The sequence below is a fragment of the Antechinus flavipes genome, chromosome 3 (genome assembly GCF_016432865.1).
Source record: "Antechinus flavipes isolate AdamAnt ecotype Samford, QLD, Australia chromosome 3, AdamAnt_v2, whole genome shotgun sequence".
NCBI classification, from domain to species: domain Eukaryota; kingdom Metazoa; phylum Chordata; class Mammalia; order Dasyuromorphia; family Dasyuridae; genus Antechinus; species Antechinus flavipes.
In genome coordinates, this window is record NC_067400.1 from 3,270,990 (window position 1) to 3,379,277 (window position 108,288).

Here is a 108,288-nt window from a genome sequence, read left to right on the forward strand (position 1 = left end):
TCCAGATTTAAATATGTAATTGTATTTATTACTCGTGGGGGGCATGAGCAGAGGGAGATGTCAAAACATTGTGTTCTAAATGCCCCTGTTACATGAAATTTACTTTTATAATTTTACTTTTTAAAATGAATTCTCTCTTGCTAAATACAATTATTAGACTCGCTCCCCTTCCAGCAGAACTTAAGGTCCCCAAGTCCTTTCCTCACCCCACCCGCTGTTACTCACTGGTAGGAGCACAGACAGTGGGCAGGAGGACCCCAGGATATCCATCACTATTGATAACCGCTTCTCTTTCCATGGCAATTTGCTGCTTCCAGAGTGTACTTGTCATCAACAACCCTTCAATGGAGCAAGAGAAGTGTGATGAGCCTTATTTTACAGATAAGGAAACTGAGGCACAAGAGGCAGCATGGGTCACACAAGGTTTCCTGACTGAGACCAACCCTCTCCTATGTGACACAGGGAACTCAGAGAACCACATCCCCTAAGTGCCTTGGGGAGCATTACAATCTGGGACCTGGAAGAGGGCCTGGCTCCTCTGAGATGATCCCTTAGCAGAAAACAGCCAGCTGCCCCAGGGGAAAGCTGAATCCTGGAGGGACAGCCTTTGCTTTTGTGTATTCTTCACGTCCTAGGCGCCTCTCCACCTTGGGACGGGCTGGACCCCCAGCCTTGGAAGCCGAAAGGACCCTGGGATCATCTTCCAAGTGCTCTCTTCAATCAGCATCAAGCAAAAATTTCTTGGGTGTTTCCTGTGTGCCAGGGACTCTACGAAGCTCCTCAGAATGGACTCCACCATTGGGTCAGCAGCGGCTACACTGAGCCAGGCGACGGGCTCCAAGGGAAGGCCCCAGGCTGTGGAGAACTTCCTTCTGGGACCGTTAGCTTCACATGGAGGTAAAGAACTTTTCCTGATCGTCCTTCAGCCTGACACAATGGAAGTCCCGAGCCAGGCCCACAGATGTCTAGGAGCAGAGCCAACACACGCCTCGGAGCCGAGGTTGGCAGCCCTGCCCCAGTGATCTCAGACCTCCCTTGATGGGCCATGTGGGAGCCAAATGGACAGCGGCAGCGGCAGGAGACTCGCCAGCGGCCCCTCGCCTGGGAGGGAGCAGCCAGAGGCACGTCAAGGGTGACGCTGGAGGTCAGAGCCCCAGCCTTGGGCCGTGGAGACGAGACGCAGGGCTCGTTCACGCCAGGCTGACGTGCGCCCCACGCGGAGGGATTCAGCTGAACCACAAACATCTGCGGCCCTGAACGCATGTGAGCAAACCCACTGAGAATCAGATCCAAATGGGAGCGGATCTCGCCAGTGGAGAGATGCTGGAAGAGTTCCCCTTTCTCCTTTGCCCCGCCACCACCTGGGCAGTGCCCTGGCAAACACAGACAATATTTCCTGGGCTGCCCCAAATACAAGGGGCTGGGGAAGACACAGGTGTGTGTAGGGGGCTGGGGGATATTCACTCCATGCCCAAGCTCTGTTGACCTTTAGGTGGAACGAAATTGTACATCCCTGCACCACAGACAGAGGAGATCACAAGGGTGGGGACAGAACTTAGGGTCTTCCCCTTGACCCCTCTCCTCTTATTCTCCAGGGACCCACCAGCCTCCCAGTCTGAATGTCATTCGGGACTTCTCATCTGCAGTCAGTGCACAGATCTGATCAACTGCCAAACATTAGCATTTCAAACTCCACGCTAACCAAGGCTACCACCTGCTTCAGAGTCTCACTCTCTCTTGCCTGAGTTATTGTAACGGTGTCTAATCGGTTTCCATGATTCATTTCAATCCAATCAATCAGTGAATCAATCAGCACTGATCAATTCATTCATCTTCTCCTCAGCTGTCAAAATGAGATTCCTAAAGCATGACCTGATCATAACCCCCTCATCACTTTCAGGATCAAATATAATTAGTTCAGTCCCTCAGGGAGTCTTTCCTGGTCTCTCTTAATTCAAGTGTCTTTTTCCTCTTGACCTGATCTCCAGTATACCCAGTTTAGAGCTTGTTGGTAGCTCCCCCATTTTAGAGCTTGTTGGTAGCTCCCCCAGTTTAGAGCTTGTTAGTAGCTCCCCCAGTTTAGAGCCTGTTGGTAGCTCCCCCAGTTTAGAGCTTGTTGGTAGCTCCCCCAATTTAGAGCTTGTTGGTAGCTCCCCCAGTTTAGAGCTTGTTAGTAGCTCCCCCAGTTTAGAGCCTGTTGGTAGCTCCCCCAGTTTAGAGCTTGTTAGTAGCTCCCCCAGTTTAGAGCTTGTTGGTAGCTCCCCCAGTTTAGAGCTTGTTGGTAGCTCCCCCAGTTTATAGTTTGTTGGGATCTCCCCCAGTTTAGAGCTTGTTGGTAGCTCCCCCAGTTTACAGTTTGTTGGGATCTCCCCCAGTTTAGAGCTTGTTGGTAGCTCCCTCAGTTTAGAGCTTGTTGGTAGCTCCCCCAATTTAGAGCTTGTTGGTAGCTCCCTCAGTTTAGAGCTTGTTGGTAGCTCCCCCAATTTAGAGCTTGTTGGTAGCTCCCCCAGTTTAGAGCTTGTTGGTAGCTCCCCCAATTTAGAGCTTGTTGGTAGCTCCCCCAATTTAGAGCTTGTTGGTAGCTCCCTCAGTTTAGAGCTTGTTGGTAGCTCCCCCAATTTAGAGCTTGTTGGTAGCTCCCCCAGTTTAGAGCTTGTTGGTAGCTCCCCCAGTTTATAGTTTGTTGGGATCTCCCCCAGTTTAGAGCTTGTTGGTAGCTCCCCCAGTTTATAGTTTGTTGGGATTTCCCCCAGTTTAGAGCTTGTTGGTAGCTCCCCCAACTCTGGGAGCTCCATGAGAGCAGGAGTTCTCTCTTAATTTTCTTTGCAGAGTTTCTGACATACAGTAGATGCTACTAAATACTTAGTCATTTAAAGTAGCAATGGCAAACTCACAGGGGGCAAACACTCCCCAAAGCAGCCTGAACTAGATTAAGCTGTTATTGGGAAATATTTAATAAAAGAGATAAAAATACAATAGAACACAGATAATGGTAACAGGAGCTTTCTGAGTCAACTCACAGCCCCAGGGCGAGGTTTAGTGCCCTTAGTGACAAAGATACCTTAATATCTTTCCAGTTTGCCTTACATCTGAGTCTTCCCATCTCCAAGCAGGTCCTCCAAAACACACACACACACACACACACACACACACACACACACACACACACACACATACACTCACACATTCACACACACACTCATAATTACACACACATTCTCTTTCTCTGTCTCTCTCTCTGTCTCTGTCTCTCTGTCACTCTCTGTCACTCTCTGTCTCTCTCTGTCTCTGTCTCTCTCTCTGTCTCCCTCTCTCTCACACACACTCTCTGTCTCTCTGTCTCTCTCTCTGTTTCTCTATCTCTCTCTCTGTCTCTCACTCTGTGCCTCTCTGTCTCTGTCTCTTTCTCCTCTGTCTCTGTCTCTGTCTCTTTCTGTCTTGCTCTCTCTCTCTCTCTCTCACACACACACACACTCTCTCTCTCTGTCTGTCTCTCCTCTCTGTCTCTCTCTGTGTGTCTCTCTCTCTGTGTCTCTGTGTCTCTCTCTGTCTCTCTCTCTGTGTCTCTGTGTTTCTGTCTCTCTCTGTCTCTCTGTCTGTCTGTGTCTCTCTCTGTCTCGCTCTCTCTCACACACACTCTCTCTCTGTCTCTCTCTGTGTGTCTCTCTCTGTCTGTCTCTGCTGCTGTCTCTCTCTCTGTCTCTGTCTCTGTCTGTCTGTCTCTCTCACACATACACTCTCTCTCTCTGTGTCTCTCTGTCTCTGTGTCTCTGTATCTCTGTCTCTCTCTGTGTGTCTCTCTGTGTCTCTGTCTCTCTCTGTGTCTCTCTGTCTCTCTGTGTCTCTGTCTCTCTCTCTCTCTCTGTCTCTCTCTGTGTGTCTCTGTCTGTCTGTCTGTCTGTCTCTCTCTCTCGCACTGGTAAATGTTCAGGGTCAGTATTTATAATCCGGGAAATAGACAAATGCTACAGGTCAAGGTTTGATCTGTTGTTTTGTGGATTGTCTCAACTTACAAAAATGATGACGTATTTAACGACGCAGATTGAACATAAAACTCTGCCGTGACTGTCTTTCAGGCAGTGGTTGTTAAATATTACCAGCAGACGACAGTGCAGGAGCCTACCTCTTTGCACTCCATTTATTTTCAGTGGCAGACCCCTGAGCCTGGAATTCTCTCCCTCCCCATCTCTGTGTTCTAGCTTCTTTAAGGGCCAGCTAAAATGCCACCTTCTACAAGAAGCATGTCCTGTAAAAAAGCGCACCGGTACATTGTCGGTGGAGCTGTGGTTTCACAGCCATGTTGGAAAGCAATTTGGAATTATGCCCCCTTTGACCCACTGACTCTATTCTCCAGTTTAGACTCCAAGAAGGTAACGGATGAGAAGAAATTCTCCATACACCCCAAAATATTTATAGCAGCGCTTTTTGTGACAGCAAAGAATTGGAAACAAAGTAGATGTCATTGTTTGGGGACGGCTAAACAAATTCTGGCTCATGGATGCAAGGGAATATTCCTGTTCCGTTAGGGAACGGTGTATGTGATGAATAGGAGAAGCTTGCAAAGCTGCTCATCTAGTTTATCTTGACATGAACAGAAGTCAGCAGAGCAGAGTAGACAATGAGCAAGACGGGAACAAATGAATTTCCCCTCCCCCAGATCAAAGGTGAAAACTGCATAATTACGAAGGACAAGCAGACTTGGAGAAGAAGTGGGAACCCTTCCTCAGCTCCTTCCTCCTTTGGGGGGGCGGGGGGGGGTACCCTGCAGCCCACCATCCAGCCTCTTGACTTCCACAGAGGTGGCTCACGCTTTGAGATCTCTGGGGCTGCTTTTTCCTATTTGTGTTGTGGTTCCAAGATACAATTTGTTACCTAGGATGACTTTTTTTGAGGAAGGGAAGACAACAACTGAGATGAAAAACCCCAAAGAGATCAGTAGCATCTGTTTATTTTTTTAAAGAAGTCTTTCCTGGTCCCCCTTCATGCTGCCATCCTTGTGCTGTCCATTTCCTTGAATTTATCCTGTAGAAAGCACGTTTGTATACGATTAAATAAAGGGAGCGTTTATTAAGCAGTTCCTAAGCATACAGCATTGTGCAGAGTGCTGGGGGGGCACATGGAAAGTCGGGGCGCTCCGGTCTCCCTGAACTCTCATTCTAAAGGGAGGGAGCCGGCACATACACAGGAGTTCCAGCTTCACGTCCCAAGGTTCTTAGTGGGCAACAGGGAAGCAAAGGAGCAGGTCTCTCCAACCTAACATTGAGCCATTGGAAAGGCCGAGGACTCTGGGGGGAGACTCTCCTTTTCTGGGTCTTTAGGAGCCCTCAGCCTTGGGCTGCCCCTCCACCCCAGGGATGGCTTCCCAAGATCTTGGTCGGGGATCCTGGGCGCAAAATGTGGCTATTCCCCAAGCTCGGGGGTCCTGGGTGTGAAGTGTGGCTGTCCCCCGAGCTCGGGGGTCCTGTGTGTGAACTGTGGCTGTCCCCCGAGCTCGGGGGTCCTAGGCGCAAAATGTGGCTATCCCCCAAGCTCGGGGGTCCTGGGCTTCGGGCTCAGAGGGGAGGAGGAAGGGGTTTGACTTGCCTGGTACATTCTGTCTCCTAGCTCTCCCTCGGGGTACCCCACGCCAGCTTCAGTGGGCCAGCTTTCTTACTAGCTGTTTGCAAGCTGTTTCCCTCCCAGGAATGGCTGCCCCAGAGGGCTTTGTAACCTAGCGCTCAGCCCAGCCTGGGCTTAAATCAAGCTCGTGTCTGGGGGGTCCTGGGAAGAGCTGCAGGAGGATCCAAGGAGGCTGGAGAAGAGAAGACTTCTGGTCGGGGGGTGGCAGGGAGGGAGCCATTTTCCCAGCCTTTGCAGGCCTGACAGTGAATAATGCTTGGTCCTGGGGGGGAGGCACGCGCGAGGCTGGGGGAGGGGGAACTCCCAAGCTGAAGCCTGAAGGAGGCAGGAGCTGTCCGCCGACACCTGTCCAGGGTGCTGCCCTCCTGGCCGCTCAGGCTTCTCCCACACTGAGATTTGGGGATGTTCAGACCATTCTCTTAGGATCCTAGATCTCCAGTGGGGAGGAGCCCCAGAGGTCATCCAGTGCAAACGCTCTACTGTACAGAGGGAGAAACCGAGGCACGGTGGGACTTCCTAGAGTAAGGGTCAGAAGCCCAGGGGCTGGGCTCCCAGAGCCGGAACTCCTGTCCCTGCGTACACCGTATAAACAACCTGCTCCTTTGGTTCTGCCCTTCCCCGGCCCCCTCGCCCGCTGACGGTCGTGAGGGGCCGGGGTGCCCTCCTTCGGCGGGCAGGAAAAGGGCCCGGCTCGTCAACCCCCGGCCAGCAAAACTCCCACCTCAGCGGGGCCGGGGCTTGCAGGCGAGGCCAGATGTGCCGGAGAGAGAAGGGAGGCCGGCCCGCTCCGTCCCCTTATCTCCCATTTCCTTTGGGAGCCCCGAAGAGACGGCCTTCGCAGAGCAGCTTCTGAGGTGGCCTGTCCAGCCTTTGTCCTCCCCGGCGGAACACTTTCTGCCCCAGTGGCTCCAAACAAGGCCTCCATTAACTCGGAGCCCGCGAGGGGGGCACGTGCCCCAAAGCCCGACACCGCGGCCCGGCCCTCAGACAAGGCCGGAAACAAATGGGACAGGGATCCCACAGAATAGAATCATCCGCTCAATGTCACTGAATACATTTACCCTCCTCAGCGTCCATTCAGAGCCCCGGGGGAGGGGGGACCTCAATAGAGATGGATCAGACAACATCTCTATGGCAACGTGGGCCCGGGAAGGGATGGCAGCCTGGACGCGGATGCGGGATGGGGCGGACGCTGCAGGGGGGGTTCGGGCCCCCCCTCACACAGGAGGACCCTCCGAGTCCCAGGACAATGCCCCGGGAGCTTACGGACAAGACTCCTGCAGCCTCAAAGGCCAGAGTGTGACCTGCCGGCCCATTGTGGGCGAGTCTCGCCAAGAATTAAGACGTGGGGCCGCCGGCTCGGGTCAACAGAACCCTTGCGAGTGGGCTCTCCAGCCCCAAGGGCTAGTAAGGGCCTGACTCAAGTGTCCAGCCTTGGAGAGCGCGAGCCAGGAAGGGGGAGAACAAAGGGGGCAAACAAACAGGGCCCCGGATGCCCACGAGACGGGCTCCCCAGACCCGGAGGGCAGGAATCCCCAGGGAAAGGGGAGCGTGAAAGAAAAAAAGAACAGGAAACACGGAGGGGGAGAGAGAGAAGCTGTGTGAGCTGAGCTTTCCCCGAGGAATCTTCCCTTTGGTGGCTGAGCTGGCCACGGGGCCGCCCGGGGTGGGAGGCAGAAGGAAACATCGGGACAGTTTCAGCACATTGGGGGCAGTCGCCAGTGGAAAGAGCCCGGCATCCGGGGGCCGAATCCTTCCAGCCTCCCCCCGTTTCCCCTTCAGCCAAACAATAACAATATCCTCCACTCTAGACCCCTAGACCCACCCTAGCCCAAGGGGCTGTTCCAGCTCCAGACCCATAATCCTTCGGACTGGCCACATTTGGCTGAGGAGGGACCGGAGGCTCGGCTGAGATGTAGAAGGACCTCTAAGGTCCCTGGGCCTCCCCGAGACAATATGACCAGCCCCCCCGCCTCCTTTAGGGTGGAGACCCCCAGCTTCCCAGGCCGCCTCCTTTTTGGACTCCTAAGAACAACGCTGCCCTTGCGGTCCTGACCTCGGCACAAGACTGGCTCTTGGCAGCCTCTCCCCGAGTGCCTCCGGCTCTGCCCTCGGAGGCCAAGCAGACCCCCTGAGACCCTCCCAAGAGCAATGGCCTCCATTTCTTTCCTGCAAGCCTCCTGGGACAAGGACTCAGGCCCTGTCTGGGGCCCTCTGCCCGCCGCAAGCCCCTCTGGACAAGGGCCGGCGGGGCAGGAGGCAGAGGGAAGGAGAGCCCCGTCCTCAGTGCCAGAGGCTCGGCCACTCGGGCCGCCCCCCGCGGCCTCTGCTTCTTTGGCCACCACTGATTCCGGCAGAGCTTGTGCTTCACTGAGATGCCCAGATCTTTTTTTTTAAACTTACCTTATTAAGGGAAATGTTTTCCCCCCAGATACCGACTTCCTATTTCCTCCCATCTGGTGAATGAGGCCAGACCGGGCGGCGAGGGCGGGGGCAGAAGCCGGGCTTTGGGCCGCCTGCCCAGCTCGGGACAAAGCCGCCAGGAGGCCCTCACGGAGCTGCCCCGGCCCCCGAGCCGCACCCACGGCCTCCCGGCGCCTGCAGCCCTCTGGCCTTCCCTGCTCAGGACCAGGGACTCTCACCGCCTCCCTCTCCAGCGTGGGACCCTCCCCTCCCTGACGGCGGCTCCCTGGCCAGGCTGGCCCAGGACAGAAGACCCCGAGGGCGGGGACATGACAAGGCCAGAGAAGTAGCGGGAGCCCTCTGGGAGGCCGGGGCAGTGGGATTAACGTGGAAATGGGCTTGACTCTGGGTTCACTCTTGAGGGGCTGGAAAGAGGTCAGGGGAGCGTCCAGGCCGTTCCAACGATCCGCAGAGAGGAGCTGAACGGGGATGTCTCTGCCCTTCGATCCTTAGTTAGGACGGAAGGCTGGGAGGCCCCTTGTTGGAAGAAGACTTTGAAAAAGATCTAGTTCCCGTTCTGGGAAGTTCATTAGAACTTCTGGGCTTAAAGGCAGGAAAGCCTGTCTCAGACACCGAGTGACCCTGAACACGTCGGCCGACGGCCTGCACTTTCAGCTTCCTTACCGTAAATGGGGACAGTGATGGCTTCCCAGCGCCGCGATCATTAGAGATGAGCTGGACCCACTATAGGACAATAATAATGGGGAACATCTACACTGCCCAGCTCTGCGCTAAGCACTTTACAGTTGCCTCTCGCTTGGCCTGTCTCCTGAAAGGTCGACGCTGTCGCCTCCATTTCACGGTTTATGTTTTACAACTGAGGCAGACAGGGACGTAACTGGCCCAGCATCACACAGCGAGGAAGTGTCTGAGGCTGGACTCGAACTCAGGGCTTCCCGACTCCACTCCCGCCTCCAGCGTGCCTCCTGCCACCCCCAGCTAAATGTTATTTATTAGAGTCTTTTGTCCTGTGGAACCTTTTTTGTTTGTTTTACAATCACCAAAAACAAAAAGTAAAACCAGAATATCATCGACACCCTTAGTCAGTTGCTCGATGTTTCTGCAGAGGAATATTGGCTCTGGAGGGAACCCACGAAGAGGCAAATGTTGGAATGGAAGAGGCTTCTGTGGCGGGTTCTCTGTACCAGGAGGGCGACCGTCTGGACGCCAAGCTCCCGGTGCTGGTGTTGCTTAGGAGTGAAATGACCGCACAAAAGACAGGGCAGGAGGAAGGTGTGGGCCGAGTGGCCGAGCTCCGTGGCCCAGCTGGGAGGAAGCTGAGGGGGAGAGGCTAAAGTGGGGGGAGAACCCTGAATTTAATACAAAAAAAACTAGCGGAAAGAAAAAATCGGCATCTCTTAATTCATTCGCCTCCTGCTCTACAGAATGTTTGTAGGGAGGTCTCCATGAGCACCAAGAGCATCCTTGAGAAGGGCGGCTCCAGGGAATGAGCTGAACGGGGCTGGAGACTTTGCTCCTCTCTCTGATATTTGCTTTGGGCCTTTATGTTTATAAAGGAGCGTGTGAGGGAACGGCACATGAATGAACTTGCCCGAGGAGGCAAAGGAGAGGCTGGGAGGGAGTTCTCTGACCCCACTTAAGCCCAGGCTCCTCTTCCAGTGTTTACAGTAAAGAGCAAGGGCCCTTGCACGGCCTCTAGAAGCCGGAGCTTGAGGCCGTCCTGCCGGGGACAGACCCAGCCGGATTCCCATCAACATCTTTCCGGTGGTTTCTGACGTCAGTCGGGTCCCCCAGGCCATTTCTTTATTATAGCTTTATTATAGCTGCTCATGAAGAAGTCAATCCCCCCCCCCCAAACACAAAAAGTGTGGACATTTTCCCAATTTTTCCTGAAGGGCCACTTTCTTTTTTGGGGGGGTGATAACATTTTCGACCAAGCTGACCTGGATTTTGTACCCACTGGTCATCCTTACTCTGAAGAGGAAGAAAACAGATCACAAAGGGCTGCAGAAGTGGCCCGGGCTCTCTCTAGTCCCTGGCCACGCTCGGGTCCAAGGCGGGTTCCAATGATTGGGTTCCAATTATTCAGGGGAGTGGGCAGCTGGGGACTCCTGTTGGGACAGGAGGTGGAGAGAGATTTAAGAAATTTGGGAGGCACCTGCTTGGAGGTGAGAGTGACCCGTGGGAGCTGGTAAAGTCGCTGCTGCCCAGGAAGATCCTGTGTCAGAGCCCGGTACACTGAGCGGCCGAATGACTGATAGAGAGTCAGCCGGCCAGAAGCGCTGCTGCCCAGGAAGATCCTGTGTCAGAGCCCGGTACGCTGAGCGGCTGAATGACTGATAGAGAGTCAGCCGGCCAGAAGCGCTGCTGCCCAGGAAGATCCTGTGTCAGAGCCCGGTACGCTGAGCGGGCGAATGACTGATAGAGAGTCACCCCGGCCAGAAGCGCTGCTGCCCAGGAAGAGCCTGTGTCAGAGCCTGATACGCTGAGCGGCCGAATGACTGAGAGTCACCCCGGCCAGAAGCGCTGCTGCCCAGGAAGATCCTGTGTCAGAGCCCCGTACGCTGAGCGGCCGAATGACTGATAGAGAGTCAGCCGGCCAGAAGCGCTGCTGCCCAGGAAGAGCCTGTGTCAGAGCCCGGTACGCTGAGCGGCCGAATGACTGATAGAGAGTCAGCCAGCCAGAAGCGCTGCTGCCCAGGAAGAGCCTGTGTCAGAGCCCAGTACGCTGAGCGGCCAAATGACTGATAGAGAGTCACCCTGACCAGAAGCGCTCAGAAGAACGACTCGATCTGGGCCCTCTCTCCACTGTACCGCCCACAGGTCACAGACGTAGTGAAGAGCTGAGGGACTGACATCTCCCATCCAACGCCCTCACCTCCATCCCACCGGGCTGCTGCCTTAGCTTCTCCTCGGGGGCTTCACCCCTTCCCTGTGGGCCTGGCCCCATCAAGCATGGGCTGTTGGGAGCCTCCCTTCTGAGTCCTTCGTCACATCAAGTCAAAGTGCTTCATAAATGTTTGCTCAAAGATTAAGCTGCTTTGTGCACGGCAACAAGAAGGTTATACGATGATCAGTTCTCATGGACGTGGTTCTTTTAAACATGGAAGTGATCCAGGTCAGTTCCCATAATCTCATGATAACGCCATCTACACCCAGAGAGAGGACCGTGGGGACTGAATGTGGATCACAACATAGCATTTTCATCTTTTTTGTTACTTGTTTTTTTTTCTTTTTCATTTTTTCCCTTTTCAATTTGATTTTTCTTGTGCAGCAAGATAATTGTATAAATATGTGTACACATATGGGATTTAATATATATATTTTAGCATTTTATTTTTATTTATTTTTGTTTTTTTTTAACTGTTCCCCTATAAATACTTTTATTTTTTTCATAATTATAACTTTTTATTGCCAGAACCCATGCCTGGGTAATTATTTACAACATCATCCCTCGCACTCACTTCTGTTCCGATTTTTCCCCTCCCTCCTTCCCTCCACCCCCTCGCCCAGATGGCAAGCAGTCCTATACATTAACATATATTGGATTGGATAAAGGGGAGAAGGGAGGGGAGGGGGGAATTTGGAACACAAGGTTTTGCAAGGGTCAATGCTGAAAAAGTATCCATGCATATAAAAATAAAAGGCTTTAATTGAAAAAAAGATTAAACTGCATTTGTCTGAGATGGCTTTTGTGGCCGCCCACAGAGGGAATTTTCTGACATGGATGGGCACTGGCCATTCAGCCTGGAAACAACTACCCAGAAAATGCAGAGAGAGCGGGAAGCCGCCGAGTCCTCCATTGCCACCAGTCGCAGAAGGGCTGGGAGCAGTCTCCCCTGCGCAGCCGGTCGGGTGGTGATGGAGGCGGCCGGCGGGGATGCTCGGAGCCTTGGTGGGAGCGGCCCTACCACCCAAGGACCCAACCTTGCTCTTGGCTCCTGCCCCCGCTCCCAGAAGCTTTCCAGCTCGCTCCCTGAGCTCTGCCAAAGGCAGAGCTGTAACTTGGCCAAGGCAAACTTGGGGGATTGATGAGCGGCCAGCCCAGCTTCTGGCTGCCTGGCAGCACCAACAAGCTCTGGATGCGGCCCAAAAGCCCCTCCCCACCTCGGGCACCCAGCTCCCTCACAAGTCCGAAAGGCCTTCTCACGGCCAACGCCCATCTGACTTTGGGCTCTCGGTCTGGCCGGGACTTGGTCATTCCACAACAGTCCCCGACTCCCAGAATGCCCTGGACAACAAGATCTTCTAGGCAGAAGAACGAGGGGAGAGCCGGAAGGGTCCGGCGTGGTGGGGGGCAGGGTGACACTTTGGACTCGGATTTGAACCCTTCCTCAACTACTTGCTGGCGGGGACCCTTCCGCCCTCAGTTGCTTCATAAAGGGATGGGACTCTGCAGCCTCTGAGCCCCTTCCAGTCTACGGGCCTCTACAATCGCAAGCTCCACAGTTTGTACAGTTACAAACAAATCTAAGGCCCTAAGAGGAGAAGGGGGCTTGGCCAGACCCACGGTCAGTCCACACCAGGGCCACGGGCTGAGCCAGCTCCTTTATCCCCAAACGCGGCTTTCTTTCTCACCATCCAATGTCACATAATCCCAAGTTTAGGGAGGAGACACTGAGACTGTTTTGGCCAGGGACTGACCTCCCTCCCGAGACCTCTCTGGCTGGGTCAGATACAGCCTCCTGACAGTATCCCTTATGTTTGGCCCCCGGGTTCTCACCCAGTGTCTCACAGCAGCCCGGGAGCTCACTGGGGCACAAGGGCCAGTTTGACCCGGATCCTCTAAGAGCTGTCGTCCTTCCCTCTTGGTGGATGGAGCCTCCACGCTGGTCCTTGAGGAGAGGAAGCATCAGCCCCAAACTGTTATGGAAAGCACTGGGAACCGGGAAGATGCCAGATGGTCCCTGATGTCCTAATGAAGGTCTCTCTAATTGCAGGACAAAGAATCAGGTCAGCTCCTGCTCTCCGTCTGTGTGGCATTGGACATGATCCATAAAGGCCCAAAGACAGATAAATATTGTTAATGTGGCTTGGCAAAAAGAGGCAGAGGAGCCGGGTTCAAATCCCAGCTCAGCTCCCTGGTACGCCCTGAGCAGCCAGTGACTCAGCTGCGTTGGGCCTCTGGCTGTTCAGCTCGAAATGAAATTAGGCTGGGTGCCCTGGTTCCGCTCCCTCGTTCTGCAAAGATCTAACACTGCCTCTAACCTTTCCTGCCCTGACATTCTGTCGGTCTCTGATCCTGCAGTTCGGTTCAACTCAATGAACATGTATTAAGCTCCTACTATATGCCAGCCACTGTGCTAGACAAGAAAGGACTTACATTTTCCTGGGAGCACAGATGAGTGATTCAACTCGATGAACATTTATTAAGCTGCTACGGTATGCCAGCCACTGGGCTAGACAAGAAAGGACTTATATTTTCCTGAGAGCACAGATGAGCAATTCAGCAAACATTTATTAAGCTCCTACTGTATCCCAACCACTGTGCTAGACAAGAAAACCACAAAAATGAAAAATGGCTCAAGGTCCTGCCCTTAGAGGAGTAACATTCTCTGGGAGCACAGATGAGCAATAACAAATCGTGGATGTAATTTTGTGAGAGAAATACAAACAACCAGAAGGGCTCCAGGTAGGAAGTGGAACCTGAGCCAGGGAATGTTAAGAGGCAGAGAGGGAGGAGTGTATTTAGGAATGGAGGGTGTACCATACAAAGGCATGGAGGTGGGAGATGGAAGGTTATGTACAGAGAACAGTTAGCAGACCCGTTTGCCTGGAATGGGGAGAGTTGAGAGCAATCCCATGGAACACAAAGGGCGGTGGGAGATGAGTGTGGGAGGGGCTGAAGCTCCAGGAAGAGGATTTGGTATTTTACGCTCAAGGTAACGGGATGCTGTTGAAGATTTGTGAGCGGGGGAATGACATTTTTTAGAACCGTCCCTTTGGCAGTTGCACGGAGGAAGGGGGAGGAACACTCAGAGCAGGGACGCCGATTAGGAGATGGGACAAGAATCAGATGGGAGGTAACGAGGCCCTGAGCTGGGGCTGTGTGAGCTGAGGGGACAGGTGGGTCCCTCTGAGAGTGACATGGAGCAGGACCCACCTTGCGATGGCTGCTCGGACATGTCTTTGGGAACAAGCATCTAGGCAACGCGGGGCCTGCCTTCCGAAGAGCAGATCCCACAGGCGAGCGTGCCTTTTCCAGCTTGTAGCTAATCCCCACAAAACAGCTCCAGAAGAGATGTCAGCAAAAGCCCAGGTGGATCACGCGTTTGTGCTTCCAAGAAAGGGGCCTTTTTAAGGGCTCGGAAATCTCTCCTGGATGTTGGACAGCTTTCCCCAGGCAGTGTCATGGTGGGTACGCAGAGGGAGAAGGAAAATAATGGATTTCTCCAGAAAAGAAATGGCGGGGAGGGGCAGGCCAAGGAGGATCGGATTATCTGGAAACTCTGTGAAGTCCAATAAGTGAACCCAAACCGGAGACGCCTCTTTGGCAGCCTTTTCCAGTCTCCGGGCTGTGCATGAGGCACGTGTTGAGAACAAGACATGTTACAGCCTTGTCTTCCAAATCCTGGCTTCATAAATCCCCAGAATCCTGTGCAGAACAGACCAAGGTTTCCCTCGACATAAATGGCCATCGAGTTTTTGCTTGAGGACCTGGGTGAGGAGGAGCCCAGCCCTTTGAGGGCAGTCTACTCCACTTGGGCTAAACCTCCTTGTTGGGAAGTTTGTCTTACAATGAGACTAAAATCTGTTTCTTTACCACCTGCTTCCCCCCTCCCTCCTCACACACCCCTTAGCTTTTCCCTCTCTCTCTTTACCCCACCTCATACCCAATCCTTCTCCAAGCCTTGTCAGTCCTATTCCCACAGTAACTGTCGCATCTCTCCCTTTCTTTCCAGGCACATGGGACTACCAGCTCTGGGCCCAATCATTTTTCATCTGGGCTCCTTTACTGCCTGGCTGCGGGCAAGGACTGTTTAATTTCCAAAATCCATGCAAAGGTAGTTTTCTACATTCACTCTTGCAAAGCATCGTGTCTCAAGTGTCTCTCCCTCCCTTCTTGCACCCGCTCCCCTAGGCAACAAGTAATCCAATACGTGTTAACCGTGCGCAGTTCTTTTATTCCCCGTTTATCGTGCTGCACAAGAAAAATCTGACCAAAAAGGGGGAAAGAGAAAGCAGGCAAGCGACAACAACGAAGGAGAAAAACGATCCTGTGCTCCACCCTCAGGTCCCCCAGCCCTCTCCGGAGCGGATGGCTCTCTGCACGCAACATCATTGGAACGGGCCTGAATCATCTCATTGAGAAGAGCCCCGTCCATGAGAATGCTGCCCTGTACCCTGATCTCCTGGTCCTGCTCCCTTCCCTCAGCATCCGTCCCTGGGAGTCTGTCCAGGGCTCCCGACATCGTCCCGCCGGTCGTTCCTGACAGAGCACCGATGCTCCCTCACATTCCCGTCCCCTCACTCATTCAGCTGATGGGCAGCCACTCCGTTTCGGGTCCTCGCCACCCCAGAAAGCGCCACCTACATTTGCGCGCCCGCGGCTCAGTCCCGGGCGTTTTCGGGCGTGGGGGGGGGGGAGGGCTGACTTTAGAACGGGTCGTTAAGCTTCTCACGGGGAGGGGGAGGGGGCGCCGGGGAATGAAGATCTATGGCGAACGAGGAAAAGCCCCACGGAGAAGCGCCGGGGCAGCGCTGCCTCGGCCTCCACGGCTCCGCCGCGCCCTCATTAGCGGCGGCAGAGAGTTCAAAAGCGGCCCGATCGATCGGGCTTAAGTCCTGAGCCGCCCGGCTCCCGGCAGCCTGAGAACCGGGCTGCGTCCTCCGGAAAGAAGTCCTCCCGAGGTGCGGAGGCCGGGCTCGGGGGCGGGAGCTGCCCCTACCTCAGGCATAGCACCGCCCCTCCTCCTCCAGGCACGCCGCCCCCCAGGGAGCAGTTGGGACACGGCGGGGACCCTCCCCAGCCCCTTCCGCGCCTTATCTCCGAGGCCGCGGCCTCCAGCGCCCCCAAAGCTTCCCAGCCCCGGGAAGGAGACCCACAAAACGGCCCGAAGTGGGCCCCTGGGCTCGGCTCGGCCTCCCCGCCGCGGTGCCTCAGTGGCTCCATCTCGCTGATAATGGGATTGGACTCAACTGCTTCTAGCTAAGATGGGTCCCCAGCTCTGAGATCCTGTGATTCGGGGATTCTATTCTGTCTTTAAATTATATTTTTAAATGGACAGAAATCTGTTTTGTTTGCCTCCGACCTCAAAAACAAAACTCACACGCACACACGCACATTCATACACACACACTCACACTCACACACACTCACACTCACACACACGGCACAACAGGGGTCCCTGTAGCCGTGCCCATGGATGTGCCCCCACACACGTATGCACACGCTCACCTGCACAGCCACACACACCCACCCAGAGGCCCCCCCCCAAGGAAGGAAGCCTCCCCTTCTTCCACGGCCCTAGGCTCTTCTCCCATTCCCCAAAGGACAACCTCCTTTTCCTCCCCCTCCAGCCTGGTCCACGATTATCACCCCGACCCATAAAGCTGCAGACGGAGCCCTCACTCTCACAGAGAAAGGGACTCTGCCTACCCTCTCCCTCCCCGTCCCCCCCAAAGGAGACGCCAGAAAGTGGCCCGAGGTCTCCGCTGGGGAAATGGGAGCGAGTTTGATCTAAGCCCAGGGGGCAGAGACAAGAGGGAGGGGGATTACAGTAGGTTTCGAAACTCCATTAAGTAGCGCCCTGAGCATGGTGGCAGGGCCTGGAGGGGGGGCTGGAAGGTGAGACTGGATGACGTCAGGAAATGGGATCTGAGGGATCCTTAGCAAGAAACCTCAGGCTCCATGGCAGCTGGGGGTGGGGGAGGGAGGGGGGAGGGAGGTCCAGGATTAGCCACCAGAGCTTCACCTGGCCCTGTTCAATCCAAGCTTGGTCCGGGCCACGATCAAAGGCCCCAGGGCTGTCACAGGGGCTGCTCTGACATATCCCAGCTGCACATGCAGAGCCCAAGAAGGCCCCACCCTCCCTGGGACTCCCAAGGGACATCAGCCACTTGGAGCCAAGGTGGGGGAGGGGGCTCCTCCAAGCACTCTGCACAGGGGGCAGGTGGGGCAACAAGCATTTATTCAGCACTTTCTCGGGGACAACTAAAGGGATGGAGTACAGTCTGGGAGGCCCCTTCTCTCTACAATCCGATGCTAGGAGTCTCCACACTGGCATTCAGTCAGCCTAGAAAAACTGGAATCGTCCTTGCCCCCTCCTCTCTCACTTCCTTCCCACAATGCACCAGTAGAAGTCACCTCCACCTCCGTCCCACCTGAAAGCACTTTTCCCTTCTCACATTTCCATCTGTATCTCTTCTCCTTGGGCTTCCCAGTCTAGAGGAGGAGTGTGTTGTGCTGGGAGCCTTCTGAGGACCTCCCTGGCTCTAACTAAAAGTGGCAAGAAAAAACGGAATCCAAATTCTGTCCCATATACTTCCTAGCTGTGCGACCCTGGTCAAGTCACTGAACTTGGGAGTGTCCGATTTCTCCTCTGTAAAGTGGTGATTAGTGCCTACTTCATAGGTTCGTTGTGGGGAGCAAAGGAGACAATTTGGGCAAGTGTTCTGCACTTTAAAGCTGTCCATAAATGCACTGCAGGCAGCTACAGCTGCTGCCGTTAATCATTATTATTCCTCAGAACGGTGCTTTCTTCATCTTTCTTCTGTCCCTCAAAACCCAGGTTTGGCTTACAAGCTGCTACTAAAATGACAAAATGGCCCAGAACCCAAGTTCCAGCAGCTGGGAGGGCTTGGGGGGAGGGGGCGATAGCGGCTCCCAGATTTCCCCAGCAGGGACCATAGAGGTCAGAGAGTCCACTGTTGGAGGTCCACGTTGGGAGTCCAAAAGGGTTCCTGCTTCCAAGAGGCAGAGAAGTAACAATGACTGAAATCCATGGCACCTCCATGGGCGGGTGGGGGGCGGGAGGACACTATCCATTGGGGTACCTAGGAAAGGATCTGCTTCCTGAGCTCAGCCCCCAGCACTCTCCGCAGCCTGGCATTCTGTGAAAGTGAACAAAGAGAATGGAGCCCTCGTTCTTCTCACCTTCTACCCCTGTGACTAAATCAAAGGAAAGTTCAGGGGACGAGGGCTGGGAAGAGTGCTGGCTATTAGGAGGGGGCCAGAGCTGGCTCCGGACCCAGCCCCAGCTCAGGATGGTTCAGCCCACTTCACAGGAGCTGGGCAGGTGGCAGGCCGGGCTGCCTCTTCATCTGTCCCTCTGCCAATCCTGCTCCTCACTATCTGGACCCACCCAGGATCGCTTCGGGCACCGAGGACCCCATCCTGCTGCAGCTGGAAATGAGGGAGACCCAGTGGGATGAACAGCCTCAGAGCAAAGTGATCTCGAGTCAGGAGTATGAGGGAGGGATCCCCAGTCTTCACCAAAACTCCAGCCTCAGGTCACCGTCTAAGCTGGGACACAATGGAAAGGAACCACTGAGCATCATGGGACCCTGGTTCAAATGCTGTCTCAGATGTGGGACTCTGGACACATCACTGAACTTTCTGACCCTGTTTTCCCCCATCTGTACAATGAGGGTGGGGGAGTTATTAGACTATGACTTCTAAGGTTCTTTCATTTTTACATCTCCGATCCTCTGGTCATTTGACACCCCTGGGTCTCTGCTCCCTCAGCGGTGACAGAATATGAGGGGCGCCTCCCACCTTGAAGTTGGCCATCAAGGCACTGGGATAACCTCGCTGGATGGAAGCCCAGAGATGTTCTGGTGGAGATGGTGGGGCGGAGGGCAGGGGCAGAGTCATTTGCCATCTCCATGGCCTAATAAAAGTGGAAAATAAAAGAGATGCAGGAACAGCCCCGGCGTGAGGCAAGAGCAGCTGAAGGGGCCGCGTGCCCCTGTGGCACGTGACCGGTGTTCATCTCCTTAATGGAGCCCCTGCCCCGGCAGCCTTTGTCACAACGAGGGTCGGTGGCAGTTCTGGCTACACTAATGGCAGCTGTCACTTTGGCTTTTCCAGGTCATGAGCTCACTCAGGCAATTAAGTTGCTCCGGAGCCTATGGAAGGGAACTAGTCCCAGTGCGCCCAGCACGTAAATCGTTAAAAGACCTGGTTCTCTTCCATGATAAATTGTCCGGGAGAGTGAAACATGCTGCTGGCCATTAATCTGGGCTAATCAGGCTGAAAGCTGGCTTGTTTCGTTTAGTAATTAACTGGTTATCTGGAAAAAATGATACATGGCCCGGTGCCGGTCTATAGAGCTGCGAGGCAGCAGACAATCGTGGGGACCTGGGGAGGGGGTCTCTGGAGAGCCCCCGGTGCCTTTTCAATTACAGCCATCGGCACATGCTGAAAAATGGCTCCGGCTCGTATCGACAGCGAGCCAGAGAACAGCCGACCGAGCAGAGGCAGAGAGAGTGTGGCTGAGTGTGGGCGGTTGCCATCTCCTAGAAGCCAAAGTGGAGGACGTGTCCACACTGTTTGGAGAGTGCCCGTAGCAGGAGGAAGGAAGCAGGAAGTATAGACAACCTCCTGCCCTTGGGTGCTGGTTGTGATCCTGGGTGTCCTGACCCAGAGGTTGGAGGCTTCAGTGGGAGCTTGGGCTCATCTGGAGAAGCAGGTTAGGTGCCCCTAAGGGAGACGAAGTGCTGATCTTAGAATGGCTGGGAAGCTCATCCCAAAGGCCCCCGAGTCCCCCTGTGAATGAGGCAATAAGCATCCTAAAAGCAAGTCCGGCAAGTACGGGGGCTACACTAGGATGCTCGCAGAATTAATTATACAAGGAAAGTGAAAAAGCATCTGCGATGCCCTCGGGAAAAGGATTTCCTCCCCCCACTGGGCCCAGCTGGAAATCCAGAGCTGGAGGGAACCCAGAGGCATCTGATCCAACCCAGACCTCAACCCTTCCCACTCTGGTCATCTAGACACTGCTTGGGAATCTTGGCTGAGGACGGGGGTTTCTCCAGCCCCGCTGCAGTGCCCAGTTCTGTTGATCCATCTCCTATGGTGGGAGAGAGGGGGATGACAAGCTGGTTCTCTGAGACATCCCCAGGTCACAGCTCAGGGATCAGAGCACACCCTTGTTCTAGCATGAGCAGGGCAGGAGAACCTCTGCCTCTGACTAGTCCTAGCCCTCATGGTTTTCACAGAGCAGAGAGATGTTGGGAAAAGAGCTCAGCGACCATTTGATCCACCCTCATCATCTTTCAGAAAAGTAAACTGAGGCCCAAAGAGAGAAGGGACTCGCTCAGAAATCACCGGGTCTCCCGGTCCATCCCCAGCCCAGCTGCCTGTGCCCATAGTGCTGTTCTAGCACCCGATTATATTGATCTCTTCTGAACACTCTTAATTTTGGAAACATCCCACTCTGTCACCAATCACTGACTGTATCTGCTGCCTTTTGCTGGGTGGGCAGGTCTGAGACCTCTCAGGAAAACACGAGTGACTGCAGGCACTGGGCTGGGGATGACGCAGGGGACAGGACGAGATTTCTGAAGACTCACGCGCTGGGAGCGTGTTTACTACCCTTAATGGCCCCGATCTTCTGCTCTCAGGAAGTTTAATCAGCAAAAAATCAGGTCCCTGTCAGCTAAAGCCATCATCTGATTGTCAGGGGGACTGCAATTGTGTGAGGTAAAGGTCTGGGGCCCGGGAGGAGGGCTTCTCCTTGGCTCCCTTTCCATCAGATAGCTGTGGATTTGGGATGTGCTTGGTCTGTCTCCTTCCTTTCCAGGGAGGATGGTGTACTTCCCAGTGCTGGAGACAGCCATGGCCGGAGGACTCCTGATTGTCTCTACGAGTGCCATCTGATGGGTACCATGGACAGCACCCAGCACCAAGGTCCCACTGAGCTTTGTTTCTCTACTGGGAAGGTAGGGATACAGAAAACTGTGCCTAAAGGAGGAGATGCTTATCAAAAGCTATAAAAGGACCGAGCCAACTGAAGACAGGCTACAGTCGGGGCTACAGAAAGCACGGAGAGGGTTCTGAATCTTCTCGGAGCCCTAGTTTATTACTGTGGGAATCCTGACAATAGTCACACTTTCTGCTTTAAAGGGAACTTTGGGAACCTTAAAGTAGCATCAACATGGGAGTCACTAGGACCCCTCCTGGGGACAGCCACGAGCAGCCGGCCTTTCATCAGGAGGATGGATGGAGATCCTCCAAGGGCTATAGCCCAGCGGAGCACTAGTTCCTTCTTCTCCCCAGCAGTGCTCACACGTCATAGGAGCAGAAACCTAGATCTGGAGGAACCCCGGAGCCCATCTAATCCAACCCTCTCCTTGTTATAGGTGAAAAACTAGGGTCCGGGGTGACCCAGGCAGTCCTGGTGGGATCTACATCCAGGTCTTCCGACTCTGACCCTGGGGTCTTTGTTCTATTCTTCTTGACGGAGTATCAGGCTTGGAAAGGGCAGACGCCAGCTGGGGTTCACCTGGTGGGATCCCTCCCATGCGAGGTGTGCACCAATCAGTCATAAGGACTCTGCTAAACATTGGGAGACAGAGGGAGCAGAATGTGGTCCCTGCCTGCAAGGACCGCGGTCCCCTTTATCTTATGGCTCACAGAGGGAGTGAGCTTCTACAGTGAACAAGACAGGCTGGAAAGATGGCTCCCGGCCACTCTCCCTGCGGGCTCAGCACTGGCCCTGCTGGGCAACGATTTCTGCCGCACGGAGTCGGCAGCGCCCGGACCAGCGCGGCATTCTGGGTTCCTTTACGTGTTTGTCGAACGCAATCGAGTTAACTTTGCTGGGGTAGAAGTAAACCGTGTGAGAACGAGAGAGGGTTTGGGGAGGAAGGAAGAGGAGAGGGAGAGCGGAGGATCCCTGCCAGCGGTGGGCACGGGAGCCGCGGGACGGAGCGATGTTCCGGGGCTTAGAGACTCCAGCAGAAGCCAGCCGGCCCACGCGGGCGCCCGCCCCGACCGCCTTGTTCCTCTGTGACCCAATCACTTCCAGCCGCGGCTCCGGGAAAATCAGACGAAGACAAAGAGGGCGCGTTCTGCGGAGGGAGACGTGGGGGCTGCGGTGGGAGACGTGGGGGCTGCGGAGGGAGACGTGGGGGCTGCGGTGGGAGACCTGGGGGCTGCGGTGGGAGACCTGGGGGCTGCGGAGGGAGACCTGGGGGCTGCGGTGGGAGACCTGGGGGCTGCGGTGGGAGACCTGGGGGCTGCGGTGGGAGATCTGGGGGCTGCGGAGGGAGATCTGGGGGCTGCGGTGGGAGATCTGGGGGCTGCGGTGGGAGATCTGGGGGCTGCGGAGGGAGATCTGGGGGCTGCGGTGGGAGATCTGGGGGCTGCGGAGGGAGATCTGGGGGCTGCGGCTCGCTTCTGCGGGGATGAGTCCCGGAGGTGGCCAGAGGGGGACCGTGGGAGGACATCAAGGAGAAAAGCGCCGGCAGCGACTCTCCCCCCACGGTCCCACCTTAGGCTTCCCTTAGGAACATCCGGCTTGGGTTTGCTTCGGGCCATGGCAGTCCAAGCTCCCGAGGCACAAGCGCCCTGGCCCGGTGCCTTCGGAGCCTCGAAGGGGGCCCTGAAGGGGGTCAGGTCCAGCTCCCTCAAGTTACCCCTAATAAACAGAGGCACTGAGTGATGGAGGTAGTTGCCCAGGCTCACCCAGCTAGCAGGGGGGAATCCAAGGCTTCTCCCTGCAGCTAAGCCCAGGGTCTTTTCCATGACACTATTCACACAGACACACACACTCACACTCACACACACATTATATACCCTATACACACAACAAAATACCCTCGCCTCTTCTCAAGGGGGCAATGAAGTCAGAACAAGAAATGGACTCACAGGGGAAGCCTCGGGGGCTTAACAACCACAAAGAAAAGCCAGAAGAACAAAGGCATCCCAAGCCCCCGGCCCAGCCAAACTTTGTCCCTTGGCGGGGAGGCTTTGACCCCCCCACCTCCCAGCGGCCAAACAGGGAAAGGGCTCCGGGTGGCTGAGCTGCCGGTCCAAGCCCGCTCAGAACCATCACGCATGTCATGGAAACCTTTTCTCCATCCGCTTGTCGGTGAGGACGCAGTGTATGTGAGCGAGACCCCAGCCCAGGGCAGAGAAGACTTGTCTGTGGAAACGGGGGCGGGGGCCAGAAGCTGACTCTGACCCCTCGTTCATCTATGACCAATCACTCCCAACCTCACCGTCCCCCAGCGAGCACCGGCCGGATGCCGAGCCGCCATCCCTGGGAGGAAGGCCGGCATCTGCGCCAGAGGAGGGTCTTCCCGACGGGATTGCCCCGGAGCAATCCAAACCCCCATCTTGGCTGGGCCAGGAGAGCAGCGGGGCCTGGGAGGAAAGCCCGGCGGGGCTGTGGGAAGCTTCCTTCCCTGCAGGAGGAAGAGATGGAGCCTCTCCAGCCCGACCATTGTTCCTGAGCCTCCGTCCTCAGTATTTGAAATCCTTTGATACTACATGAAAGGGGAGCACGGGATCCCGGGAAGAGGAGAGAGGGCTGGGGAGGGGGACGGGCAGTGAAAGGCCCGGGAAGCAGCAGGGCCACAGAACCATAATGCCCGTGGGCCCCAGAAGGAGCCAGTTTATTAAACCTGCTTGGGGAGGTCAGAGCGGAGGCCGGGGCAGCGGCCAGCCCACAGGCTGAGCTATGCAAACTCAGCAAGGCTTAACTGGCCCAGTTAATGAAAGCCCCCAGCCGGGGGACCCGCGGCTTGTAATACTTACATCAAGGCCACACAGAAGCTCTCGATCCCTTAAGCCCCACTTTGAAGTCTGGCACTGAGGCGGCCAGAGAAAGGGAAGGTCAGGGACCACCTCAGCCCCCTGCTCCCCGCGTGCCTGCCCAGGCCCTGCACACTCACACACACACACACACACACACACACACACACACACACACGCACTCGCACACTCACAACAAGCCGCTCCTGCCAGTGCTTCCCCAAGGCTGGCCGTGATTACTTGGGAGCTCAGGGAGTCTCCAGGGGGCCCTTCCCTAAGAAGGTCCGGCTTCATCTGGCCATTAGCCACCCCCCGTGGAGCCCGGAGCCCCCCATGCCCCGTGGGAGCCGGCCTATGGGGGGAAGGGGCTTCCACGCCCGCCGCCATGGTGCTGCAGGGCCACAGCTTCGCTCCATGTCTGAGAGTTCAGGCCGTAGCGAGGGAGCCACGCAGAAAATGTGCCCTGGACCAGCTCCGGACAAAAGGCCCAGCTGGGCAACGTCCATGCCCTGGGTGGTGGTGTCTGTGGCAGGCCCGGGAGCAGCAGGAAATGCCCCCTATTGGCAAAGGTGGCACCCACGGGCACCGCAGCCATTTTGAAAAAGTCGCCCTTTTAACTCCTAAAGAAAATATCCTTGTGTCTAGAGCGTTTCCCAGAACTAACAAAATTCACAGCTGAATCCCTGGACCCACCAAAGTCCCCATCTGCCCTTGGGCGGCCCGGAGAACTCAGGGCGCAGGATGGCTCACTGGGAGAGCGCGAACAGGGACGAGCCGCACTTTCCTATCGGCCCAAAGGGCTCTGCCGGCTCATCCTGCTGCTCCCTGCTCGTTCTCATCCCAGCGATTTCCCGGGCCCCGGCTTCCAGCCCCTAAGGGAGCGTTGCCTGCCTGGGGACCGTCTGCTTTAAGGGTCGGCTCCCTCTCTCTCCAAAATAGCCAAATCCTTCCTTTCTGCAAAGGCACCGACGGAGCCGCCTTCAGTCAAGCTTGGCCGTTAACATTTGCTCTGTGAGCAGGTCACACAACAGGTCTGGGTGAGACCTGGAGACCGATGGAGGAAAGTGGGAGCCAGGGGAGGGGCCAGATGGGCCCGGTAACCCTCAGGGAAGCATGAGGGCTCTGGGTGCCTGGGGAAGGGGCCTAAGGAGGTGGGCACGTAAGATCGAGGCCTGATGGGAGCCGAGTGTTCCCTCCCTTGTGATTTTTCTTGCGTCTTGGCAAGGGTCAAGCTGGAATGTGGCCAGTCCTTTGAGGGCTGCTCTCCCTCCTGTCCCCTTTCCCCAAATTATTCTTTGGTTTAATTTTCTTTGACCCGGCCTTGGAGGGCTTTGGGCTCAGTGCTGCTTTCTGATGGTGAGTTACAGATGAACAGAGAGGTCCAAACTGGCCCTAACAATGGAGAAGCTCAATTGCTCCACAAACATTTGGCTACTAGGACATGGGGAAAATACAGAGGGAATCTGAAGGTCCCTTCCTTCAGACACCCATATTCTCTCTGCCTCTCTTTCTGTCTCTGTCTGCCTGTGTGTGTCTGTCTCTCTCTCCTCTCTTCTCTTTCTTCTCTGTCTCTGTCTCTCTCTCACTGTCTCTCTGTCTCTGTTTGTCTCTCTCCTTCTCTTTCTCGCTGTCTCTCTCTGTTTCTCTCTGTCTCTGACTCTCTCTGACTCTCTCTCTCTCTCTCTCTCTCTCTCTCTCTCTCTCTCTCTCTCTGTCTCTCTCTCTCTGTCTCTCTCTCTATGACTCTCTCTCTCTCTCTCTCCCCAGAAGCCCCTCGATGGTCCCAATAGCCATGGCATTCCCCAGCGGTGGATGTCAGACCCCAGCCTCCAGCCATCCATGAGAAGCCCCCGGATGAGTCAGAGCCAGGTCTGGCCGTGTCCGACATCGCGGTGGGGTCTGTCACAGGGACTCCGCGGGAAGCCCTTTGTGAGGCAGGCTGAAGCGGGGGTCATTTGGGAATACCATTCCTGGGAACGCCGAGGGGGCCTTCCACCCAGAGCTGCCCCTTTGTGCTCGCCCACCAGAGTTTTGTTGGGGTTTTGTCCTTTTTCAAAAGAACACCTCCCAGAGAATCCTCGGAAATCTTCGCGCCGGGAGCCGGCCCCTCCCTGGCTCTCCTAATCAGCCACGTGGGTTTGCACAATTAAATCTCAATAGCTTCTTCCAGGTCTTTGTCCGGGCGCCCATGCCCCTGTGTCCGTAGTCACCGTGGCATGGCGGGGCCATTCTCTCCTCTCGGCAGGTCTGTCTCCTGGGGCAGCTCCTTCCTTCCTCCCCCCGTCCTCTCTCCCTTCCTTCCTCCCCCCGTCCTCTCTGCCTTCCTTCCTCCCCCCGTCCTCTCTGCCTTCCTTCCTCCCCCCGTCCTCTCTGCCTTCCTTCCTCCCCCCGTCCTCTCTGCCTTCCTTCCTCCCCCTCCCCTTCCTGGGAGGGCCTTTCTCTCCCACCTTGGGGGGAGCAGGGGGCCTTTCCCATCCTTCCCTAAGCGCCGTGGGAGCCTGCATGGCCGCCTCCGCCCGGATGAGCTGCTTCAGGTGCAGAGAGAACGTGGCCCAAAGCCCTTTCTCAGGGTCGGATGGGGCCGAATTCGGGCCTTCAAGGCTTTTACAAATGGGATGGGCGCTTTTTTCTACCGAGGCCACAAGGGGAGGGATGAACACACAGACGTGGGGGGAATCCTCCACTTGCATCGCATCTGCCTTTAAAGTTCACAATCTAAGAACTTTTCAAAAGAAAGACACTAGAAAGCAGACCCCATTCTAAGGCCATCAGTGAAGGAGAGGGAGGGAGGGAGAGAGAGAAAAAGAACAGGAAGAGAGAAAGTGAGAGCAGAAGGAAGGAAGGAGGATGCAGGGAAGCGGGACAGATGGAGCCAGTCGGGAGATCCACACTTGGTCTTAGTCCGGGGGCATTCTAAGGCTTTTGAAGAGTTTTGCCCACCTGATAACCCTGGGAAGTAGAGAGAACCTAGAGATCAGATCATCCCATTTTACAGAGGGAGAGCACACAAAACAACAAATGGGTTTCCATGGTAACAACAGATGGGTTCCCACGGTAACAACAGATGGGTTCCCAGCCAGGTCCCCGGCTCTGAGCCTTGCCCATTTCGGAGCACTTGGCCCTTATTTCTCTCTTTGCTTTGCAGGTATTTGAGCCCACGCCCAGAGTATTTGGTACAGCGTACGGAGGAGCGGGTCTGGGGGAAAAGGGCAAGGGGAGCCGTTTTCATGCGAGGGAGCTGGCGGCTCCCGTGTCCTTGAGAGGAAGCCTAGAGTAGTGGATAGAGTTGGAGTGGAAGGGCTTGGGTTCGGATGCTGCTGCTTCAGACGCTTCCTGCCTGCAGGGCCCTGGGAAGAGCATCACAGCTGTCCCCACAGAGCGGGGGAGGCAGAGTTGCCGTCTCTGGGTCTCCTGAGCTGGGGGCTGTGCCCTCTTGCTGTGAGGGCTCCCCCCCCTCAGGAGGGGTGCCCCAGGTGGGGGCTGGGCGGGCTCCCTTGCTTCCGGGCCAGCTGGAAGCCCGCCCCTCCCTCCGCGGCCCACGTTTGTTCCCAGATGCCCGGGAATGAAAGGTCGGACCGTGGGGGGAATGTCTTTGTGCGGCCCAAGTTGGGGATGAGGCTGCCCCGGCTGGGAACGTTTCAGCGGAGCTGACTGCACAGGCAGGCCCTTGTTCTTCCCTGAAAGCTCCAGCCGCGGCCGGGCTCCCGGCTAAAGAGCTGACAGCAGCCGCCTTTGTGGCCATAGAAGTCAGGCAGACAATAAGGGCCCCGTCCCCCAAAGGGCCCGCTTGACACCGGGCACTTTGTCTGCAGCCCGCATGATCAATGGCCAGTGGGGGGGCCCACACAATAGCGGAAAGGCAGGGACCACCGGGGGGGGGGCGGCTGTCCGCTGGGCCCAATGAGTCACCCTCTGACGCAGTCTCTCTAGATCCGAGCCCCCGCCCCAGCAATGGCCGCTCGGAGACAGCGGACCCTCCCCTCGGGCTTCTGCAGAAGGAGCAGCTCACGGACACCTCCGGAAGGCACAGGGAGGGGTCCCGGGACATCCTCAGCAGGGCCGGGATCCAAAGGGCCCTTCCCATTCCCAGGATGCCGGCTGGGAGCCAGGAGCCTCCTGGCGCTCGTTGGAGATCCATCTTCTCCCGGGCCCCCAGCTCCCTCCTTTCCTTGTACAAAAATAAATATGGGGGCGAGAGGGGCAGGGATGACAAAAAGATGTTCTCTGAGATCTCAAAGCACAACCAGACCCGATCTCATGATCAGACCGGTTCCAAGGCACTTGTGATGAAGAGGACTGTGGGAACTGAGGGTGGCTCACAGCAGGGCATTTTCACTCTTCCTGTTGTTTTCTCTCTCTTTTTTTCCCTTTTTGATCCGATTTTTCTTGTGCAGCAAGATAACTGTATAAATATGCTTGCATATGTTGCATTTAACATATACTGGATTACTGGCCGTCTAGGGGAGGGGGTGAGGAAATTGGAACACAAGGTTTTGCAAGGGTTAATGCCGAAGAATTATCCGTGCATACGTTTTGAAAAATAAAAAGCTGTAATAAAAAAGAAAGAACACCTTGGTCTGATGCATTTGCTTTTGCAAATAACCCTGAGCAGGAGAAGCCAGAGTCCGGAGGAGCGCGCACAAGAGCGAGTCAGAGGCAGCGGCAGCGCGGACCCCGACCGGCAGGCCCACCGGGCTGCTTTCTTGGCGTTGGCTCATCGGACTCTGAGCGCAGGGACTTTGGTAAATGCCGGCACGAGGCAGGCACTTCCCCAACACAAGTTGGCTGCCTTGGATCTGCACCTGAGCCCAGAACAGTGGTAAGAAGCGGCCATCAACAAGAAGCTCCTACACGGGAGGCGGTCACTCAGGAAACATTTATTAAGCACCTGCTGTGTGCGGTACCATGCCGGCTACAAAAGGGGAAAGTCAGCCCCTGTCCTCCAGGAGCTCCCAGTCAGTCGGGGGAGACACCAGAGCTGGGAGACTCTGGAAGTGAGAGAGGGAAGGGTTTGAATGAAGCGGGGGGAGCTTCCTCAAGAGGGTCAGAGCTGAGGAGGGACTTGGAGGAAGCCGGGAGGTGACGAGGAGGAGGGAGAGCGTGCCGGGACGGGCGCAGCAGGAGGCAGACGAAGGGGGTTGTGGGAACAGGAGCCGAGCTAGCGTCAGCGAATGGGAGGCGCGTGTCAGGAGAAAGGGCCAAGAAGGCCGGAAGCCGGGAAGGTTTTATATTGGGGCTGCTAGAGTCACTGTAGCTCATTGAGTGGGGAGGGACGTGTGTGACCCCCCTGCCAGGAACCATGTAGCCTCTAGAGAGATCCCTGCCCTCAAGGAGCATCCTCTTGGCCATAGGGAAGGACTGGAAAGAAAGGCTCGTGGGCATGAGGCAGCAAAATGCCCCCATGGTTCAATAAGGCAGTGAGACCTGCGCGAATGATATTACTGTTCTGTAAGAAATGACCAGCAGGAGGATTTCAGAGAGGCCTGGAGAGACCGACAGGAACTGATGCTGAGGGAAACGAGCAGGACCAGGAGATCATTATTTACTTCAACAGCGATACTGCATGATGACCAGTTCTGATGGACGTGGCCCTCCTCAGCAATGAGATGAACCAAATCAGCTCCAATGGAGCAGGAATGAACTGAACAGCTACGCCCAGGGAAAGAACTCTGGGAGATGAGTGTGAACCACTACATAGAATCCCCAATCCCTCTGTTTTTGTCCGCCTGCATTTTTTATTTCCCTCACAGGCTAATTGTTCACTATTTCAGAGTCCGACTCTTTTTGTGCAGTAAAATAACTCTTAGGACATGTGTAAATATATTGTATTTAACTTATACTTTAACAGTTAACATATAGTGGTCAACCTGCATCGGGGGAAGGGATGGGGAGAAGGAGGGGAAAACACTCGCCGTGTCACCATCCCTGCTCCCATGGTCCCTGTTAGACTCCATCCCGCTCCGAGCTTCAGCCTTGCTCCCCACCGAGCGCCAGTTCTTGGAGCCACCTTCCTTCCCCTCCAGCACCGCTTTTCCCCTGCCCCGTCTGCCAGGGGCCTCCTTCCAACCCCCCCAGCACGGGACAACCTTGGAACCGTTTGCTTTTGTTCTGTTTACATTTGACAAGGTTTTTCGAGGCACACAATGGGCACACAGGACTCTAAATAGAACCAGTTGCATTGAAATAGTCACATGTATGTTTAAAAGTTCATGGGGTTCAGGGTAAGAGTCCTCGGGCCCCTTGAGCTGAGAGGTTCCTCCCTGGCTGCTGACAGAGGACCAGGAAGACCAGTTTTCCTCCTGCAGACAGAGGCCACAGTGGTTCACCCTCCCCGGAAGAGGTGATACCCTTTTAGATTTGGGGGTGGGCCAGGAAACCCAGCACCCCTCAGTCCTGTCAAAGTTGAGTGGGCAAGCCTCACATTGGGCGCCCGGCTGCAGACTCTCACCCGTCTCATCAAGATCTCTATCGCATTGCCCTGTGCACCAGGACATTTTGGGGGTGTTTCTGGTGGGATATTTTAAAGGCAATTCTGTGGCTGTGTTGGGAGGGGAAGAGAGGGACACCTTGTCAAGGATCTCATTCTTGGGGTCACCGGGGAAGCTGCTGTCCCCCTCCCGCCTCAGGCTCCGGGGCTGGTGACCCCTGAGCATTTCCAGCTGGAGAAGGGGACACTGGGAGAACTCTGCGACCATCTGCGTCGTTATCGGAGGGCCGGCAGTGGCCCAGGGGACAGAAAAGCCCTGCTTCTGACGCCTGATGGCAAGGACTGAGGAGGTGATGTCCGGAACAGGTGAAGGGACTTTCTAAACCTGGGAGTTCCCCAGAAGTCAGGTCCTGCCCCCCACTATTAATACATGCAGGACCGATTTTCCCCCCCAAACTCCCAAAATATCAACAGAATGTTGACAAGAAGAGGAGGGGGTTTGTTTCAGTGGCCGCAGGGGGAGCTTCGTGCCTCCGGAGAGCGGGCCATCGGCTTCTATTGGCCGAGTAAACATGTCCGGCTCCAGATCACAGCCTCCCTTCTGTGTACAGAGGGCGTCGGGGCGGGCTCCGCCGGGCTGCACTTCACGGCGACAAAGGGCACAAAGCCACGTCTCGTGCGGTCAACAGCGTCGCCGCGGGCCTGAAGACTTGGCTCAATATTTGCCGAGCTGAGGGCCGCCAGGCCCGGCTCGCTCTGTTGACTTAACTTCACCAATTACGAGAGAAACCGGATTGACTGGCCCGTCCTGCAATCCCGCTCGGCCTGGGACCCCCGATGTCCGATGGCCGGGGGAGGTCTTCCCCCTGCCCTCAGCACCAGCCACTCGCCCCCCAAGATACTGGCTAAAGCAACCGGGGAAGGGACCGGGCGCTCTCACAAGCCAGCGAAAGCTGTCAGGGGATGGACAGAGGGGCGGGCCATCCTTAACACAGAGAGACTTTTCCTGAGGGGTCCGGGACTGCGCAGTGATGGGGGGCGCTCCCCTGCACAGCCACGTCTTGGTCTGTCCGCTTCTGTGGGTGTTTGGAAACAGTGATTTTGCCTGTCACAATAACAAGAGATCAAGGGGCTTAATCGGGATTTAGAAGCCGGTGTCCACGCTCTGCTTCCTCTCGGAGCAAAAATCCCTGGTCAAACATGGGGGCCCGGCCCCAGCAGCCCCCGCGGCAGGGAAGGCGGGAGGACGTTGTTCCCTCCGACAGGAACAATAACAGCGAAGGACGCCGAGTCACTGTGCAAGTGACAGCCAGCACTGCTCTCTTCTTATTCTTCCTCCTGGGTCTGTGCAAAGTCGCCTTTGGGTTTCCCAATCACATAACGAACAGCAGTCATTGCTACTTCCCCTCTTTAAGGATGGACTGAAGTCATGTGGATTGTTGTGCTTCAAGGCTGATGGGCCCCCCCAATGCCCAGGGCCCGAGGGAGCGCCCCCCCGCCTCCCGAAGGAGCCCCCCCCTGCCTCCCGAGGGAGTCCCCCCCCCCAGCCTCCTCTCACAGACACTTCAGGACCAACTTGGAGAAGGCAGCCCCGGTCCCCTCCCCCGCCCCAGGACAAAGGCTCCCCCCACTGCTGGAGAAAGGCCCTTTCTTCCCCTTGTCGAGGGGGGTCTCCGATGCTAAGATACCATTCTGTTTGTCAAGTAATGTCCCGAGACTCCAGTCCCGCTCCCCCACTCCCCTCCCACCCTGCTGCCTTCTGGGAATGAAAGGCTCGAGCCCGGCTTCTGCTCGGGACAGAAAGGCCGCCGAGGAACAATCTCCTGGGAGGGGAAGGCAAGGGAGGCCGGGCCGGGCCGGGCCGGGCAGGCCCCTGCCCTCAGCCTGGCAACCACCGTTCCTGCTGCCTCCCCATCCCAGGGAGGGCTTGTTTGTCCAAGGGATGAGCGGCCAGCCCTCAGGTGTCACCTGCTGAACTTCCAGTCATGAATATTCCCCTAATCCTTTGGGAGCCAGTCCTTTTCATGAGAAATCTGGACCCCACTCAAAGCTGGCAGGAGGGGGAGGGAGAGGAAGGGAGGGGGAAGGAGGGGGAGGGGAGGGGCTGCTTTCTGGCTTCCCCTTTCTCCCTTCTTCCCTCCCCCCTCCCCTTGGGCCACATGAATCACATCCTTGGGCTCATTCCCAGGGTCCTGTCTTCCTCATCCCCTTTGCTGCTCAGGGCTTAGTGACCAGCTTCCATCCGGGAACAGGGACGCAAAGGGACCAGCAGGAGCCGGGGGCGCTTAGGAAGCGCTTGCTGACCACCCCATGGGGTGATGGCCCGAAGGAAGCAACAAGGGGCTTTTGCAGAAACATGTGGCCCTTTTGCTTTGGTTCCCTGCCTCCCCCACCCATACCCTCTGCCCTCTTTTCAGAAGTCCCCAGCCTTCCCTTGCCCCCAAGCTTGCCTTACACCTGATGACTTTGATCTGAAGACTCACACGTGTAGAAGGGAAAGGGCTTCAGAGAACACTGTCCACCCCCTCATTTTACAGATGAGGAAAGTGAAATGGCTTGTGGAAAGTCCCAGGGGCAGGATCCAAACGCTGCTCCTTAGACCTGTGTCCATACCTCCTAAAACCCAATGCTGATCAGCCTCCTCCACTCCCACGACCTTTACCTTCATCCCACTGCAGGCGTACCAGGGAGGGGCATGACCTTGATCTCCTCGCTGTCCATAAGAGTGGTACTTCCATGATGGAGAACCCAGAAATCCCTTCTCCAGAGCCTCTCTCACCTCCTCACTGGGCCCTGCAGTCCCTCAATCGTCCATCCTATTTCAGGTCACCCTCCCTCCCAACTCCCTCCACTGGCCACCTTCTCTCACCTTTCCCCAGTGCGAATTTCCTCCGGGGAAACCAGCACTGCTCTATTCTTATTCTTCCTCCTGGGTCCTGTCCAAGGTGACTCCACCTTGCCAAGTATCAGACCTGGGGTACTCCCGTCTCACAAATCTCTGCTCCTACTCGTGGGGTCGAAGAAGCAGCTCAGTAGTGCGGGATGGACGAGTCTCCCATGGTCTGCACTCAGCTGAACAAGGGCTTATGGCTAATGAGGGATACTTTGGCTCTTCTCTATTCTTAGCCCCAGCCTCCTTCTCTGCTCTTATCTGGGGATCTCATCCCTTTCCCAAGAAAACAAGTCATCCATTTATACTTATTTTGTATTTAATTTATACTTTAATATATTTAACATGTATTGGTCAATCTGCCATCTGGGGGAGGGGGTGGGGTGAAAGAGGGGAAAAAGTGGAACAAAAGGTTTGGCAATTGTCAATGATGTAAAATTACCCATGCATAGAACTTGGAAATAAAAAGCTATTAAAATTAAAAAAAAAAACAAGTCACTTATGGCCATCCCCAGCAATGAGATGAACCAAATCAGTTCCAATAGAGCAGTAATGGACTGAACCAGCCACGCCCAGGGAAGGAACTCTGGGAGATGACTATGAACAACTATATAGAATTCCCAATCCCTCTGTTTTTGCCTGCCTGCACTTTTGATTTCCTTCACAGTTAATTGTTCACTGTTTCAGAGTCCGATTCTTTTTGTACAGCAAAATAACGGTGTGGACATGTAGACTTATTGTGTATCTAATTTATACTTTAACATATTTAACATGTATTGGCCAACCTGCCATTGGGGGAAGGAGTGGGGGGAAAGGGGGGAAAATTAGAACAAAAGATTTGGCAACTGTCAATGCTGAAAAATTACCCATGCGTGTGTCTTGTAAAAAAAAAAAGCTATTAAAAAAAAAGATAACATTGCCCACCCTTAATTCCCTCTCCAATTCTGCCGCCTGTTGTGTTGGCCAAGCCCACCCTCTTCCCTCATGTACCCTCTGGCTTTCTCTCTCTCTGTCACCTCCTTCTGTCCTGCCTACACACACACCCCTAAAAACCCTTTTGCTTGGTTTGACTTTCCCCAATGCTGTTAGCATTTTCCCTCAGAAAAAGCCATCTACATAAACTGGCTTCTCACCTCCTGGTTCAAATGAAAGCGGCCTTTGCAAAGCCACCAGTGGGGGCTGCATCCCCAACCACCCCTGGCAAGTCCTCCCTCAACAACGGGGACCCCTCACACTTACATGTATATTATGTTATACTACATATATACACAGACATACAACGGTATATTCAGCCTCCCCCTGGCTCCCCAGTTCTCCTCTCTTTCTGTGGAGGACACAGCATCCTTCCAATCACCCAGCTCCACCTGGGCACCGGCCTGGACGCTTCACTTTCACCTTTGGGTGCCAACCAGCTGCCAGCCCCGGCATTTCTCCCTCTCCTTCCCTTGCACCTTCTCCTTCTTCCCTCTCATACAACCTCCACCTGCTCTCAGCTCACATAACTCCCAACTAAACCATTATGATCATCGCATTGGTCCCCCTGCCTCCAGTCTTCTCAGTCAAAGCAGCTAGAAGGCTCAGGGAATAGAGAAGAGTCCAGGAGCGAAAATCTGGCCTCCGACACTCATTGGCTGTGTGATCCGGGGAAGGTCATTTCACATTCTGCCTCAGTTTCTTGATCTATAAAATGTGGATGATAGCATGGTGTATAAACAACAAAAATGTGACAGTGTACACAGATTCTGGGACACAAATTAAAAAAGGAAAGAAGTTTTTCCTTTATTTTCTGAATCTTATTTATCTGAACACAGAAAATAAAAATGGTCAAGGTCTCAAGCAGGCAAACATGTGAGGGGAGGGCTGAAGGGATGCTGTCAGGGATGGAACACTGGATGATCACGGTCCCCGAACCGGTGAAACCCTTTAGCATCTGTCGTGTCCGTATCTTCCGTTAGCTAAGCTGAACATTTCCAGCAGACAAAACGTCCCAAAGGTAAACAAAGAAAGAAAGAAAGAAATGTGAATGGTAACCCCAACCCCTACTTCTGAGGGCCATGATGTGGATCAAATCAGAGAGGAAAGGACCCAAGGCCGGCTTGGTTAGAGCAGGGAGTGTCCAAGGCAACAAGCCTGGAAAGATGGGCTGGGTCCAGACCCAGAAGGAGCCCTGATGTAGCTCCTGCTATGCCCCGAGCCCTGGGCTAAGCACTTTACAGATCCAGGGTGTTCTTGTGCCCGAGACCGGAGTTGAGCTCCCGTCCTCCTGACTCGCCCCTGCGCCACCTCGCTGCCCCATCACTTAATTTCACGGCATCATTTCCCCATGAGAAATGTCACGCTGACTGCCTTGCCGGGGCCACCTGGACTCCACGTGTAATTTTCTTTTTAAGGCAGGATGATGGACAGTCACCGTCCTCTTGGAGCCGGCTGTTCTTTCTGGGCCGGACCGGCAGCTGCGCGCATCCTCCTGCCCTCCTGTCTGTGACCGTCATCCCAGCCTGGGGCAATAGGAAGAGGACCACTGAGTCTTGGAATACACCGACTTCTCCTGTGCCGGGCCGAGGCGCGGCCCCCGGGGAACGCGCGCAATCGCTGCTGCCCGCAGGGAGGAGACCCCCGTCCGCCGCAGCCGGGCTCCTCGGGGCGCCTGAGAGCCACCGCTCGGGCTAAGCTCCGGGAGTCTGGGGCAGGCTGCTCCCCGCCTTCTCCCCACAGACGGCCCTTGGGGCACCCGGCTGAGGGAAGTCGGGGCGGGGCGGGGTCTGGGCTTGGCTTCCAATGCCGCCTCACACACGTGCAGGACACGATCCCCCATCTCTGGGCCTCAATTCACTCATTCGTAGAAGGAAGGACTCTTGCCCCGAGGCCTTTCCCTCTAACTCGGTGATGTGAAGGACTGGGGAAGGAGCCTCTAATTCGGGCGCTTGGTTGGGGGCCTCGGAAAGCCCTCGGACCACGCGGGGCTAACATTTCCGAGGTGACGCCGGCAGCCGCCGCAAGGGGCTTCGGGTGGACCCGGGAGAACGGCGCGGACCTGCACAGGTGGGTACCAGAGACCCCGCCTTGAGGGCGGCGCTCAGAGGTTCCGCGCGGGGACTAAGCGGAGGCTCCCCGCTCGCCTAGGACTTCGGGCGGTTGGGGCACGAGCCCGCGCGGCGGGCGGGGCCGGCTTCTCTGCGCCCATTTTGGGGGCGGCACCGCCGAGGCGGCCGGGCTCGGCCCTGACAGCGGCCCTGGTGTACTTTCTGCTCGGCCGCGTCCGGACAAAGTCTCCATTAACTCCCCAACCTGCCAGAAAATGACGGGAAACAAAGGCGGCCCCGATGTCCTCCTGTCCCGCTACAAGGCTGGAAACAAATGGAACAGGGATGAGGTCAGAGCGGAGCCGGCCGCCGACCATACCCTGCATTCATTTACCTACCTCAGCGCCCATTCAGCGCCCGGGGGCGGGCGGGAGCGGGGGCGCTGGGGCCGCCCCCGCCTTCTTTGTGTCCGGCGCGAACTGAGCAGCCCGCGCCGGGGGCGGGGCCCTTAGACAGAGCGCCCCTTTGCAAATGCTAATGGCATTGTAACATCCTGTCAGCGGGGGGCACGGGAAAGGGGTCGGTCTTCTCGCGAACCAGAACGGGGCCCTCGAGGACGGCTCCGGGGCCGCCGCGCGGCAGCGACCCATCAAAAGCCGGGCCGCTCGTCCAGTACAATTAGGGAGCCGCGGAAAGGGGGCGCGGGGCCCTCGCCGCCCGATTACACAGGGACATTCACGGGAAACGGAGCGGCCTGAAAGTTAATGGCAGGGAAACACTCCCCGGGGCTTGGGGCGCTGGAAAATGGGGGGATCGGGAGAAGTCAAGTGATGGGTCTTTATGGAGTGCTCCCCCTTGCCAGGCGCAGTCGTAAGAGTCGGGGGAGGGAAAGGGGGAGGGAGGAAGAAAGGCCCAAACCAAATAAAGAAGTAACCAGAGCAGTCCCTGTGCCCAAGGAGTTCCGGGGGGGGGGGGAAGGGGAGGAGGGAGGACCCACAGACCACCAGGCAACATTGGAGAGGAACTGCCAGGGATGAGCAGGACTGGAACCGCAGAATCTGCTGCTGGGTCAGAATCAGAACCTGTGTGGCTCCCCGGTACCTCCGCCCTCCAGAACTGCTGCTTGGGAGTCTCACAGCATCTGAGTCACAGTTTCCCTCTCGGGTCCCTGGTCTGGGCAGCCCGGACAGGACGTGGCTGACCAGGGGTCATCCACCGGCTGCTTAAAGGCTCCTAGTGAGGGGAGGACCCCCTGCCCCATGGAGCGACTCGGAGGTTTCCCCTACATGGCGTCGGACCGGCCTCTGTGAAACGTCTGGCCATCACAACCAGCTTTGCCCTCTAGAGCCCGGCCTCCCTGTGCTGGGCACCAGCTCCCCCTTCTCCAGCTTCAGGCCTTCTGCCTTCCCTGCACTGGCACAAACCGGGGCCTTCACCATCTTGGTGTGGGAGAAACGGCCGAGCCAGGAGGCTGGACTGGACGGGGGCCTCTTACTGGGCCGGGAGGGGAGAGCTTTAAGCGGCCCCCGGAGGACGGGAACACCGGGGTTGGGGGCACAGGCGGGCGGTGACTTGTTTCAGTGGCTACACGGATGGCGAACTGGGCGGGGAGAGAGGGCGCAGCAGTAGTTGAGGCAGGAGGCTGAGGCGGGGAGAGGTTAGAGCTGACCACTCAGATCAGGGAGGCAACTGCAGATGCAGCGGTAACTGAAAAGGCACCAAAAGAGGGCGTCCAGAACGAGAGAGGGGGCCCTGGGCAGGCCCGGCTAAGTCGGGTCAACGCTGCAATAAGTTTGGCAGAGTGGGTTGGGTTAGTTCTGGGTTCAAATTCCTCCTCAGACACTTAGTTTGGTGGGTGGGGGCGGCGAAGGAAGCGGAAAGAGAGACTGATGGCTGGCGACCTCAGTGCATCAGCTCGAGCCTCAGCCCATTGCAACTGAGTACCTGGGGAATCCTGAGCAGCTTCCCCTAACCTTCCTCTGACTCAGTCTCCTCATTCGCAGAATGAAGGTGTGGACTTGAGGGTCTCTTAAGCTCCTTTGAGCTCTCCCCGTGACCCCACTGAATGTCTTCATGGCAAAGATAGAGGGTTTACTATTTCCTTCCTCAGCTCATCTTGCAGATAAGCAAACTGAGGCAGAGCTAAGTACCTCCCTCAGGGTCGCACAGCTGGGGGTAGCGGGGCTGGATTTGAGCTTGGGTGTTGCCGACTCCATCCCGAGCCACCTACTTCTCGGCCTACAATGCTCTGGGCACGTGGCTACCGAGCTTTGCTTTAACAGGTGAAGGCCGTGCCCAGCGGGGACGCGCTTTGTGCCGTTCTCCGGGGAGATTTCAGCTCCTCTGGGGGCTTCCCTCCGCCTCCAGCTCTCACCTCTTTGGAGCATTCGGTGCATCCCCAAGTCACACATTCCAAACTGGGCTCATTCTCTCCTGTGAAAGCTGCCTCGCCGTGGTCAGCGCCGGCCCCACGCACGCCCCGAACCCGGATGCGGACTGCGGCCCGGCCACGTGGCTCCCACTTCTGCCCTCTGCTCTCTGGAAGGTTCGGGAAGCACTTTACACGTTCAGTGGGTCCTCCTGGCGCCTCTAAGGCAGCTTCTATCAGAACTCTCCAGGTTGCAGATGGGGACACTGAGGCAGAGTTTAAGGGGCTCGCCTTTAAGGCTCCGTAAGTACTTTATGTACATTCAGTGGAGCCTCCAGGTTCTATCAGAACTCTCCAGGTCGCAGATGGGGACCCTGAGGCAGAGTCAGTGGCTCACCGTCACCCCACGAGGAAGGGCCGGAGGTTGGATGCTCTACCCACCCTGTGCCCCACCCCCTGCACCCACCGCCCCCAGACCCGTCCTCCCCATCACCAGGGCAGGTTCAGCGTCAGGTGCGCCTTTCCCCAGGGACTGCACTGTGTGCATCAAAATGGAGACAAAGGAACAGAGCTGCCGATGGCCTGGCTGACCTTGGGGAGACGCCGCCTGCCAGACCTCGGGTGTCAGATGGGCCGGGAACGCCGGGGCACCCGCAGTCCCAGGGACGCTGCTCAGCTTTCCAGCCTTGTCTTATCACATGCTGGAAGGGCCCAAGGACTCCTGGGAGGGAAAGCGGGGAGCTGCTGCCGGCCGGGTGGCCCGGGGATGACGCCACGTGCAGAGCCTCCTGGCACCTGGGGGGGGGGGCTGGGGCGTGGCACCCACCCCATGGGGGGCCCCTGCTGAGACGATCCACATTTTGGTGGGTGCCAGGGCAGCCATCTTGGGCAGAGGTGACCCCAGGACATGCCCCAGCCTGGCACCTTCTCCGCTTTGCCTAAAGGCCTTGTAAGACCCAATTAAAGCCACAGCTCCCTCTTCTTTGTGGAGGCCCAAATATTTACTTAACTTCCCTTTCTCCCCCCCCCCCCAATTAATCCACTCAACAGACTAATCCTCAACAAGTTGGGTCACAAGGTCTGGGTATTTGGGGGGCCCTGGTTTCTGTATCCTCACTCTGGGGAACCAGACAAGAGGGAACACGTCTGCCCCACGGTGGTTCTTCCCTAGCTTTTTGGATCAATGACCCTGGCGGTTGTGACCCATTCATGGGAAGGACAAGTAACATGGCTCCTCTCCTCACTCCTCCCCCCCAAGGCAGCTTTCCACAAACTTTTCTAGCTCGAGAACTGTCCGGGAGGGAGCAGGAGCAGGAACAAGGGCACCGTGCTCCCTGCTACACACTTCCCAATCCTTCCTTCTCTTGACCACTTCCATGTTAAAAGGGGAAAAAATGGGACTTTTCTTCAAGAGAGCGTGAAACGTCTTCTTTTATTAAATAGCGTAACTTCTTCAAGCCAGAAACAAAATATACAAACATGATTCCCTCAGCATTACAGTGTGAGGTCAGCTTGGGGACTGACCCCCGTGCTCCCAGACCATCATCCGAGCACCCCCAGCTCAAAGCTTGACACATCCCGAGAGTCCGCAACGTGTCCTGGAGCTCTCTGGGCAGGGACCCGGCATGATCTCCCTCAGGCGTCCAAGTCGACAGTGACCAAAGGTCGGAATTCTCAACCCAAAGGCTTAGGATTGCACTTGGACTTGTTCCTGACCCCCACCCCAAGCCTGCAGCCCCTGTGCTTTCCCCCCTCCCCACCCCAGCTCTCTCCCCAGAAATTGTCTCATGTGCCATCTGGGAATAAACGTCTCCATCTCCTCTGGCGGAGGGCAAGCACCTCAAAGTGTCCCCGGGGTCGGACTCGGTCTTGGTAAAAAAAGGCTGCCCGGACATTTCTTAGATGGGCCACCGACGCCTTCCTTTTCTGGACTTGCCTCGGCTCTGCTCCCGGCCCTTCTCCAGACGTGAAGCCCTGGTAGCCTTGGCCCCGGAGCCCCGGCCCTCACCCACGCCGGGGGCACACGCACATGCTTAATAACATACATGCACATAAGTCTGGGGTACCAGGAAGCAGTTCGATGAAACGACTCCTAACAAATGCCCTGCACGGGTGGAGCCGTCAAGGGCGTGAGAGAACCCAGGTTTCACTGCGATCTGGAGGAGACCTCCTGGGAACTTGCCCGGGCCCACAGCTCAAGGCGCCAGCCTGGGCTTCTCGCTCCTGTCCCTCCCCTCCCCTGGCATTCGCCCTGACATCGAGAGGAGCCGTGACGGGACAGAAAGGCCAAGGTCAGCCTTCTTCTCACACACTAGAAAGACACCGGCTCTCAGGTGGAGGAACCAGCTGGCTTCCAAAACCAATCAAACTCCAATTTCCTCAGAGCCAAAGGAGCCAATGCCTGCTGCAGGGAAGCAGTGGAGTCTTCCTCCAGCAGCCCCCCTTGTCACCTGTTACGCGAGGCAACCCCGACTGTTTAGGGGGCCCTCTGCCACCGCGGAGCCCTCGAGCCCACTACTGGCTGCATGGGGTTGGGCTGGGAGACAGCCCAGGTGGACAGAGAGCACCGAGAGCCCTCCTCCTTAGGCCAGCCTTAACACAGACCACTCAAAGACCTGACATTCGCCAAAACTAGCGCGTGCAGTCTGAATTTGTGACTCTTCTTCTCCACGGCAGACAAAGGTTTGGGCCAATTAAAGACGCCCGGGCACCAGGGATGGAACCTGACTCGGCCTCTCAAATACCGCATTTTCCATCCCAGAGAACACCACTGCCATTTAAAACAAGCACCTGGAAAAGGTGTTTCCTACAGCCCCAACTCATGGTCCGATTCCTAAAGTCAAAGTCCCAAGGGCTCCACGCCTCCAGGAATGAAGTGGCGGATTTTAAGGGCTCTATTATCACTCATATGCTGCGCTCCCTCGGCTGGGTGGGTGCCGTGTCGCCAGGAGCAGCATAAGGAGGCTCCCGGAGGCCGACGGGGGGCCTCCCAAAGGCACAGTTTATTCCACAGGAAGATCTCGTTTCTCCAGAGTCTGGCTGAGAATTCTGATTTTTAAAACCAATATTTGGCCGCAGGGGGCTTTCAGAGGCTTGGCTTAATTCCGAGCCTTCTTCTTCAGCTTCACTTCCCACTCTGTCATCTGGAAATCTTTGATCTTCAGATACGAAGGCTTTAGTTACTCCGATGCGTTCGGATCCTCAAAATTGGACCTAGATTGATGGAAGCGCCAGATGCCGATTCTTTAGGCCAGAGACACAACACACCCGGCTTCAGGGGTTCCAAAGGCATTTTATTTTTTCCTTCAATTACATCTGCATTCAATAAATACCTAAATTTCCACCCCCGACCTCCCTCAAAAAAAAAAAAAAAGAAAAAAGAAAAGAAAAAATCACACTTAGCATGAGATCAATTATAAAGGAACATCTTAATGTGCAAATGAACCAGTGTTTGTGTGGAAAGCCTTTCAGCTTACTCGCGCACCGGGTGAGAGGCTGAGGTAAATGGAGAAGGGCGAGATGGGAACACTGAACCCTGTGGGCATTTCTCCTTAACACGCTTCTCCAGGAGTGACCCAGGCAGACGCTACTAGGAGGGCCCCCAAACCCAGCCGGTGACAAGGAATCTTTCCTTCCAGAGGGTCGGGGGTGGGAGCCTTTTCTCCTCCTGACCCAGAGAAGGTCTGACCTTGCTCTACAGTCCTGACCTCTCTGAAGGCTGAAATTTTCAGGAATACAAGTCCCTCCATACCAACACAAAGAGAAAACACATTTGAGGTGGTTGCTTTACCAGAATCCAAAAGTTTAACAAACTTAAAATGTGCCGTGATGCTACAAGCCTGGGGAGGAGGAAGTCCCTTCAGCTTCCTTGTCAGGCTCCAAGTCTCGAAAAATGTTACTCAAATGGGCAGGAATGCTTGGAATACTGAAGAGAAATCCCTAGGCTAGTGATAAAAACCTGAATTTTGGACAAAGGAACCCTAAGTGGACAGGAGGAAGCAGATTGTCATGAAGTGGGAGTTTTTATTAGAAGCCGGAAAATGAAGCTGAATGCCAAGGAAAGTGACACATCATAGGGAAAAGCCCCTGTGGCTCCAAAGGGAGTGGTCCCGCCTCAGTGGAACACGTCAGGTCCACCAGCGTGGGTGACAGAGGCGGGTCCTTGGTTTCTGTCACTGATTGCCCTCAAACTGTGCTTTGAAATGATCGTTGCACGTGTTTGAGGGCACGAGAGGCTCGTACTAGCAATCAAGGGCTCTCGTGTACCTCTAAAAAGAAAAAAAATCCCTCTTTTGCAGATGATCTCGAGTGCCAGCAAATTGCTTGGAACTGGGTTTTTTCACTCCCTTTGGACACAAAGAAGCCTAGCCAACACTGAATCCAAGGCCCAGGCTGGAGACACCATGATTACGGCTAACATGATCACAACCCCAAACTTCAAGGACATCGAATTGTTCAAGCTCCCAATTTCCTGCCAAAGACTGTTCCCTTTCACGTGGCAAGCTTAAAGTGAATGGGGGCAATCCGTTGATCCTCTGACAGGACATCACAGATCCAAACGATGACTTTTTGGGGATAGGATTACTTTATATACAAATGACAGTGTTGCTCCAGGTTTTTATTTCAAACACTCAGCAATATTTTCTGGAAAAGCAATGGCTACCATGTAAAACCAGTCTCTCTATCACAAGGACCTGTGCCCTGGGCAGTTGGACTCCAAACAGAGGGTGATGATGTAGCCACGCCAGCAGAGACGGGGGGTGTTGTAACTACAGAGGCTCCACCAAGAATAAGTTACTTGTTTTCTGGACAAGGCATGTTTCCACGTGTAGGCTCTCCAAAGAGAAAGGCCAAGAAGCGTTTTTCTTTGTTCACTGTATTCAGAGGCAGCTGCTGCTGGGAGGGATTCTATTCTGTTAGAGGAAGAACACTGGAAGTTAGGAGCATCCTTGGGAACAATCGGCTTTATCAGAAAAAAGGCAAGGAGGGGATGTCCCGAGGTGCTGCCCTCAGCCCACTTCCCAAGCCAGTCTACCACCCACTGCCTTTCGGAGCACGAGGCTCGGCTACCAATAGGGGACCCCAAATCCCAGCTTCCAGCCCGGCGCGCCGCCAATGCCTTCATCATCCAGCTCTGACCTTTGATACAAACTGTTAAAAACACACAAATCAGGGTCAGGTCCCAAATTAAGCCATGACCTTGAGAGCTACTGCTTGGGGGCCCTCACACTGGCCACTGTCCTGCTCATCCCTGTCACAAAATGTAAGTTAAAAAGATGTCCAAACCCCACAACAATTCTCTTTTCTCCTAGGATGTGAATACAAGGATGCTCCAGCAAGAAAAGACGGCCTCCAGACGTGCCGATGGGACTCGGCTAAGGCGGGCGCTCCCTTCTGCTGATCGAGGCAGGAGAGCCCCAGTGATGAGTGCAAGTCTTCATGTGTCCATCTTCTCATTTCTCGTTCTCCTCAAGGACACCCCATTTGGACCCCCCAGTCTCTGGCTTCTTTGCCCATCTCAGTCCCTGGTCGTTCAGTGGTCAGCATCCTCCTTTCCCTTTCTCCCCAGGAGAGCAGAACTTTAAAGTTCCTTGAGCAGCGACAGCTCCCCTGACCGCCTTCCTGTGCTCTGTGCCTTCTCGAAAAGAGGCTGCTCTGCTGGGATGGACCTGAGGCCAGTGGGTGCAAGAGACCGGCTATGGCCGGGGATCAAAGAACAGCGACCCTTGGGAGGTGCCGCCTTGGGCTTCCGCTTTTGCGGCAACGTGTTCGTGTGTTTGAATTTCACAGCTTACTTCAAGGGTCAGATCTGGAGGCAGAAGACAATGGGGCAATTCCAGAGGGAGATGGGCTGCCCATCAGCAAAGCCTCTCTAATGAATTTTATGACTGTGTGAGTTAGAGGGGAAATCTGTATGTACACACACACACACACACACACACACACACATACACACACACACACACAGTGAGAATAAGGTGAAAAGTGCCTGGCATTTAGCTCTGGAAAGGATGCTTGTTTTTATGTGCTTCTTTCTCTGAGAAAGCACTTTGCGGACTGTGGAGCATCTGGGCTCATTCACCCAATACCAGGACCAATGTGGGGGGTCAAGCAGGGGCTTCTCTCTGTTGGCAGCAGCCTGGGGAGGACCACTGATTCCGTCTCAGAATCATGTTATTAAATATATAAGATACATAGAGTTATAAACACACACACGCGTGTGCGAAAGCCAAAGGTTAAGCTGAATGACGTTTCCTGAGCTATCGACAATCTCTTTCCCTTGTAATTCTGTGGGTTCGGAGGCGGCTTTTTGGGAAGACATTGTTTTGTAAGGAAATCCTATTGGCAAAGATGACGACCAAGAGTCAAGAAAAGAAGCTGACTGGAAGCCGGCCCACCCCACAGTTCCTCTTCTCCCAAGCGCTTTGGTGAGAACGCAAAGATTTCCTGACCATGATTCCCTCGAGGAGACAATTAACAGTTGATTCTGGTATCAAGTGAAATTCTCAACCATTCCATTAGAAAAACAGCTACAAAAATGCAGCTGCTCAAGAGATGAACCAGGTCAGTTCCAATAGAGCAGTAATGAACTGAACCAACTACGCCCAGGGAAAGACTCTGGGAGATGACTATGAACCACTACATAAAATTCCCAATCCCTCTATTTTTATCCGCCTGTAGTTTTGATTTCCCTCACAGGCTAATTGGACAATATTTCAGAGTCTGATTCTTTTTGTACAGCAAGATAACTATTTGGACATGTATACATATATTGTATTTAACATATACTTTAACATATTCAACATGTATTGGTCATCCTGCCATCTGGGGGAGGGGTTGAAGGAGGGGAAGTGTTGGAACAAAAGGCTTGGCGATTGTCAATGCTGAAAAATTACCCCTGCATATAACTTGTAAATAAAAAACTATAATAATTAAAAAAAAAATGCGGCTGCTCGACAATTCTTTCAGGCCAAACAAAGGCAGAAGGTAAGCTCCAGCTCAGCAGAAAACAAGGCCAGGGAGGGCGACCCACTCGGCCCTCACTAAGACGAGACAACAGAGAGGCGACACCGGGACCCACAGGCCAAGTGGGTCTGAGGGAGGGAAGGCCGAGCAAGGTCACTGGCCTCGGACCCAGTGGCAGTCACGGATCAGGACGCGGCAGGAGACCTCAAGTCCTTCCCTGGCCTCAGTCTGACCAAGGCAACACCATTCAGTGCTTAAAGCTGGGTAAGAAATGAGGCAGAGAAAGGTCCCCTTATCTAATCAAAAAGAAAAATAACTCAGGGAGGGGAAGAAGCTCAGGGCTTCTGGCCAGAACAGACGCAAATGCGATTAACTCTGGACCATGTGGGGCTCGAGTTGGGACTTCTTGTTGGCCAATCAAAAGAGAGACAATGATCTGGGTTCAAGGCATGGTCCCTAAGAAAGGGATCTAGGGACAGAAGAAGGAAGGGAGGGAGGGGAGAAGGAGCCAAATGGATCTGGCTAGTTAGGTCCCTAGTGGGGCAGCTCCTACTACTCCCAGGTTGCTGAATTTTACTATATACATCTTGACTGAGGGGGGTCAATTCATTTTGCTGAACTACTTTCTCTTTTATTTGGGGATAGAGATGATGGTTCCTTGTAGGGGGGAGGGGGACAGTGCAAACGACTTAGAAACAAAAGTTATCAATCAAACTGGATTTTAACAACAGTATAAAAGGCTCCGGGGCCATCTTCATTCCCACATGGCCCCGGGGAAGCTCACACAACCAGCTCCATGAGTGTGGCCCCTGTATTTGCAGTCTTCACATTAGGACACCCCTTAACCCCCATCAACTTCAGAGTTCTAGGAGAGTTCACATCTAGAGGGCTGCGGGCCATCGGGTCCCTCAAAGCCACTTAACAGGTTGATTTCAACTTCGAAGGCTCTCACCCTTAAGATCATGAGCCATCCCACAGAGCCGAAGGGCAGTCACTAGAAGGACGGCGGACAGAGCACGTTTCCAGGCAGTGTAAGGATAGCAAGAGCTCAAACTCTTTTACTCACATTTATTTCTCTTGATGGAGGGCTTCAATGAAAGCATCCAGCTTTTCTTGAATTTCTCTAACTTTTTCTAGGAAGACAAAAAGAAAAAAATATCATATAATTTGCATTTTCTACCCTGCAGATCACAATGAAACTTTATTGCCTGTTTATAATCCCAGGGTCTAGAGCCCAAAGGGACCCCTCATTTCATGTGCCCGCAGAGGTCAGGTTGCTTATTTCAGAAGCAAAGGTACCACACGATCCCAGCCCCGGTTCTGACTCAAATTCAGGTGGCCCAGCCCGGTCTATCCGACTTCCTAGTTTACCTCACTATTTACAGAGGCAAATTTTATTTTATTTTCTACTTATGCTTTCCATGCAATTGTTTAGTCTTTTTATATGCAAAAAAATGGTAATATAGTATTGGGTAAATTTCATTTTTCATACTACTTAACTACCACCCCCCCAAATCAAAAATTAAGGACACAGAACTAGAGAAAGAATTAAAACAATTAAATGACGGCAATTTAATTAGACGCATTTTAGTCTATAAATGGAAAATGTGACTGCTTACTAATTTCTACAATCGTCTCTGCTGGATCTGAACTCAAGTATTCTGGACTCTGCTATCCACTCACTGTGCCCCCTAGCTGCCTCAGACTAGTATTTTTTTAAATAAAAAAAAAGCAGGATATTATCCAGCTAAGCAACGATTCCTGGCTTTTAATCCATGACAGTTCTGACATAGATGGTCCGAAACCTGTCCCTGGGCTGTGCTCTTTGCCAATGGATGTTTTGCTTTACAGATTTTTTTTCTCTTGAGTTTTAGAGACAGTTTCTTCTTTTAGGAAATGGAGTACACTGTGGTAAAACTGTTATCTTTGACTGGAAAGTACAGGTGGATTGCTTTTTCTATTCAGAAAAAACATCTTAAATTCTAACTTCAACTTTTGGTGATTTTTCTTTATTGGCCTACGAATCATTGTTGAAAAAAGAATTCTCTTTTGTGAAGGTCAAGTAGTTCATCAGCTCTGAAAGCCACTATGCCCTGTCTCCTGTCCCTGCTCCAGCCGGGATCTAAAGAGGAAGGAAAGTCGTCTGGATGCTTTGTGGATTCTGCTGGGGTACTAGCACTTTAAATGAGCTGAGATGATGGACGTGCCTAGGCCCTGGGGCTACTTCTTGGAGGCTCCAGCAAGGGGCTACAGGCCCCAGCTGTGGAAGAGACTGGGGGGATGAAAAAGGCCAGGAGAAATAAAGAAATAAAACCCCTGCTGCATGTGCCTCTGAGAGAAAGGGGCACAGCTGCCAAGGACGGGCTTGGAGAGGGGCTTCTGTGGGGCACAGGGCCTAGCAATAACCTGCCCGGGGGACTGGTGGAGAGAGCCAATAAGGACGATGACCAGCTTCGTGAGGTGGATGTGTAAGGGACGCTGCGGCTGACGGCAAATTGGCACAAAACCCTGGGTGAAACCGAGGAGCGTTGTGACGTCCAAGGTGAAACCAGACGGTGGGGGGACATCCAGAGAACCCAGGCCTTCAGCCTGCCCCTGTTCCAGGCCGGCCAGCCTTCCTAAGTGCCACAACAGAGACCTGGGAGGCAGTCCATGGGACTGATGTGTCCAGAACCATCTCTTGACTTTCTCTTCATTTTTTTATAAATTGATTCCTTTTTCTGCACCAGACTAAGAAAACCATTTAAGAAGTCAGACAGCAAACTGCCCGTTCCGTCTACATCACTGGGGCCAGATGGCCATTCCCCTCGCCTCTGGCAGTTCCTGCTTCTTCCAACTCTTGAGTCCTCAGCTTTGCCAAAACTCCACAAAAGGAGGAGTAGAAATCCCAACAATTGTCCAATGTGGCAGCAGATGACCAAAGGGACTGTGGAGACACAGACCCACATCTAGCTAGACTCGGAGCCGGGGGAGCCATACTGCTGAGGAGGAAGCCGGCCTCCCGAGATCCTCTGATCACCTGCTTCCTGGAGAGCTGCAGACTCAAGTTTAGGAAATCGCATTTTCTATATCTGCTAGTAAAATTTTCATTTTAGATTCTTAAAATCTAAGCAAGCAAGCAAGCAAGATTACACGATGATCCATTCTGACGGACGGGGCTCGTCGACAAGGAGACGATTCAGGCCGGTTCCAATGGTCTTGGGATGGAGAGCCGCCTGCACCCAGAGAGAGGCGTATGGGGACTGAGTGGGGACCACAACAGGCCATTTTCACATTTTTGTTGTTATTTGCTTACGTTTTGTTTTCTTTCTCTTTCTTTCCTTTTTGATCTGATTTTTCTTGTGCCATTTCCAGATAATTCTGGAAATATTTATAGAAGAATTGCCCATGTTTAAGATATACTGGATTATTTGCCTCTAAGGGGTAGGGGGAAGGGAGGGAGAAAAAATGGAACACAAGGTTTTGCAAGGATGAATGCTGAAAATTATCCCTACATATGTTTTGAAAACAAAAAGCTTTAATTTTTAAAAAAAAATATCGATTCACACACAGCCTACACTAATAAAGTCAGAATTCAGAAACTTTTTCAGAAAGGGTCCTTATCCACAACACGTGTGGAGAGATGTCAAGGGTCTCTGGACCTGGAAGGGAAAGAAGTTAACATCTTCTATTTCACTGCCCTTTAGCTCAAGGGTAGCAGCCGCTCTTCTGTTGTGGAAGGTCAGGCCAGACAACCAAAGTGGGTCCATGACTCCCAAGAGGTTGAGAACGCCTGTCCTATGCTCAAAGGGCTATCAAATTGGGCGTATCTTTGATACAGCAGTGTCTCTCTGGGTCTGTAGCCAATGAAATCATAAAGAAGGGGAAAAGATGCACATGTGCATAAATGTTTGTAGTGGCTCTTTTTGTGGCAGCAAAGAATTGGAAAAGGAATGGATGTCCATCGACTGGGGAATGGCTGAACAAGTTGCATTACACGAAGGTAATGGAATTACTGTTCTATAAAAAATGATCAACAACCTGATTTCAGAAAGATTTACATGAACTGATGCTGAGAGAAACGAGCAGAAGCAGATCATTGTACACAGTCCCAGTGACAAGTCGCTTCTTGGTAATTCAGTGATCCAAGGCAAACCCAAGAGACTCTGGCAGAAAATGCTGTCTGCATCCAGAAAAAGAACTGTGGCGATTGATTGTAAATCGACACATGCTATGTTCACTTCTTTGTTCTTTTATTTTTTCCTCTCTCTCTCCCATGGTTCTTCCCTTTTGCTCTGGTTTCTCTCCTGACATGATTCATAAAACAATGTGGATTAAAAATAAGTAAATTCACTAAGAGGAAAGAACCACAAACAACTCCTTTCCTGGACGTTCTCTCACCAGTATGATTGTCTAGGACAGAGAAAAGCCGGCGTTTGCAGAGTTCTGGAGGGGATTCTGATGAGCCAATGAGGCTCTGCTCCTCATTGCTATCCAATGCTATCCAGTTCGTATTCAGTGCACGGGTCAAACTCTGTTCTAGAACAAGAGATCTCTTTCTAGAGTTAAAAAACAGCCCCGGCTCCCTCAATTTCAAGCGGGCCGTGTGTCAGACAGACACTTTCCTGGGCGCGCCTGGCGCTCCTCCCAGCGGCTCCTTCTCTTGTCCGCTCTGGTCCGCACCATTTCTGCTCGTTTTCATCTCGTGAGGATACTCCATGAAACTCTGTTTCTGTTCTCGCCTCTAAAGAAAGGCTACGACCACGGTCACAGGCCGGGAGGAAAATTGGCCGGCCGACCTCCCGGAAAAACAAACTGTCCTCTTCCAGGAACAACCGCTCAGGGATGCTGAGGCGCCGGCTGGCCCAATGGGCGGTGAGAGGCTGGCCCTGATGCTCCTGCCCCGGCTAATGCTTCGAAGGGCCAGCACCGGGGCCAGCAGGGCCAGCAGAGCCAAGTCCCTGGGGGGAAGGGGCTGGGTTCTAACGGCCCCCTCTCCCAATTACAATGTGGCTGATCTGCCAGAGCAAGACGGGGCTCTCGCAGCGTCTGGCTGAAAGACACAGGGGGACCCTAGAGGGAGGGGCCTGTCCCCTCAGAGCCATTAACTCCCTCTCCTCACAACCCGAACTCAGGGGAAGACGTGGTGACAGAAAAGACTCGGGGCCTGGCTCCCTGCAAGCTGCCCTCACCAGGAGCTTGGACCCAAGCCACCCCCAGCAGGCCGAGGGGGCCGAAGGGCCTGAGTCCGATCTGCCCTCACAGTGACGCTCGCTGGCCGTGGGACCCACGGCCAGACAGACAGACAGAAGCCAGGGGGAGATGAGCCGCCCTGTCACTGTCACGAGGGACTGACCAGAGAACATCCCCTGCAGCCCCCTGGCCTGCCTGTGTGTGCCCCTGGCCCGCCATGATGGGCCCCAGCCCCCCAGCCTTTTAATGGCCCCTGCAGGGACTACTCACTGAGGTCTTCAGCCAGCTGGACCCTCTTCCCCGTGAGCAGCTTCAGCTTCTTCTCGCTGTCTTCAGCAAAGTCCTCCAGTACCTCTTTGACGTTCTTCTCCAGCCTCCGGACTGCTTGGGGCAAAGGGGAGACATGAGGGAGAGGCCCCCTGAGGAGGCTCCCTGCCATGCGGGGGGTAGAGGAGTCCAGGGGGAGGGAGCCCGGCGGGGAGGGGGGGATCAGGGGCAGGCGGGGCGGGCTCTCACCTTCGGTGTTGGTGAGCTGCTGCCGCAGGGTATTGGCCGTGATGGAGAGCATGCGCTGGATGCGCCAGAAGAGGACCACGTCGTTGCATTCCAACTGCAAAGGCCCAAAGTTGTTGGGTAAAGGGCTGCAGTGGGGAGGGAGGGGCCACAGTGGGGAGCACTTGGGGGAGGAAGGGCCACCTGAGGGAGCTGTGCCCGGGGGAGGGTACTCAGGGCCCCCAAGTTGAGCTCCCCCCCCCGCCCCCTTTGGGCGCATGTGTCCCGGGACAAGCCTTTGCTCTGTCGGGAGGATACTGGCAAGGGGCGGGGAGAGGATGGGAAAAGCTTCTTCTCATGATGGGGCTCAGACACCTTGCACCATTTCTCTTTTAGGAGGTGAGAGATCGGGGAACATGGGAGCCGCCTGACCCGGGGGCACGTGCCAAGCCTGAGGCCCCCTGGCTGCGAGAGGGCCGTGGACCAGAATCGCCAGAGCCCAAACCTCTCGGGGAAGGGCCCGTGTCCCGGGGGCCGCCCCAGCGTCCTCGCCCCACAGCCCTTACCTCAGAGTCCACAAAGTGCCTCTGGTAGTAGTAGAAGCCTCGCCGACAGAGGTTGCAGTGGCTCAGGGCCGTTTTCAAGAAGTGTCTTCTGTAGACCTGGTGCCAGGTGTCCTTAATCTGAAGGAGCAAGAGGCAGTCAGCCTAGTGGTCAGTCAACCCAATGGTCAGTCAGCTCAATCAATGGTCAGCCAGCCCCGACATCAGCCGGCTGCCCCCTGGGAACCAAAGCCTCTGGAGCTGAGGGCCAGGTCTCGGGGTGCCGGGCGGTGCATCTGCCACACGTGGGCGCGCCTGTGCCCCTGGTCTGGGGGAGGAAAGTGAAGAGGACGATGGGCCTTGGGCCCCTGAAGGGCTGGGCCTCGGTCCTCAGCAGAGACTGTTTCAGCAGGACCTGGTTCTGCCCAAAGCCACAGGCTGACCGCCCCACTCTCCAGAGGGAGAGCACATCTGGGGGCTACGGGGGAGGAGTCCTCTCCCTCGGAGAGATCCTGGGGGGGGCAGTTTCCAGGGAGAGCAGGGGCAGGGCCGGGCCTACGGGAACAAGGAGCATTGGAAGCCAAGGGCCGCCCATTAATTCCAACAGGAATCGAGCTAAGGGAGGCCAGAAGGAAGTCATGGCGAGAAGGCCTGAGAGCAGGCATCGGGGCCTGTGTGGGAGGGAAGGTGGGGGGCAGTGCCAGGGGAGGCGAGGAGACGGCCCAGTGGGTGCGGAGCGAGAGCCCGGTGTGGGCCGGGCACCGGGTCAGGCTCGTTCACCGAGGCTTCTGGGTCATAGTTCCCGATACACTTGGAGAGTCGCCTTCTTTTGCTAAAATGCCCACGCTGACCGAGGCGTCTGACCTCTCGCCGGCCCCCGGTGACCCCGAGGACCCGTTAAACCCCCTGATAGTGGAGCAAGCTTTCTTCCTCCGCTGTAAATTTGTCTCCTAAACTACCCTCTCCCACTTCCCCCCCCAGGAGTTTCCCAGTCTGGGCGGCCCTTCTCCATTTTTGGTGAGGTTCTCCTGCCCTCTGGTGGCCTCATTGCTAAGTACACCCAAAAAAGCCGTCAGGGCTGGGTCTGGGCTGCAGATCCCGTCGGGACCCCCCTCCCCAAGTCTGTTCCCCTCAATAGTACAAATGTCCATCATCTGCCTGACGCGGGCCCAGGGTTGTGGTTTCGATGTGACAGGACGCAGCCCCCCCCAGGGCAGACCGCAGACCAGCGCTGCCCCCAGAGAGGGGAGGGCGCGGCCTTAAGCGGTTCCGCTTTCTGGAGCGCAGCAGGGGAAGCCCCCGGGCGAGGTCAAGGTCATTACCAGGGAAGGGTCCACCTCGACTCCCCGCGACTCCAGGTTCTTGCGCACGGTGGTGATCTCGTCGCTGGCCAGGTAGGCCGGATGCTCCTCGTTACATTTCAACATCTTCTCCAGTTCGTTTTTTGTTTCGTTGTGAACGGACTGAAAGGGAAAAAAGGCAACGCTGAGGACACGTGGGGTCTTCTCACTGGCGCAGACGCCCCAGACCAGGCGGCCCCGACTCCTCCCGAGCGGGGCGAGAGACCCGACCACCAAGTGTAGCGCCCGGAGGCTCCCGGGTCCCTCGGACAGCAGCCCTGAGCTGGGATCCAGGCCAGGCGGGCTCCATGACCCCAGGTGGGAAATGACCCGCTCGTTTCTGTGAACCTCTGAGCTGCCGGCTCTCCCTGGGGAGCTGCGCTTGTGCTTCCCAGTTTGTTAGAACCCACTATGTGCACTGGAAGGCTCCTGGGAAGAGGCTGCCCGAAGGTCTGGGAAACCAGAGCTCGGGGGGCGTGGGCACCTCGGCCGGGCAGCGCGCCCAAGGGCGGCCCCCTCACGTGCTGTCTCGGATGGGGAAGCGCAGGGGAAGCGCAGGGGAAACAGCGGCTTCTGCTGACCCGGCGTGTCTGGGGGCTGCCTCCTTACGAGGATCAAAGCCTCTAGTGCCGGGTCCCCCCAAACACCCAGAACCTTCCGGTTCCTCGGCAGCAAAGGGACATCGATGGGACCCCCTCCAGGGGCTTTCCTGGCTTCCTTTTTCAAGGGTCACTTCAGAGAACGAACATTCTGGCTTTTGCAAAGATGGAAACCCTGGGAATGACTTTTGGCCACTGAATGGGAGAAAGGCAAGAGGGAGGCCGAGGCCGGGGACGGCACCTACCTGCTCCTGGGTGCGCCCCATCCAGTGCATCCACCTCTTTTTCCAATCTGGACCCACCATGTTTTCGAGGACAGTTTCCGCTAGAACAAGGAGAGGTTTGAATGAGGAAAGCCGGGAGCACCAGCCGAGTCCCCCGAGTCTCCTTCTCCAGGACGAAGGGGGCGAGCCCGTGGCCCTCATCCGTGGCCCTCGCCCGTGGCCCTCGCCCGTGGCCCTCGCCGCTCCTGCCCCCTGCCGGCTCAGACTCCGACCCTGGGGGCGGCCCAAGGCCTCCTGAGCAGCCCCGGACACGGCGGTGAGCGCTGGACGAGCCTTCAGTGACCCCTCGCCAGTCACCGTGCGGCCCTTGCATGCCGGGGTTAGAGCCAGCCGGAGCGTGACCCACTCTCTCGGCCAGGCTGCGCCTCCACTTGCACCCTCCGGTCTCCCCGGCCCCCGCTATCACCCCCTATCACTGAAAATACTCGACGGTGTTTTCCAGCTTCTCCTGTCCTTGAGCCTCCCTCTCGGTCCAGCCCAGCAGGCCGGTGCTGTGCCTCGGCCCCAGGTCCCGTTCCCCGCTCCTCCAACCACGGGGGACCCCCAGGGCCCCGTCCGGAGGCCTCCCTATTCAACACTGCCTCGCTCAGTGTCCCACCAGCTGTCCCAGGGTCCGAAGACCCTCAGACCTACAGAGCAGGGCCAGTCTGTCTCTGCTGACCAGCAGCCTGGCCACCAGACAACCCGACCCAGGAGCCTCATGGTCGCCCTTCCTCCCCGTCCCTGTGAGGGCAGCACCATTCCGACGCTGGCTCGGGCGCGCAGCCACGTGCCCCCTTGCCCCTCACCGCCTCAGGCGCTCCCTCGCCAGGGCCACGGCGGCTCTCCTCTGCACCCCCGCTGCCCCCAGGCCGTGCTGGAGTGACCACAGCAGCAGCCTCCGGCTGGGCTCCTGACCCTCAGAGCCCACTCCCCATTTACATCTTCAGATTCAGGTTCCCTCCCTGCTAACATGGGGCTTCTCACGTGCCCTCCCCCGAATGCTCCCCACAACGCCAAGGCTCCCTTCCAAAGAAGCCGGCCCCCCTCGGAGGTCACCCTGCGTGTGCACTCGGGGCAGCACCAAGGCGACTGCACGCGGGTCCTTCCCAGCCCAGTGCCCAGCATGGGCCCCCCGACTGTACTCACTGTCCCGGAGCCGCCCCCTCAGGGCTTCCTCCATGAAGAAGATGGCGGCGTCCCACTGCTGCTTGTCGGTGATGGAGCGGTCCTCCAGGGCGTTGTGCTGGATGACTCTCTGAAAGCACAAGGAGCCAGCGTGTGGCCGACTGACCCCACAAACACAGTGCGCAGGGGGAGGGTGGCGGCCCTCTAGCCCGAGCCCCCTGGGCCCATCGGGGGATGCCCTGGCTCAAGCCCCCTGGGTCTGTTCTGGCCTGAGCCCCCTGGGCCTGCTATGACTCGAGCCCCTGGTCAGGGTCTGGGGGGGAAACAGCAACCACTAAGGACCGAAGTGGGGGCCTCCTGGGGCGACCCGTCCTGGTGTCCCCCGCGTGGTGGCGGGTGAAAAGGGAAATGAGATTCGACAAAGGCCTGGGATTCTGAGCAGATCGGCTGCGTTGCTGACATTGGATCCCAAAGACAGGGCGAGGAAAGTTTTATGTGCCAAAAACAATCAAAAGAGGCCGATTAATTTACAACATTAACCGGGACACAAGATCAGGTAATCTGGTTTCTAACTGGAGGAAAAGGAGGGACTCTCAGAGCTGGGAGGGGGAGAGCAATTCACTGAAATCAGAAAAGGAGGAAAGTGGAAATGGTAACGGAGACGAGCCCAGGCCAGTTTTGGGGTAAAATGCCCGGGCTGCCGAACTCTGAGAAAACTCCTCGCGACACCCTCCGGCGCAGACCCGTTTCCGTCAGCAAGGCAAGGCCCTGGGCTAAGGCTCTCTAGGCCGCGGACGGGCTCCGGCTTCCCAGGCCCGGTCAATGCCATCGTTTTCTCCCACTTCCCATAACCGAAAGACGTTTTCTCAAAGACAGGAATGTTCTAAACCACAGCTGAACACAGAGGGAGCGGAGCTGGTCCAGAACCGAGCCCCGGGAGGGGGCCAGCGTGGCTGACTCGTGGCTATCACCGCCTCCTGCTCCGACCCCCTCGATCTCTTCCCTCCAAGAGGAGGAAGGACTCGGACAAAAGAGCGACGTCACCTTCCCGTCTCTGGGGGAAGGAAGAACCCAAAGGACGACCAAAGATAACGTGGAAAATCTAAAACGTGTTTTTTGGCAGAAACAAGTCTAACGTTCCAGACGGAAGTTTCTGAAGATCTCACAGCCAAGATCTGTGAGGAACCATCCCCAGGACTTAAGACCTGATTTCCCGATAAGTGAAAAGGCCCAACGATAAGCCGGGCAGTTTAAAAGGAAGAAACCCGAGCTCGACAATCACACGAGATTGTTATAGCAGCTTTTCTTTTAGCAGCAAGGGTGTCCTTCGCTTGGGAAATGGCCAAAAAGACGAGGGCGCAGCAGGAGGGGAAGTGGAAAGCTGGGGGGCCGTCTGTACAGTCGGGGTTTCTGATGAAGGCCTCATTTCTAAACTAGTGAGATCTGAGGCAAACTCAGCCATTCCCCAATGAATAAATGATCAAAGGATATGAACAGAAAAATTTTAGATGAAGAAATTAAAGCCATTTCTAGTCATATTAAAAAATACTCTGAATCACTGTTGATTAAAAAATGCAAATTAAGACAACTCTGAGCTACCACTACCCACCTCTCAGACTGGCCAAAATGACAGGAAGAGAGAATGACACGTTGGAGGGGATGTGGGAAAACTGGACACGAATACATGGTTGGTGGAGCCGTGAGCTGATCCAACCCTTCTGGAGAGCGACCTGGATCTATGTGCGAAGGACCATGCAGCTGCACCCCCTCTGCCCCAGCTGGGTCTCACAAAGAGATCATAAAGAGGAGGAGGGGACCCACATGTGCACGAATGTTTGTGGGGGCGAGAAACTGCAAACGGAGCGGCCGCCCCTCGGCCGGAGAGTAAGTTACGGCGCGTGAATGTTAGGGAACGTTATTGTTCCGTAAGGAAGGACCAGCAGGAGGATTTCAGAGACCTGGGGAGATTCCCAGGAACTGAGCAGAACCAGGAGATCATTATCTACTTCAACAACAAGACCGTATGAGGACCAATTCTGACGGACGCGGCTCCTCGACAAGGAGGTGACTCAGGGCCCCACCTACCAGGCTGTCTTCGGCAAAGTCGTTCCACTTGTGCCGCTTGATGCTCTCCTCCTTCACGGCCTGCTTGAGTTTGTCAAAGATGTCGTCGTGCTCTTTGCCCTTGGGCTCCGTCATGAACCGCGAGAACTCCTCCTGCAGGGTCTCCCAGGCCACCTGCCCCGTGGGAGGAGAGAGACGTTGCCCGGGGGGCTGGGCCCCCACCCCTGCCCTCCTCCCAGCGGCTCGCCTCCAGGGGCCCCTCCAGGACCCGCCTCGGGAAGGGGGACACGGAGGAAGATCCCAAGCACAGGGGGAAGTTTCAGACCAGAACGGCTGAGGCTCTGGAGCACTGACAGGGCTGGGCCCCTTTGCCCACGGGGCCAGGCCCAACTTAAAGCACCGGGAGTTCCAACCCTCTGAAGGAGGGAGGGGACGGCTGAGGGAGGACACAAGGGAGGAATCCCTCCGGCCTGGAGCAGGCCCCAAGAGGACACCCCCATTCTTCTGACACCTCTTGCAGGAGAGAGCCAGAAGGAGGCCGAGAAGGGGGGCCTGGGGTGCTACACGGTATCGAGAGGCCAGGGCCGATGTCTGGGAAGGCCGGTGGAGAGGTCCCAGGGCAGTCGGACACAGAGGGCAAGAGGAAGGAGGCCGGAGCACCCGGACCGCTGCCCTAGGAGGAGCCCTCTCCTGGGGGAGATTGCCAACAGCCTGAGCGTCCCCTGCAGCCTCTGTGACCCCCCATTATTTGGGTATCAGTTGGATGAGCAAGCCCCCTGTCTTTACTCAGGAGAGGTAGTGAAACACGTTTTACATTCAGATTTCACAGGATCACACTCAGATTTCACATCCTCAAGGGGGACCACGGTGCTCTCCCTGGGGCCGGGATGCCATCCCCCGGGGGCCTCCAGCTTGCCGCGCCCCCCAGCTCCGGGATGGCCCACCTCGACGGCCTTCGTGGGCAGCTGCTTGTCAGTCCACTGCTTCAGCTTGATGTCCACCGTGGTGTTAAACGTGCCCGAGTTCATAGTCTGGGCGGCAGGAAGGTAGATATTCTCGATCACGTGGGTCGACACTCGCTCCCACAGCATCTGCTGGAGAATCTCCTCCCTGCAACGAGACCGGCCGTCAGGGCCCTCCCGCATTTGGTGCCGGACCCCCCGTGATCACAGGCCCTCAGGAGCAGCTCTCGGACGTGCCCACGGAGCCCCAGAAAACCCCGGGTCCACAGGAACTGCCACGGCTTTCCCGACCTCTCGGCAGGACTACAAGCCCAAGCGTGGCCGCCTTCCCGGCCCGCAGAGTCCCACAGGATCATTAAACCCAACTGGCTTTATGCGGTAAGCACCAGCCAGCACAGCCGGCCGGGCTCACTGCCCTCGCATCTCCATGGCACAGGCCTGTGCCGGCCTGTGCCAGCCCTGGGCCGAGCTCGTTGGCAGGGAGATGGTGATTCTAGGAGGAAAAGGTGAAGCCGACAGCTCGGCCTTGGGAACAGATAAAGGCGGACGGGCCAGTCCAGGTCAAAATGGAGCGGGGGGCTTCTGACAAGATGACATCAGACCAAGGTCAATGGATGGCCCTCGGGGAGCCGAGCCGGGCAGAGCGCCGTGGCAGGACCCGGGGGAGCTGGGCCACGACCGGGCCCCACAGTGGCTCGGGGAGAAGCACCAGAAGAATGGGAGCCTCTGCCAGAAAGGGGCTGCCTGGCCCCCGCGGACAACCAAGAGGACGTGTGCCCACGGGAGCCCCGGGCCAGCCTTCCATAATCCCACAGAGGCCGTGCTCTGGGCTTGGCGGTGACCTCGGATGAGGGGATGGAAGGGAAGGGCCTGGGATCAATGTCCCCTCTGAGACGGCCCGTGAGACTTTGGGCAGGGGGCTTCCCTTCGGTGGGACGCCGTTTTCTCCCCCATAAAAGGGGAGTTCTAGCTGCTCAAAGGCGGTGCTGGATCCAGGCCCTCCAGGACAGAAGTCCAAAGGAAGACGTGCTCCCAGGGGATGCTGGGCCCCGAGAGGGGGCAGGGCTCCCGAGTCCCGCTGACCTTTGGCAAGGCCGAGGAAGGTCCCCGTTGCCACCAACGGCTGGCCATAGGCCTGGGCCGTAAAGCCATTCCCAGGGGCCTTCTCTTTGTTCCAGGGGGATCTCCCAGAACCTGAAAACCCCACCTTGTCCTCCCCAAATCAATTTCCTTTTGAAAGAGTCCTCCACTCTGGACTCAAAGCACAGCAAGATCTCATTGGCTGAGGGGTCACGGATGTCCCGTTGCTTCATGGGAAAGCTCTCTTGGGCGTTGGTGGGGCCCGGTGTGACTGCTGTCACAGCCACAGAGTCGGGGGGGCCTCGGGAGGAGCGGTTGGGGGGGTGCAGGTGAGGGGGGCCTGGGAAGTATGGAAGTGAGCCGGAGAGCAGCAGAGGCAGCTTAATGTAAGAGAAGGCGATGAGGGGCATCAACTGAGAAAGGGGGGAAGCCGGCCATCCCAGGGGGCCCTCAAGGCCCCTGAATTTCTATAGAACCCACTGCGCGCCCACCGCTGCGCCGAGGGGACTCTGTCCCTACTGTGAGAACTAACGGCGGGGGCTTCCCAGTCACAGCCCTGCCTGAGGAGACGAGGGTGGAGGACGGGCCGAGGGGACTCGGGAGCAGGGCGAGCAAGCGGAGAGACCAGCAGGAGGGGACCTGGATTCGAGTGACGGCTGTCAGAGAAGGGGACAGACACCGCGAGGAGGAGCTGGCGAGGGCGGGGGGAGAGCGTGGAGGCGGGGTCCGGACGGCGCGGGCGCCCCACGGCGGGAGGCTCAGGGAGGGCGGCCGGGCCTGCAAACGCCCGAGGGACGGGGCCGGCCGTGCAGACGCTGCAGGGGGGCGCCCACTCACCAGTGCTTGGGCGTCACCTGGCTCAGGCTGATGACTTCGTCCAGTATCTCGTTCTTGGCTTTCTCAAAGAGTTCATTCTGGGTGGGAGAGAAACGAGGCGGAGACTCCCTCAGACCTCTGGCCTGGGGGCCTCGGGAGAGGGGCTGGGAGCAGGCAGAAAGCCCGGAGGGAGGCCTGGGACGGGTGGGGGGCGGTGGAGAAGGGGGGCCCGTCGGCCCTGCCTCCCTCCCCGAGTCCGCGCCCCCCGTCGCCGTCCCCATGGAGACGAGGAGTCAGTGCGCGCTCAGGGAAGGGGCTGTGTCCTGGGCAGCGGAGGAAGGCCAGGAGCTGTGAGCCGCCAGCGCCAATACCCGCCTCCCTCCGGCCCCACCGGCACTGCCCGACCTGTGGACGGCCTCTGACGTGGCCCAAGGTCACGGGGAACAGAAGACTCTCGAATTTGGGGCAGGCTTGCTTCGGAGGGAGGGAGAGGCTGACTCTGAAAGGGGCCCCTCTCGCCTGGCAGACCCAAACCACGGGGAGACCCCCCCCCCCACCACGATCAACGACTGCAAGTTTGGTTTGGTGAGAGCCTGGGGGCCAAGGCCAGCAGGGGAAGGAGCGTTACCCGGTCAAGTTCTCGCAGTCGGGGAAAGTTATTCTTCCACTCGGTCTCAAGGTTAAAGCGCGTTGCTGAGGAAGGAAAAGCATCCATCAAGCCCTGTCTGACCAAAGGGCTCTGAAGAGAGGCCTCCCTCCCTGCAGTCCTGGGATCCCGCCCGCCCCCGGCCCCTCAGACTGACCCCAGTCTGAGCCCCCCCTCCTCTCTCAGCCTCAGGACAGACGGCCTGACTTTGTCCCAGACAGAAAAGGGCTGGGATTTGAGGGCTCTGGGGTCCAAGGGCTAAGACTGAGAGCGAGGACGCCCTCCCGTGGGGCCGGCTCTCCTAAAACGGGCGTCAGGGGTGAACGAGGCCGGCGAGGAGGCCGAGGGCCGCGGCACGAGGCTTCGGGCGATCCATGGAAAGCAGCCGCCAGACGGGCGGGCCACGCAGCCCAGACGCAGGACCCGCTGACCCTCCTGGTCTCTGACAGAGACGGTCAGGGAGCTCTCCCCCGCATCTCCCCCGGGGGGCGGGGCTCCCTTACCGCTGAGAGCCCCGATGTCAGGACCGCGGGAGTTTGGGCAGGGCCACCAGCACTCCCTGGCAGTGTGGCCAACTCTGGGACTGACCCATTGAGAGCCCGGGGGCAGAATGCTCCGGAGGCGGGAGGGTGAGCCCACGATCCCCACAGACACAATGGCGCTGTGAGCCCCCGCTCTGCCATCTCCTGGACCCGAGTCTAAGGCCCTGTCCTGCCCAGGGACCCTCCCCTCCCCCACTTTCCAGGGGTCCTCCCTAGGACTGGGCCCTGTGGCCGTCCTCCTGCTTCAGAACGTGGCTGGGAGATCCTGCGGGCTTCTGCCCCGCGCGCCCCCCCCTCTCCCATGCCTGACATCTTCCCCCCCACAGAGCAGACCCTTGTGCTCTCTCTGGTCCCTCAGACAAATTCTCTCCCCAGTCCGGGCTCAGGGAGCTTCCTGGCTCTCTCACGGACGCCCCATTGCCATCTCGCCAATCAGCCTTCCCGGTCGGTGAGAACCGGATCCACGACACTGGCGCCTTCTGTTCTAACTCTGAAACGCGGCGGCACTGCCAGATTGGGTCGGCCCCTCCTGGGCCCGGGCCTCCGGCGCCATCTCTGACTTCCGCGGCCCGCTCTTCCCCTTCACTGCTCCAGCAGTCGGACAATCGGAGCTCTCCGCGGCCGCGTCTCCGTGCCAGCTCGTCCCCCTCTGCGCTTCGTCCAGACGGGCCGCGGCCAACGCCCCGACCCGCTGCCTCTGCCGACCCCCCAGAGGCTTTCAATCGTGGCCTTCTCACCCTTACACACTTCTCATCTTGAAACAAATCCGTCCAAAGCACCTGAAGCTCCCCTCCCCCAGCCTCAAGGCCGTGTTACAGACGGGAACAAGTGAGCACCGCGGGTTCTGCCCCGGCCTTCGTCCCCGGGGCTGGCAGGGTCCTTGGTCACAGGGGTCGAAGCTCCCAAGTCTTGGAAGCCACCTGTCTACAAGGCTGCTTCCCTCGGGTCACTTCCCGGGGCACACCAGTCCTCCCCAGTTGCTCTCACTGCTCTATCCTCCCCTGCTCCCCGGCACCCCTCGGCTTCCAGCATCGGTCACGCCCAGAGGGCCGCTGCATTCTCTGCCCAGCCTTAGCGCTGCCGTGCTGAGTGCTCCCCAACTCCTCCCTCCCTGCCAGACACAGGCGCCCCCGAGAGCGGCTCCTCGGCGCACGCCTTCTCGCTTCCTGGCTGGCAGCAGCGTCATTTCCTTTGGATCGGAACTTCCGAAATGGGCTGTTTCTAGGAGTTTTTGTTCGGGGACTTCTTTCAGGAGGCGACCGACAGATTCTGCTTCTCCCTGGCCCGCGGTCCTGACCGATCCAGGTCGCTTTCTTATATTCCTTAAAGTGTGTTGTCTGATTTTGTGTCGCAGCATTCGGAGAGTCCGGTGACTCTTTATTTCTCCCTGATCTGTTTTCACCAAGACACACCTCAGGCGTTTTTCTATTTTCTATAAAATAGAAAATATCTTTTACCTTCCGTAAGTCTTCTGACTTAGTTTTTTCCTGTGTCCTTGGGGAACATATTCTCATTTGTAGAAAGTTTGCTGTGTCTGCGAGGTTTTGGGCCACTTGGGCCAAGCTGCTAATTCCGTCCCAGTTCTTTCCTCTATAACGCATTTCTTTTCCATGTTTTCCTTTAACCACAAAAACATTTTAAGCTCTTTTTTCCGCCCCAGCTCTTGCTTTAGCTCTTCCTGAAATCCTTGCAGACCTCGGAGCCACGCTGCTGTTCCTGGGGCTTTCCTCACGGCTGTTTCAGAGCCATCTGCTTCCTCTGGGTTTGTGTCCCTTGTGCTCCTGCCACAGTAACAGCTTTTTCTTCCTATTTTCTGGCTTTGGACTTGATGCCCCCCGGGGAAGTTCTGCCACGGTCCCATTGCTGCGCCCCTGGAGGGGCGTGTGCAGGTTATTCCGGGGTCTCAGAGAGCTGGGCAGCTGCAGGCTTCCGCGGTCTGATCCGGGCAGGGTCCAATGGAGGCGCTCCTCACGCGCACCCTTCACGTTCTGAAGCGGGCTTTCCCTGGCTGGAGTTCCACCCGGCGAGCGCTCCGGACCCCGCTCCCCGCCGCCGCACGGGCAGCTCAGAGGGGCGGGGCACAAGCTCGCCGGGGCTGCCCAGGAGGCTGCACTGGGCCCGCAGGGATGGAGCTGGGGAGCACGGCCTCTCCCTGGGGCTGCTCCTGACCAGACCTCGTTCTCAGTGTCCCCAGACCGCATCTGCCAGCCCAGCCTAAAATCCTGACTCGCCGTGATTTCTTCTCGGATTTTCTGCTTAGGCCTTGGCCTGGTGCCTTTTCTCGATCTGCTGGGAGGGGGTTTTGGGGGAGAGAGGAGGGTCTCCCTCTACTTCTTCCCACTATTCGGCTCCCCTTGTCCCCCGGTCCCAGCAGAGGCCGGCGCTTGCTCCTCGCACTGAGATCTCTTCATTCTTTCCCGCCCCCACGGGGCCGCCCTCCCCTTTCTGCTCCCACTGCTAGGTCCCTCCCAGCGCCTGCAACTGAGCGGCCCTCGCCGGTCTTCACTCCCTTCTGCCCGTGTTGCTGCGGTTCTCACACACACACACACACACACACACACACACACATACACGAGACAGAGCGCGCGCGCACACACTGACCAGGCCTGCCCGGGAACACTGCAGCCAACGCCAGGCCAGATTTTTCCCATCAGGCCACCCTTCTGTGACTACAACCACTGCACACACGGGCACCGATCGCGGCTGGGGGGTGGGAGGCCCGGCCCCGCCCCCACGGGGACTGACCTTTAAACGAGTCGGCCTGCTGCTCCACGGACTCGCGCACCATCTTCCAGAAGCAGTCCGACACGGCCAGGCTGAGGTTCCTCGTGGTCACCTGGTGGGCCTTCAGCATGCTCGTCCTGCGGGAGAAGCACAAGCTCGTGCCCCGATCCCGCACACGCTCACACTCGCCAGGCCAGCCCCGATCCCGAGTCACTAGGTAAGAATATACTTAATACACAAGAATCGAGGTTCAGGGAATCACCCATGGGGGAGGGGAGCCCACATCCACAACCAGGAGACCTCACCCCTCCTGCCCCGGAGGTCTCTGGGACAGTTACCCAAGGCCCTGCCCCAGAATCGGCCCCTCTTGTGGGCCAGGCCGCACCAGCAGAGGGAGGCAGACAGACCCAGAAGCAAAGGCCAAGGGGGAAATGAGGGAGCGGACCCCGGCCCCAGACTCAAAGAGAAAAAGGTGGACCTGACTCCCGGTCCTCCCTGCTCCCCCCCGCCCCCCTCCGTAAGTGGACAGTGCTGGGTCTGCAGTGCCAGCGCCCCCTGTGGTGCCAGGACCCCCGGCAGCCCCAGGACTCCCACAGCCTAGGCTCAGCAGCCTAGGCTCAGCAAGGCCTTAGCCCAGGGGGGCTTGCTCTATCCCCGAGAACACTCAAGAACCTTCGGGGTCCATCCTCAGCCCTGTTCCGTCCCTCCTTTGATCCAGAGGACACGTGGGCTTGGGGAGCTCAAGGCTCCTCATCGGTGCTGCTTGAGCCCCAGGCCCCCCTGGAAGGGAGGCCCGCCTCCCCACGTCTTGGCCATGTCCTCCTTGGGGCTCTCCCCAACAGGCACCCTTGGCCACGTCCACAAACAGAGGGCAAAGGCCTCTTCTCTCACGCCGACCCGGCCAGCCTCGGTCTCGCGCCACCAACGCTCGCCCCCTCGCGCCAACCTCACTTTTTCTCCCCGGGGGCAGCCGAGTCCTCCCCCGCCCACCAGACACGCAGCCTCCTGGGCAGAATGAGGGGGCCGCGCTCAAGCGGGACCTACTTCAGGAGCTTGGAGTTCTGGAAGAATTCCTCTTCGTAGTCTCGGATGGCTTCAATGCTCTCGGAGCTGTTTCCTGGAGGCAAAGGCGGGGACACCTTCAGTAACGCCAGCGAGGGCGGGGACACCTCAGTTAACGGCCAGAGAGGGTGGGGCACCTCAGTTAACGGCCAGCAAGGACGGGGCACCTCAGTTAACGGCCAGCGAGGGCGAGGGCACCTCAGTTAACAGGAGGGCGGGGACACCTCAGTTAACGGCCAGTGAGGGCGGGGAGACCTTAGTTAACGGCCAGCGAGGGCGGGGAGACCTTAATTAATGGCCAGCGAGGGTGGGGACACCTCAGTTAACGGACAGTGAGGGCGGGGACACCTCAGTTAACGGCCAGTGAGGGCAGGGACACCTCAGTTAACGGCCAGTGAGGGCGGGGACACCTTAGTTAACAGCCAGTGAGGGCGGGGACACCTTAGTTAACGGCCAGTGAGGGCGGGGAGACCTTAGTTAACGGCCAGTGAGGGTGGGGAGACCTCAGTTAACGGCCAGTGAGGGCGGGGACACCTTAGTTAACGGCCAGTGAGGGTGGGGAGACCATGGTTAATGACCAACGGGAAGCAAAAGCCCTCCAAGTCTGGGCCCCTGCACATACCTTTTCCTGTGACAACAGCAAAGTAACCCAGGGCTTTCATGGGGAAGAGTTTTCCCTCAATGATTTGCTGAATCTATTAAAACAAACACATGGCAAACACAAGGTGAGCAAGCTATACGAAAGAGGGCTGGGAACATAGTAGGCGCTTAATTGTTGCCTTCTGCCTCAGGGAGCCACTGGAAGGGCGTGGGTTTGGATCTGGGTCAGCCCCACTCGGCCTCACTGCACACAGCTGCAAAATGGGAATAAGTCTCCATCCGGGCACCCGGCTGGGCCGTGGGCAAGGCCTGGTGGGACGTGGAATCAGGGAGACTCCCCAGACCTCAGCCTTCCCATCCGAGAAGTGAGGACGGGGGCCGCCTGCCCCTTTGCTGCCAGGGCGGCCAGTCTGGGTGCCCAGGAGCGCTCCCGGCCCAGGGAGACTCTCGAGAGCTTGCAGGACCGGGCCAGAGGAGGCCCCTGGGGGCCTGGAGAGTCGGGCCCAGGCCTCATGTCCCCGCGACCTACGCGTGCGAGCACAACTCAGTGCCCTGGAGCCCAGCGGCCCGTGCCCACGCCTGCCATGGCGGGCCCCCAAGGGGGCCCCTGAGAGCTCCCTCCCCCGCCGGACGGTCCTTCCCTCTCTCGACGCCCGGGGCTCACCCTGCTGGGGCTGGCCACGTTCTTCTCCGCCAGGTCGACTTTGGTCAGCACAAATATCGTCCTTCTGCCGTGAGGGTCCATCTGACTGACCAGGTCCGTCACGATGCTGCGCTCAGCATCCACTGACCCGTCTGCAACAGAGAAGGGCCAAGGGAAGCTCGTCAGGCCCCGTGCCCCTGCTCCACAGAACCCTAGGCCATGTAAGCCCCCCGCTCCATGCAGCCCCCTCCCCTCCTTGCTCCACGTGTCCCGGGCCAGGCCAGCCAAGCTCTCCCCCTAGTTTCCTCGCAGTAGGGATGGGGCCATTGAGGCTGCGGCGAGGACCCGGGGGCCGGACAGCCCGAGGGACGGAGCCACAAGGAACCCGGGGTCTGCGCGAGGCCCGGGGTGGGGGGAGCGGACCTGGGAGCCCCCGGCTTTACCCTGGATGCAGAGGATGATGGCGTTGGGGTTCTGCATGTAGGCTTTGCTGATGCTGAAGATGGTCTCCTTGGTGTCCGGAGCCATGCCGGACGTCACCGTCTGCAGGAAAGCCGGAGGTGAGCCGCCTTTTCCAAACGGGACCAGAACCGCCTTCCCCGGGCTAGAGCATACTCACGTTAATGACCCCAGGCAGGTCCACCAGGACCATCCTCTGCAGGCCGGGCCCTTTGACGTTCAGAGAGATGGTCTGCACAAGGACACCAGAGTCAGTCACTTCCCTGAGCTGCTGCTGACCAGGAGCGGCCACGCTCCCGGATCCCGGGGACCAGCCCCGCACCCCCACACCCCCTTACCTCGGGGCTCACGGTGTAGCCTTCCTTCACGTTCTTCCTCATCCGGAGCTCAATCTCTCGTCTCAAGGCTGCGAGCTGTTGGGCCGAGAACCCGACCAGAGTGAGACGGTCCCCCCGTGGCCCTCCCGTGGTCCCGGGCGCCCCCGTCCCACCCCACAGCCCGGCCCATGGGCTGCACTGAGCACCTGCTACGAGCCAGGGGTGGCGGCTCCGTTTCCCACTTACATCTTCCTCTTTGGTCAGGTCAAACTCCCGAGAGCTGTCCTTAAACAGGGCCACGTGGTGAGGACCTTCACTGAGCGTCACCTGAAAGGTCACAGGGTCAAGTCCACGCCCCCGTGTCCCGGCAGCCCCCCACGGAGCTCCTCCCCAGGCTTTACTCCCACTTCACAAGGACCTAGACCGGGAGCTCCTGGAGGTCCGGGGCCATCTCCGGGGCTTAGCCCAGGGCCTGGCCCACAGCAGGGGCTTCATCAAAGCTTCCGGATGGACTTGGGAAGAGAAACCCTGCCCGAGACCTGGTGCAGCCGGACACTTCCCGGCCATTCCCGAGGGTGGGTGGCCCAGGTGCCCCAGGGTGGCTCGCTCTGCTTGGGGAAGAGGGCGTGCACGGGGCCCCTGGTACAACTGGGGGGGGGGGGGCGAGTGGTCACCACACTGGGCCACTCAGTAGCTAAGGGACTGACCACAGGGCCAGCTTCACGCAATGGTCATTTATGAAGCCCCAGCCACGACTCAGCTCCTGGACCAAGGAGGTGGCCGTGCACCAGACATACCTGGGGTGACCCGGAGAGGGGAGGGCCCCCAGGAGGCAGAAGTGGGAGGGGAACAGGGAGACCCTGAAGTGTCCTGGGGCAGCCACATGGAAGAGGCCCAAGGAGGGGGGGAGGGGAGACACAGAAAGGCCACTGAAGCTTCTCTCAGAGGCCACGAGGACCTGCCAGAGGGGCTGAGCCAGGAGGAGGGGCCGGGCCCGGCGTGGCTGGAACCTCCACGGTTCCTCTGTACAGCGCCCAGGTTCAAGTCAGATCTGACTGTCCAGGAGCAGGCCAAGGTAAGAGTTTGGCCGCGGGCCCTACCTTCACGGGGGAGCGGGTCATCATCTCGCCGGAGCCGCGAGGGAATATCCGCGCTTGGGCGATCATCTCCAGGACGCTGGTTTTCCCGGCGCTCTGGTCCCCCACCACGACAACCTGGCACAAGATCAAACCCCCCATGACTCTTCTCTCCCTAACTGGACCCGAGACCCCCGAAGTTTGCACTCAAACTCTGAGGTACGGCAGAGGAACGGGTCACTTTGGAGCTCTGACGCGCGCGGGTGGGGGGTCTGCCCCCAGGAGCAGGCACACGACTGCAGCCGACTTTCCCTGAACTCTCCGCTGAAGGGGACAGGGCAGGGGTCGGCTCTGTGGGAAGTGCTTCCCGGGGTCCCAGGGAGGGCCGGACTGCCCTGAGTGTGGACCTTCAGAGCCAGAAGGCAGGTGGCCAAGGGGCGGCTGAGTTTGCTCATCGGCCCTCCCGAGTCAGTCTCTTTGTCAGTCGTCAGGAGAACTTTCTGCTCTAAATGCAATATTTCTTAACGGGAGGCACAATCCCCAAGCCACACTTCACTCAATGAGGATTTAACTCGGCCCTTAAGCACAGGGCAGGACAATATCTTCTCGTTAGATCGGGGACGTTTTCCCCACAGGGACGGGGCCCAGCACCGCCGGGCAGAACAAGCTCGGGGGTGGGGGGTGGGATCTAGCTTTTCTGTCTCCTTGTCCACTAGACACACCCTCCCTTTTTGCTGCTATCCAGGGGTCGCCCTCTTGCCCATCCTCCTTTTAGGAGCCTTACAACCACAAAGCGTGTGAGATCTGTCCCAAACCAGGCCAGAAGCAGTTCCAGGAGGGACAGACGCTACAGAGAGAGCCCATGGGTCCCGAGTCTATGCACCTGGCTCACAGCAGCCCTTTCCTGCCAGCTCTGGCCCACAGCTCATTAGCTCAAGCTACCACGTAAATGTCCTCCCCATAACGAGGGGCCCACAGACCAAAGACTGAAAGAATTGATTCTGCGGCAGCCGCACGAACCTTCTTGTCGGCGCTGTTTCAAGATGGACATTTTTCTTCCATTGAAGAGGGACAGACATTGAGCTGAGGGATTCTTTCACCCACAGGCCCGGTGGGCGGGGGGATTTTACGGGGGCTTTACTTTTTCAGAGGATCTCGAGCAGGCAGCGCCACTAAAGCGATCAAATCTAGCCATTGAACAAAGAGCTCTAAAATGGCCCAGTGCGTTTTAGCCAAGGCGCCGACCGCCTCTGCCTTTACTCACCCGGGGCAGGTGATCTTGGGTGTTGTAACTGGCATCGTAGTCCGAAAGAACGTCCAGGACTTCAGAATACATGTCGATGAGAGATTTCTTTAAAAACAAACGGTATCGTCAGTGAGGAATACTAACCAACTGAGCCACATCCTACCTTCCATCCCATAAAACACCAAGGAGTTTGTGGACAAAATGGCAAAGAGCCGCCCAGAAGTCCGAGGGGGGTGTCCCAGACACCACTGACCCCGACCCAGCCAGAGCTCCCCGGCTTTCACGCTTGATGCTCCGAATCACAAACTACATTGATATAACACATGCTTTCTTTGGGTGCCCAAACCACCAAGTAGAGCACCCCGCCAGCCTCGGCCCGTGTGGAGGGCGAGGGGACCGAGGACCCGGGGCTGACGATACCTTCAGGTTTCGGTGATGGATCCCTTTGTCATCTCTTTGCAACACTAATTTTCTCAGTTCTTTGTTCTCTTTCTCCAAACGCTCTAAGATTCTCTGATATTTCAGCTGCGAGAAAACGAGAGACATCAATAAGGGAGACGAACAGCAGTATTAAAGGAAAGTGACCGACCTGCCCCCAGATGAAGTCTTCCTTCTTAATTTTTTTTTGAAATGAATAATTAATATGCTTTGGGGAAGAGTTCTCATAGTTATTAAGGTTGCAAAGGTCACGGAAAGCCCAGAAAAGCCCCTCACATCACCTGATACTCCAAGTTGAGAAATGCTTTGCATTAAAAAAAATCAGAATGGAATAAACCATAATAAAATATAATAAATGACAAAACATAATAAAATAAAAAGGGCCTCTGGCCCAGGAAGAGGGACTTGCACTATCTTGCGGAGACCATAAAGCTGCATTGACTCCTCCTGCAGCTTGACACAGGGACTGCCCCAAAGTCAGCAAGGAGGCAACATCAGCCACTAAGACTCCCTTTGACCATGGTCCCAGGGGTCACCAGGACCCCGGAGGGTCTGGCCTCACTCAGAGGCAGAGCTGAGGGAAGCAGAGCAGCTTGGGACCTTCAGGGAGGCTCCTCTGGTCACTGAATGCCCCAAAACTCACTTCCCTCCAGCTCCTCTTCCCAATAATTCTGGCTGGTCCTTTGTTCAATAGAAGACTCAACTAAATGTCAAAATAAATTCTCCCCTGGAAATCACCCCTGACGATGGGGAGAAGAGACCCCAGGGGCGCTGGCTTTCCCGAGGAGTCCGCACCCCTTCAATAGCGCCCTGAGACAGTCGGCTGGAAGGCTGCCCTGCCAGCCCCACAGGCTCCCAGCAGCTGGCCCGTCCTGGGAGGCCCGGCTCTCGCGGTCTGCGGGAGGGTCCTCGGCCTCTCCTCCCCCGCTCACGCGGTAAATGCTGCCAAGCCTCGGGTCCCGGGCCTCAGACCACTCACCCTAGTAGCGAGCTATTCAAAAAGTCACAAATGGAAAGAGGAGTGATTTTGGTCGGGCTGGAGGCTTTTTCTGGGTGGAGCAGCTGTGCAAAAACGATTCCATTCTCCCGAGTCAAGCAACACTGCCAAAGGGGAGGCTATGAGCACCTTCGGCTTTCCCCAGAGCACGTTGGGAATTCGAGCTTCAGGTTCATTTTCTACGCTACTGCTGGTGATGTGCACAGACAAGGTCCTTCCCAACCAGGCCCTATGGCTTAGTTCAATTCCTCATCTTCTTTAGACTGGCTTCTGTGGGCTTTCTGGAGCTCAGCAGCCTTGCAGTGGGGAGGGGGGGAGGGAAGGGCACAGAACTGGTACCCAGCTTCCCCTCCCCCAGGTTCTGTCCAGCCCACCCCTCTGTGTCCCTGCTGGTCAGCGGGACCACAGGATGACCGCGGGGCTGGGGGCACAGCTCACCTGAGTTCGCAGGAGTTCTTCTTGAAGCTGCTCCACCTTCTCCTTGTCTGTCACCTAAAATCATAACAACATCCATTTGACTCTTTTAGGGAACCGGGTGGGGAAGAAGCGAATACAGGTTAGATTAGTTCCAAAAATGGGACCCAAAGCTAACAGTCGTGTTCACCCGGAGAGCCCCAAGCACAGGGGAAAAGCGAATCCCTCAGGCCCGGGCCGTGCGGGCATCTCGGTCTGCGGCACCAGGGACGGGCCCAAAGGGTTTCCTTCCCCGGCTGAGGCCTTTGTGATGCCTCAGAGCAGAATGAGGTCCAAGCATTAGCCAAATGACCCAGTGGGGAGTGACTGAAACATGAGGTGCACATCCTGGCAGGGTGCCCCTTGCTGAGATCAAGGGGCATGGAATGCCAAAACAGAGGGGAGCGCCCCGGCCCTCCCCACCGCCCCCAAAGCCCTTTGGAATAAGGATGACCAGCGTCAGATAGCCTGAGACTCCGAAGTGACAAGATGATGTCCCATCTGCAATGTGGACATCATGGAACCCTGGCCCAGGGTGCCCCCTTTCCTTGCCTGTCCTAAGGAACCACCCCCAAGTCCCTCTGGGTCTTCTGCCCTGGGGCAGGCAATCCGGGGCCGGTGCCCTCCGGATCTCTCTTCTCGCTAACCAAGAGGTGGGTGCTGACAGCCTACAAAGGTTCCCGAGGTTTCTCCCCATTTCCAAAGGCATGTTAGTGGTGTGACATCTGTAGACACAGGATGGGCAGGATGTAGGAAAGGGTTAAAAACACACGGGGGAGCAAAGCCTGGCGAAGATCACAGCCTGGGGGGCTGAGGGGACCATGAACTACTCTGCAGCTGTCTCGGTGTGCTCGTGAGGACCTCGAGTTAATGACCCCTGCTAACGGCTGTCCTGGGTGCAAGTCTACACTGAGCGGACTTCCTGCCTGTCTCCCACCAGCGGAGGGCCCCTGGTGAGGTCTGAGGTCTCTTACAACTCTAGGCCTCTTCAGGGGGTCACAGCCACTCTCTAGCCCTCCTCCCAGAGGCATCATGGTATATAGTAGTATATAGTACTATAGTATATACTATAGTATATAGTCAGAAGATCTCCCCCCTTCCTGGCAGTGGAACGTGGCAGGAACCGGGGGCCTGAGCTCTCTAAAAGGACATATGCCCACAGTTAAGGCTGCATTCTAGGGGTGTCCACGGGACTTCTGTTACAGGCAGAGCCCTGTAAGGGCCTCCAGAATGCAGCCCCCTAACTCCGGGCCATCCTCCCTGCTCCTCTGGGGGAAAGCGAGGCACCCACATGAGGTGGTCCTGTTGCCTAAACTCACTCTACGGCTCACTTTGTAGACTAGGGATCCTTCTTGGGTCATCTGCCAAAAGGGGAGGGGCGTCCTCTTGGGTAAAATGGCAGGTCTGGGCTGGCACATGGCGGGGAGGAGGCGAACCTGCCATCCCAAGTCCAAAAATATCCTTCTAGGTGACAAACCAGCCCTGGGCTGGCCTGGATCCCCAAGGCTTTCGACAGTCCCAAGGCTGTGGAGATCATGGCTAATGCCGAGAGGGAGTTTCCCTGGGCCCTCCCCAAAGGTCCCTGTGCTCGGTTCGTCCTCCTATCACAGCCCTACCATCCCCTTGAAGCAAACAGGAAATAGGTCCATCTCTTCACCTCAGAACCAGGGGCCTCCTCACCCCGACTGCTGCACCCTCTCCGGTTGGGGCTACGTTCAACCCACCGAGCCCCTAAGGGCCCCACAGCCCAGCTCGCTCCTTTCACTAAGAGCTACCCGTTCCTGCCTCCCCGTAGGACGCCCAGGATGGGCTCCCAATGGACTGTCCAGGCTAGGCCAGGATTAAGTCTCATCTTAGAGTTCTAGACAGTAAGATGAGGTTAGTAGCTACATGGAAATCTGCAGCTTGCCTCCTCACACTTAAGAGACATGTCCATTAGTCTACCTACCGCTGTATGAAACTGAAAAAAAAAAGGCTTTTTACTCCCAGTATCCCTAAGAGTCACTAAAATCTAATGGTATCACTGCACACCCCCTCAACTCTGGGATATTTTTACCTTCTTATAGGAGGAAAATAGAATCCTCTCTCCATTCAGAGGCAAGACTGGCCAAACCATGAGAAAAATTCAAAACAAAAAACCCAGCAGCAAAAATCATTTGCAGGTAAAGGGATACTCAGGACCCCCGCCTGTACAAATGCACTAACCCCTGGTCTTTCCTTCCTTGCGTGCTAGCTCCCAGCAGCTGCCCCTTTGAGTCTGTTACCCAAAGGAGGGCATCCTGTCCATGATGCAGGGGCATCTCAAAGGCACAATGCGAGACCTGGCAGCCACCGGCTTAAAACAGGCCCTTTCTCTGGATCTACAGAAAAAGCAAGAGCCTTTTCGGGAGGAACTGGCCTGTCTTTTGGACAGATTTCTCCATTTCTAGCATCCACCCCAACTGAGCCTGCATTTCTAGAACTGATTCCACAGCCTTTGAACTGAGAAAAGTCAGGGACCCGGAGGAGAAAAATCAAACAAGAGGATACTTTCAAGCATTCTCTACAGCGAAGGGGACAGCCAACAGTCACGGTTTGATCTCCCAAAGCTAGAACCCCGGGGAGACTCGTTTTGCTGGGAACTCTGAAGGAAACACCCCACTTCTGTGAGGACCTTGCCGACCCAGATCTCACTGGGCTCTTGGTTCACTGTCCCCCGTGCCTTTTATTTGTGCCAGGAACAACAGCCTGCCCAGATACTGATAATGAATTCTGCCACGTGGCCCAGGGGAAATCACAAAGTCCATTTTACAAAAGAGGAGTCTGCCCCAGAGTCCAGGGGAGGGACTCCGCAGCAAGGCCGCGTCACGCTGGGATGCCTGACGAGCCCTACGTGCAAACCCCAAGGAGCTGCGTGCCCCGGTACGGCCAGCTCTGGTGTCCGCCACCTTCCATCACGGGGTATCCCCTCTGCTAGCGGGGCCCTGGACTGCCCGATTAGTAGGAACACAGCACGTAGCCCCCTGAGACCATCACCTTGCGCTGCTGCTGGGAATAGCCTGTGTTAAACTGGCCAGCTGCTCTGCGGGCTTCCTCTTCATGCTCTTGGATTTGCTGCTGTAAGATAATGAGCTCACCAAGCAGACCCTGCCACACGTTTACAATGAGAAGGGGAAAATCGGGGAGGAGAACAATGTTAAACCAAAGGGCACAACAAAGACAGATGAGACGGGAAGGAATGGAGCAAAAAAGGACGCCGACCAGGGCGCTGGACAGAGGAGGGGGTGGAGCTCCATTTCTCCCCTGGCAACATCAGAGAAAATGAATGGATGAAAGGGGTTAGGTGTAAATAAAATGGAAACAAGGCGATGTCTGACTCATCCCGAACATTCCCATCAGGCCTTCTGTATCGTCTCCGCATGGGGGAACCTCGACGGGCCAGCCCAGAGCGCCAGGCTCCCGGGAGGACGAGCCCTCAGCCCAGGCTCCTAGTCTACAGGAGAAAGGACAGGCAGGCCGTGTCTGTTAACTCGGCGGGTGGCCCCGCCCCGGCCATCGGTCAGCACCGGTCTCATCATCGTCCAGGAGAATGACACCGGGGGGAGGGGGAGGAAGGGTCAGTGCTTTGTGCTTCTGACAATCGTGGGCTTTCTAACACAATAAATCTGCAAAACGGGTTTTCCCACTTCCATCATTTTTTTCTGTACAGAAGAGTTTAGGTCAAAAAAAATTCTGTTTGAGATTCTGCTAATAATCAGTTAATTAAAAGACAGCCAGCTAGGGAGAGATACATGAGTAATGAGGGAAGAGAGAGAAGGGGGAGGGGGCGGGGGAAGGAAGGAGAAGGAAAAGGGGAGGGGGAAGGAAAGGAGGAGAGAAGGGGGGAAGGAAGAGGGGAGGGAGAGAGAGATGAGGGAGGGAAGGAGAGGACAAAGGATAGGAAGGGAAAAGAGGAGAGGGAAGGGAAAGAAGAAGGATGAGTGATGAAGAGGAAGAACGAGGAAGAATGAAAAAAGGAGGGAAAGAGGCAGGGAGAAAAGAAGAAAGAAAAAGAAGCTCTGTGTGGTAGAATGCTGGGTTCAGGCCTCACTTCTGCCACACCAGATGATGGGGCCAGGGCTCGACCTCTCAATACACTCGGCAAATTAACTCTAATAGTGTAGGTGAGAGGCAGATTAATGATAATGGTATCAGTGGAGAGAACTTCCACGCTAGGCATTCCCTACAGAAGTCCAGATCCAAAAAAGGGAAATCGAGACAAAATTAAGCTGTCTATACGTGCAAAAAATTATTTCAAATTTAGTATTTTAAAATTGAACAAACTTTTTTTTCTCTCGATATCCAGTGACTGCTATCACTGAATATTTTACTTTTGACTAGCTTTTTGAGACTCAGAGCCCTAGTCAATTTTCAAAGCACATGTGGGGTGGAAGGAGGGAAGGATCACCAAATTTAACTTCAAAAGCATATTTATTTAGACATTAAACCAAAAAATGGAAAAGAACAGATGTCAGGCCTGCATGTGAAATGCTCTTTTCTTAATGAGTCAACAAGTCCAAGGACAATGCTTTGGCGGAAATGGGGAGAAAATCAAAATGGACACTAAATGGAAATAAGCCTGGGCCCATCTCACCACTTAGAAATTCAAATATAGCAGAGTCTTGATGACTAAGGGAATTATTTCACCAGCACGAGGAGAACAATGTACTCAGTGTTCATTTAAACACCCATCAGCCTGCACATCAACAATTATGAGAATCCTTTAAATTCGACTAAGAATTTGAAGAAATATCCGAGCTTTCCGAATAATGGGGAAAGAATAAAAGCGTTCACATAACACTTGGTCTTCCATACCAGCACCACACAATTATAAGGAGCTTTGAACTTTCTGAAAAGAAAATGTATAACAAGCATTTCAAAGGAATGATTAAAACCACTAAATACTTCCGGACGCTTGCTCAAAAGCTTTACCTTAACTTACCTTAACTTATATGCAACTAAAACAAAAATAAAAACAAAACCTCCTTCACCTCTATAATTATGAAAACAAAGCTCTATTATTCTCTAAGGGGAACCAGTTTTGCTTTTTAACTAAGTATTTTAAATATAGGAAACAGCAACCCTGAAGGACTTTTTAAACTCTAAGTTATAATTTGTAGAAATTACTGTCAGGCTCAATTGGCAGATAATTATCTGTAGGAGCCACTTAAAATTTTAGCAATTACTTTCAATTTCAAGACCGCATATTTCACTAATAAAATAATATCAACTAATTGTGAGTTTAACAACATACCTTTGAAACTCAGTGGTGGAGGACAAGGCCTCCAGGACAAAGGCTACTGATGATTCACTGGCCCTCTCTCTCCTTACCTGCCCCCAAGTGCTGGCTCCATCATACCACTGTCTGTCCCCAACCACAACAGACTGTTCAACTTGGGGGATTCACCGGCTTTGGGGACCTCACCGATTTTGTCGGGGGCTGTGACATGCCATCGGTGCTTCCGACAACGTACAAGCATCTGTCTACACCTGGGAAAGCATCTTTCTAATCTCCTGACATGGGCTGCATTACATGCTTATGGGCTTCTAAGGAAGCTCCCCAACCCAAGGGTGTGAAGCAGTGAAAGAACGAGGCCACAAAGAACTCTCGTCCTCCTCCTAGGGCTTCTGTTTTCCTTCCAAGGCTGTCAATGGAGAAAGCTGAAATAAATAGTCTTACTTCCTAAAAAGTTGGGAAGAAAATAAGAATTAGGTACAAAACAAAAGGCCTACACTACATTATTTCAGTCTAAGTATTCTTTTAAAAAATATATCTATATATTTATTATAATCATGTTATTGATAATTATTTTTATTTTACATCAAGGCACTTCAGGAATCACCATGTAGGCTTTCCCTTTGTCCATTTCACCCCACACTAAGATAACCAATCAATTAATTAAAACTGGTTCATGCAATTAATCAGCGTATGTGTTATTTTTGCCATTAAGGCGATTTCTCCACTTCAGTAGATAAAATTCTATCTAAAATACAAAATGATTTGCCAGTGGCTTCTGGTGAAACCCAAAGCCCCCAAATCAAACCCAGGCAAGGTTTTGACTAAAAAGGTGATTAAAAGGGTGATTAGAAAGGGTGAGGAAATGTGATTTCCCACAAAGTACTGATTAATTCCAGGAATAATTTTTTTTTAAGTAAATAAATTAAAAAATCAAGGCAAGGCATCAAGAATAAACAGTACCCAAGAATCCCCCTCCCTAACCACTCTGAAAAGACTTCCAGGACTGATGTCCCCAGATGCTGTCACTGAAGAGGGCCGGGCCTTCTGACCACTTTCTCCTTTCTTCAGACAACAAAACAGGCACAGCCTCAGAGACCTAAACCCCAAACTGAAAAGTCCCCTGAAACCCCTTTTAAGGAACTATCTGTTGGACTCCCTCCAAGGCCCCTACAGAGGGAGTAGCTTCTCTCACAAAGCAGAGGGGGCCCACATCCATGCACGGCTCTCGCTCAACTTGGGGACCTGTCTGCAGTGTGATAAAATTGTCCTTATGTCCTCCCTTTGCCTCTCTCCCGACTTCAGCCATCTTTGCTACCTGTGCCAAACAGAGCAAACTGAATCCCAAGGATGGTGCTCATGCGCCCCGGGCTCTCCTCTCCCAATCCCTTCAACCAGTACTCATGGATCACAACCAGGAGGCCCTTCTCCATCCCAGCTGCCCATTGCCTTCTGAGTATGCTGCAGCTGGTCAGTGAGCCCCCCCCACAAGGGTGACCAGGGTCCTGGACAGCACGGAGCACATTAACGTCCCTGGGCCACATCCCCAGCGGGACAAGCTCTCAGCTCTACAAAGGTGAGGGCTTCCTGGGATGGCCCTCTGCTGGGACAGAGGCTGATGTTCAGTCCTGGCTAAGATGAATCCCGTGCCCCCAGCTCCTCTGCTACGGCCTCACCAGCCAGACAACCGGGCGGAGCGTTCAGAGTGCAAGGATAACTTTTACACGTCTGGGGTCACAATGGACTTCCCGGGGTATCAGCCGGTCAGAAGGCTGCTCGCAGCTGGCCCAAAGCCCTTCTTTCTGGCCATCCTCTTCTCACAGGACAAAGCTCTGACAAATCTCACGGAGGTCACAATCGTAGACAAGCAGGCTAGCCACGAAAAGCAGCCCTCCACGAGGCTGGCGACTGCTTCCTGTCCACGTCACTCTGGGGCTGCTCCCACCAACTTCCTCCCTGGGACTCATGGGATACCACCTGCCCAACTGACCTTTGGCCCTTGCATTGGGAGCCTTCCCTATACCAGTCCTTCTTCTGGCCTTCCCACTCTGGGCTCAGTGGACAATGTTCAGGGTCCAGAAGGCAGCAGAGGGTGAAGAGGCTGCTGCCTCCATGACCTATGGTGTCTTGAGATGCTTAGTCCAGAGAAGCTTGGGGAATGAGAGCCCTACCTATCCTGTGGGATGCCAAAGGCCGCGTCCATGAGGTGCCAAAGGCCGTGTCTGTGGGGAAAAGAGCTCGGCCCAGCCAGGAGGAGGGCTAGGAAAAGCTTGAGCGAGAACGCGGCCAGAGAAAGCCCTGAGGTCTCCAAGCAGAGCTGAAGCCACACCTGGGGGACACATCCTGACTCAAATTCCTCTCCTGCACAGACTGGGCCGGGATCTGGCTTAGAACTGAAACTTTGGGCTCTCGCTCAGCAGAATACACGGCAGGGGGGACGGCGTCAAGGACAGCAGCGTTCTGGTGCTCGCAGTGGCCCGTGGGGACACTGGGGCCTGCACAGCAGGAGGGAGGAAGCACTTTTCGCAGGGCCCCTGTGGGCTGGCTCGGGCTCTTTTGACCAATAAACGATCAGCTGAATCTTAAGGGAGATGAAGTGTCATTTCTGTCAGGCAGGAACTGCCCCAATCCACAGGACCACGAGCAGCAGTGATGAAAACGGGGGGAAACGTTCGCCCCAGGGACGACATTCTCCTTCCCACCTTCCTCTCAGACTCCACGCCCGGCTGGTGGGGCTGTGACCGATGATCACACAAAACCACACAGGCCCTTGGGCCTAGCAATACCAGCGCTTGGTGTCTATGGCCCGAGTTGGACGCTGCCGGCTGCACCCCACCAAGCCCATCGGGGAGCATGGGGGAGAGCGGGCAGCAGCTCGCCAGCTGTGGCTCGGGGCACCATGGCTGCCCCTCTGGCTGGGAAGGAAGCTTCGCTGCTCTTCCTGAAAAGACCTCACAGGTGTTTCTTTTGCACCCAAGACAGCACCGAGCCCTAACCCTACAAACCTCAGCCTCTTTGGCTCTGTGAAGGAGGTCCAGCAGCCACAGAACATGGGCACGGCTCCCTGAAGGCCAGAGACAGCTGCCCCTGGGCTCTGGGGGCCTCCTCCAACAACTGCTCACTGTGCCCAGGGCTTCTGGCCGGGATCTCAGCAGGCTTGGCTCGTAGTTCTGCTGATATCTGCACTCTGGAAGTGTTCAGTGGGCTCTCGAGGAGCCTCCCATGTGGGCGGTTCGAGGACGAATGCTTGCCGCAGATTGTCCAGAGCCGCTCTTTTAGCAGATGCTGGTCGTCCTCCTGGGTCTTGCCTTCCTTCCCGGCCACTCTTTCTTGCAGACTCTACTTCCGGCCGAGGCCCCTTGGGTGCGGGAGGACACCAGGCCAGGGTCAGACACGTGGGCGAAGCCCGATGGCCGCCAGATCTCCCTCTGCACTCACTGGCTTGCTGCTCTGCCCGGTCCCGTCTGGTGGGCCGTTTCAGACCAGTCAGGGCCACTAACACTTCAATTTTACAATCACAGGCGCCCACTACCCAACCCTCCAATGCTTTCTGTGCCACAAACAGAATTGCCTGAATAATGAGGACCACTGGCGGAGGCCCAGAAATCTCTGGTCAACAGAGACTTTGTGACCAAACATGATTCACTGGCACACGGGGTAACCTGCAACGAAGTATCTTCACGTCTAAGACTAATTGTCATAAAAAGATGGGGAAATTCTTGAAGCATTTTGTGGACATCATAATTAAATAAAAATTTTATGCCAACAAAATGCATTTTAATAAGGAACTAATTTGAAATAAGCAAGGAGGCAAAACACCACATGTAACTGAAGCAAGAAACTCCCCTCCCTCCCCCCCCCCCCCCGCCTTTGCCTCTGACCTGGGCTGCCATCCCCCTTCTGTGCTCTGTGTGTGACCCTGCTCCCTCCTCCCAGAACGTCTCTTGAGCCCAGAGAGGATGAACAGATCTCTACCTAATCCATGCCAAGAGTTTGCCACCAACTTCAGCCCCCAAACAGGATGGCAACTCATCTACCCGACGAAAAAGTTCTAAGGGAACTGAGGTAACAAGGATTCTGGGCAAGATGTCCTTTAGGTTCCAGAGATAAGGGATGCAAATCAAAGATGGCGGGCAGCTGCTGCCTGCATGGCCCAGCACAAGCCCTGAAATCTCGGGGCCTCAGCTCCCCGGGATGCCCTTCTCAGAGCCTTACAGCTCCACCCGTCTGATCGCCATTTTCCACCTCCATGGTCCAGATAATCATCAAGACACGTGTGCCTTCCAGTACTGTTTAAAACCAAACTGAAAGGGAGTGAAAGACGAGGAAGAATGAAAACCTCTCCTCTGAACTCCTGCTTTCCCAAACTGAAAGCCTGCGAGACTTCACCATCACACAGGGGATCCCACCTTCCCTTCCCTGTGATTAATACCAGGAACCTTTCAAAAATGCTGCACTGAAATATTTCACTGCAAAAAAGAATATAACAAATATCTAATTTTTAAATAAAAAGCTATTCATTCAAAACCTATTTCCAAAAAAATGTCATTCATGGAAATCTTTAACATGAGCATTTTGCCCCCAAAGGAAAATGTCCACAGACTTTAGGATCTACTTATCAGATCACAAGAGGCAGGGCAGGCAGGCCCTGGCCCTCTCCAGTTTAATGGATGCCAACCGAAACAAGCGGAGGCATTTCCTCATCAAGAATTCCCACGCCCATGAACCCACATCCTTCCCAAAACACAAAAGACACCCGAGACTTGATACTGGCACTAATCCTCCAGAAGGACATTTCAGAGGGCAGCTGGGGAGGGGGGGAGGGGAGGGTCCTTCTCAACAGGTGGCCCGGTGCCAGCGGAGCCCTCCCGTACCCTCCCAAGCACCCACACAGACAGGGCTTTCCTTTCCCTCTTACCTTTTTAAACTGCCTGTCGCTTTCGGACGCATCAGTGGCTCGAAACGCCGTTTCTCCCGAGGTCCCTAGAAGACAAGCACGTATACCTGTGACCCCTCCACAACCCGCTCCCAAACCCAGACCTCGTCTGGAAGTTAGTCTGAGAGCAACTTATCATCTGGGCTAAAAGCAGCCGATGCCCAGCCCGAGATTATTCCGTTTTCTCAGAAAAATGCCCAGCCAATTACTCAGAGATGCAAAGTGACCTCAGCACTTTGAGAAAACATGGCAAGTCATTCCAACAGAGAATAAACAAGTAACCTTAAATTAGGCTTGCTGCGGGTAATATGGGCAGCTCTGCCAGGTGTAAGAACAGATACTGCTATAAAAAATGACAGAGGGAAAAGGCCAAATTTAAAATGCCAGCCACAACAAAGCAGACGAGACGTCCCCAAATGATATGGAGAGCTCTGTGCAGGATGCTTGGGCCAAGCAAACGATTGGGGAAATAGTTTACTATTGAGGCACATGATTAAGAATTTGTGTTCTCCCATGAGGGAACGACTTCGCCGTCACCAGGTTTGCCGGAGACAATTCTGGGTTCCGGAATGGAGGAGGATTATCAGAGCAGCACTCCCAGTTTGATTTGTAATTAGTGTGTCAGAAACACGGAGAGGCACGAAGGTCAGCACAGCATTTTGTACACACCTAACAACAGAAGGTCAGAAGCTCCTACGACTTCACTAACCCATTTGTCACCTGTGAAAAGTCAGCAAAAGGGGAAACGAAAAATAACGTGAAATGAACATGGACACGGGGAGCCGAGCTCCTGGCCAAGCTCTCACCCTCCGCTGGCCTCAGTTTCCCTCTCTGTAAAGAGACACAGCTCAGATGGCTGTTGTGAGGGTCACCACGGACGCCCTTACAAAGCACTGAGGACAGGACCTGGCAAGTAACGGGTGCTTGCTGATACCGCTTTCTGCTTTCCTTCTTTCTCACCCAGCTCTTCCCCCAACGTGCACTTTACTGTGGAAAGCTTCTGGAAAACCAGCCCATGAGAGTCTGACTCCGCGTGGGGGATGGCTAAACAAAGAGCTAGTAAGCTGTGCCAACTTGTACAAAAAGTTTAAAAAACTGCTCTGGCCAACGCACGGCATTTTTGATTACTTGGAAAGTTACAGAATTTTACCGAACAATCTCCCCAAATCGGCTCAGAGCAAACAAAAGACAGGTATCGCCAAATTCTTTATCATTTTGTTTTTCTTTCCATGATTTTTCTTTGGGGGGAAAAAGTCTAGAGAAATGAAATTTTAACCAGCTCTTCTATCTATGAGGAACAAATATTAGGGCCTAAATATAAAGTACCCTAAAAATAGATGAGACAGGTAAGATCTTGATCAAAATCTCCTGAGAAAAACTTAGGAGAAGTTCAGGCCTGATTCTGTGATGTGTGTGTCTGTTTTGTAAATGATGATACAAAGTTTACTTCAGATAGAAATGAACCTTATATAATCAGGAAAATCTTTTAAGAGAATAGGAAAAATCTGATTTGTCTATGCTTTGTGCTAAACCATGGCTAACAGGTTTTCACTTAAGCCTTTTCTTTTGGCATAATCAACCAAAAGAAACAGACTATAAAAGTAATTAACTTTCAAAAAAGGCTTAAAAGACAACAATTATCTAATTTTTTCTCTGTTTTCATTGGAAATCAATGAGAAGACAGATACAGAAATGAAAACTAAGATTACCGCCTCCCCCCCCAAAAAAATTAGAAACCAAATTTTATGAAAACTCAAAAACAGAATAATCAAAATTTCTTCCATTTCTAAATTATAGTTTGGATAGCTTTATAAAGTATTTTGATGAGTTTATGGGTACTACCACACTGTAGATTTAATGAAAACAACAATAACAACAGCCAAAAAAAAAAAAAATCACAGATCAGTTATTCTTTAATGGGACCTTTTAAATGACTAAGGATTGATTTAAAGCTAAAGTCTGCATTTGAAGAACTGTTTCATCAGCTATGACATGTTTAGGAAGGATTTAGTGAAATATGAATTCACGGAAGTATTAAAATAAAACCTTAAGAAATGTTATAGGAGAAATTCATTAAAATCTTTGTGAGCTTAAATAGTTCTACAACTCAGAATTTAAAAAAGAAAACCCATTTGCTAAGTCTAGAGAAGTGTCAGCTACCTAATCTCTTAAGTCTGAAGTTCTGGGGTATCAATATGTGAAACGGATTTTAATTTTAATGTGGAATAAAGGGATACTTAAAGTTGGGATAAGTTTGTTGCAAGAAGGAATGTTTATTAGTAGAAGGCAAATTTTAGACTATCTTCAGCAAAGAGTAAATGTGGTTAGAACTGCAGTTCATTTAACCTTTTGTTTGCTGCTTTTAGATAAGCAACCTGAGGACACCAAGCAAGTTCTGATACATGACTCTGACTGAAGATAAATCCCAAAGTGCTCCAAGAAAAAGAGAGATCACACTCCCCATCAGATATAAAATATTAAATGAAATTATGAGATCTGTCAAAATAACCAAAAGTCCTTAAATTGCCCACACTTTAAAGGACACATCAAACCTAATGGCTTATTAAATGCTATTGTAAAAATCTCAAAAAAAAAATTAACAAACAAAAACAAACAAACAAAAAAAATCCAAACCCCACCTGGTTCTAGCCTGGAACTGACATGACCTTAGAAATGTATTTTTCTCTTAATGTAAAATGTCCTTATTTTGTTTCTATGAAACAACTGCTATAACCATGGAAGGTTATCAATATAAAACCTTTGTTTCAAAGGTTAATACCGGAGATATCGGAGCTATTACAACAAGATACAGGTATAAGGTTTGAACTTAAAACTGTACTTAAAGTTGGGATAAGTTTGTTGCAGGAAGGAATATTTATTAGTAGAAGGCAAATTTTAGACTATCTTCAGCAAAGAGTAAATGTAGTCTAAAATTTTAGTCCTTCCTAAAAGTAATGTAAGATCTATCTTGTCAGAGATTTTTAAGAGAAAAGAGGGCTTCTGCAAGTGACCCGAACTGGAAAAGCTAATCCGCTGGATACTGCTCTGAAGCCCCAGTTCTTCCAGTATTCCTAAGAGAGATCTCCAGAGGACCCAAGGACTGAATTCGAGGCTTTGCAACATCATAATAGAGCAGCTCTTTGTTAGACTGTCTTTTCCACAAACTCACACACAGGACAGACAATGCTCGTGTTGCTGTGCTAGATCAAATGCCCTATGGGTCCCCAATTTCTGTACCTCATGGGGCATGTTTGACCAGAGTCCTCTCCTCTCTCTCATGGGTTAGCGAGTCAGACACCTCAGACATTCATTGTGTATTTAGGATATGATGAGCTAATATTGGATCCAACAAAACCCAATCAGTATGTTGTAAGCTGTTTCTCTAATGTCACCCTTGTGCCTCTCAGTACCTTACCCACTGAGGACCGCCCTCCATGCATTTAGATTGTAACGATCCACAGAAACACTGGGGTCTTGGAAAATTTGAGACCCCTCCTCTATTCCATTCAGTATTAATCAATTTGATAGAATCATATCCAAGTTCTGTACATAAGACCCAGAGCTGAGAGCTGCAGATTCTAAGTAACTATAATAAGTTAACCACAGGCCCTCCACCCTCGTTCCGCCTTGTCATGGTGACCAAGCCCAGAGGGGCAGAGATCACAACTACATGGAAAATCCCAAAATATTTCTGTGCCTCCGGACAATCCCTTGTTCTAAAGGTGCAGGTGACCAACTGATGCAGGTCACTGACTGATAGCCTGAACCACTTCCTCCGGCCCAATCTAAGGGGAAGTTTTGTGGAGATATTCCTGGGTCCCTGCAACATGTTACTGTGCTTATTTTAACTTGTGTATCACATGACTGTGCTTACTGTGACTGCTCTGGGATGCACAGGACTCGGGAAGGAGGAGGCAGCTCAGATCGTGAGGAAGATCTGAGGTTCCCTTCACTACAGGGGATCGATCGTGAACCCTTTTATAAAATGCTGTTTGCTCAGAGCTCTCAGTCTCTTTTACTGTAGTGGGATAATTTTAATCTCTACATTTTAAATCAACTATTAAAGACAAAGAAAAAACTTTAAGAGCAGATTCTAGCTGCTAACCCCACCCTGTTTAGCTCTGATTCTTTTCAAAAATCAGCCAGCTTCCCTGTGCCCGCTAACCCGAGGAGCAGTGAGTTTTAAGTCCCCTTTTGGAGCAGCGACTCGGCCCTGGAGTCCATTCCCGCTTGGCTCCAGGTGTGACCTTAGGCACGTGCAAGCCTCACCTGTGGAGAAGAAGTCCTTGAGCAGGCTGAAGCTTCCCGCCAGCTTGTCCAGGTCCGGAATCAGCTTCGCCAAGGCCTCTGAATCCGGGAGGGCCTTACTGAGCTTCTCTGGAGAAGTGAAAGAGGAAACCTGTCAGGGACGGCCCAGAGATAGCGCTCGCCTCTGACCGGGGCCCTGGCTGCTCTCCCCTAGCCCCCAGCAAAGGGAAAAACCGGTAACAGGAAGCAGACTCGGACCCGGGCGTGGGGCAGCGCCTCCATGCAACTGTCGGAAGACAGGGAAGAAAAGAGCTGGACTATCAAAGGTAGGAATGAAGGAATGGGATAGAGCAACAGCCATCAAAAACATCTGCTACTGCCTGAAAACCAGAGCAAGTGATGGAAAAGAGAATGAGCAACTCACTAAAGGAAGCTTAAATAGCGTCGTACACTACTGAAATCACTGGGGTCAAATGGATCTTTCCATTGTGTGTGTGTATGAGAGAGAGAGAGAATTCTGGGAGTGGGGCTTGCTAAGCCGCCCTCGGGAAGCCACGGCTCGTGTCTATGGCACAGGGGTCTGTGTGAGGAGGGGGGCGCCCTGAGAAAAGGCCACGTGCAGACCGACACCTGAAGCACAACACCGCCCTGAGCTCAGGCAGCACTCACACAAAGCAAGACCCCCCGCCAGAGCATTCTCTGAGTATCATCAGTCACTGGAAAGGAAGGAGCGGCCACTTCCGGACCCCCCATTTAAATAGCACCAAAACCAAGTGAAGCTCAAGCCTGGCCCTCCGGCCCCGCGGCCATCGCACCCTGGCACTCTGCTGGCCCAACCACCGAGGTCAGGTCCTGTGAGATCTGAGAGTGGGGGCGGGGCAAGGGCACCTACCCAGGTCGATGTACTCGTCCAGCTGCCACACAAAGTCAGGCACGATCCACTTGTAGTCGCTGAGGTCGGGCATCATGTCCTTCCACTGGTCGAAGGTCTAGAAGACAAAAGGGCCCTTCAGTGAGACTGGGCGTCCCTCCGAGGCCCCAAGCACGTGCTGGCTCACCCACAGAGCGAGTCTGAGCCCTGGGTGTGAACAGGGACCTCCCAAGTTCTCCCAGGGACAAGGACATGTCACCCGGCCCTCCTCCCACCCCTGGGGGGCGACGTCCATCCCCAGAGAGCCGAGTTCGGATTCCAACCAGCCGCAGGGCTAACGCTTCCTTCCCCGGGACAGCAGGGGCCGAGCGTCTGGCTGGAGACCGACCTAAGCCTGAGATCCTAGATTTTCCATGAACTGCCCGAAATCCCGCTTTCCTCTTTGTGCTCCGCCCTGGGAAGAAGCGCGAAGCCACCCCGGGCCTGGACAGTGACCGAGAGCATCGCCACGAGCACGAGTGGGTGCCCGCTGCGGGGGGGAGTGTTCCCAACCTTTGTGTTCCCAATCTCTGGGCCCCATTTTAGAGAAAACCAGCTTGGGACTGAACGTGGGGCGGCCCCGAGGCGGCCGGGGCCCGCCCCCCCTCACCTTCTTGGCTGTGTAGCCGCCGCCCACGGCCGACCCCAGGAGCAGGTAGCGGAGCCGCAGGAGCCGGGCCGCCAGGCGGGCCGGCCAGAAGTGCCTCCGCGACTGGTAGCTGGGCTTGGCCGGAGAGAGCTTCCATCTTCGGAGCGCGAGGTGGCTGAGGGAGGAGAAGGGCTGACAGCCCTGCAGCTGGGCCCGCGGAGGCCTCGCCGTGGGGGGGCGCGGGTGGTGGAGGCTCCGGGACACGAGGCGCGGCTGCGGCAGGGAGAGCGCGCCTCTGATGGCGCAGCCAGCGCTCACCAGGCTCCGGCAGACCTCACTGCAAACGAGGGGGAGCAGAGGGTTAAAGGGAACCCCAGCCAAGACTTCCTCTGCCCGAGAACAGCAGCGACAGCAGGAGGCGGTGCCCGCGGCCCACACTCGGCGCATTCCGACTGGACCCCAAAGGGCAAGGAGAAGCTGGGGGCCAGGAAGGGCTGACCCCGGGGCCACAGAGCCTGGTCCTTCCTGGCAGAGCCCAGTCTTCCCCCGGCAGAGCTTGGTCCTCCCCCGGCAGAGCCCGGTCCTCCCCTGGCAGAGCCCAGTCTTCCCCCGGCAGAGCTTGGTCCTCCCCCGGCAGAGCCCGGTCCTCCCCTGGCAGAGCCCAGTCTTCCCCCGGCAGAGCTTGGTCCTCCCCCGGCAGAGCCTGACCCTCCCCTGGCAGAGCTTGGTCCTCCCCCGGCAGAGCCCGGCCCTCCCCCGGCAGAGCCTGGTCCTCCCCCGGCAGAGCCCGGCCCTCCCCCGGCCCAGCCCCCGCCTCCTCCAGGACTCAGCCTCCTCACAAACTTCCCTCACAGAGGCCCAGCCCCAGTGTGGACAGGCGACCTTGATTCTTTGTAACCTTGACATAAAGCCTGGTATTGGGGCCAGTCTGGGCGCCCCCCTGGCCCTTGGCTGGATGACACCCGGAGACTGCAGGCCCCGCCTCCTGCCAATCTCAGCCCCCAACGGGCCGCACGGCGCCCTCGGCCACCTCTCCTACAAACTCCTCGAGGGCAGAAGCTGAGCGTTTCCCCTTTGGACCCCGGCACAAAGCGCCTCGCCCACGGCGGGAGCTTTACAGGGCTCTGCTGAATTCAACAGGACGAAAACGGTTGGAGAGGGAGGGGAACGCTGCCCCCAGCCAGACTCCATCACTAAATTACTGCACCTCTCCCCCTCCCCCCCAGCTCTCTAGTTATCTCACTGGCCCGTCCCCAACAGCTCCGGCGCAGAATCTGCCACATTTCTACGCCTCTCTCCCACCGCAACGGCAAACAACCGGCTTTTCTTTCCAGTCGAGACACTGGTGCAGGGCCAATGGTGCTCCAGGCTCCCCGTATGGGGCTGGCGGTGCTCTGGGCTCCCTGTGTGGGGCCAATGGTGCTCTGGGCTCCCTGTGTGAGGCTGGCCGTGCTCCGGGCTCCCTGTGTGGGGCTGACGGTGCTCCGGGCTCCCTGTGTGAGGCCGGCTGTGCTCCGGGCTCCCTGTGTGGGGCTGACGGTGCTCCGGGCTCCCTGTGTGAGGCCGGCTGTGCTCCGGGCTCCCTGTGTGGGGCTGACGGTGCTCTGGGCTCCCTGTGCGGGGCTGGCCGTGATCCCCGTGCGGGGCTGACGGTGCTCCGGGCTCCCTGTGCGGGGCTGGCCGTGATCCCCGTGCGGGGCTGACGGTGCTCCGGGCTCCCTGTGCGGGGCTGGCCGTGATCCCCGTGCGGGGCTGACGGTGCTCCGGGCTCCCTGTGCGGGGCTGGCCGTGATCCCCGTGCGGGGCTGACGGTGCTCCGGGCTCCCTGTGACAGTGCTCCGGGCTCCCTGTGTGGGGCTGACGGTGCTCCGGGCTCCCTGTGACAGTGCTCTGGGCTCCCTGTGTGGGGCTGACGGTGCTCCGGGCTTGCGGGCCCCGGTCCCTGAGCTGTGCGAGAGCGTTATTCTGCTCTGACGAGCACGAGCCCCCCTCACTGGCCCGGCGCAGCCGTCTTGGATCTTCCCCCACGAAGGGCCCACGAGCCGCCGCCGGGTGACCAGTGACAGCATCAAGTCTGCCCCCAGAGCCGGCGCCACATGAGGGGGGAGGAGGGGCTGTGGCCTCAAGGTCCAGGCAGAGGTCGGGGAAATTTCTCCCCATTCTGATCCGTTGACCAAACTCCTCTCCTCATGATCCAGCAATGGCTCCGCCCAGAAGCTCAGTCCTCTCCCAGAGGGCTCCTCTCGGCCCATCCTCAAAAGCTTCTGGGACCGAACAGCCCTTCCCTCTGCCCCCAGGGCTCAGTGCTGGGGACCCGGAGGAGGAGAATCCTGCTGCACACGAGTGGCGGCTACGAGCCCCAGCGCTCCCGGAGGCAGCTCCTGCGCTGTGACTGGACGCCATTGAGGGAGCACAAAAGAAAACGAGGTGAGGAAAAAATACCCAGTGGGAGGGAAGGACAGAACAGGTTCCTCCTTGTGGGCGCTGAGCCAAGAGGGTCGACACTGCAGTCCTCCTGCCGGAGCACAGGCAAAAATCACCCAGACGCTCTCGGGGGAAGCGGCATCAGGAAGCCCCGGGGGGAGGGGGCTCTCCCTCGGTCCTCGCTCCAGCAGTGGCCCCAGACCCTGAGACAAACTGCCCAGCGGCTGCAGATGCCCCCCACCGGTGCCCACCCGGCAGAACCTAACAAAGCCCCCACCCCGGGCCCACCCCAAGCCCACCGGGGCACAGAAGCCAGCCCAAGAAAATCAGAAACTCCCATGGCCGGAGAGAAGCTAATTCTCTGCGGGGAGAATCAGCCAAACAAACCAAACAGGAGGGAAAGGGGAAAATGTAAAATCTCTCAGGGAAAAGGACCCAGGAGGGACCCTCAAGGAAACTGCCCCAGCAGGGAGGAGCCAGAGGGCGGAGGGGCCAGGACAGAGGCCCCTCTGGAAGAGCCCCGAAGACCGAGCCCCCAAGGCCGGCCCAAGGCCGAGCCCCCCAGGCCGAGCCCCCCAGGCCGAGCCCCGAAGCCCAGCCCCCGCGGCAGGAGCGGGGCACTGTCCCTCCGGCCGCAGCTTTCACCGAGAGCCGGCAATATTGTGCCCCTCTGGGGAGGCCGCCTGCGGCCGCTTCCCACGAAGCCCAGCACTAGACAGTCCCACCTTCAGAGCGGGCTCGGGGGAAGCCCCCAAAGCTCTGGCAGCGCCGGCTCCGGGCCGGAGGGGAGGAAGGGGCGGGGCCCGAGTCCTCCAGGTCTCCCCTCCCCCGAGCGTCTCTCGCACAGAACGGGCCCGAAGCCCGGCCCGGGCAGAGTAACGCTGCCGCACAGCTCAGGGACCCGGGCCCTGTAAAGGGCCCTCATTAAACACCTACGGCCCGCAAGGCTGCGGGGGAGCCGCCCCCTCCCGGCCGGAGCAAGGCCAGTCCCGCGGCTTCGAGGAGACGGGGAGGACCCCGGCCCTCCCACCAAGGGCCTCCCGCCCTGAGGCAGGACACCAGGCCGAGCCCCCAAGCAGGTGACTGACGCCCCTCGGGCCTCGGCGGCCACGCCCAAGGGACCGGGGTCCTCCAGGCTGCTCTCGGCCCGCCCCGAGCTCCTCCGTCCGGCCACCCTGAGGCTGAGCCACCCGGGAGAGGGGCCAGAAGTGGAGAAGGGGCGGCTCCCTCACACCCCCCGGGGCTGGGGCCTGGCCCACAGGTGCGGGGGGACTAAGGGAGGGGAGGGAGGGGAGCAGGGGAAGAGGGAGAGGGAGGGGAGCTGGCCCCTCGGGGCCCCCCTGCCCACCCGGGCTTTCCGGCCGCCGGGAGGCGGGGGCTGCTGCCGGGCCGGGCTCCGTGCGGCGGGGGGCGCTGGAGGTTCACCGGGTCCCCGGGCTCCGGCGCTGCCCTCCCCGGCCGCCCCCGGCTCTCACCAGGCCTCGGTGGCACGGCGCGCCCGCCACATGTCGCCTCCGGTAGCGGTCTCAGGCCGCTGCCTGCTCCTCCTCCGCGGGCTCCGGCTCCTCCTGCTCTTTCTCCTCCGCGGGCTTCAGCGGCGGCCGGCCCAGGCCAAGGGAGGAGCGCGCAGTGACGGCAAGGACATCCAGTGGCAGCCGCGGCTCGGCTAGCGGCCTCCGCTTCCGGGGGCCCGGCCGGCTTCCGTAGCGCGTCCGGCGTGGAAAAAGCGTCCCCCCGGGCGCCGGGGCCAGAAATACAAACGTTCCGGGCGGGCCGCTGAGCGCATGCGCCCTCAGGAGAGCTAGCAACGGAGCAGCCGCCGGCGGACGCGCGTGCGCGCTCGGTTGCTGGCAGCAGGGGGCGGGGCTCGGCAACTGGAGGACATGCGCACACTCCTGAACCTGAGTTGTAGCGCAGGCCCTCTAGGGGCTGAAAGAGGCGGCAAGGAGTGGAAGGATACAATGTATCCTATTAGAAAAATGTCTACACTTTTTATGTAAAATGTGTTTTAATCTACGAGAACCTTTCCGCTAAATACATATATTAATGCATATGCATGTATGTGCAATAGAAATCCACACACGCAGACGTACAATTTTTTTTTTAATTTTAAATTTTATTTTATTTAATAATAACTTTGTATTGACAGAATCCATGCCAGGGTAATTTTTTACAGCATTATCCCTTGCACTCGCCTATGTTTCGTTTTTTTCCCTCTCTCCCTCCACCCCCTCCCCTAGATGGCAAGCAGTCCTATATATGTTGGATATGTTGCAGTATATCCTAGATACAATATATGTTTGCAGAACCGAATAGTTCTCTTGTTGCATAGGGAGAATTGGATTCAGAAGGTAAAAATAACCCGGGAAGAAAAACAAAAATGCAGATAGTTCACATTCGTTTCCCAGTGTTCTTTCTTTGGGTGTAGCTGTTTCTGTCCGTCATTTATCAATTGAAACCAGTTAGGTCTCTTTGTCATAGAAATCCACTTCCATCAGAATACATCCTCATACAATATCGTTGTCGAAGTGTATAATGATCTCCTGGTTCTGCTCATTTCACTCAGCATCAGTTCATGTCAGTCTCTCCAAGCCTCTCTGTATTCATCCTGCTGGTCATTTCTTACAGAGCAATAATATTCCATAACATTCATATACCACAATTTACCCAGCCATTCTCCAATTGATGGGCATCCATTCATTTTCTAGCTTCTAGCCACTACAAACAGGGCTGCTACAAACATTTTGGCACATACAGGTCCCTTTCCCTTCTTTAGTATTTCTTTGGGGTATAAGCCCAGTAGAAACACTGCTGGATCAAAGGGTCTGCACAATTTGATAACTTTTTGGGCATAATTCCAGATTGCTCTCCAGAATGGTTGGATTCGTTCACAACTCCACCAACAATGCATTAGTGTCCCAGTTTTCCCGCATCCCCTCCAACATTCATCATTATTTTTTCCTGGCAGACGTACAATTTTTAAATCTTTTTTAATTTGTAGTTTCAGTTCCAACTTTTCCCTTTCTCACTTTCTTCCCTCCCCATTGCGAAGGCGAGCAATACCTAGCTTAGTATACACGCGACAGCAAAATGTAAACCACTGAAATGCATTCGCCTACACACGCATCCGTGTATGTGCGCATCAGTCCCTATGTATGCACCCCAGACCCGGCCATGCCCTAGCTCTGAGAAAGCGCCGGCCCTGAGAAGGCCGGTTTCCCGAATCTCCAGGCCTGAAAGACCTTGGCAATCTCCCAAAGCAATCCCGTCCGCTCCGGGCTCTCCTCATGGCCGTTCACTGTGGCTGGTCCCGGAAATACTGTGGCGAAAGCCCTCCCCGTGTGGGTAGCCGGGCCAAACTCACGGCCGGGCTGCAGGTCTCTGTCCGGAGGCTCTGCAATGTCTAAGACTTTGATAGGATCGAAATCATTAATATCAGGGTCGAATCAACCTTCTGGTCTTGATGCTCACTGTGGTTAGTTAGACTGGTTCTCAGAAAACCCACTCGGTCAGTTCCCGGCGGCCTACACTGAATCCTTTATGCGGATTGTTTGGCTCTGGCCATTTATCGGGCCTACATCCCCGGGACAGGGCTCGCGTCCATCTCACATCCTGGCATTCTGTCAACGAGAGCAAGACGAGGGCGCTGAGAAGGCGCCGACACCCTCTTCCTAAAACAGCCCGGGCCCCTGTGAACGCCATCAGTTTGTTCCACGCTTCTTAACTCCCACTCAAATGCCGTTTACGTGCTTACTTTTTGGCCGGGAATGTGTGTTTTTGAACAAAGACTCGTTGGCTGTTTTGATTCATAGTTTAGGGAACTGGTCAGTGCGCTGGAAGCGGAGCAATTCCGTGTGTCCGGGTTAATGTGAGTTGAGGCAAAAGCCATGTTGGGATGGTTGAAACCATCCTCTCTGTCCTCAGTTCCCTTACAGACTTTAAAGATTTTGTAAATAATCGTTTTTTAAAAAGGAGTATGACCACTACACACCTGTCAGATTGGCTAAGATGACAGGCTGAGCTGATGATGAATGTTGGAGGGGATGTGGGAAAATGGGACACTGATGCATTGTTGGTGGATCTAACCATTCTGGAGAGCAATATGAGCCACGCCCAAATAGCACTCAAACTGGGCACACCCTTTGATCCAGCATCGTTTCTACTGGGCTCATATCTAAAGAGATTTTAAAGGAGGGAAAGGGTTGTGCAAGAATGAAGTGGCCAGAAACTGGAAACTGAGTGGCTGCCCATCATTTGGAGAATGGCTGAATAAATTATGGCATATGAATGCGATGGAATGTTCAGCAGGATGACTTCTGAGAGGCCTGGAGAGACTGACAGGAACTGATGCTGAATGAAATGAACAGAGCCAGATCCTTATGCGTGGCAACAAGACTGTACAATGATCAATTCTGATGGACATGGCTCTCTTCAACCATGAAATGATTCAAACCAGTTCCAATTGCTCAGGGATGAAGAGAGTCATCTACACCCAGAGAGAGGACTATAAAAGCTGAGTTGTGGATCACAACCTAGCATTTTTGCTCTTTTTGCTATTGTTTGTTTGCATTTTATTTTTTCTCTCTCTTTTTTTTCCTTTTTGATCCGATTTTTCTTGTGCAGTAAGATAATTGTATAAATTAGTTGGAGGGGAAGATGGCTTGGAGTTGTTTTGTTTCTGACTTGAACAAGTTTGTTCATCCTTAGGACAGAAGAGGAGGGAGAAGAAATTTTTTTAAAATAATAAATTATACTTACTTAATCACACCTCTAGTGTGAGGGCTTGCTGAGCCCTTTTCAAAGGGACTGCTCGTCCATTTTTTTCCCTTTTAAAAAAATTCATTAAAGCTTTTTATTTACAAAATACATACATAGTAATTTTTCAGCACTGACTCTTGCAAAACTTTCTGTTTCAATTTTTCCCTCCTCCCCCCACCTTCTCCCCTAGATAGCAGGTAGTCTAATACATGTTACATATATTAAAATATTTGTTAAATCTAATATATGTGTGTGTGTATGTATGTATGCAATTATCTTGCTGCACAAGAAAAATTGGATCAAAAAGAAAAAAAAACTGAGAAAGAAAATAAAGTGCAAATAAACAACAACAAAAAGTGTGAAAATACTATGTTGTGGTCCACACTCAGTTCCCACGGTTCTCTCTCTGGGTGTAGATAGCTCTCTTTATCACTGAGCAATTGGAACTGGCCTCAATCATCTCATTATTGAGAATGGCCATGTCCATTTGTATAGTCTTGTTTTGTAGTGTACAGTGATCTCCTAGTCCTGCTCATTTCACTTAGCATCAGTTCATGTAAGTCTCTCCAGGCCTCTCTGAAATCATCCTGCTAGTCATTTCTTACAGAACAATAATAAATATATTCATAGTATTCATATAGCATAATTTATTCAGCTGATGGGCATCCACTCATTTTCCAGTTTCTTGCCACTACAAAAAGGGCTGCCACAAACATTTTTGCACATATGGGTCCTTTTCCTTCCTTTAAGATCTCTTTGGGATATAAGCCCAGTAGAAACACTGCTGGGTTAAAGGATATACACAGTCTGACAGCCTTTTGGGCATAGTTCCGAATTGCTCTCCAGAATGGTTGGATCTGTTCACAGTTCTACTAACAATGTATCAGTGTATCAGTTTTCCCTCATCCCCTCCAACATTTGTCATTATTTTTTCCTGTCATCTTAGCCAATCTGAGAGGTCTGTAGTGGGATCTCAGAGTTGTCTTAATTATCAATAGTGATTTGGAGCACCTTTTCTTATGACTAGAAATAGTTTCATTTTCTTGATCTGAGAATTATCTGTTCATATCCTTTAACCATTTATCAATTGGAAAATAGCTTGATTTCTTATAAATTTGAATCAATTATATAACTTGGAAATGAGGTCTTTGTCAGAACCTTTGAATATAAAAATGTTTTCCCATTTTATTGTTTCCCTTCTAATCTTGTCTGCATTAGTTTTGTTTGTACAAAAACTTTTTAACTTAATATAATAAAAATTATCTATTTTGTGATCAATAATGATCTAGTTCTTTGGTCACAAATTCTTTCCTCCTGGGGGAGGAAATTTTGAAGACAAAAGTTTCAACAAGGAAGAAAAGAAGGGGAGTGGTCTGAAGGGATTGCCTTGGATGCACTCATGAATCCATATAGATATTACTGAAGAGATGGAGCCAAAATGGCAGAGAAAGGAAAGGTCTTTATCTAAGCTCTTCCAGGGTCAACACCATTAAGCCTCTGAACAGGTTTTAGAGGGACAGAACCCATAAATATTTGGAGTCTAACAATTCTCCAGCCGAAGATATTTTGGAAGAACTTCAGAAAAGGTCTAAGAACTGCTCTGGCTACATCCCAAAAGTTTTTGAGTATTATGTATAGTTGTCTTTTGTTTTGAACAATCTATCGATTGCTTCTGGAATTTGCTTTATAACCTTATTTCATCCTATGAAAATTCAGGTGATATAGTTCGTAGTAACTATATAATATCTTAAATGTAGTAATAATATGTTTAATGGAGATGTTTTTTCTATTCCACAAATAGGACTTTTCTCCCCTTTTAAAAATGCTTTATTGGTATACTTTGAGACTTGGGAACAGTGAATGGCCTTACTCCTTTACCTCTGCCTTTCTAGCCTGTCCTGCTATCTTTGTATCGACTATTCCAAAACCTGGAATATACTGTCTCAGCTCTGTCCTAGGTTCCCTCCTGCTCAGCTCAAGAGCCATCGTCAACATGAATTAGTAGTAATAGCGTTCAAAGGCTTGAAAAATCATGAAGTCTTTCCCCAATCTCTTAATAAATGGCAAATTAACTTCTGTTCATTTTTTACACTATTACTAGATGAACATGTTGTTTCTTCAGAAAGTATATTTTCTTTTTGCTTTTGAGCCACCAGCTCCTAAGACACAATACCTGAGACATAGTGGATAAATGCTCATGATCGATTGAATGAGTGATTGACTCATTCATTCTTTAGTATTAAATTACTGTCATCAGTTAAATTTGAAGCCTTTTTTCAAATGCCCTTTATTGATTAGAATTTTTATTGTCTTGTGGTCAGTAAAAGATGCATTTAAGATGGATGATTCTCTACATTTGTTTGAGACTTTTATGCCCTAGCACACGGCCAAATTCATAAATTATATGCCTGGGAAATTAATATATTTCTTTCTGTTCCCATTCAGTAATCACCAGAGATTTAGCATATCAAACTGTTCTCAAAATCTATTCAGATCCTTAAATTACTTTCTATGTATCTTTTAGTTAAATTTGTCAGTCTGAATAAGGGAGGAACAGTGAAGTGAGCTTTATGACCACCTGGCTGTCCTCCTCGGCTTATTTCAATGGGGCTCCTCTTTCTATCTGGCAAAATTTTTATTTTCTTTTCATTAACTTTCTAAGCGACTTTTCTCAATGACTTCCAAATCTTTTTTGTTTTTCTTCCTCAACCTGTTGGACCAATGTCTCTGCCTCTGCTCTTAATTCAGGAGCTGATTTTCTCCTTCCCTCCTTCTCTTCCCTCTTTGCTCTCCCTCTCCCTTTTCTTCTCCCTCTTTCTCTTCCTCTCTCTCCCCTCCCTCCCCCACCCCCGTCTCTCTCTCTCTGTCTCTGTCTCTTTCCTTCCTCTCTCTCTCCCCTCCCTCCCTCCCTTTTCCCTCTCCTCTTTCTTCCTTTTCCTCCCTCCCCCTTCTGTCTCTGTCTCTGTCCCTCTCCGTCTCTCTCTCTCTCTCTCTCTCTCTCTCTCTCTCTCTCTCTCTCTTCTCTCTCTCTCTCTCTCTCTCTCATCTTCCACCCTTCCATACATGCTGCCTATGAACAACTTGAGCTTGGTGATCCTTCAAACTGCCACCATCATAGAATCTCAGACAAGACTTTCAGCAGCCTCCTGTTCCAAGCAATGTTCAAGACCGGATCCCTGCTGCCCCAGAAGCAGTGGTCTAGCCTCTGCTGGGAGACTGAAGGAGGGGCAGCCCAAAGTGTCCCCAGGCAGCTCCTACCCCTTTGGGGGGCTCCAAGTGGTTGCAGATGTTTAATTCCCCTCTGACTCGTGTTCTTACCCCTGGGGCCAATTTCTTTTCCCCATGAGAGTCTTTCAAACACTGGAGGCAGCTCTTGTGGCTTGTTGAACCTTCTCTTCTAGTTTAAACCCTCCTGCTCCTTCCACAGATGTTCAAATGGAATAGATTCAGTACTGAGTCAACAGTATGAACATAACTACAGAAAAAGGAGCATAGGATAAGAAAACCTTTTAAAAATGAAAATTGTTAAGTAAATAGAAGCAACTTTTGCTACTGCTTGTAAGCATCTGTAATTTATAGTTTGCTGACTCCAATCCAGAAGACATGTGCATTGCCTTTAAAATATTAGTATTCAGGAGCCGCTCGGTGATACAGTGGCTAGAGCACCAGCTCTGAAGTCAGGAGGATCTGAGTTCAAATCGGGATTTAGACACTTAACACTTCCTAGCTGTGTGACCCTGAGCAAGCCACTTGACCCCAATTGCTTCAGAGAAAAAAAAAGTATTAGTATTGACACTGTCCTTATTTTTATCTTAGGTGTGTATAACATGGATATGCTTCTGGCATTGTTGTTTTTATTAGCTCATTGTAACTAGTGAGTATCATCCGTCTGGAACAAAAATTCTGTTTTGTTTTTAGTGGGCTGTGAGGTTGGGTTAAGTCAAAAGGGTTATCTTTCAGGCAAGAAGCTAATGAGATATTAGCCCGAATTAAGAGAGGAATAATATTCAGGCCAAGGGAAGTAATAAATAGTCGGTGTCCATTGCCTTAGATACGCATGAAGTATTGGATGTAATTCCGTGTGTCATGTGCTACAAAAGACAGTGATAATTAGAGAGCATCCAGGGTGGGCCCATCAGGATGATAAAGGACCTTAATACCATATTGTATGGAGACTGATGCAGAACCCAGTAAAGAGAAGACTTGTAGTGAAATGGCCATTTTCTCCAAATATGTGAAGATCTGTCTTGTGCAAATGGTGAAAGGTGGTGCCCCTTTTTACTTTGGAAATTTTTATTTAAAGAAAGGATCGTAAAATAATTGCAGACAATAAAAATACTTAGGAATCCATCTTTCAAGACAAACCCAGAGATGATGTAAAAACAATCATAAAACAAAACAAAACAAAAACCTTTTTCACACAAATCAAATCAGAACAACTGGAGAAATATTAATTGCTCATGGGGAGGTAGGCTGGGAAAAAATGGCAATTCTATCTAAGTCAATGTTACTGTTCAGTGCCATATCCAACTACCAAAGAATGTTCTTATTGAGCTAGGTAAAAACATAATAATAATAACATTAATTGGGAGGAACAAAAGATCAAGAACATTAAGGGAATCAATGGAAAAACAACAACAACAAACAGGCAGCTGAATAGTTCCAGATTTCAAAGTAGTTGACAGAGTGACAATCATCAAACAACCTGATACTGGCTAAAAGTGAGTGAATCAGCAGAATACATTAGGTATATAAGACACAGTAGTAAATGATCATAGTAATCTAGTGTTCCAAGATCCAAACTTTGGGGAAAAAAAACTAACTGGCAATTGACTGGAAAACTGGGGCGTAGTCAGGCAGAAACTAGGCCTAGATCAAAATCTTATACCATACAGCAAGATAAGGTCAAAATGAACAAGTGATTTTGTTTTCAAGGGTGATATAAGTCAATTGTGAGAAAACGGAAAAATGTCAAAGCTATAGGTAAGGGAGGAGTTTGTGACCAAAGAAGAAAACGAGAGGATCACAAAATGTAAAACTGATCAAACAAAACGAATGCAGCCAAAGTTAGAAAGAAAATAGGAAACTGGAAGAAGGGAGAGATCTATAACAAGTTTCTGTGAAAAAAGCCTAATTTTTGAAATGTAGAGGGAATCAAGCTAAACTGATTAAAAAGAAGAGCCCCCAATGGATAAATGGTCAAAGAATATGAACATTTCAGAAGAAGAAATGAAAGCTATTTATAGTCACATAAAAAAATGCTCTAAATCACTACTGATTAGAGAAATGCAAATTAAGGCAACGGATGGAAAAATGATGATTAGAATGAGTGTGATACCTTTCTTTAACTGGCTCTTTTTTTCTAGATAAGTGATGTGTGGTGGGGAAAGCACATGAGATCTAAAGGATTTCAATGCCAATACCTCCTGCTTGGTTTACTGGAGGAGGAGGAAAGGCCTTCCCATGGATTAGAACAAATGGTGTCTTGGTCCTGGAGATGGTCCAGAGTTTCAGGAAGAAGAGTTTTTCTGCCCAATCTTGGGTTTAGGATGAGAGCTTCTGTTCTGAACTTTTGAGAGGGTTGAGTTTTGTTTTACATTTGATGTTTTATTAGCCTGGGTGCCTACATAAGATCTAATGACCTTTGCCTCTTTATTATAGAACTGGAGGCAAACTAAGAGCTGAAGTTCCCAGGAGAAGTTTTAGGTGGGGGATCTGGCAATTTGCCTCAGGTCCCTGCCTAAAATGTCTCATCCCAGCCCATGACTGGACAGACAAACTTCTGATTTGTGTAAAGCCAGATTCCTGTCCCATAGGGAGGAGCTGGGGCTGGTGGCAGATGGGGAGTGGACAGGTTCTGGTATGGTTTCAAGCCCTCCTAAAATTAACTTCTTTGTGGATGTTTCCTTTTTAAAGGGCCTGCTGCATTTGGCCTTGAGATTGTGCCTTCTCCTGCATTTGCCTGGTGAAGTAGGACTCCAGATTTCTCAGATCCCAACATTACTAACTGCTAGGAGGCAGGACATGGGAGGCAGAGTCGTGTTAAACCCTTACTCTTCTCACTCCTTCTATCTTCTTGGATTCCTCCTAATTCCTCCTAGATTCCCCCCCTCGCCCCCATCTCCTACTCTTTACAGTTCTGTATATTGCCGATGTTTCTTTCTCCCTATTTGTACTTGAGGATTCTTCTTCTACCCCCATCCCTAAGTAGTGCACCTATTTAACTCAAATGGTTCATTTAATTCATATTGATTAACCAACCCACACTCTGGTAGCTGGTAGCTACTCATTCCCAGAACATTCTTCATTCCCCAGTGAATTCAGAGCCTGATTCATGGTCTAGCTCCTCCAAATCCCGCCCTCACACTAGACACAGAGAGGGAGAGAGAGAGAGAAAGAGAGAGAGAGAGGAGAGAGAGAGAGAGAGAGAGAGAGAGAGAGAGAGAGAGAGAGAGAGAGAGAGAGAGATAAGAGACAGAGACAGAGACACACAGAGAGATAAGAGAGACAGAGACACAGAGAGATAAGAGAGAGACAGAGACACACAGAGAGAGACAGAGATACAGACAGAGACACACACACACACACACACACAGAGAGAGAGAGAGAGAGAGAGAGAGATGGAGAGATAAAGAGAGAGACAGAAAGAAAGACAGGGAAATACAGAGAGACAGAGACAAAGAGAGATACACAGAGAGACAGACAGAAGGGACAGAGAAAAAGAGAGAGAGACAGAGAAGAGAAAGAGAGACAAATACAGAGATAGAGAGAGAGAGAGAGAGAGAGAGAGAGAGAGAGAGAGAGAGAGAGAGAGAGAGAGAGAGAAGGGGAGAAAGAACTATAAGACCACAAGAGGGTGCTCTTATATCAGTGCTTCAGAAGCTTTATTGAAAGCAACATTATTATTAGCTTGAATTTTGACATAGATCCAGAAATTGTGAGCAAGCAGCAGCAACAAAGACGGTGAGCACAAAAGAAGAGCTGCGTGTGTAAGATAGGAGGTGGCTACGGTGAGTCAAAGAATTTTTACTCTGATTTCTCTTGATCAAAAATATACAAACTTGTATGAATTTACCCTCCTAAATCCTATGAAGAAATCATCTGCCCAATGTGCATTTTTACTCATTTTCCCCAGAAAGCAGATGCTGGACAAGCTAGAGCCGGATCTCATCCCTTGGCCCTCTCCCCGATTTGCTGTCACCCCCCTCACGTGGCTGTCCCGCAAGCATGGCCTCCAGGGCCAGGAAGGCGAGGACGCTGCCAAACTCCACCTCCCTCAGGCCACATCTGAACATCGTGTTCTGTTCTGGACACCACATTTTCAGAGTCGTTGACAGGGTGGACAGAGTCCAGAAGAGCGTGGCCAGGAGGGAGGAGGATTCTTAGTTTATGTCACAGGAGGGTCGCTTAGAGTTCTGTGATGTTAACCTGGAGAAGGAAAGCTCGAGAGGGACCCGAGAACTATGTTCTCAGACCAAGGACTGTCTCACGCAGACCACGAGTCTTGTCTGCTTGGTCCCAAAGGGGAGCAGGGACATTGTGAAGGGTTAAACTTGAGCTTGATCCGAGGAGAAAAGTCCCTGAATGGAGCCGTTGCTCCGGGACACTGACTCACTTTTGGTGGGCTGTTCACGGGTTTTCAGCCACATTCAGCTCATTGTGAGCCCATGTGACATTTTCTTGGCAAAGGCGCTGGAGTGGTTTCCCATTTCCCTCTCCAGCTCATTTTACAGGTGAGGAGGTGGGCAGGCAGGGCTTACGTGACTTCTCCAGAGTCACACGTCCAGAGAGTGTCTGAAACTGTATCTGAACTCAGGGAGATGCGGCTTCCTGATTCCCAGGCCAGTGCTCTGTTCTCTGCGTGGCCCGGCTGTTCCGGAAGATAGAAAACAGGAGCGGGTCATTCCTGACCTCGGTGGAACTCTCCCAAGTGGGTTAAACACTCAAGGCTGCTCCTAGTCATCCCTTCTCAGGCTGATCCTACGGGCCCGAGGCAAGCAACGACTGGAACTCCCGAGCCATGGAGGAGGAGACCGAGCCCTGCTGGGCTAGACAGACAAGCAGCCCTGAATCACGGTCAGCATAGGAGGCTCCCCAAGTCCCACAGTCACTGACTCACTGCCTCGACCTTGGATCCCCCGGAAAGAAGCTGATTACAGAGACAGGCTGGAGACTTGTCCACACATAGGGAGAGGAAAAAGCAGCGTTCAATGCTCAGAGCCAGGCCAGATATAGGACAGGTGGCTCAGCTGATGGCTGAGCGTGGGGGAGTCCTAGAGCTCAGGGCAGAAGGATCAGAGCAGGGTCGGGCAGCTTCAGCTGTCACAACGAGTGCAGGGATTGGGACAGGCTGCTCCTGCCCACCTCCGGGGACACTGTTTGCTCAGCTCCCTCCTAGTCCCGTCTCCAAAAGCGGCTCTTCCCTTGAGCCAGCCCAGTCCTGCGGCCAGCCCTTCTACTGCCCGAGTGCTGGGAAGAGGGACACGAGGGACACAGGCCTGCCGGCCCGGCCAGGGCGCACACGGGGTGTGGCGGAAGCACATCCTGAAGCCTCATCCAGGGGCCGGGCTGGAAATCCCCTCTGCTCCCAGGCGTGGCACTTTATCGGTTTCTCCAGCTCAGTAGCTGTGAGAAAAGTCCCAGCCCGTGAGTCACACAGGGCGGGCGGCCTGACCCCCGGAGCTTCCACCCGGCCTCCTTCCCTGGGCTCGGCTGGGGAAGCCCAAGGCCTGGCTTCCCCTCCTCGCACATGTTGTATGAGAGACTCCAGGTCGGGTCGAGCTTTAGCTGAGGGGACTTGAAACGAGGGGCTTCTTTTTCTTCAGTTGTTTGTGCCGGGCCATTACCTTGTAGCCGCGAGAGTGAGCTACAAGTCCCAGGGTCTCTCTTGTCCCTTTCGCTGATGGGCACGGACCGGACCAGACAGCACAGCGGGGTCTGATGGGCTTTTCTGTTAGTGGCCGTTGGCTACCTGGGCCTGGAGCAAAGTAAAAGGGATTCCTCCCTGGAACGTCAGTGGGAAAATCAAGGCCGGAGTGGCCGAGGCCCAGATAGTTGGTGTTGGGCGGAGTTTTGCCTTTTCTGGGTCTGAGGAAGCCTGGTTTGGGGGAGTCAGAAGCTCCGCCGTGTGCTTGGACATCGGAACAAAACTGAGGTGTCACCACTGGTCGGAAGAAGGGGCGCCCATGCGTGCCCTTGGGCAGGAAAATGGACAAGATCCCAGATCTACCTGCCCCCGAGACCAAAGTGGCCACAATGTGCCTGGACAGTCTCATGACATCAGTTCCAGGGCGTGGGGGGAAGCCAGGATGAGGAGGATCAAAAACCAAAACGAACAGAAGACTGAAGGGACAGAAAGACACGGGCTTGACAGTTTAAATCCCATTCGACCCTAACTGTTGCGGCTTCCAGGGAAAGCAGGTTGGCTTTATGGAGACCCCCGTGGGACCTCAGGGAGCAGCAGCTGGCTTTATTTATTTATTTATTTTTACTTTGATGCTTTTGAAGAGGTTGGTCTAAACTCGCCTTACTCTTTGTGGCCCAAGTGAATCTGTGAATCATTATTGTCCAGAAAATGGCAACTTGGGGCTTGAAACGACTTTCTAGGAGAGCTTTGGTCTGGCTTTTCTAAGCAGCAGAGCTGGACCCCGAAGAAAAGTCTGCTAAGTTTACAAGAAATCACCCTGGGCTCAAATAAAAGTCTCATTTTAGCTAAAACCGTATCATGAGGGCAAAGGAGCGGGGCAGGGTGGGAAGCGCCATGGCTACGTGGGGGCGGGTCAGTTCTCTCAGAGCCCCCAGCCGTGAACATCTGAAGGCGTCGTAAAGCAGTCCTTGCTGACTCAGGTGTTTGTGAGCTGGGAATGAGGGAGGAGGAGGGAGGTCAGAAAACACAACGGCCTCTCAGTCTCCTTGCCATCCTCATCCTCTCACGAAGAGAGCTCCATTCTACAGGCCTGAGTTAGAGCCCCAGCAGCCACTGGCGGTGGCTCCCCTGTCGCAACACGGGGAAAAGCTCTGAGAAAACTGGAGAAGAAAGAGAACATGGTGGGATGGTGGAAATCTGCACCCAGGAGACAGTGTCAAAAAGGAAAGAGAAGAATCTGAAAGGCAGGAAGGAGGAGGGGATGGATTCCAAGAATAGAAGGTCACCTGTACAAATGCCAGGAGGTAGGATATGGCTTGTCGCCACTGAGAAAGGGTTAATGGCCAATATCTTAATGTTCCCAGCATTCAGAGCTACGTGTAAAAAGTTTATGCCAAATAATTATGAAACATATAAAAATAGGGAAAACACTACTCTTGCCCTTCCCCCCTCCCTATCTGGCTGGATGACCAATCAATCAACAAATATTTATTAAATACTTCCTTTATTCCAGGCCTAGTGCTAGATATTGGGGACAAAAATTTAGAAATAGAACCGCTTCTGACGTCTTTATTGGGAAGGATAAGCCGCCTCTCCCTTCACCCCTTTCTCTTTTTTCTCTTTCCTAGACACTATAGAAACAAGAAAATATTTTGAAGGGCATCACTAAAACCTGGACATAATTGATTTGAGTCTTGAAGATGTCCGTGAGAATTATCTGCAAACCTGATTCTTGGGTGATTCAAGAGGTCCTTGATTTGCATCCGTGCTCCATCATTGGTTTGCCATTTCCTCTTCCATCACATTTTACAGATGAAGAAACTGAGGCAGAGAGGAGCAAGCGATTTGCTCAGGATCACACAGCTGGTAAGTGTCTGAGGCCAGATTTGAACTCGGGAAAATGAGGCTTCCTGATTCCATGGCCAATATCCTGGGCACTAGGGCACTCCCCAATCCCTTTATCAATAAAAGCCCCCATGTCAATATGCTCCTTTTCCCAGGTTCAGTTGGCCCTGTTCTTTTGCTCCCATTTAGCTCTGGGCTATTTCCCATCTGCAATGCCAGTTACACACGCACATACATACATACTCTCGTATTCATGCCCACATACAAGTTTATTCAGACACACACAGTGACTGATGTTCTGACCCACTCTATGGGCTGCTCGTTGAACCATTTGAGGTATTCTAGGAAACAGTAATCCTCTATTTGCTTTTCAGACTTTGATCATCAGTCAATAAGCATTTATTAAGCACCTACTATGTGCCAGATGAAAGGCATCCTAGTGAGTAAAGAACTTAAGTGAGTCCCGGCCATGGCTTTTGTGTCACTTTTGCTAAGAACACGAGAACAGGCTTACAGTTTTCTGATAGCGTGCCAAGTGGCAGAAAGGAAGGATGATCGTTCTTTTTTGTGTATGGATTAATGAGTCTCCTGATCTCAGGCCTGTGTTTACCCTGGAAACCTGGCCAGATCCTTGGGTAAACACAGTCCTCCTAAAGGAAGGAAGGAACGAACAGCTACTCTCCTTAGTGAGCCTCTTGTGATGGAGCATCCTGTACCTGTCTCAGGAGCCATAGACCAAATGAGAGGGTTCTTGGTTGTCCTGTTCCAGGAACGTTGACTTCTCGGCCTCCCCGCGAGGGCTGGCTGGGACACCCTGAATCCCGGCTCCAGGGGCTGCTGCTCCCGAGAGCCGTGATGACCGCGGAAGCCCATTTCTCACGGCTCCTTGGGGAGAAGGGGAAGGTAGCGCCCGTCTGGTCCAGTTCGTGGCACCCAAGCTGTGGGCGAAGGGTGATCCTCGCCGTCTGGGCAGGGGAGAAAGGAGAGCGACTGTCCTGACCATGCATTCAGAGGAAGTGAGAAGGGATGAAGAGAGCCTCCATGTTGGGTACCCTGAGGGCAGCCTCCATGTTGGGTACCCTGGGGGCAGCCTCCATGTTGGGTACCCTGGGGGCAGCCTCCATGTTGGGTACCCTGGGGGCAGCCTCCATGTTGGGTGACCCGGGGATGCTCCAAGCCCATTCTTCTGTTCTCATGTTATTAAATAAGCTCATTTTCCGGAGGTTCAGAGCGGTTGAGGAACCTGCACCTGGTCATTGGAAGCCACATTCTCTGGGTCTCAAGTCATCACAATAGTGGTATTCAGTCCTTCTCCACATGGGACCTCGGGCAGCAACAGCTGGGTGACCTCTCTGGGCTAGGAGAAGGCATTCTTTTTCAGGACTGGCTCTGAAGAAATGGCTTCCGAGGCTGCATTGCCCCTGAACTTCTTTCCCTGGAAAGATGAAATGTGGAGTTTTATGTTTGGATTCAAAAATCAACTTCACAGATATGGGATACATTGGAGGAGGTCAGTCAGTCAGCAAGTATTTAGTAAGTGGCAGCTGGCGCTGCGCGAAGTACTTTACTTTATTTATAAATACTCTCTCATTTCATTATCTCTCCTCATTCCTGTGTTTGCGTAGTGATACAAGCTTCATCTCATCTGAAAAGGGCACAGGAAACGGAGCAGGTTTATTTGGGCAGATTGGATGACTCCGTGAGGATTAATTTAGAGCTTCGTTTTAGAGATAAGGAGCCCAAGGCTGAGTTCAAGTGACTCGTCTATGTTTATTTGGACCGTAAGGAATTTGAACCCAGGTCCTCTGACTTTTTGTTCTGTGCCCCTTCCGGGACTTTGTTTCCTTTGCCAGTGTGGAGGGGGTGCCTTTGCCAGCAGTGCCCATCTGGAGCTGCCCACCTCCAGTGCCAATGGAGTGTATATGAATGTGGAGTTTTTCTACTTTGTGACTGTTTTTCCCCCTTTCTGAGAGTGCCCATGATCTTCTCTTTATGGTTTAGGCCAGTGAGTTCATCTGCGCCATCTGCACAAACCTGGGCAGGTCTCCAAGGCCTCTGGCTGCTCCTGGGCTTCTTGTCCTGGGCATAAGTGAAGGAAGAGTGATCTTGAGCTGGATATTCCCATGCTTGGAGGCTCCCTTGGAGATTCAAGAAAACAGTAGCTCCTAGGCCCCCAGCTAAAGCGGGAGGGGGCTCCTGCCACCGTCCACTTCCTGGTCAGCCACTGAGAGATGCAAGCCCTGGGCCCGGCCTGCCCTGCCAGCAGAGACGGCCTGTGAGGGGCTTGTTTGGGCCGAGCAAAGCCAGGATGAGGATGACTGGAGATCAGCAGTCCCACCGAGAGCTCCCCATCTTGTACATCGACCTCCTGGGGCGACTGGGCGGCTCCCATGGTACTTCATACTCCAAGTCTTCATGTGCTCACTTGGGCCCTTTTTTGTTTTAAGTATCTTTTCTGGGTACGGGTGTGAGTGAAGCGACTAACTAGCAGCCTGGGCAATGCACAGGGAGTGTTCCCTTTGGGCAGACGCTGGACAGAAGCCCCAAACCGAGCTCTGAGGGATTCCCTCGTCCCCACCCCCCGCACTTGAGGGTCTGAAGAGACGGGGAGGGAACGGCAGAACGAGCCTGACCGGCTTTAGATGTCAGGCTTTGTCCAGGCTGAATCTGCTCTGCCTGCGAGCCCCGAGCCACAGACCCCTTTGCACAAGGTCTATTGGACTTATTCAATCATTTTAAGAATTATTTCCATACAATTGCTTTTCTTTGTAATCCTTTGCCTTTCATCACATACGTTTAACAGGATTCACCAGACTCACAGAGGGGCCCTTATATCAGGGATCCTGATCAGGGTCTCCCGGACACTCCCTCTCCAGACATCTCCCCCCAATACATGCTCCTGCTCCCACCGAGTCCTTTCTGTGAACTCTCCTCCCAAAGGTCAGAGGGGAAATGCTGAGCCAGGGCACGGGAGAGCAGCGAGTGACAGCAATCCATCCCTGCTCATATCTTTTCCTGGGTAGTTCTGAGCAGGGAGCTTTATCTGGGCGCAGGCCCTTTTATCTAAGGTTGCTAGAAGCTTTACAAACATTAATTAATTTAATTAAGTCCCTGATACCCCGAAGTGGCCGGTAATTCCTTCCTGAGATATTGCACTTTTGTGTCCTAATGACCCTCATTCATGCACAGCCAGGCAATTTAGGGGCTAACTCATCCTAATAACAGCCTGGATTTCTCTAATGTTCTTGTAATGAGGATCTCAAAGCACTTAGAGAGAGGAAGGGTGAGCTATCAGCACATGGGGCTGACAGGTTTTATTCCCTTTGCTGGCTCACGTCCAGTTGGAGGCTACATGACCTCAGCCCTGTCTCCGCTTC

General features: G+C 54.2%; 1 protein-coding gene across 9 annotated transcripts; it reads right to left on the reverse strand.

The window, feature by feature from the left end:
* Positions 1-16,227: 16,227 nt before the first annotated feature.
* OPA1 (OPA1 mitochondrial dynamin like GTPase) lies at positions 16,228-91,143 on the reverse strand. 9 transcript variants are annotated; one of them, XM_051991615.1, is made up of 31 exons: positions 90,918-91,143; positions 87,040-87,355; positions 86,412-86,508; positions 85,541-85,648; positions 81,941-81,991; positions 81,254-81,318; positions 74,097-74,207; positions 71,067-71,120; positions 69,614-69,718; positions 69,212-69,298; positions 67,972-68,085; positions 67,118-67,198; positions 66,893-66,967; positions 66,715-66,786; positions 66,539-66,638; positions 66,117-66,247; positions 65,475-65,547; positions 64,835-64,907; positions 63,812-63,927; positions 60,507-60,571; positions 59,900-59,976; positions 57,965-58,130; positions 57,042-57,194; positions 54,978-55,086; positions 53,811-53,890; positions 52,949-53,089; positions 51,651-51,767; positions 51,109-51,202; positions 50,863-50,976; positions 46,487-46,553; positions 16,228-16,240 (listed from the first exon to the last, which is right to left on the reverse strand). In XM_051991615.1, the coding sequence occupies exons 1-30, from the start codon at positions 90,947-90,949 to the stop codon at positions 46,489-46,491; spliced, it is 3,042 nt and encodes a 1,013-aa protein (XP_051847575.1). In that variant the 5' UTR covers positions 90,950-91,143; the 3' UTR covers positions 16,228-16,240; positions 46,487-46,488. The 9 variants fall into 9 exon arrangements, with proteins under 9 accessions (XP_051847575.1, XP_051847574.1, XP_051847576.1 ...); XM_051991614.1 differs by lacking the exon at positions 16,228-16,240 and adding an exon at positions 41,727-43,367 and having other exon boundaries at positions 90,918-91,141; XM_051991616.1 differs by lacking the exon at positions 16,228-16,240 and adding an exon at positions 41,727-43,367 and having other exon boundaries at positions 50,863-50,973; positions 90,918-91,140.
* Positions 91,144-108,288: the final 17,145 nt, after the last annotated feature.

Coding starts and splice junctions, on each gene's coding strand:
- OPA1 (XM_051991615.1), bottom strand. CDS start 90,949: ATGTGGCGGGCGCGCCGTGCCACCGAGGCCTG. Junction 57,195..57,964: donor TGCCCACGAAGGCCGTCGAG/GTGGGCCATCCC, acceptor CCCACGGGGCAG/GTGGCCTGGGAGACCCTGCA. Junction 53,891..54,977: donor GAGGGGGCGGCTCCGGGACA/GTGAGTACAGTC, acceptor TCCTTGTTCTAG/CGGAAACTGTCCTCGAAAAC.